The 144,179-nt window shown below is 29.1% G+C and overlaps 3 protein-coding genes and 1 long non-coding RNA gene across 13 annotated transcripts in view; 3 read left to right on the forward strand and 1 right to left on the reverse strand.

Moving 5' to 3' along the window:
* The first annotated feature begins 204 nt into the window (after positions 1-204).
* Positions 205-88,195, forward strand: LOC107443270 (monocarboxylate transporter 9). Of its 3 annotated transcripts, none has more exons than XM_016057094.4 (6): positions 205-648; positions 71,825-72,139; positions 75,154-75,297; positions 76,462-78,057; positions 83,878-84,003; positions 86,392-88,195. In XM_016057094.4, the coding sequence occupies exons 1-6, from the start codon at positions 603-605 to the stop codon at positions 86,583-86,585; spliced, it is 2,421 nt and encodes an 806-aa protein (XP_015912580.1). In that variant the 5' UTR covers positions 205-602; the 3' UTR covers positions 86,586-88,195. The 3 variants fall into 3 exon arrangements, with proteins under 3 accessions (XP_015912580.1, XP_015912587.2, XP_015912574.1); XM_016057101.4 differs by lacking the exon at positions 205-648 and adding an exon at positions 45,106-45,263; XM_016057088.4 differs by lacking the exon at positions 205-648 and adding an exon at positions 60,251-60,541.
* On the forward strand, positions 32,648-33,711 carry LOC147814917 (uncharacterized). Its single transcript, XR_015431341.1, has 2 exons — positions 32,648-33,071; positions 33,141-33,711. It is a non-coding gene; the product is annotated as an uncharacterized LOC147814917 (long non-coding RNA).
* A 6,757-nt stretch (positions 88,196-94,952) lies between the features above and the next one.
* Positions 94,953-106,001, reverse strand: LOC107443301 (succinate dehydrogenase cytochrome b560 subunit, mitochondrial). The gene is made up of 6 exons (XM_016057122.4): positions 105,821-106,001; positions 103,831-103,887; positions 103,356-103,460; positions 100,871-100,932; positions 97,665-97,828; positions 94,953-95,146 (listed from the first exon to the last, which is right to left on the reverse strand). The coding sequence occupies exons 1-6, from the start codon at positions 105,844-105,846 to the stop codon at positions 95,042-95,044; spliced, it is 519 nt and encodes a 172-aa protein (XP_015912608.3). The 5' UTR covers positions 105,847-106,001; the 3' UTR covers positions 94,953-95,041.
* Positions 106,002-106,020: 19 nt separating this feature from the next.
* The window catches only part of LOC107443290 (tudor domain-containing protein 5), a 40,585-nt gene continuing 2,426 nt past the window's right edge, over positions 106,021-144,179 (forward strand). Inside the window, exons 1-20 of one of the 8 annotated variants that reach the window (XM_087157154.1) lie at positions 106,217-106,310; positions 107,331-107,380; positions 109,148-109,807; positions 110,834-110,928; positions 113,427-113,483; positions 115,696-115,861; positions 121,757-121,821; positions 124,093-124,277; positions 125,069-125,210; positions 126,000-126,061; positions 128,145-128,214; positions 129,579-129,662; positions 132,674-132,808; positions 132,924-133,006; positions 136,576-136,632; positions 138,069-138,192; positions 139,711-139,790; positions 141,197-141,256; positions 142,231-142,333; positions 142,408-142,520. In XM_087157154.1, coding sequence (XP_087013280.1) covers positions 109,153-109,807; positions 110,834-110,928; positions 113,427-113,483; positions 115,696-115,861; positions 121,757-121,821; positions 124,093-124,277; positions 125,069-125,210; positions 126,000-126,061; positions 128,145-128,214; positions 129,579-129,662; positions 132,674-132,808; positions 132,924-133,006; positions 136,576-136,632; positions 138,069-138,192; positions 139,711-139,790; positions 141,197-141,256; positions 142,231-142,333; positions 142,408-142,520 — 2,336 coding nt within the window. In that variant the 5' untranslated portion in view covers positions 106,217-106,310; positions 107,331-107,380; positions 109,148-109,152. Of the gene's footprint in view, positions 106,435-107,330; positions 107,381-109,147; positions 109,808-110,833; positions 110,929-113,426; positions 113,484-115,695; positions 115,862-121,756; positions 121,822-124,092; positions 124,278-125,068; positions 125,211-125,999; positions 126,062-128,144; positions 128,215-129,578; positions 129,663-132,673; positions 132,809-132,923; positions 133,007-136,575; positions 136,633-138,068; positions 138,193-139,710; positions 139,791-141,196; positions 141,257-142,230; positions 142,334-142,407; positions 142,521-144,179 lie in introns of all 8 variants that reach the window. The other 7 variants (XM_087157151.1, XM_087157152.1, XM_087157149.1 and 4 more) reach the window with 7 other exon arrangements.

Raw genomic sequence — 144,179 nt, forward strand, 5'->3', positions numbered from 1 at the left:
TTTTAATACTTCAGAATTTTAATAAATTAAACTGAGAAAACTGAAAGAAAAGAAATAGATTATCTTTTCCCGTTGAAATATTAAAACAATAAATAAATGAATTCTTCATAATGATATAAAAATATATTTTAAAGGAAGGCTGAAAGTGTTGGTAACATTGGAAAACCGATTGCGGGTGAAACCTTAGCAACCCATTCTAATGACAGAGAGCGTGCAGTTCTGGTTCCAGCCAGTCCACAACTCGATGCTGATTGGCTGGCGAGAAACTGGAGGAAAAAGCATTCTGAAAACGGCGCAGAACAGCTGATCTCTCTTGCCGGCATTTCGGGAAAGAGAAGGAAGAGAAAGAGAGAGAGAAGGAAGATTATGAGAGCTTGCACAGGGAGACAAATCTATTCTAATTCTTCTTGACCTTTGGTCAATTATTGGTCATCTTTGAAATGACACTATCACGGTCGTGCCAACATCATCTATTGCCCATGTCTCCGACATAAAAGACATAAGTGTTTGTGTGTGCGTGTTTTTCATCATTGACATTTTTTTCCAAAGAAAGAGAAAAAAGTTTGGGATTATTGTTGTTGTTTGTATCATATGAAGTAAATATGCCTCCGCTGAGAAATGGATCATCCTTGTATCTTAATGCATCAGGTATGATTTCTTAATCACAGTAATTAGTATCATAAAGTTATTAAACATGATGTGTCTTGTATTCCAACAACTGGTTCCTTTGAATGATAATATTGCTAAGAAACATATAGATATATTATCCAGAGTATAATAAAACGATTATACAATAAAGTACAATTAATTATACTGAATTGATTTTGTGTACTAACCGATATGCAGACTGATTTCTGTCGATATATATTCTCTCTATATATATATCCTTGTTTCTTGCTTATAATGACTGGTTCAAAATATTTACATTAATTGTTAAATGTTTGTTTTGACTTACATCTTAGTTTGAAATGATACAACAACAAAAAAATCTCAAATATAAATTTTTTGTGTTTTAACAGTCTGATATTCGATTATTAAATCTTTAGTTGCTGAATTAAAAAAAAAATGATCTCCTAAATTTGCCTTTTGGATTTGCTGAATGATCACCTAATGTTAAAAATGAAACTTTTCGATCTAATTCTCGATCGATTTCCCTAATCGATCATAGCTACTTAAAATTCAAGAGTTTTGCTTTTTGGCACTTAAAAATGCATACGTAAAATATTCTAAATTTTTAATCATCTAAGATCCCAGATATGAATTTTACTTCAGTTGTTGAACTTTTGAAAAATTATTATCTAAATATGTTGTTCAGATTTGCTGAATGATTCAAACTGATTTGCTGGAAATATTCAATCGATCACTTCTTTCAAGTTTAAGTGTTTTGGTTTTTAACAGTCAAAAACGTGATTCCAAATTGTTAAATTGCAAATTTGATTCAGCAACCTTAAGTTTATTTGCTGAATTTTAGAGAACTGTCCATCCAAATCTGAAATTATGCAATCGATTACGTTTATTTCTAATTCATTTGTTTTATGCTTAAAAATTTTAAATTGCACATTTAAAATATTGAAAATCGTATGGCTGAAATTCGATTCTTCTATCTTACTTTAGTTGCTGAATTTTTAAAAAATGAGCAACTAAATCAGAAAACACGCTATCGAATACAATTATTTTAAATTCAAGTTTGTTTTTGTGTTAAAACTTCTAGGAAGACAGACGAAATGTTTCATAAAGGCTCAACTAGTGTTCTAAGAAAAATGATTAATCTCAAATTTGGAATTTAATCAAGTTTTTAAACTGAGTTAATTATTTCAGATGAAAAACAAACTTATACTATTTCTAATGCATGAGCTCACTAAACAAAATAAAAATTTGTGTATTGTAGTGTTTTTGCTGCAAAAATATAGTGCAAAAATATATATTTCTAAGAATATTTCAGTACCTGAGAGAACAGTATCACTTTACTGTATCTAGACTACAAAATGTACTAGGTTAGAATAATATTATTATCCAATGCTGAGTCTTAGTCTATGCAATTAAGTTACAAAATTATTTAAGATTTCTGCTTTACTATATTTAGGAATATTTCATTGCAAACTTGTCATATATATATATATATATTGTGTATGGTAGTTCCCTTAAAAGCTAATCAAAAAATGTGTTTTTATTTATTTATTTATTTTGCAGTAAAGATAAAGAGTATTTAATTGCTGAAAATTGTTTTTCGTTTTTGCCTTGATTTGTTTAAAATGTTCATATGAAACAAAATGTACGAGAATAATAATGAATGAAATTGAAACTAGTTATTGTTACACAAGTTTAAAAAATTAATTTATGAGCTATATAATCACTTTAATTAGCTTTATATTTCTAGTTGTGGCAATGAGAAAATCTTATGATGCAATAAAATAATAACCTAATGAAAACTTGTACTACCTAGCATTAATCATATACTTATATACTTTGGGCATATTTTTTAAGACAAATCGTTTGAACAATTACTTTTGCCAAAAATCGATTCCTTTACAAATTTAGATTAATGAAAAATGGTTAAAATGTGGAATAAAAATATTTCTACAGATCTCAATAACAGTTTATAGGTATTTTAAATACAGCTTGTCAATACTTGAAGGTATTAAATTTAGTTTACTTAAAGGTGTTAATTGGGACAAAAACTAATTATTTTTAATTTAATTCAGGTAACCAACCCAAACCGACCACTCTCCTGCCGTTACTCTATACTGATTGAATTCTGTTTTCCAAATTGAGCTACCCAGCATGTTTTGAGGGTCGTTGAAAAAAAGTACCCAGAGAAAGGACGTTTCGTAACTTAAAATATGGTCTGTGCTTATTAGTTAACATAATTGAGATTATACCCTCGAAACATTGAGATTGAGTCTACAATTATCATAACATTATTAAAAATATTATGATAACATTATTAAAAATGATATAATTGTAGACTTCTAATTGTAATTTTAAATGAAGAAATTTAAAATTTGAGCGAAATCGGTCGAATAATTTCTGAGTTTCAGAATTTAAAGAACAGACATACTATTAAGATTATGCTTCTCATGAACTATTTGACCAATTTTGCTTAAAATTTGTATTTTGTATCGGATTGTCCCCTTTCCTCAGCTTTTTAGCTATGAAAATGCTGAAGGTGAGCAGAAAATAATAATAAATAAATATTATGAAGAAAAAAAATATATTTTGAGTCTATTTCGAAGTCTAATATTTTGATAATTTCTCCTCGACTGATGGTATTTTGAATTGTGCGCCTAGTGGAAAATCCTTGCAAAAAAAGTGAGTCGTTTTCAAAACCAGCGGGAAAAAATAAATAGTTATCAATTATCAAGAAATATTAATAATTATACCTGAATGTTGACCGTGAAACTGGTTAAATAGTTTTCTTATTTATTTGTGAAGTAAAGCAGTCTCTGAGAATGTTTCTAAAAATAAATTAAAAATCATTCCTATTGAAAATACCTAGGTATAAATTATATAACTGTCAACTGAGTCACAAATCTATCGTTCTGAGTGTACTTCGTTCGTAAATCGATCACGTGTAGTGATCAGACACTGTTCATTAGATTTCCATTTTGTTTTTATCACATAATAGATCAATTCCTTATAAAGTGGTATAGGAATTTCGGTTCTCCTTATCTTTTAATTTTTTTTCGTACGTATCAAAAATTAAATTTTTACTCGTGACTAGGGAAATCTAATTAATATTCAAAAACAGAGCTATTGAAATTAAACACGAAATTGTGAATAGTTTGATTATTAATAATCTCGTGGAAACCGAATGAAAATCGGATGAATAGTGCCCGAGATCTGACGAGATGGAATTATGTATTTGCAAGCAGAACGTGATTGAAATTTGAAAATTCGTATGCACTGCACATGACATTCAAATTTATTGATCGAGTGATATCCTATAAAAGTTTAAATTCAGGAATATTTTAACATCTTTTTTTTTTCTTGCTATTTACTACAAGATTTCAGAAAAAAAAAATTAAGTCTATTTCTCATTTTCGTCTTCTTGAATATGGGTAAATATAAAAAACTGATATATGACCATAGCTAGTAATTTTATTGTATTTATTAATTTTTAAGCTTCATACATTTTATTTTATGACCGCCGTTAAACAGGTGACCTAATTTTGAGTTCACGACTATCAATGTTCAACTCCGTAGCCTTGTAATTTTGAACCCAATCCAGAAGATAAGAGACCTTTTAGAGCTAGCATTGGGACAAACTAGGCTTCGGTTTTTGATGGAACTCATCCACATTTGGTTTACATGGAGAGAAAAACCACGAAAATCTTTCACCGTTATCCTAAAGCCATGGGGATTCTAAACTATGATTCGTCTACTACCACTGAAAATATTTTGCGTACTCCAGTCGGGGCGAGCCGATAGCGGAATTCGTATCGATTAGGAATCGCTGGGATTCGAGCCTGGGCCATATTGGGCAAAATTATAAATTCTAACTGGCCAGTGGCCGGTTGTAGAATTTTTAATAGTCCATATTTTAAAATGTGTGGCCATTTGTTCAACAAAAAAAATTACTAAAAATCGTTGATATTATTAACGTAAGACATTTATTTTAAAACGTAAACGCATACTTCTTAAAATATGGTAAGCACTATGAATTTCATTTCTATAATGAAAAAAATGTAAGAAACAAGTGTGAAACGGTGTAATTTTCAGGACATTGCAAAATTGCATATTTTTATAAAAAGATAAAGAAGGGGTAAATTTTTGACAAAATTTCTTCCATTGGGTAGTGACAGGTATACAATTCTTTACTCTCCATTTGTTATATTTTGTTGCCCTGTGGCCGATGGTGACCGTTTATTTTGCCCTATACTGGGTCACCTCATTGTGGAGCGAGCGCTCAATCCCCTGAGCCGCCATTGAGCTACTGCCCCAAGCTTCATGCATTGCATAAAAAAGGCATTAGATAAAAAGGCTTAGACATTTCATAAGAATATCCCGTTAAAAACCATAATTTTTTATCCAGATGAATAGATCGAACCACGTTCCACATTGATGAATTGACGTACACATTGATGAATAGATGAATATCCAGATGGATAGACGTTCCACATTGTGTTTCGGGGGGTAATTTTAGACGAAAACAAAAGGTTTTTATATATTAAAACATTCCTCTTTTTAGATATCGTTTAATCATTTCTTCCAAAGAAAAGGTATAATAAACAAAAATACTATATATTTTTTTTTAAATTAATTATTAAATCAAGTTTTCGTGTATTCATTAAGCAAACTTATTTGAATTTATTCATTTACTTTTAAAAAATAGGAGTCGAAGAAATTAAAAAAATTCAGAAATATGAATGTATTCAGAATGAATTTAGAAATATAAATGTATTGAGAGAAAATTTAACTAAAAAAAATTTTTAAAAACAATTTTTAGAGTAGTAACACTATAGAAATTTTTTTTGTCTGTTTTTTGTTGCATGGGATTTTTTAACGGGTTTTGGATATTTTCACGTCGATGAATTCAAATCTGCAATTGATTTTTCTCTTTCCAATCCGCAGTTTTTCTAAATAACATTTTTTGTCTATATTGGTTGAAATGTACAAGTTAAACGCTATAAAAACGAAGAGTCTCATAAACGTTATAACAAATTTCTATGGGTTATACCCTTAGAAATTTGGACACATCATCAGGATAAAAATGGCATAGGAACTCATGCCAGAAAATGTCGTCATGCACAGCTAGTTTCACTTCCTGAGCCACTATAGGAACCATTTCTTCACATGCTTCTGCACAGGTCATAATAGGGGAAGCGCCCCTAGCTGCGTATAGCAACGTTTCCGCTCTAGGATTAACATGCAGTTTTACTCCTGATCATGTGGCCTAACTCCTAAAATAATTTGTCGTAACAATTATACGAACCCTGTTGTTTACAAACAAATATATATCTAAAACAAGATAGACCAAAAATGAATTTTTTTTAAAAAATGCATTTTTAGGAGCAAAACTAATTTAAAATTTAAAATTCTCATACCTATATTGGGTAAGAATGCAACAAAATATTTGTACCATTCGAACCACGAAATAAATATAGCTTTAAGTAGTAGTATAAATAGATGCTCGAATAATAAATAATTATCATAATCTATTTTCATTAAAATGTTCTGTTATTATTTATTCCAAGAAAAATCATTGCGTTTCCATAATAAATATTGATATATTCCCAGTAATATTCTTTTTCTCACAATATTGTAAACACATTTTTACGAAACACTTCCTTCTTTTTCTCACTTTATTGAATGGAATTTGTTATAAAAGTCGTTTGAACTTCGATAAATATTTTGTACAAGAAAATATTAAGGATCCCCGCCAGGAATGACATGAAGAAAACAAGTGGAAAGAGACGGAAGCGGAAATTAAATTATTTACTAAAGTTTAAGTTAGTATTTCGATACAGTTTTTAGAAAAGTGGAATACTAGTGCGGTGTTTGTTTTGAAAAGAATGTGCGACTTATTGTGGAACATATTTATATTCATTTCACAAATACTTTTTGTCATCAAAAGCAGAAAAACAAGATCAACAAACTAGTATTTAAAACAGTGATCACACTAAACCAGTGACGAAATGTAATCGACTGTATTATTTTCTTTTAAAGTTCTAATTAAGTTCAACCTTTGATTATTATCGCAACATATATTTAAAAGAGTTGTTAGTTAAGTTATTGATATTATTTTTGTGTAAGTGTATAGTATTTTTTTGTTCTAAAATTGACAAGAAAGTGTTTTGATAGCATGTGAGTAATGTTTTTAATTTTATATGACTGCTTAGTTTTACTCATATTTTTCTAACTCAATGCTGTAGGATGCTTGAGGTCTTATATTCGTAGGCGGCTCTTTTTTTTAATCTTCTCTCTCTCTCTCTATATATATATATATAAAAAAGAATTATGTTTACTCATTCATATTTTAACTATATACATATTCATAAAAACGTATCTTAGTACTAACTGAGCAATACAATTAAACTGAAGCTCCTTATCAATATACAAAATAGCTGATGGCTTTTGCTGCATTCCTGGTCAATGCATTCCTGGCTGTTTTCCTGGCAAACTCGCTATAAAATTTACATGAAGGCTACAGAATGGATATACCCATCATCAAGAATGCGATGAATCATCTATTTTAGCACAATTGCTGAAATCTTGGCCATACATTTAATTTCTAAATTTCTGCAAAGCCGAAATTCCTTCCACCCCTTTCATATCAGCTCATCTTGATGCTCTGGAATCCTGTTTCATTCAGATAAATGCTGATCCTCTAGTTAGAGACGTGTGTTTCTCTTCAACCCTCCGTAGAGCTTGGAAAAGCAACCTGCTCTGATTTACCTCTTTCAACCACCACAGTTTTTCTAGTTTTGTTTTTACGTTTAATATATTCTTTTTTTTTCGTTGGCAACTTTGCTTTTTTTTCCAGTTTTTTTTTCTTTCTTCATTCTTGTCCGGTAAGTCTGAGGAATGGGTGCCTATTTTTGAGTACTCGAAATAGGGTGACTTTTTCCGCCTTTAAAATTTTTGAATAATCAACTATATTCATTCATATTTTCAACGAATACATAATTGAGGATTTAAATTGATAGGACAATTGTGTGTCGGATAGATTGCTATCATTTATATATTCACACCTTATCCAGAGTGTTACCTATTTTTGCTAAATATTGAAATGCCCAACTTTGTTTCATGCTACGTAAGAGAAAATTTTAAACTATCTTCACTAACACTATGCGATTTGATTTTTATTATTTGTCTTCTTTTTAGGCTAAAATTTTGATTGAAAATTAGGTGTTTTTTAAAGGACTATTTATTTGCTAAAAGCGGTTAATTATTGATAACGATTAACTATCTATAAATAGATAAAAATTAAATATCACTCACTAGTAAATTAATGAAATATTAGTCAATACAAATATTTTATCTACGTTGTTTTCATTTATATCTTTATAATCTCAAAAATTAATTATCTTACTTAAGTATTTATTTTGAGAAACGTAATTAGTTTTAGTAACCAGACCTAGCGAATGATTTTATTTACTATGTCAATCGAATTTATATCCAAGCATTAATAAACAGTGTACTATAATCAATAACATAGTGTAGAATATCTAACTTACGCGAATTTATGTCTGGAAGAAACTGAACTTATGCGTGCACAACTTCTTAGAAACGAATTAAGCATAAAAGATATTTTTATAAAATAATTGTTATGGCATGGAATCATAAAATGTGTAACAATGCCCCATACAGTTTTTATGACTCGATGAGAGTTACAAAAATAGTAACCAAGCTACGAAGAAGAGGCAGAAAATTTTTACTTTAATAACCGTAAGAGAGTGGGAGGGGGGGAATGTGCCAAGGTCAGGACCTTGTTTGTTTTACCTATTTGACGCGATCATTGTAAGGAAGTTCTTATTGCCATCATATTTCTGCTTACAAAACTATTCACACAAATACTTCCGCTTCTCTACTGATTTCTAACTTCGGCAATATTCTCAAAAGAAAATGGCATTTAGATTAATTTTTTTAAAATTTATTTGTACAAAAAGGGAGACCGTGTTTGATGTTAACGCCGTTGTTAAACTGTTCCATTTTTTTCTATTCCATCATATTCTTTCGTATAGTTCTTTTTATCAAATTTTGTATTTCACCGCTTAAATTCTCGTACTTTAAAATTGTGTAAAAATTTGAAAACATTATTATTCAAACTCTTCTTTGATTATTATTAAATAAAATAATAAATTACTGTTAAAATTATTATTTGCTCGGAATTATCTTTGGATAAACGAATTTTATAATTGCGCGCTAAAATTTTTCGATTCACTTAAAATGTTCCCTCCTCCCCCCCCCCCTTTAATAACGGCAGGCACTGAACTTTCGTTCTTCGCCTTAGAAGATGCCGGAAGTGTTGCTCATTTATCGTTACCCAGTGGGCACCTGTGAACCAAAGTCACGGAGGCGAGCAACATTACCCACGCCACACTGCCACAAATACCCGTTCATAGGGTGGGCCACATTCAAGGATTCACACATCAGAAGACAACAGAGAGAGAGAGAGAAACATCCATGCCCAGAGCGGGATTCGAACCCGCAGCCATTGGCTTCGCAGTCAGGCACGCTAACCTCTCGGCCACCTGGCAGGCACTTAAAATGTCCACGAGATATGACGCAATAGGCAAAAAGTAAAATTAATATTAAGGGGACAAACTTTCGGCCGTTCTCTTAACCAAACTAAGGAGACCCAATCCTAGGTTGCGGCAATCCCCTATATTTTGAGGGACAGAAATCCAAATCCGTCGCAATGTATGCCATTCAGGGAAGATACGTTTTTGTGTCTGCCTTCGCAACTTCGTCTGCAAATTAATTACCATATTTAAGGACAGTAACTCAAACCTTTAAGATTGCGACTTAGTTCGTTAAAATCCGATCATTTAATCAAAAGTAAGTCAGGGTGTGCCATTTTTTTTTATTCGCTCTAGATATTCAAAAATATTACTTTGAAGAATTTTTCTTTAGAAAAATTCCTATCAGTTAAATTTCGATCGAATCAGAATCACATATATGCATACCATTTTTAAAAAATTTAAAAATTGTTTTGCTATTGTTTTACTTTACACTGTAAAAATTTCTGTTAAATACATAATTATGTAATTCTACAGAAGACTGCTGTTTTCTAAAACTACAGAAATTTACAGTTTAGTTAAACTACATCGTAACTATCAAAAGAGTCTTCTGTTAACAAATAAAATCTGTAACCATTGATACAGATTTTACCTGTTGGGTACACATTTTTTCAATTTTGAATATGAAAAACTTTGGTACCAAAGAATTTTTGGTATTTTTTGTAATGTTTTGTTTCAAGAAATTTCTGTCAAGGTGTTTTTTTCATAGCATACGGATAATCTCTGACAACTTTGCTGTCTTAAATTTTCCGTAATTTAGCAGAATTTTTTTATAGTGTATATTTCTATGCTAAGAATGCGATGGCGAATCTTATCCAATACATTAAATAAAAATTACTAGTGTATTTAATTGTCAAATCAAATTTAAGTTTCAAGGTACTAATGCTTTATAAAAGTTAAAATATGTAAGCATGTGAACAGTTTTCTTAAAGTTAAGTTACGGACAGTATAATTATAATAACCAGATAATCGAACTTTTTGCAGGAATAAAGTTACTAAATAAAAAAACCAAAATAAATAGCTTTTTAATTATGGTAAGGTAAAAAAGTGTTTTCTAAATGTGAAAATAAAAGCTCTTATGTGTCTTATTTTATCTACACTTTAAAACTCTAATTTAGAAACTTAGTGTTGGTTCGTTGGTATACTAATTTATGTTGATATGCAAGATAACTGATTTAACTCATTGATATAGAATCTTTATTAAACACATTTTTCATCCTTTTTTCATTATTTTATATTAATTTAAGTTGAAATAAAAGAAAAATATATAGCATTTTGATAGTTTATGGTTATGAAATACAGCATGCAACACCAGTGTCTTTTTCTACGTTAAAGGTAAAATCTTTCAAACACGGCTCCCTTAAAAGCTTTAGTTTTTCAAATTTGCAGTTATTTAGATCTAAGAGAAACAATTATTCATCGTTGAAATTTCTTTAATTTACAAAATCAATTTTTGATAAATATTTGAATGTGGATGCGAAAATGTTTTTGGAACTACTTTTTTCGGATTTTATATTTTAGTGCAAATATAATTCCAATAATGTAGCTGATTATTTTTAGTAACTATAAGACTGTCTTTTTGTAATTAAAAAATACCAAACTGTATTTTTATTTGTAATCAGAGAGTCAGAAAAAGAATATTCATAAAAGGGACACCAGTGTTCCATCTACGACAGTGGGTTAATCTTAGAAAGTTATTTTTCTCAAACTCTAAAGAATTCTAATAAAGAAAAGGTCAGGCATCAAATTAATTCTTTTTTATTTTTAATGAAAGTAGAAAAAAAAAGTTTTGTTTTCCACGAGAACTGAAATAGAGTTATATTAATTCTATACGTTCCATAATTTTGAGTGATATTAGAAGCAGGGGGGTCGTAAACCATTTAATATAGTTCCTCTCACTTTTCTTTCTTTTTATGTCCTCTGGTACATTTGAGGCAAAATTTATGACGTGGCCATTAAGAGAATATTTCACTTGTTATGAATGTTAACCTTAACTACTTTCTCTTTCGATATTTTTATCTCTCATAAAGTTATAAATGCTTCTATTTTTTTCGTATAAATTTTAAGGCACATTGTATCGCAGCAGAGTTGTAAGTTTGTTATTTTTACGAAAATAGCATCAAAGTAATAAAGTTATCACCAACTGAATTCAATTCATAAAAGATCAAACTACGTTCTGTTTAAACGGTGGGCGATAAAAAGAGCACCGGATAAGAACAAAAAAAAGCACCAAAAAAAAACACTGGAATAAAAAGCACCTCACTAGTTATGATATAGTCTAGTCTACATAAACTCTAGACTGGACTGCATAATAACTAGTGAGTTCTAGTTTCTAGTCTATATAAACTTAACAACCGATTTAATTCGAGCCGTTGAGTCAGAATTAAATGTAATTAGACATTTTTTTTTGAATGAAATTAAATATTTTTTAAAAAAATATAGCTAAAATGCAAGGATTATTTTAAAGTTTACTCAAAGTAACTTTTTCCATTTAACAAAGTGATCAGAACTTTTTAGCAGCTCTAAAATTTTTCCAAATTTCAATAATCACACTTATTTTATTGTTATAAAATATGCAAATAATACTTTTTCAACTAAATATTTAAAATTTTTTTTTACTAAAATAAAATAATATATTATTTTAGTTTACATTCTTAAATTATAAAAAGATTAAGCCCTGAGAAACTATTAACTGATTAAATTGATGCATTAATTGTAATAATAGTATTATATATTATCTAATTTCATAAAAAATATATAAAGTATTAAAAATTGCTTTCAGAGAGCTTCAAATTGAATTTTGAGTGTTAATTTGTGGCGCCAGGCATGGTGCGTAGGCGCCAAAAGAATCAACGGGATTACAAACACACGATCGGCAACCTTGGAACTGCCTCAGTATTTAAGAAGCTTCGAACTTTACTCAGTCTCTATCCCACACAGTCTTACTTAATTTTTATGTTTCTGTTTTTAGCTTGTTATGTTCGGTTGTTAAATAAATGTTTAAGTTTATTGTTGTCATAGTTGTCTTCAACTTAATATGAGAGGGTTCCTCCCCCTCAATTGGTGACCCTTGTGTTTATTATGTTTTTGGATACGCTATTATCCGTTGTTTTACAATTTGGAATAACTGCTTGAATTTGGTAATGTACAATTTCCTCTCTTATTTGGTCAACTGCTTTGCTTTGCGCTACTTAAAATTTAAACTTTATGTATAGTAATATCTTTTTATTGTATAATGTTAGACTGAAATTTTTAAACATTATTGTAAGAGACTTTAATTAGTAGTTATTGAATTTGAATATACGAACTTTAAATGCTGTTGTATATATTTCTTAGTATAATATTTGTAGTTTTGAATCATTCTTAGTCATGTAAATACTTATTTTTATTGTGAATATTTCCATATATTCTCTAGTTATTGAATTGTTCTAATGTATATATATACAACTAGTTTAGTTTGAAAATTTTCATTAGTGAATCTTTAACTAGTTGCTTAGTTTTGTGTTATAATGGCTGATAAAGATAAAACGGGAACTGAAGCTGAAATTCATAAAATTGGCCTTCGCTTACCTGGATTTTGGATTGATAATCCAAGTCTATATTTTACGCAGATTGAGGCTAATTTTAAATTATCAGGGATTACTTCTGAATCTACTATGTATTGCTGTTTAATCTCTGTTCTTGATCAGAATATTATGCAAGTAATTGCGGACTTGGTCAGAAACCCAAATTTGGAAAAGCCTTACACTGCCGTTAAGGATAGACTTATTGCAGAATTTTCCTTGTCCGAGAGTAAAAGAATTCAAACTTTACTTCAGGACCTTGCATTGGGGGATTCTAAGCCGTCTGCCTTGTTGCGACATATGCGAGAATTAGCAGGATCTAATTTTTCAAATGAGGTTATTAAATCTATTTGGCTATCTCATTTACCCTCATCTATTCAGTCTATTTTAAGTGTTAGTACGGAAGGTTTAGAAACTTTGTCAACTTTGGCAGATAAGGTTTCTGAAGTAACTAGTTTTTCTGCAACTTCAAGTTGTAATGAAGTTGTAAATAGAGATTCACTTATGGAAAAAATAGCTCAAATGTCTACGGATTTGGCAGAGTTGAAGAATGAAATTAAATCTATGCGTAGATACCGAAGTCTATCCCGTAGTCGTTTGCGCTCCAAATCAAATGTTTCGAAAAGTTTTTCTCACCCTTCTAAAGGTGAAGCAGAGAGTCAAACTGCCGAAACTAAAATGTGTTGGTATCATAGGAAGTATGCTAAAAAAGCACACAAATGTATTGAGCCTTGCAATTTTAATTTAAACTGATGAGCTCTACTATTAGTCCGGTGGTTAATAGTAGTGAGAATTTAAAATTTAGCCACCGACTTTTTGTTTCTGATCGCAAAACTAAGTTAATGTTCTTGGTCGATAGCGGATCTGATGTAAGTTTATTGCCTATAACATTTAAAGGTTGCAGGCCAACATCAAATTATGTGTTGCATGCTGCTAACGGCACTGCTATTAAAACATTTGGTGTTAAACTTATGTCGCTAGATTTTGGTTTACATCGAAAATTTGATTTTACATTTATAATTGCGAATGTTTCAAAACCAATTTTAGGCGCGGATTTCTTACGACATTTTGAGTTGTTAATCGATCTTAAAAATAAGAAATTAATTGATACGAAAACGTCTTTGGCTTATCAAGGTAAAATCTTTCCTTCCTCAATCCAAAGTGTTAAAACAATATTTGGCAATACTAAATATCACGATTTAATTCAGGAATTTTCTGAAATTACTAGAGTTAGACCTAATTATCTTAAAATTAAGCACGATACAGTGCATTATATTAACACGATTGGTCCTCCGGTCGCTTCAAAAGTTCGCAGATTGAATTCTGTTAAACTTCAAGCTGCCAAATCTGAATTTGATTTCATGCTGCAACATGGTATTTGTAGGCCATCCAAAAGTCCTTGGGCCAGCGCCCTACACATGGTCCCAAAAAGTAACTCTGATTGGCGACCTACCGGCGATTACAGAGCTTTAAACGCCTGTACTCGGCCTGATAAATATCCTTTACCAAATTTGCAGGATTTTTCTCAAAATCTGTTTGGCAAGAAAATATTTAGTATTATAGATTTTGTTAAAGCATATAATCAAATTCCCGTAGCAGAACAAGACATTGAGAAAACTGCAGTTATAACACCTTTTGGGTTATTTGAATTTTTGTATCTGCCTTACGGTTTGTGTAATGCACCTCAAACCTTCCAACGTTTTATTAACGAAGTTTTATATGGTTTAGATTTTGTATTTGCTTATATTGATGATATTCTCGTGGCAAGTGCTAACGAGACTGAACATTTGTATCACTTACGTTTAATATTTGAACGTTTAAAACAGTATGGTTTAACAATTAATGCTTCTAAGTGTATTTTTGGATCTTTTGAAGTACCCTTCCTTGGACATTTAGTAAATGAGCATGGTGTTAAACCCTTACCACATAAAGTAGATGCAATTGTTAACTATTCTAAACCCAAAACTCTAAAAGATTTACGCAGGTTTCTTGGGTGTTTAAATTTCTATAGGAGATTTATTCCCAAAGCGGCAGAATTGCATGCCCCGTTAAACGCTTTACTTGGGGGTAGTAAAAAAGGCGATAGTAAAACTATTAACTGGACTGCAGAGTTAGAAAATTCTTTCGAAAAATGCAAAGAAAGTATTGTAAACATTACTCAGCTATCTCACCCGGCACCTGATTGCCAGTTAGTGCTGTTTACGGACGCTAGTGACATTGCAGTAGCAGGTGCCTTACATGAAAAAACTGGATCTGGTTATATACCTTTATCCTTTTTCTCCAAAAAGTTAAATAATGCCCAAGTTAAATATTCTGTTTATGACAAAGAACTTTTGGCGATTTATTTGTCAATAATTCATTTTCGTTATATGTTGGAAGGAAGGGTATTTCATGTTATAACTGATCACAAACCTTTGACACACGCCTTTGCCCAAAGTTTTGAAAAGTGCTCTCCTAGACGTTTACGACAATTAGAATTTATATCACAGTTTACTTGTGACTTACGATATTTAGCAGGCGCAGAAAACTTAGTGGCAGACGCTTTGTCAAGGGTAGAAGAAATTGCTTTTCCTGACAAAATTGATTATGTGCAAATTGCAGCTGAGCAGTTGACTGATGAGGAATTGCAGGTATATTTAAAAAATCCAGATGTTACTAATCTTAAATTTAAATTAATTGTTTTGCCTAATTCTGATGTAAATTTGTATTTTGATGTCTCCCAACCTAGTGCTCGTTTGTATGTACCCATGAAATTTCGAAAAATGATTTTCGATTCTGTACATAATCTTGCACACATCAGTGCCCGATCTACTTTAAGACAGTTATGTAGTACATATGTTTGGCCTTCAATTCGAAAAGACATTGTTCAGTGGTGTCGCACTTGTTTAAGTTGCCAAAAGGCTAAAATACATCGACACGTTATATCACCATTGGGTAAAATTCCTGTGCCTAATGCTAGGTTCCAGCACGTGCATTTGGACCTGATTGGCCCATTACCGGTGTGTCGAGGATATAAGTACTGCTTAACTTTAATTGATCGGTTTACACGATGGGTTGAGGTGGTACCTCTACAAGATATCACGGCAAATACAGTAGCACGAGCAGTGATTTTTGATTGGGTTTCACGGTTTGGTGCTCCTGTTAGAATTTCAAATGATCAGGGAAGACAACTGGATTCCTTCACTTTCAAGAAATTAGCACAAATTCTGGGTGTTGAAATTATTCGTACGACTGCATACAATCCTAAAGCCAATGGGATGATTGAACGTGTTCATAGAACATTAAAAGCAGCCCTTATGTGCTATACTACAGATTCTTGGCTTGATAATTTGCCACTAGTTCTCCTGGGTTTGAGGACTGCTGTTCGGAAGGATTGGAACTTCTCTTCTGCTGAGTTAGTCTATGGGCAAACATTGAGAGTTCCCGGAGAGTTCTTTACTAACTCGGGAAATGACATCTCGCAGTCTGAATTGATTTCCCAGTTGCGTAAGGCATTTAGTGAGGTCAAGCCTGTAGCTTCTGTTTGGCATGACAAACGAGTCGTTTATGTACCAAAAGATCTTCAGACTTGTACGCATGTGTTCGTGCGACATGACGCCGTACGGAGACCATTACAACCTCCGTATGATGGTCCATATTCAGTTCTTAAGAAAAAATCTAAAATCTATCTTTTGCAGATCTCTACGAAGAAAAAGTGGATTTCTATTGACAGGTTGAAACCAGCGTATTTGCCAGTGGACGAGCCCCATACTTTATTCCACGATGATTCTCCTTGCCAGTCTGACCTTTCTTCAACTACAACTACCGAGTCTCCTTTGCCAGAAAAGGTACCGGACCCAAAGAAGTACGTTACTCGGTATGGTAGAAGAGTTCGTTTCAGAATCTGACGACTATGAAACTCCGGTGGGGAGTGATGTGGCGCCAGGCATGGTGCGTAGGCGCCAAAAGAATCAACGGGATTACAAACACACGATCGGCAACCTTGGAACTGCCTCAGTATTTAAGAAGCTTCGAACTTTACTCAGTCTCTATCCCACACAGTCTTACTTAATTTTTATGTTTCTGTTTTTAGCTTGTTATGTTCGGTTGTTAAATAAATGTTTAAGTTTATTGTTGTCATAGTTGTCTTCAACTTAATATGAGAGGGTTCCTCCCCCTCAAATTATTTTTAAAAACTATTTAATTACTTTCGAATAATTATTTAATAACATTAAATTCTGGTTCAACGGTCGAATGGAGTTGGACGTTAAATGTATGTAATAGTTAATAAAGTGCTTTTATATTCTTATTTTTCCTGGGCTTTTTCTTAATGAGCTTGTTTTTCCGTGACTCGTTTAAACAGAAATTTTTATTCAATAGAGCCACTTTATTCCATAAATTAGGTGCCTAGACTCGGTGGAGAGGGATTTTTATATTGTAAATAAGGGAAACTGGAAGAGCCTTGCTGCGGATAGGACAAGATAGCACGGACTTCTCGGGATGGCGGCTTTGACCTGTCACAGGCTGTAGTGTCTTGGAAGAAGAAGAGGAGGCAGTTTATTATATGCTCAAGGAGCTATTATCTTCAAATATATTTAAAATTTTGATGAAAGAGAATGATGAAGCATACATCTAAATCCTTACTTTTTGTCTATTAAATAATAAAACTTAACTTTTATATTTGATTCACAGTCCTTAAAGAGAAAATGCTTATGTTAAAATTAAAATTTTAAACTTTAGTGGGGAAAACATTTTTGAATGATGCTACAAAAATTTAGCCACCCATGAAATTTAGCCCAAAAGAAAAGTCACCCAAATTGATTGCAATTTCATGAGGCTTTGAGTGCAGACATCAGAACTATTTTATGAAGAGTTTGTCGAGTGCTTCGTATTAATAGTCATAAAAATAAGTTAATAGTCCAAATAAGCTATATTTCTAGGATCAAACCCTTAATAAAAATGTATTGTCTTTTTTTTTGTAAATTTACCAAAATATTAGACATCATGGCGACCGGGACGCGTGGACACCTGATTATTGCTTCGCAATTTCAGATTCGATATCTAGAGGAATATTACGCGATTCCTAATCTAATTATTTTGCACTCATTTTAAATAGAATAGACATCTCAAGAAATAGGTTTCTCCACTCCACTCTCCCCTTCTCCATTACTATAATAATATAATTAAATCTTTCTTTTTCCCCCACGCCAGTACATATATATTCACTTCTTAGTGAAATATACTACCGTGGAAATAAGTGAGATTTTCTGTAACCATGATAACAAAGTGGGGAAAACTGTGGAGGGTGGGGAAATCGCTTAATCTTAAGCCTAATCAATAACATAGAATAAACAATGAATAATGTAAAATTTTAATGTGTTAATGTATGCTTTCTTTTTTTGACATTCTTTTATATTTAGAAAAGTTAATATCTTTAAAAAAAGTTGTAAATTCTTCGTTTAATTTTGAATTTAAAAAAAAAGAAGAAAAAAAAAACAATGATAGTTCAATGTGTTACGTTTTTCTTGTTTTATATCGAAGAAAAGTGAATCGATATTTATTTTTTTAATTTTATTTACTTGTTTATTGCTGTAAAAAATTTATAAATACAAAATCTAGGTTTTGTAATGAACGAGTTCAAACTTAGAGACTTCAAAAAAGAAGCATGTACCATTTCAATTTAAAATAATGGAGATAAAATTGGTTAATTAAAGGTTTCTAGGGTTAAAGCTGACGTAGGAGAACAGCAAATTTTAAAGTAACGTCATTTGTACATACAAACTTTATTGAAAAAAGTGACCGTATACAGAAAGAATGCTATTTTTGTTTTCATAACAGAATATCGCAAACTATCTCTTTACTTTGTTGGAGATACAATCGAAAAGATCTGTGCCCTGTTTGCGTCCAAATTCTAATGAAAACTGTATGATGGTTCGTGCATCTCACACATATTCCAATATCATCTTGAAGAAATGGTTGGTAGGGCACTGGGCCCATGTCCATGAGTTCGCTGATTCGATCCCCGCCAGCCGGAGACTCCCCGTGTAATAAATGGTGACTGATGCACGATAAATCTGCCGAGTCGCAAAGTTCTCCATGTTCCCGTAACAAATCAATACCTCTGGGGGTACTGATCCAGGATCCATTGTCTTCTGGATTATTTCAGAATTACAAGGCTACGGAGTTGAACATCAGTAGTCATAAACCCAAATTTGGGTCGGCTGTTCAATGACGAATATATATATATTAAAAATAAATGTCACATGCTGACTCGAAGTCGATCTGGTGTTATCTTCAAGAAAAATTAGTTTGTGACATTTTGTTATAAAGACACAAGTGGCATACTGCATGCATTCAGTTTCATCAACAAAAAAAGTGTTAGTGCAATACTTAAAAATTTCTTGTTATTCTGTGTCATCCTGTATTTTGATTAAAACAACAAAAAAAAGAGCTTATCAAGAATAAGAACAGATTTCAGGTAATATTTGTGTTATAATCTGAGAAGACTGTGCCATCCATTTCACACTGTAGTGTAGATGTATCAAATAAATTGTCCAGGGGGCTTCATCTTCTGACAAAGGGGCGTTGACCTTGAAATTGACAGGCGATGCCCTTGAAAATAACCTGAATGATGAGTCATCCACAGGTGAGAGCGTAAAGGGGTGTTCGAAAGCCGCACGTGAAAAAGTTGCATGGTCAGAAAACGGCCTTAGGGGGCTCTTCGTGTAATTTTATGCTAATAAACTCTATAAGAAGAAGAAGAAAATGAAGTGGCTGATGGCTTTAATTGCATAAAGATGATCGAGCTCATTCATTTCGAAGAACAAGTAAATGAATTTTCATCACTTTGGAATCTTCCATTTTATGAGAGAGGGCAATTTAGTCGTTTTGAAGAGTTCATTCAGTTTTCAGTCTCCTCAAAATGAATAAGATAGCATGTACACTGATTATGGATATAGGGAGGAGATAGAACACCTGCAATTTTGACTAATAGAACCCCGTTATAACGAGTTGTCTGTGGACCCAGCCATTATAAACTGTAATTCCCTGTATTCAAATTCTTTAAAAATCACTTTTTAACATAATACAAAGGTATTGCTGGAAATAGTGATTACGATAGTTCATAATTTATCTATAAATTATTAACTCATTAAATGGATAATAAATCAATTATTTAAGAAGAAATACAATGCATTTTTACATTCTAAGAAAGAAATCGATAACTTTCGATTGACTGTAATTCGAGTTTAGTTATAGTTCATTAATTTTTGTATCAACAATTGGTAAAGAATTTACTTTTTCTACGAGTTGAAAAAAGAAAAATCAGAATATTTAATGTCGATTTTACATTCGAAAAAAAAGTTCTCCTTCTTCAATATATGGGGAGCTGCTCAATAACTTTTGCCCTGATTTAAAAATTAAGAGAATACTAGAGTACGATTTGATACAATGTAAAGAAATGCTTGCATTTGTAATTGCAACTTCTGCTAATTAAAAGTTGGAGTAGTAATAAAATAAGTAAAGAAAATAAATAAAACCAAAAAAAAAAAGAGGGTATAAAATTAAATTCCACCATAAACTACCTACTAATCTTTTAGCTGTCCACTATAAGTGTGTAAAATAACGGTTGTTTGGGAGATCAGAAGGGACCATTAGGAAAGTTCGTTACAACCGAGTGTTCACTATAATTCAGCTTCATTATAGCGGGGATCGACTGCATTCTTTTTCATTCTTTACTCTTTACTTGAGTTCAAAGGATTGCATTAATTGCTGTTATAGACTTCTTGGAATTCATGTGATAATCTATTGAATATTGCGGACTTTTATTACAAACAAATACTTTTATTTTTATTACAAGCTTTCAAACTCATCCAATATTGCTAAAATAATTACTTTCAATAAATTTAAAGGCCCAACATCATCCCTTTTTTAACCAGATGTTAAATTAAATCTAAGACTTGCCTCCTTTTTAGAATAAAATTTAATTATTCGGTTCCAACCATTAATTAAAATCAAGTTAATGGTTGGAAATACTGTTTTCTTTTCCGAAATTGAAAATTTAAATTTAGAAACGAAAATCTTAAAAAGTGTAAGGCACTGAAAGGCAATGATAATATCTCACACTCAACGATTTCAACTTCACCGCAAAAATTTAATTCAAGAAATGCTTTATCATTTTTAGTAGGTTTTTGTTATAAAAAGTGAGATGTAAAAAAATGTATATTAATTATGTGAAACTAAAGCACTCGTGATTTAAAATATCATTTGTTTAGAGCTTCAAATCAAAAATTTTCAGTCAACAAAAGTTGATATTTGACTCATAAACATTCAAAAGTTCTGATAAAATCATTATCCTGCATGATTATGAAAAATTTTTGCGTACAAATAAGTGACGAAGTAAGTCTGTTATGTTATTGTCATGTCTATAGAGATGTAAATAAACATTGGAATGACATAACAGATTAATGTCCAAAACAACTATTTCAAGTCTTATTTTTCAATTTCCGTTTATATTTAAATCAACTCCTCGATTTTTTAATAAACAAAGAGAAAGGAAACGAAAAAACAAGAAGAAAAAAAACTGTTACTCGAATTCGTAAGAGAAAAAAAACCTTCATTGATGATCGGCAATTGTACGATAATTCCTACAATAGTTCGGCAATTGGATGCCTGCAAGCGACGTCATCGTAAGTAAACCGTGGCATTTGTCGAATCAGATGCTAATCAGGTTTTACACATTTGCGTGACGTCGCTTACCGGTATCCAATTAAATCTGATTTAAATCACATCGTTAGGCATAATCACTTCACTTCTTTTCGAATTGGAATTATCCAAATTATTTTAATTTCTTAACAATTAACAAACTGTTACATTAAAATAAAATAAAAATTATATTTTAAAGATCTTAAACATTTTATTGTATTCTACAGATTTAGCTTTTATTAGTATAAAAGTTTGACTATAGTAGAATATGGTAATTAATAGAATTGAGTGAAATTTTGTTCAATTTTTCGAAAACCCTCGTTATGTCCATGATATTTGAAAACAAAATTACAATTTTGTTTCATTAAATAACATTGGTATTAAACGTTCAAATGCGCTGTAGTTGTTTTAAGAAATATGTAACAAAACATAACAAAAATCAATTACTTTTTTACGCCGATCTTGGTGTGAAAAATAATCGCCGAACATAAGAGGGTTGCCCAATCGTAAATTTATCCACAAACTTTTCTTTTTAAATTTTTAAAATAAATTTTTAATCACTATTAAAACTTGCTTTTAAATATTTTTTACTATGTTTATTTAGCTATAGGACGTAAGGGCAAATCTTTATATTGTTTTATAATTAGTAATTTTGTATTCATTTTTTTTTAGTCTCGTAAGTCATCTTGGTATACTTTTATAACGAATTTTATATAAAACTAAGCTCACCTTATTAAAAAGTAAATATAAACTAGTTACCTTATACTGATAATTAAACCGTTTGACAATGGTAAAAAGGCAATTATAATTAATAGTTGTAAAAATTTTATCTCAAATAGTTGCGCAATGAAGTAATAGCGCAGAATTACTTTAAAACATAACAAAAATACACCACTTTTATTGTTAATATTTTGAATAACAACCATAAGAAGAAGCATAATAACACCCAGTAAGAATGAATGATAATTAAATATAATTGACAAGTAACATTAATAAAGGATCAATAAACAATTTACGGGAAAATACCATTACAATCCTTTATTAATTTTCAGCTGATGAATGTGGAGCATTTCCGGATCTTCTTTTTTGGTCTCATTCTATGATTTTTCTGTTCAATAAGAATGCCCATCACAATAATGAAAAACTTGAATTATTATTAATATTATTTTCTAAAGCACGTATTCGCCGAATCCGACCAATCAACGAACTTAAAACTCATTTTTTTCATAAGGATTTATTTTGAGTTTCCGCGTAAGATATTTGCAGTTCTGTTGCAGCTAGAGACTTAAAATTGTCTATGTACTAAAGTTATGAGGAAAAAAAATCAAATTATTTTTATTTTTAAAGATTTTTTTTTTAAAAGTTTAAAAAGTAAAATTAATTTCCAAATATATTTCTGAGTTTAGTTCACTTACAAAAGTATGTAGTTGCAAGTAGTACATTTTAACTCATTTTTGTGCTCTTAATTTTTTGCGTAATGGTGTTCACTATTTAAAAAAAAAAGATATTTTTAAAAGTTTTGAACCTCTACGAAATATTTAATTTTGCAAGAATTAAAATTTTTTTTAATATGTTTTGGTATCTTATATACATTTATACATATATATGAAAGAAAGGTTCTGATACTATTTAACGCACTGTGTCCTGTCGAATAAAAGGTCAAATATTTCGTTTGTATTTAAGATTGAGGCCTTTTAACCGTTGCATTTTTATATTTTATAGAGAAACGTGAAGTTGATCATGCAGATCGAACTTGATAAATTTCAGCCCTTTGAATAAATTGTTCACTAGACTTCTTATAATATTAGATTTATTCAAAACTAACATGTTCAAGGCTCGAGACATTCATTTAAATTTATTTGAAATAATGACGTAATTTATTGTTTTAAAATGCTAGGAGAACGAACAATATATTTAATTTGATTTAAATAGTGAAAAGGCGCATTTTATTGTGCGAATAATATTAATGCAAACATAACCAAATTATACTGCATCATAATCATTTAATAATTCCCTTATAGATCAATAAACCTTTTCTTAATACTGTTAATAAAATATTCTTCTTGTCTTCCTGTTCTCAGCAACTTTATAAAGAATGACTTTGAACTTTTAGGAGGTTAATTTATGTGTTGAAACACCGCAAAACCACAACAAAAGGAAAGTATAACGTTGATCTGCGACCCTGAATTTTTAAGAACTACTTTTCAGGGAATTCCAAACCACCGCCAGCGAGATTGGCCTCCAGGTATTCGCCAAATATACAGCATATTGTGACACCGCTTTGGAAAAGACACACTCTTGAATAACCATCGAAAAGTTGTTCAAATAAAGAAATAGATAGGATTAAATAACCGGCTGTAACAACCCTGTAGGAACTTTTTCCCTGCGGCTCCACTCATTTGGCAGAGAAACCATTATTACGAGGGAGAATATCACTTTCAAAGTATATACTATATTGGTGTATATTTTAGTTTCTTCGGAAGAAAAACATAAATACGCATAGTGCTTGGATAATTTGGGAATGAGCTGTTTTTAGACGCTAGTCAAACCGAGAATTTTTATTTAAAAATGATCGTTTTACTGACTATGACTCATCATATTTTAATTGAGTTTGGGTACACGGTTCGTACATTGACTATTTAATAATTGTTATAATTTTTATTTAACGATTTTTACTGAATGTTGAGCACCTGCTTTCTTTTTTTTCGTGTGAAAAGATATTTTGGATACTTCCGGAGCATTAAAGGTTAATATATTAATTAATTAATACTAATTATTGAAGATTAATTATTATTTAATGAAATCATTCATAAAAGCATTCTTTTTCTAAATGAACTTGCAAATTTTTTTTAAATAGATTTGTGTTTTGAACCGTCAAAAAAGTAGCCACAATCTAGAAATATAGCTCCAAATTTTTTCGCCAATGGATAGTTTTATCCCTTTTAATATTCATTTTACTTTTTTTCTTTCTGTAAAACGAATAGCACTGTAGAAAAAAAAAATCGCACAATTATAAAACGTATTATTTCGAAAATATCAGATAAATGTTGACTCTTATTTTTTTTTTAATTAAATTTTTAAAAAAATGAAATTGTCAAATAAAACAATTTTTACACCCTATTAAACTACTTGACTTCATAATACATAGTTTTCAAATCCACTAAAAATGTTATTAGAGAGACAGTCCTTGCATTATAACAATGAAAACCATTTTTCTAATCTTGTTTCTAGATGCTATAATTGACAAAAATGGTGACGCCACTGTCCTTGGCGAAATGTTTTCAAAAATATTGTTTATCCAGGTTAACTTACGAGCTAGAGAGCTTATTTTCTGAAGAGCTAATCTAGGTTCGAATCCAGGGCATAAATGATTAATTCGTATACTTTTTTCTGACTAACAACAGTCTCAGTGCTGATATGAAGTATACCCTGTGATCCCAGAGCCACTATGAAATATTGATCATCTTATAATGACTTTTTACAATTGCAATATTTTGTATAAACATATTTTTTTGAATTTATTATTTTAATTTATGAAAATTTTAAGCAAGTATGAGTTGGAGTTCAATTACCAACTCAAGGTCTGATAATTTACCACTAAGTTGTTAGTGAAACTCGTCAGTATCTGGGAAAGCTCAGTGAATGCCCTTTTACCAGCAGTTTAAATTTTTATTGCCTTTCATGTGCAGATGTTATCTAACTAACGTTAAAAAAAGGAAGGAGAAAAAAGAAACAGAATATTTAAGCCTATTATTAGCCCCATTAGTACGGAATTATAATCTTAAAAAGGTTCTTATTTCTAAACTTTGTAGTAGAGACAGAAAATGAAGACATGCTATAAAAGAGAGATTTATCAGTCGATATTTGTCGGTTACTAAGGCGCGCTCTTGACCTTGAGCAATCCCAGGACGAAAGACATTCCATGCAAGAAGGGGGGAGTTGTTTCCTGATATTCTTCCTTCCTTCCTCCCTCTCTCTTTCCTCACAGGTAGTTGAGGGATGTTGGAATCATCTGTACTCGCGCTTTCAAAGATATTTTTCCGTTGTTTTATTCATTCCCATTTCAGAGGAATCCTTCGAATCAATCGATTCATCGTTACTCACATATTATTGTTTTCATAAAAATAAATTCTTTACACTTGACATTTCTTAGTTTGTTTTCAATGTCTAAAAAATCTCGTAAAGAACGGTCAATATAAAGAAACGAAAAATTCAGTCCATCATAATTCCATCATATCTATTGATCGCTGCAGTTGTAGTGGAATAAATCTATTTTGTACAGTTAATTAATACTAGAGTCGTGGTGGATCAGGAGATAAAGCTCTCCCTTCCCAATGAAGCTATCCGGGTTCAAATTGCGGCGATAACTGGTCTATACGGATTCCCCACCCGGCTCGCACTGACCACAGTCCTGCCGTTAAATATCCTCAGTGGTAGATGAATCGTGGAATAGAGTCCCCTTGCCGCCAAGCTAACAGTGGGAGGTTTTCGCGGTTTTCCTCTCTATGTTACACAAATGTGGGTTAGTTCCACCAAAAAGTGTTCCTCGAAGGCAAATTTCTCTCAATAGTTAATCCATGAGTTCCCTTGTCTTCTGGATTGGGCTCAAAATCACAAGGCTACAGAGTTGAGCATTGGTAGTCGTGAACTTAAAATTGGATCGGCTGTTCAAAGACGGTTAAAAAAATAAATCAAATCAGCTAATGCTTGTATCATTATCGAGGTCGATCACAGTGAAGCCGCAATTTAGTTTAACCCCATGCCAACCATAATGACATATACGTGATTGCGCGATTATCCCTTCACGGCCCACAGTATCACATAAGAAATGAGTCCTTCTGATTCTAGCGGATCAAAATCTCACGGATATGATCTCAATACGGTACTTTTGTATAATATCTCGTATTAGTACTCATACGTACTCTTTAGTACTTATAAATTCGGCCATGGGAAACACTCTTTACCCTGGTTCTGAAACGGTTAAAATAATAAAGGACAATTTCTGTGTCGACGATTCCTGAACCAAAGGCATTCCTTTCAGTTAAATCTGAAGAATGAATTGTTTTATCAATACCATTTTAAATGTAGTTACACCACCACTATGATTTTTTTATTTTATATCCGTCGATGAACAGCCAACCCAATTTTTGGGTTTACGACTACTAATGTTCAACGCCGTTGCCTTGTAATTTTTAATCCAATCCAGAAGACAAGGAAACTCCTGGATCAGTACCCCCAGAGGTATTGATTTGTTATGGGAACATGAAGGACTTTGCAACTCGACAGCTTTAACGTACATCAGTCACCATTTACTACACGGGGAGTCTTCGGCCAGCGGGGATTGAACCCATGAACCATGGGCCCAGCGCGCTACCGACCAGGCTATCCCGGCCCCTCCACTATGATTGACTTCATTAATAAGTCAATTTGATTTTTATGAAGACCATGCGGCCGGATGATATATTTTTCCTCACTTATGTATTAATTTACGCCCCATGGTGTGCAGCTTCTCACAGCTGTATCTTTGAATACGATTTTAGAAATGCAGCAAAACCCATATGCGAAGTTCCTGTTTTAAAAAAAAAAATTACACTGAAAGCAGTTTATGTTTTTGTTACGATTTTGTCCCTTATGTTTACAATACTAAATTAACACATTTAACAAATTATGCTTTTATATTTTTCTTGGTTATAAAACTTTCTTATTCTGCATGAAAAATCATCAGAAAAAAAATATGCACAAGTGTTAAGAAACACAAACCTTTTGGATATATATATATATATATATATATATATATATATATATATATATATATATATATATATATATATATATATATATATATATATCGCATACGGCGTTTACCGGACAAACCTCTTCTCATTGCTTTATACTTTGTTCTATAGCGCTTTGCTCTATAGTTACAAGCTATTTTGTTCTCAGGAGTCCTAGTTAAACTTAAACATAGAAGGACGTAAACATAGTAGACCATTATAGAAATTTTACAAAATGCACAGTTAATCTCGCCTAAAATTTAATGCCACACTGACTTCAGTTCGTGTTCTCGATCTTTTTGGAAAAGGGAGGCAGGGAAAGGAAACAAGGAAAAAAGACGTCTGAAATTGCTCAATATCTTGGAAGTGTTTCAATTTAAAAAGTTGTCGTTCTAGGAAAAGGTTTGGGGTGGGAAGGGGATTACGCAAAATCAGAGAGGACGCTGTTCTTTATTTTCTCGAGAAATAATTTCCCATCTTGTATTTTCACATTGTTTAGACGGTGTTGCCAAGTGCTAGACTAGATTTCCTGAGAAAGATTTTTGATTCATTTCGCATTCATTCAGTAGAAAGGCAATTTAATGAAGCTTTTCCGAGTTCATTTTTTTCCCTTGATCATTAACATTAATGTTAAACTTGCTATTTATAATTAAAGGATTACTTTTTCCTACGATATCCTATTTCCTTTTACTGAAACAGAGAGATTAAAAATTTATTTTAGCCACAATTACACGATTCAATGTTTATTATATGATCTAATTACAAAAGCTTGTTATAAAACATTCTAAATTTTAAATCAAGTGATTGATTCCTCAGTTTGATCTTAATAACTATCCTAGTTTGATCCTAATAACTATTACGAAGTATTTAAGGAAACTAAACCGATGAAAAAAAGCTCTCCTCTATGATTACTGAGGTTGGGGCGAACCATAAGCAGAGTTGGGGTTCGAACCTGAGTCGCCTCGTTAAGAAGTGCTGTTATTGTTACGCTCAAATGTTCGTTGGAATGTTTAGCGTAACTTCACGTGCACGAATATTCTTTTGAGCTAAAACAACACAACAGCAACAACGACTGTACATTTCTGTGTTTAGAATACACTATCTTCGAAATTCCCGTTGATAGTATGCATTTTATCTTTATGTTGCTTGAAGAATAATGGTTGCTAAGAAAGACTAAATGTTTGCAGCAATTAGTTTTGTATTTCTAGTGGTACGTATTTCAATGTATTTAGAATGAGTGGTTCCAAGCGGCGTCATAATGGATAAAGGATTCCAACATTCCAATATTGGCTACAAACAACGATTAATGCCTTTGTAGGGTGAACTTAAAGGTTTATTACAAGTTACAAAAAGTGCTACGGCAAACGATATCCTTATAATCGTGAAATATATCGCACAAAATTGTGTTTAAAAGACACTCAAACATCTTCAATAATCCTATCGAACTTTTGCATTCAACATTCAATGTGTAAAATAAAATAAGTCTTTATACTGTTTTATGTGAGATTTTAAAAATGTTCCAACCGCTTTTCTGTATGGAGACGAAATCCATAATCTATAAAATAATGAATATTTAATGATTCAACGTGTAGATTTTTGTAGGTTTAGAAATGTCGAAGGTACGACACCTGAATGCTCTCTTCTTAAATTGTTTATGCATTCTTCATCTTAATCAAAGCTTTCATCAATATTAGCGGAATCGATGGAAGAGTGGGCTGGACACAATCAGAACACCTAAAGAAAAACCATTGCCATGTCACGAAATGTCATTCCTAAGCCATAGAATTGAATCCAAGATGCCAAACATTGTTCCACGAACTTAAAGTCAAGGCTATACTTCTGTCAAATACGAAAAACTATCTATCTTTTTTTAAAAAAAAATATCTATAGATATAAGTGCATTAAAGAGATATATTTTATTAATGCTTGAAAAATAATAATGATAAATAAAATAAATAAACTTTTAGAACTTTTGATATAATGATCGAATTTACACATACTACGATACAGTTTAAGTGTAACTAGATATAAATTTTAAATATTAGAGCAGACGATAATTTGAGTTACAAAAACAGAAACAAGAACATGTATCATCTGAGTAAAATATACTCGATTCCGATCTCACAACCCTTATTGTAGCCAGTTAGAATTTCCGCTATTCTGAAAATAATAAAAAGTAATCATGGATTAAAGATAATCACAGTAAACCATATTAAATTGAATATTGAATATAAATGATTTATTATGGATTAGTAATGTAATAATTACAAGTAAGCCCTTAAACTGAAATAATGCGCATCACGATGTGTGAAATCAATGCTTTTTCAGAGATTTCCGTAAAAAAGGGGTCGAAGAACTCTTATTAAGAAAGAAAGAAATAAAAAATTTTTTTTGAGGTTAGAATTTCGATATAGGGAAGGACAGTTGGCGACGTCCCAAACGTTTCGCCAACTGTTTAGAGGGGAAGATAAAAGGTAACAACAGGCAACGTCGCAGAAAATGAAATTAATCATTTTTAAAAACAAATGCAGTGTCTCCTTTCGATGAAGTGAAGAGGTGCATTTGAGTGGAATATGTCGTGATGTTGACCATTTGCTTGCATCTAGTCATTTGAATTAACTGACTTATTTCCAAATATGGATTTTCGTATTCTAAAGATAATAGAAATATCTGACCGAAAAGAGTTGTATCTTTTTTTCTTTCTTTTTTTACCAATTGGAACGTGTTCTCAAAGTCTATTGAACTCTAATTGAAGGAAAGAAAGAATCGATTTTTTAGGTTTAATGTGAAACGATTGAAATGATCGGGATCGATAAATGTTTTCAAATACATACTAAGCCTACTAGGCACGTTTTAACAACGTTCCACATCAAAAATTTTCTAAATAACTCTTTGCTAAATAACTTATTTTTATTAATATATATGGATGAAATAAAACCTTTCAAGGCTTTATTGATGAAGAAGGTTAAATCAGCCTATTTCTAAAAGATGGTTTTCAATAATTTGTCTGAGCGGTAGGTTTAGTCTTCGCCTGGCAAAACTTGGGCAGGGGCTTCATTTTCTGGTCTAAAGGCTGAGCTTTTTATGGGATTGCACTTTTCGTTCATGTCTTAGAGATTAAAATTTCTGATGCCTGAAATTATATTTATAGCTCATGAGTAATCCGTTATTTATTTACTTGTTTTGGTTATTTGTATGAAATTATTCAAGAAAATGATGGAAAGGAAAAGCAGCTATGTATTTAATAAATAATGAAATGAGATATACATTTATTAATAAAATTGTATTAGAATTACCGCTCGGACTATCCAAATCAAAGTAAAAGAAATCTAAATCCAATCTTAACGAAATATGCTTCTCTGATAACCATTCTCAACTTTTATAATAGCTCCTTTTCGTTTGAACACAAACAACCATAATTCACCTTATTTTATTCATTTTCAGCGAAGGCAAACACCTAAAATTAATTAAGAACGTGATTAGATGCCGCTTCAGGCCTGTGTGGTAAACTGTCCGACTTCTTAATTCTTCGTATTAGAATATTTTCAAAATAATGAGTAGTCTTTCTTTGGTTAATGTGTTCGTAATTTCTAATAAACTTCATTTACTAAGTTGCGATTGCGTCAAACAAAATTCGTTTTTTTTTAAGGACGAAAAAAAATTCGGAACCACTGCGGCAAACGATTCAAATGTTTAAATGTGAAACTATAGTACTTGCAATCAGTTTTCCGCCGAAGGCAATTTTTTGCGTTAAAAGCTTATTCACTGTGTGGGCTGCTTATAAATAGCTCAGCAAGTGTCGAAATGACAAACGACAACTGTTTTTTTAAGACCATTTCAACACAGTCTTTTGTAATGGATGTCTGATATTTTCGAATGAAGAATGAAAAAGAAGTCATTTTAATGTTTTCACGTGTCCGGCTTATCTGCTAATGAACAATATATCCTCTTTTAATTACCACACATTCATTTGATGAAGAGTTTATTTTCATAGAATGAATGCTTCTGATTTCGGGGCATTTGAAACCGCTATTCGCACGTGCATAATCTCTAATCTGACGTTCTTTTACTGTTTGTTGATAAGATCGCTGTTTTTTCCCTTCTCTTCTTCTAATGAATGTCACAATAATTTCAAAGCATCTTCTTTTCCAAATGTAACTTTTCTCGGATATTTACTCGCAGCTGCGAGTAAGTATTTTTAATTCAAGAGTTCGACGTTCGCTGCTAAAAACGAATGAATCAGCATGACGTGCCTATATTTCCGCCTAATTTCCTTTTAATTCCGTATATTAAAAGAAACACTCGTTCATGTGATGCAACGCATGAGCATGCTGCTTGCATGTGTCTTGGAAAAGGTTTTTGATCTCCGGATAATGCAGAAGCACAATGTTCTAAAACATTTACTTCTCTGAATTTTGGCGAATCTGCTATCAGAAAAAAAAATTATTAAAAATTATGTTTATTTTCCTCGATTTGTGATCACAAATTTCGAATATTTTCCGCAAAGTATTTGTCTTAAAAAAAATATGGTTTAAGTTAATTATCAGCTAATTTAATGAATATCAATAACAAAGTGCGAATATTTAACTAATGTGAGTCACGGTGGATCAGGGAGTAATAAATTAACCCACATTCGAATCCCAGTGTTGACTGTTAGAAACGAATTAAATGCGCATCGAATTTCACATTGCTGATATAAAATATCCTCAGTTGTATACGGATCATAGATTAGAATCATCTTGCTGTTCGGCTGACCGTGGAAGGGTTTTGTGGTTTACCTCTCAATGTTACGCAATTACGGGTTAGTTCCATCAAAAAGACCTCAACGGAAGCTAGTAGGTGTCCCAATGCTTTGTTCGGGAGTTCCCTTGTCTTCTAGATTGGGTTCAAAATTATAAAGATACAGAGTTGAACATCGATAGTCGTACACTCAGAATTGGGTTGGCTATTCAATGCCGGTTATAAAAATATTTAACTAAGGGTTTTCGTTTGGGGACTAAAATAATTTTTTGCCCTCATACCAGACAAAAAATGTATATCTGGTACCACAGAACGTTAGTCCATTGCATGTGTTAACTCTCCGATTTCCTTTTTTTTCCCCTCGGCTGAAAAAAAAATTTAAAATATTAAGAAGAGGTCGCTTTTCATCCAATAATAATATATTTTTTTATTTCACAGTTAAAAATCATACTCTAACAATTTTAAGAAAATTTTTACTTTAGCTCCTTTAAAAGAATTTTATGCGTTTTAAAATACTACAAAGCTCAGTACATTGCATCTGTACTTCTAAGTGGTCATTTTTATTCTCATAAGTGGTTTTTTTTTTCTATAAATTTTATTACAAAAAAATTAATCCCCAAAACTATTGATCCAATGAATTGAACTTTTCTATAGATAATTTTGATTAATTTATTGAGTACGATTTTTTTCAAATATCTGGCAAATATTTTTTTAAAAGTGTTATCACAATTTTTCTAAAATCTCTCATTATTCCTGAAAAAAATACGCTTTTTTAAATAATTTAAGAAAAACGTTTAAGAAATGAACATGATTTGTGCCTTTTACATTGTTTTTGCTCCATGTTTGGACCAATCGAAGGAGTATTAAACTTCTTCTGAATTAAAATTCATATTTGTAGAAAAATATGTCAATTTTGTTTACATGGTTCATTTTTCTAAAGGGTTTATTTTAAAAAGGGGCACTTTTCATTAACATCACATGTTTAAGGATCTAGCTCAATGAAGTGATCTTTTCATTGTAATCACGCAGTGTAATCATTGCTGACAATTTGTATATATTTACTATTGGATGTTACATATTTATTTGTATTTATTCACTTATCTTATGTTGTAAAATATGGGTAATACAAAAGATGTGAGACACAACTTCTATTTGAGCTCGAACTGTATATTGTGGATTTTAGAAATGTTGCATACCTTTACTTTTCTCACACCTGAAATTGAATGAAAGCCAATAGAGTCATTCTAATTCTGAATACCTGCTTCGTACTGATACACAAAGCAACCTTTTATAAAAGAGAATTATTTTACGAAATCGTTCTCTGTTCTTTAGCCTGAATTACTAACCCCAATCGACAGCGACGTTCTACGAATTGTCACTGTTGCCAACGGGCTGATCTTATTTCTTTTCTCTCGTTATTTTATTTATTTTTTATTCTCGGCTGCATATGTATAAATAAGTATGCTAATTCGCAGAAGTAATTAGTCTTCCCGAAACGTGAAATGAATATCGTCTTTTTTTTTTTTTTTTTTACTTTTTAGTTACAACTTTCTTTTTACTTTCGATTATGATTTGACTGGAATTGTGGGAAATGTGTGCCCCGAAAGAAATGTCTCTGAGCGATATCGTTTGAAGAAAAAAAACGATATTTAATTAACTTTTTAATGAACGTTATGAATAAATGGTTTTATGCAGTGCGCAAAAAAAAAAGATAAACGGACCACCCTGAATAATTTTTGATCTAATGATTGGATTTTCATGTTCTAGGACTCTATCTTAACAGTTCAAAAGGGTGACTTTAAAGATTCTAATTTATTAGCGCAAACGATATTTTAAGTTACAAAACCGGACACAAAAACGTACTTTCTCCGAATAAACATGCAGTTTTTTGACGGATTTAGATTTCTAATCCCTAAAACGCAGGGAATATAGCCATATCTCGAGAATTTTTAAGTGATTTGAAAATTTTTTGCACGCAGTTATAAAGTTTATTCTTCCAAAGATAATTTCATGCAAAAAATAATTTTTAGTAAATATTTATTAATTTTTATTGTTTTATTTAATAATAATAATAATAAAATTGAATTGTAAGATACACAATTTTTATCTTATTTTAAAGAACGTAATTTTGCAAGGAAATTTTAAAAATATGAGCGAAATCGGTCAAATTGTTCCTGAGAAACGAAATTTTAAAAATATGACTTTCCTAAAATTCAATTTTTCTAAAACAAAATGACCGATTTTGCTCTCATTTAGTGTTTTGCCATATAAAATTACATTCTCCAAAATTAAGAAAAAAAATGTGTACTTTGCGATTTAAAATTTTTTCGATTATTGTTAAATAAGATAATAAATAATTACTTGAACTTATTTTTTACATGGAATTATCTTTGAATAAGCGAACTTCGTTTAAAAAGTTCTCGAGATATGATAAGTTGCGCAAAAACAAAACTAACAATAAGGATTCTAAAATTTAGACTGCTAAACTGAACAAATTATTGGGACCATATTTAGGGATTGAAGTTACCCCTTATATTATGGGGGTCAAAAATTTAAATCCACCGAAAAAAAGGTACGTAGCATATTTGAAGTTACCCTTTTGAGCCATTAAGGAAGAGTCCTAGAGCGGGAAGATCTGATAAGATAATTGGATCAAAAATTATTCAGGGTTATCCATTTTTGAAGCAATTCTTAAATATGCTAATTAATTTGTGCGGCTAATATTTTAAGTTATGAAGTCAGTCAAAATAACGAAGTTATAAAAACAACTTTCTTTAAACGGTTTAATATTTTTGAGTTTAAGAAAGTGTGAAAGAACTCAGGTCTAGATAAACATAGATCCAATTATAAAAGAAATCGAATTTTTAAGCCCATTAATGGCAATTATAATTTTTATGTCTTTTGTTATATATCTGAAAGTATTTACAAATCAAAGTTTTGTTTACACTGAATTAAAATCTTTTAATCATTTTCTTTAATTTGTATAGCTTAGAATCCAATTTTTTTTAATTATTTAAATAAATGGAAAAAAATTATAAAAAATTATTTTTTGAAGTTATTATCTCTGAACAATTCACCTGCATGACGATTAACATATCATATTGATAAATAACACAATCAATTACATAATTAGTATCGATTTACTGAATTAATTAATGATGTTTCAGAAATATGTAAAAAAATAAAACTAAAGTAATTTCAGGTAAAGTTATGAATGATATTATTTTCAAAGTCAAGAAGTTGAACAAATTTATAGTTATGAAATTAGTTTAAAAAATTGAAAACAGCTGCCCGAAATTGAAAGCACTGGAAATTATAAGTTTTAAATTAGCGAATTTTCTCGATTCGAGTTTAAGTTAATCAATCTGCATCTTAATACAATTTCACATTTAAAATTCTAAAAGAAAAAATTACAGAACAATCGAAAATAAAATGTTTTTTTTTGTTTTTTGGAGATAATTACAACGGATTTGTTTGTAAGTCATTTTTTAGTATTTTTGCACTGTCAATCATGCAATAACAAATCCAATTTTTGTCATGAATGGACATGTTTATCAGGTAACCACAATTTTAACTTACTTATATATTTTAGTTTTAAAGTATTTCCAAAAAGAGTGCAATATTTTATTTTTAGAATCTGTGTAAACACCAACAACTCATATTTATTGATAAACATAAATTGTAAAGAACTCATTTAGTAATTCATCAATATATAAGAGTTTATTACATTTCTCTATTTAAAAAAAAAATCATGAAATAAATCAAAGTAAAAGCAAACAATTTTTTTGAAGTTTGTCTAATAGTTTACATCATTTGAATAATGTATTTTAATGTATAATTAAGGCTGAACAAATAATTATTAGAATCAGTAATTATTAGAGAGGTAATAACGTATTGACATTTAAATTACCTTAGCTATGAGGTAATAAAAGCAATTATCATTAAGAACAGCTTTTGACGTCACGATTTTTGAGCATTTAATGTTTTCGAAAGTTCAGTGGCATTAAAGTCGGTGAACGTAATGTGTCCGATCATATTATTATTAGGAATTTGATCGGAGTTTATTTTGATCTCTTTTAATTTATTTTTAATTCTGACATCTAATGAAACTAGAAATGGGGAAATCTTTAAATGGTTATAAAAATATTTCAAATTATGCAATAAGTGAAATTAACTTCCGGATAACCGCCATTTCTTTAGCGTCAAAAATCTTCATCCAAAAAGTATGCTTTATCAGAGAAAGTACGTTTTTGTGCTTGATTTCTTAAAGTATTCATATCCTGCACTAATTGACGCACTTGAAGTCTTTTTAAATTTTTAAGGTCTGATGAGAGCATATAAGCCAATTTCCGCGTCATGTGAAGAAAATTTTTTTTTAAATATTTCAACAGGTCTAATTAAAATATTTGAAATCTGTCCCCTTCCTTTGAGGCAATTTTAATTGTTAACAATATATAACAATAACCTTATATTATTTTATTATTGTATTATTATATTATTACAAATTGAACATTACTTCCCCCTCTTTTTTCTATATTTTTGAAAATGACGTTATTAATGTTAAGATTTAAATCTGGCAACATCTAACTCATGCTTTATTATTTTTATTTATTTTATTTGTTCATTTTTCGTAGTTATTTCTGACATCAAGTCATGCGCGAACTTATAAAAGGAAGGTCTTGAAGAAAAACAACATTTTCCACAACCATGGATAAAAAAATGTAAAGCTAAAGAAAGTAGGCAGAAAATTTCTTAAAAATCAGTTACAGTTGCAATAATTTTCGGAAAATTTTAAATTTAGAGAGAAAAAAAAACTTTCTTCTAACACATAAATGATAATAACCTTTTTATCCCATCACATTTCAACTCTATCTTTATTTGCGTAAGCTGCAGAGTGCCCTGCGTGTTATTTTTTACTACAAGTTTAACGTTTAATAATTTTCAAATTTACTAACGGATGTAACCTGTATATTTTTCTACATATCTTCGTAGCTTCAATTTTCGAAGTTTTATAGTTTTAGTGCAGCAAAAAAAAATTTAAAGTTAAGTTGAACACCAAAAATCAGAGGCGGCGGCACTTAATATATAACGATAGATATTATGTATGTTAATCGATTTGTCATGGCGGATGAATTTTTTTTTTTTTTTTGGAGCCACTAAGAAACATATTCTTCAGCTACTATGTATGTTTCAATAGGAAAATTAAAAAAAGCGTGAGGCGAGATAGGAGGGTAACTATGCATACTGTATACTGATGAAACGCGGATGAAACCAGTATTGTAGTGTAAATTCGTCTTCCTCGCAACAATTCTATTGTTGCAAGGAAACCATTTTACAGGGTTGTCAGTATGTAGTACAAACAGAAGTTAACATAAAGCGGGAATCGTAAGAAGCAAATGCTGTTTAGTTATTTATTTATAGATTTTAAGATTTGATATGAGATTTATATATGTGTTGATTTCTGCATAGTTACTTAATGCAATATCGAATAATGTATTAGAATGTCTGTGCTCTAGATCAATGATATAAATAATTGATCATAGTATATTATCGGATGCCTAGCTGTTTATTAATTTGTTTTTTTTAATTAAGTTATTTTTTTGAAAATTCTTAACACTTATAGAGTTTTTTCTCATTGATTCTACAAATAAAAAATAATAATTTTATAAAAAAAATATTTTTATTCCTATCTATTTCAATTTTAACAGCAAAATGGTTGTTCTACATACTTTGTTTTATTTCTTTAAACTTGCATAACATGCAAGTTCATCGTCTTCGACCGGAATGAAGCGTAAGCTTGTTGAATTTATTTATTAGTTTATTTTTTTTTAAAAAAAAGTAGTAAAATGGAATTATTAATGATTCTTTTAGAAAGTTTATTTTAATAGGATGAATAAAGTTTGTAGATATTTTTTTTTCTTCTTTTGCTTACATAGGAAAGGCAATTTTAGACATCGAGCAATTAATTTTTGGCAAGCGAAAAAAAATACCATAAAGCATATTTATCTTAAATAAAATTTCAAAATAACAAAAAATAAATAAATATTATGCCTTTGTCTCTTTTATTCTTATAGAGAATTTCTTCCTTCTTCATTAAAAGTCATTAAACCCATATAGTGGTGCTCGATCATCAAAACTTTATGGGAAATAAAAATGATTATTCCAAATTATATCCACCTCTTTAATCGCAGAAAACGTTTCTCTTTTAGGCAAAGAACAAATTTTAGGCAATTAGCTCCTATTTTTCAAACGCTTACTTCTAAAGTGCTGTACTGGGATATTTTTGACCCATTTATTCACAAATTACTAAATAGGATCGTTCTATTTTTTTTATTTAGCACTTTTGTTTAAGTTGCGGAGAGTTGAAACATATTTCACTGGAGGGCACGTCTTTTATTGATTGTGCTTCCGGTCAAAGGGTCATTTATACCCATAAAAATATTTTTATTTTACTTAACAGCTTGTCAAGATAACGTTAGTACGAAAAATACATTAAAAATATTTTAAAGATAAAATTTATTTTTGAGTCAAAAATTAAGACCTCAAATTTAAAAAATAAAGTAGCTTAAATTGCATAAACTTTAGAATAAAACTAAAAAACATGACAAATTATCTGTCTTCTGATTTCTGAAAAATAATTGCCCGGAATTTAAACATTATTAATGTTTAAAGATTTTAAAAATACTTTTTTTTATTGCCAATTTAACTTCATTAAAGATTTCTAAAATGAATGAATAATTCTTGATTTTCTGCGTAATTTTGCGAACGCAAACTATACAAAACAGAAGGAGGAACGATCCTGTCGAATAGCAGCTTTTTAAATATTAAAACTATTAATTATTTTCAACAAACTATGATTTTTCTTCATATTAAAATTTTTGCTATAAATTAGACAAAGGGCATTTCTGTTAATTTTTATTTTGTTTAATTTATTTATTTATTTTCGTAAAATAATATTAGTGCTGTTTAGTAGCTTACAACTCCATTTAATTAAGAACAGAATTCATTGCACGTTTTTCAATAATTATTTATTTTTGATACATTATGTCAGGGAAACCGAATCAAAATGAATGCAGGGCGACGTTATCGAGTGAATAATTCGAAATCTGCCAGAAACCAAATGTTAATTTTAAAGTCAAGCTTTTGAAAAGTGTTTCTTTAAAAAAGTAATTTAAAACTAAACATAATTCGTATTAAAAAAAAAGGTACAAAAAGCAAAACTGGTAAAAGTTATTTATTCGTTCAGAGACACTGTAAATAAACCGCTATACCGGCCACTGACGCAAAGAATGCTTAAATTATTTTGGTAATTCTTACTACTAATATTGTGGTAATAGATGCAGTAACAGCGGATTCCAAACATACTAGATATTTGACATAGGTATTAAAGTACCAAGGTACCTAATAAAAGTATTAGATTTTTACGGCCTACGAAATGATTAAATACCAGTGAATATTACAAGATTGTGTTAAGTAAGACCTATCATGAGTTGGCCTCAAACAATAGCATCATGCTAAATGATACTGAATGAAGTTCATCTTTATTTAGAGAAAATAAACTCATAAATATGTTTTTTTTAAATTTTATTTTATGTAGAATCGTGATAGTTCAGGGGATAGAGAGTTCACCTTCCAATGATGCGTTTCGGGTTCGAATCCCTTTGATGGCTGATCGATACGAATTCCGCATCCGGCTTGCATCGACCCCAGTGCTGACGTATAGTATCATCAGGGGTAGACAGAATATGGGTTGGAGTCCCCCTGCCGTCAGACTAACCGTGGGAGGTTTTTGTGGTTTTCCTCTCCTTGTAACTCAAATGCTGGTTAGTTCCCTCAAAAAGTCCTCCACGAAAGCAAATTGCTCCAAATACTTGATCCAGGAGTTTCCTTGTCTTCTACATTGCGTTTAAAATTACAAGGCTACGGAACTAAAAACATCAGTAGTCGTAAACCAGAAAAATATGGTCGGCTGTTCAACGACGGTGGTTGTAAAATAAAATTAAATCTAATAACATAAAGTCGCTGGAAAGGGAGACAAATAATAATAAATAAAAAAGGAATTATTTTATAAATTGTGTCAGTATATGTCTTACAATTTTGTACATGATTACGCAGTCTTGATTTCTATCGATTTATTGATTACACCGAGGAACGATTTTTTTCTTTGTAGTTTTTTTTTTCTGTTTCATGAGGTTTTTTTAACAGATCTTATATACTTTCATGCCGCTGATTTCAAATCTACAAATCAAATCTTTGCAAGCTACAGTTTTTTTAAAAGTCATTTTTAGTCATATTTTTTGTCGGAATATACAAATTAAAAAACATTTTATATAACAGGGGATTACATAAATGTTGCAACAAACTTCTAGGGGAAATTCACCAGGACTAAAATTATAGGGGTGCTTCCCTATTATGAACTGTTTCTTCGTATGCTCCTGGTAGGAAGGCGCTCTTAGGCATAACCATGTGAAAGGGAATAACCTCTCTTCTAGATTTTTATGTCCTAGACCCGTACGACGACATTTCTGGGCATGGGTTTCTATACAGTTTTAATGCTGCTGATGCCCCTTATTTCCCCTAGGAGTTGGTCGCAACATTTGCGCTACTTCCTCTTATATATAGCGTTTTTAAACTTATATAGGGTTTTTAAACTTGTACATTCCTACCAAAAATAGACTAAAAATGCCATTTTATTAAAAAAAAAAAAAATAATAATAATTCTGCAGGTTTTCGAGAGAAAAAAATTTTGGATTTGAAATCTCCACACCCGAATTAGGCAAGATTTGCATATATTTATGCAAATTTGTTTTGTTGCACATTTGTATATTTGCAACAAAAAATTTATTTCCCAGTGATATTTACGTTTTCCTCTTACAAAGAACTGGAGTTCAGCTAGTTTTCACTAAAATTCAATTTTTTTAATACATTTCCTTTAACTAGCTGTGTTTTTATAAATCTTTCAAATAATGATTAGAAGATTAATTGAAACTACCTACGTAAAATAATGAAGTCGAAGCTGTTGCCAGTAAAAATTTGCTTTTGTGTAAACAAAAACAATCCGTCTCTGTCATAATAAAGCGAAGAGAAAAAGCTTTCTAACTGATTACATCTGCATAAACCACGTTTTTCTTACTCTCTCTCGAATTTTCCGTGACTATCCTAACATATAAGCGATTACCACCAGATATTTGTTTTCCAATTTCACCATGTCACTGCAACCATCTTTTAGCTGCTTAAACCAAAACAATTACTTTTTGTTTTTAATTAAATTTAATAAAAATCGAAATATTTTTGAGTTTTAATGTAAATAACATTTTTACATGATTTTAAATTATACCGTTTTAAATCCCTGAAATCCTTTATTTAAAGGAATTGTGTTGAATAGTCTTAGAATAATTTTTTTTTAAAAAAGGGTATATTTTATTGCATTTCTCAGGATTTAATTCAACCAAGCACAAAATTAAAATTTTAAATTTTGTCATTTAAATTTAAAATGCTTCACAATGCTTCGATGTTTTCAAAAATCGAAAATAATATGTTTCGATCTTAACTAAATTAAATTATAAATAGTTATAAAAATTTATTTTTGTTATTTAAATTATTTTTGCTTAAATAATTTTATATAATATTTAGTTATTTTTAGTATCATTATTAAGTAATTGCAGAGATTTTCAAAATGCGTAAAAAGAAATAATAAAATTAAAACTTTCAAACTCGTCACTAAATTAGCTATCAAACAGGACTTGAAAAAAAAATTGAAATTGTTTCTATGTGACATTCTTGTATTGACGTTAAATGCTGCGACAGAGGTTAGAAAAAGAAATCGAACCTTCGTTGCTTGTGAAAATATAATCATAATTTATGAGATTGACAGTTATGCAGTCATTTAAAAGAAAACCTCAATGGCACACGCACAACAAATAAACTCTTAATCTCAGGGCTGCTACTAAATTAATTTTAATGCTTCATCTCTTTTCATTCAATGTCATTCTTAACAAGCCTTACTTAATCAATAATTTTCAGTTTAAAGAGTCAATTTATTCAATATTATTCACCTTTATTTAAAAGTTTTTTTGAAAAGTTTCCATTAAAAGCAAACAAAACACTGCATGCTAAAAAAAAATGTTTATTTTTTTTTTTTGCTGGCAAAACAGAGTGTTTTGTCCGCTAGTACCCTTGAAAACTCTCACTTCACCAAACAAGCTATCTCGTGTCATAACCATGGCAACAGGCTGTCAATCCCCACCAAGCATAGGTAGAATTTTTTTTTCTTTTTTGTGTCTTGACCGTTGTGAATTTACACCACCTCCATTTTTTTTTCATAAATACATTGATAGAGACATAATATTCATTTTACGGTTGCATAACCTTTCGTATAATGGGATTTCTATTGTTCTTTCATGACTTTATACATCCTGCTGTTGGGGAAAGAACTTCCGCGTTGTTTTCTCTCCGTCCAGACACACATCCTTTTTCCTTTGGTGATGTAAAATTTAGTAAACAAGGTTCCTGACGTCACTTTCGGGTGCTGATCGCCATATTTTTCCATGTTTTCAGTCCTCTGAAATCATCGTGATAAACTAAAGAGTAAATTTCAAGTTCGATGCAAACGATCATTTTCGAACGATGTTTGACTTAACATCATCTTTTATTGCCCCACAGTACATGCATTTAATGCAATGTTATCAAATATTTTTAGCACATAATCTCGCGGTAAATGTCTGTCCAGCTACAGTTTGTAAATTAGGCTCCTTTTTCAGAAAGAGATTTTAAGCCATTGAAAAAAAAGGAATTATAAAAGATGAAGATATTTTTATGCTTGATTATTATAATTATTATTTTGCGTGTATGCGTGTGTTTACTCTTAAATTTTGTAGGGAAAAAAACTACATTTTTTTACACATCTATTAGTTGTTAAAAGGAAAAAAATATATAGTCTTGGAATTAATTAATAATAATCGATGCATTTTTTATAAACATTTAGAAAACTAATTTTCTTTTCATAAGTTACTTTTCAAGAGCAAATATGATCCACCTTTCTAAATAAATATATAAATTTTTTTGTGAAAACTGTGGCCCATATTAACCTTTTAAGACATAATCTTTAAATAATGGCTGAAAATGCGATTTTTACTCAATATGTAGCTTAGAATAAAGTAAATTCATGCAATAAAATATTTGATTTAGAAGAAAATTAATTCATTAAATTTAATTAGCTTTGTTTACTTATTTTTAATTACTGAAAAAAATTAAAGCTCTTAATTTTTAGAATTTTTTGTATATTGTAGGACATTTTTATGATGTATTTCTTCACATTTAGGTCATGAAACAAAATTTACTTGACTCAAATAATAGGATATTTTCATGCCATCAAACATTCTTAAAGATCAGAATTTCTTATGTAATTAAATTATTTCTTATGTAGTTAATTTTCTTATGTTTCTAATGTAATTAAAAACTCTGGTCAACTAAGACAAATTCAATTATATTTGTATGTTGATAATTGCTTTGTAAACACATACAAACGAAATCTTAAACAATTTTTTTCAAGTAATAAAATAGTACCAAATTATTGTCCAATATTTTCGGCGCTGGGTTTTGCGATGTAAAAATTACCTACAAGAGATCAGTTTTGGAAATCCTACGACAAAGGTGACCATTTAGTGGTGAGAAAGATAGTGGCAAAGGTTTAGTGCTATATACGTCAGTTTGAGAACATAAAAATTTATAAGTTAAAATTTGTCTAAAATTTTTCAACTATTTTTGTTAAAATTTTGAGATTATAATACGAGGGATATTTCGTAATAAACGATAGAAGATGGCATGAAAGAAATATTTTTTCTATTTCTGAATGAAATGAACTCAGATTGCCACAGTAATTAAAAAGTTTGAATAAACACCAATCATGAATTTACATTAAGCTTAATAGTTATAAATCAATAGCTTACAATCATGGAATGCAGGCGACCAAAATAACTGTCGATCAAATGGCGTTTTTTTTTCCTCAAATTTTTGGATTGCAATTTTCATGGTTTAAGGGGAACTCTTAGATGAAGGAATTAATTTATGATAACCATCGAACACGTTAAAAGATTGTAAACATTTCTTTAAACAGTAAAAAAGTTAATTATGTATGCATAAATCAAAAAAAAATTTAAGTAATATATTTTCCTATGAATAACAATTGAAAATAGTGTAAAGATAAATGGGGAATAAAAAAATGTAAAACATGAAGATGTAATAAACACACACTACAGTCTACTATATTAAATACGTGTATAAGTCAGTTGAGAGCAATTTTGGAACCTAATGCATATATACTGGTGACGAAACGCTATAAAAGTTTGTACCAGCCTACCATCGTACATGCCATAGGATAGGTATGATATTAGGCTAAAAGTATGATACTACCATATACCTCCCTACCATAGAATAAAACATGCATTAGAATAATAGATAATCAAAAGTTTATTAAAATTAAGTAATATTTTATTACGCGTGTATTTTTTGTAGAGATTATTCTTTTTGTATAATATTTCACGATTATAGTCCTTCATCACCCAAAAATCGAATCACTTGATAATTATATCAATTATTTTAATATTTTGTTAAGAATTGATAAATTTCATTTTTTACACTTTTATTCGTTTTAAATGCATTTTCCCTGATATGTCTTGATTTGATCCAATTCATTTTTTTGCTCATTGATCCAATTCGTTTCTTCTTCTATAAGTTGGACAATATGACATTTCAAAGATACTGCCATACCTGTTGGATGTATTGTTCAACTAGTTAAGTTTCCAGCTGTGGGTATGATTGTAAGCATACCTTCAAAGACCACACATTTGGTATTGTGTTGTTAACCTTTCAAGACAACTGATAATATGAACAAAAAATGTTGATAGATTGATTATTAGGGAGTATACATCCTGTTGTTCATTTATCAATTCTTCAAAAGATAAATTGATTTCAATTGACTTGTTGCAACTCCTGGTCCATTCAAATTGCCAAAATCATCTCAAATAACTTGTTGTTGAAGGTTTGCCGTCGTCCTTAATGACGTCACATGGGGGTAAAGGGGTAGTATTCCATATATTTAACCGTATCTCTATTTTGTAACATAAAGCAAGCTTCCTTTTGCTTTGGGGTCGAAATAGTTAAAAAAAGGGCCAGCTAAGTAGTACTGAGTAAAAGATCGCGTGTTTAGTTAGAGCTAAAGATGGTTAAGAGTGAATGTAAAGAAATGTCCCCGTTGAATATAGGTAAGATTTTATTTTATGTTCTGCTTGTTAACTTTAACTATTTAATGTTTTGTTAGTTTAATGTCTTTTAGTCTGTCGATGCTTGGGCACAGTGAATTAATTATTAATGTTAGAGGATCTTCCCAAACTCGACGTTTAAACATAGTCGTTTAGTAGGTTATAAAGGCAATTTCAGATAATGTAACAATATTAGGCTTTTTGACAGTTAATGGTAAGAGGCAATTGGGTTTTGCTGTTCATTTATATTTCTGATATCAGATTACAATTGAAAATTCAAAATAATTGGTTAATCTCAATCCTTTGAATTGGTTAATCTCAATCCTTTGAAATTTATAAAAGCATGATTAAATAAACTGTTGATGTGTTTAAAAAGGAAATTATAAGAATTATTTTTATTAGGTTAATAAAAAGGTAAATTTTCATCAATAGTAATGTAACAGTTTGGAAATATTCTTTGATCCAAGCATTTGCTATTTTGATTTTTTTTCTTCTTCGTGAGTTGACTATTTTAACAATCAAAAAATAAAAACGACTATATTAAAATGCTACTAGACATAACTACAAAAAAATTAACCAACTATAGTAAAATAAAAATCATTATAGTTAATAACTAAACTGAAGGTTTATATAAATTTATAAATATATATATATTCATTATATTTGATTTTTTTGGTGTATTTTTAAATTAAAAAAAGAAAGAAAGAAAACTTGTGAAACTTTAAAAATTAAAGAAAATGAAACTGATAATTATGTAACTGCAAGAGCATGAATAAAAAAAAACTTCTTCTAAAATAACAATAAGAAAATGTTTTTTTATTAAATTGGCCCATTGTCAGGTTTTTATTAATCTAATAGGTAAATTGGTAGATACTTTCCAATCTTTCATTTTTTAAAAGCTATTCTAACGATTTCGATTTTTCTATCATGGACTGAATAAAATTACGAAGAAATAAAATTCCACGCTTTATAATTAAAAGTTTTTCTGTTTGTTATTAAATTAAATAAGAAAGAATTAAATATAATTGATAAATTTATTGCTTTGGGATAAACGAGTTTCCTCGATAGTTGTCATAAATTTTCGATTTGCTTGTAAATTTTTGAGGCATGACAAAAATAATTTTAAACTGGTAAAACTAATTTTTTTAAAAAAAAAATAATAATAACCACAGGGCTAATTTTTTTTTTGACAATTTTCCTTTTGGTATCATACATTCAAAATTGCTCCTCTCAAGATATTTTTTTGTAACTGTTTTATAAACATCATTAATTTATAAATCATTGCTGCGCATTTCATTACGTGAAAATTATTGACGGTATTATCATTTTTTTCCGCTTTGAATTTTCCATCATTTTGACATTTTTTTTAAAATATTGCCCTCAAGAAAAGCATTTACTCTTAAAAGTGAGCACAGAAAATTCTGGAAGGAGTAGAGGTTGAAGAGAATAAAATATTGGAATGACTGCTAGGTAGAATAGCAATATAATAAAAATAAAATAAGGGAAAAAAGCGACAATTTTCAATGATTTTCCGCTCTTTAGTCATAAGTAATGTTTCTTTCTTTCTTTTTTTGGGAACTATAATTCTGTTAGCTTCCCTGTTCTGAGCATAGTGTAAAGGTGATGTTCAATTTGAAGTTTTGAAACTTAATATTAAAAATCTAAATGGTATAATAGTCATGAACAGTTTTGCTGTAAATTAGCTTGCTGTTCCTGAACATAAACGTACCTATGAAATACAAAATTTTGCTACATAAACTTGAGACAGTTAACCGGAATGCTTAATTTTTTTTGTATTCATTAAAAAAAAGTTATATGTGTTAATTTTTTTTTAAATTTTATTCATCTTATAAATCATTATCAATACTAATAATAGCAATAGTTAGTTTTCGGTGTCGGTCAACTTTTTTGAGGTTGTAAAATTCAATATAATCCCTTGACACTTGTTGCTGTTCATAATTTAATATCGATATGGCGGTAAATGTATTTACTACGTTAAGTGTTCATTGCAGATGTATTTTTTTTATTTTGTGATAGTAAAAATTGCAATTATAAATTGGCAACTAATGCAGACGTTTTCAATTTTTTTTCAATGCAGGTGATGTGTAGGTGTTTTTTTTTCTTCTTCTTCAAAATTTATTAATATATTTTGTGTTAGTAAAGATGCAGGGTGCAAAGAAAGAGACAAAATTTAATTAAGCTATGTATTGTATTACTGAATCGAATGTATTTTTCACATAAAAAGCTTTTTTTTAACGTATCATTAAGCACGAGCAAGTTTATACATTTGTATGTGTAGTGTACCCGTCGACAAATTCTGAGTACCGACGTTTTATGCTTCATCAATTTTAACAACGTCAAAAAAAATTAAAGTTAAAAATTTTAAATGCAAAAATGATCTACAGTCAATAGGGTTTTTAGAGAATCTGTTGAATATTTTAATTTACCCAATATTTAAGGCATTTTAAAAAAACATTGAAAATCAAGCTCGAAATTGAAACATTGACAGGATTTCTTTTTTATAACGGCCTTTAATTATTTAAAGAAAGTAATTGGTTCGCTGTTTGACACCGCAGGAAGAGGGACAACTTCCTTTGAATCGACTTCCTTAAATCCACCCCTCCCCCCATTTATTGATCGCAGCTCCTTGATTCATTATTTAATTCAGAGCTCCATTAAATTAAAATTAACTTCAGGAGAATGTGCACCATTGTAATACAGTTAAAGTAGATACAAAAAGAGATTTATTCTCTTCAAATGATGAGATGCCTTCGAATGTTTTCGCAGGAAGTATTTAAAATTTAATAGCTGCAACAGTTTATTTTGTGTAAAAAGCGAAGCTAAGATGTCTGATGGTCTAAAAGTTAAAAGAAAATGTCTTAAGATTGTAAAAATAAAACCTCTAAAAACCGTCAAAAATAACATGACCACAAAATAAAAGTCAGTACCTTTAAAAAATTTCAAAAACGTGTTTTCGTATATTTAAAAAAAAAAAAAATATAGATCATAACTTATAAATTTAATTAGTAGGTAAATAATTAAAATTATTACATAATTTTTGGATAAAATGAAGCAAAAAAAAAATCTTGATAAAATAAATTCTAGTTTAATAATTTTTTACTAACAGTTTACAAAAATATCGAATTGGATCGTACTATTATATGTTTTTGATATTCTTAAAATCGAGCATACGCTTAGTGTCCAAAAGCAGATTCTTTCCTTTCATTTATGTGAAAAAACACCACTTAACATGTGCATTTTTCAATAGATAAAACCTGATTTCCAAGCAAAATGCTTTTGAAATGAAAATTATCTCTTAAAATTCATAAAAAATTATTAAAGAAGGAAAAATTTATCTAAAAATAACATCAACAAAAAACATGAATGAAAATAACCAAACTCTGCTTTTATCATCAACATTCTGGCCTTGGTGAGTTAGGACTGATTAAAATATTTTGAAATGCATTTAAGACATTGAGAATGGAAACCATTCTTAATTCTAATTTTACGGAGAAGAAACAATATTTTATCATAAATTTTTATGCTAACAGCCACTTTGATCTTACGAATCCATATGATCAAACGAATCTGTATGATCAAACATGAATTGTCGGGTTTTTTGTTCCACTAGCTTTAATCTGATAATTATTGGATTTAATGGTTCTCGGATTTAGCCTTAAATATACTAAATAATGTGTGCTCATGACATTTTTTAGAACCACACACAGAAACATTCTTTCTGTGTAAGTACGTAGTTTTGTGTTCTAAACGTACTTTCTATGCATTTCGCCAAATCAACAAAAGTAGTAATAATGATAAAAAGAATTAAATTGAAAGGTATCTGAACTTTTAATTCTTTTTTGTGAATGATGGGAAAAAAATTCAGCAAAATGGTTGGATAGTTTCTGAGTAATAAGTTTAAAAAAGTCGTATTTTAGTTATTGTTTGAACGTATAGAACCATTAAATTGCATCTTAGGACTTAATCATCCGATATTTAATTCAAAAGTTATTCAGTTTTTTTATTTGTACATTGCATGTGCACGCATATAATAAAATATCAGACCTCATTGAAAAATTAACAAATGCATGTTATTTTTTATGGAAATCGGAGAAAAATCAAAAGTTCATTTGTTTCTTTCCCGTAAAACTAACGAATGGATAGAATTAAAAAGAAATACCGAGAAAGTAAACCTAGCATGCAACAAAAAAAAAATATTATAATTAAATATGAATTAACTATCTAAAAATGTCTGGATCTAATTGTGATTGTTGTACACTACTGGGAAAATTATCTTAATCCGAATAAAAATAAATTATTAACATAATTCTATATGGATAGAATTAAGTAACAAATTAACTAACAATAGAATTAACTAACGAAACTAACAAATGTATAGAATTTTTAGTAATTATGGATTAACTGTTAAAAATGACTGGATATAATTATAATTTTTGTACGCTACGCTACTGTGAAAATAATTAAAACTCCAATGAAAATGAATCATTAAATCATTATCATAATTCCATATCGATTAAGATGACTTGATAAAGATCATTTGCAATAAATAAATGTCAAATTACATATATAAGGGTTCCATAAAATATCTTTGCTAATCGCTAAAATCCGATACACTTTGAATAAATGCAAAATCGATGTTTTTGATACAATGGGCACTGATAAGGTCCATCGGTCTTTTGAAACGCTGTTTACATTCACGTGGCCTTTAAATCTTTATTGGATGGAACAATGGAACAAAAATGAAGAGAATTCTTTAAAGAGCCTTGTTTACCTCTGTCAAACAGACTAATGCAGTTGTTTTCTTTTCTTCGAAAGGAGAGTAGTATTATATCTTTTGCATCAATTTATGCGTAAAAAAAAAGAAAGGCGTTCTGTAGGATTAATCATCAAAATAATAACTTTAATAAGGAATTAGGCTTAATGGATAGTGATATGTCGTATCATAAATAAGTTCTCTTTAATGCGCAGATTGATTGAGCGACTTATATCAGGGATTTTGACAAAGTTGCTAACGGAATATGTATTATGTAATATTTGAAAAACATGTTTTGCGCGAAAGAGGATTAGGAAGTGCTATTTCATATTGACAGAGAGAAAAACCTTTTGCCCAGTCATTAAATATATTAACTTCTTTCTCGGGCGAAAACAAACTACTATTTCAATCGAAGAATGTGTTATTGTGTTTCTTTTGATTGCGTTTCTCAAAACGTTAATTACTTTAATGAATTTTAAGATTATTTATTGTGCATGTATGCCATGAGAAAGGTTTAAGGTTTTCATAGCAACTATAATTTCACCTGGAGGACTAGCGTACTTCACATTATATCTATCAAACATAAATAATGTTAAATAGTAAAAAAAAAAATTTATAATCTGTAAAATTGAACAAACTAGACGCGTTTTAAAACTTAAATTTAGAAGGAACACGATGGATATGTCCGCTATCAAGAGTATGAAAAATCACCAGTTGCTGCACGCTATTGGAATCTCGGGTATAAATTCAATTTCGACCATACCAAAATTATTTCCACCCAAGTCACATCAGCTCATCTTGATGCACTGAAATCTTGTTTTAGTCATGTGAATCTGATTCCCTTTATAACGACACTAGCTCTCTACAGCGCTTAGAAATACAGGGTTATTCATAATTCCCTCTGTTTACTACAACCTTATGTTTACTACAACTGGCTTCAGTGGTACATGTTACTGCCATCTACCGGTAACTGCTTAAATTAAAACTTGAATACTTTCGGAATAATTTAATATGTTCTTTTTTGCCATATTCGTCTTCGTTTTTTTACAATAACGCTTCGAAACAACGGAGGGAATTATAAATAACCCCGTAAATTTTACCCTGACTTGCCCCTCTGGGTAATTTTGGTTTTCTTGTTTTATTTTTCATCCTTTTTTCTCTCTCGGCTATTTGTTTCTCCTCTTTTTTTTATTTTTCGTTAGAAACTTTACGATTTATATTTCAAATCACTTTTGCTTCTTCTTATTCACGTCTGGTAAGTCTTGAAAATGGGTACCTATTTTTGAATGCTTGAAACATGTCAACTGTTATTTCTGACTCCAGGCGAACTTAGAGTAATCCACAAAATTTAATATAAAGAGAAATTATTTTTTTAAAAATTGAAATGCAAACGAATTATGGCAAGATTACTTCTCCTCTACGCAATCCAGAGTTATCCAGGTATAATTTATTTACAATTTAATATTTTAAGGAAAAAAAATCAGCCTTTGGAATTTTATGGTTCACCCTAGGTTTATCTGAAGCGTTTTCATAAGGAATGTACTTAGAAGCCCCTTAAATTTTTTGCGCGTTTTTATTTCATTTTCTAAGGAAAGCATTGGAATTTTGAGTTAAATAACCCTTAAATAAAAATCATGTTACTTTTACTTTCTTTTTTAACAGTGTGACTCCGTGTATAAATATACGTACGAAGCTAAAAAAGAAACAAGATTTTGAATTCGAAGTTATAATTTGAAGTTAGGAGGTGCTTCAGGAGTGTTTCACTGATTGCTTAAAGACGCTCATTCCACTTACTTTTAAACTGCGCCATGTAGATATATATGCAAGCAAAATAATTCTTAAAATATTTTCAATGCTCATTTCGAAAAAAAAAAAATGAATATTTGACGTGTAGTGACTTGCGTAGAAGATCCATATTTAAGTTCAAATTGAAAAAAAAAATACTTCTGTTCCTGGAAGGTTAAAACAAATATTGTAAGCCAAATGAAACTAGAATTGCCTCTATATTTTTAGCGTAAATATTAAGTGCTTTGTCTAGTGCAAAAATAACTTCTCTAAAGCCCGTATTTTAGGCGATTTTAGAGAAAGATATTTATTATCCCATTACATTATTACGTCGATATATAAAGATATTTATTAAGTCATCTTTTATTTTAATTAAAAATGTGCATGGTCATTGAGTAAAATTGTGAGTTGAGTCACAGCATAATTGTTTTTTTGATAATGACCATCAAATTTTTATACTTGAAATTAAATCATTGACTATATTATTTTTTTTTTCTTTTCCAAAAATGAACAAATTATCATTTTGATTTTTTTTCTGCAAATTTCGTACCATATTTTTAGCTGTTTATTTTATGCACACAATATTAATTAATTTGAAAGATAAGGATTTTCGCATCGAAAGATTTTCCCTTCAATAACACTAAGGAACAAATTTTCTTTTTTTAAACTTTTTGTTGTTGAGATTTTTTTTAACAAATCTTTAATATTTTTGTGTCGCTGATTTCAAATTTGCAATCGGGTTCGAGTTAGTAGTAACATTTGAGCGATCTATTGTAATTCATATATACCCTGGTTTACATAATTTTCCTTGTTTATCATCCATTTTTAAAAAAAAAAATTAAAGTTCTTAATTAATTGTATCTATTCTGTGATTATTTTTTCTGAAAAAAGGGGGGAATTTTTGTAAAAGATTCTTCATCATTTAGTGATCTACAGAAATCGTTGCTAAAAATCGTTTATTTTCTATAATATGTAAATTTTTGGTAGTTTTTATATACACCATTAAAGAACATTAGAATAATGTACATCCATGCATATTGCAAAATTTCATGTTTCCATACACTCGTAGTTCAAAGAATACAGTAAAACCTCAATATAACGAGTGCGGCATATTATGAGAGAAGTCCGTTATAACAAAAAAGTTCCAATTCATCTTCAAAATGCTAATAATAAAGATGGGAAAATTATAAGTTTATAATGAGTTAAAAATTACAAGCTTTCACTTTTATGATTTTTTTTAAGGAAGTTATATTTTACTGCTGTTAAATGAGAATTTTTATATAAATATTGCTTAAATGGGAGAAATTTTTTTTTGGTATCAACACGGAAGACCGAAAAACTTCGTCCTTTCAACAATTTTAACCCTTATTTTTAATAAGCAATGTGTAGGCGACCCCCGCCAAGTTGGTCAAACCATTCCTGTCTGAGCTTTCGTTCAGAAAGTTCGGAATTGTGCTGATAAATTCGGCATTCTTCAATCCATAGGCAAAAACAGTCTATTCTCGATATGTACATTAAATCAAAGCGGTTGTTCGAAAGAAAAACAGACTAATAATTTTTTTTTTTTTTGCTTTTCGCTGCTATTGTAACACTTTTCTTAGAAGAACAATAGCATCTGATGTTATTAATAGTCATTTTTACGGATTTTTACTGCAATTTAGCGAGAGAAAAAAGAACTTGTCTATAACATTTTGTTCATTTCTAATGTTCAATTCAATAATTAAATTCATGTTCCATTATGTTATCATTCACTATATTTTTCAAAAATCTGTTAAAATAAGCTAAATGTTTCATTTTATTCCAAGTAATATTAAAAGATCAAGTCAAACCATGAACTTGAGAGAAATCAAATTAAAAATTTAATGCATTTTTATGTAGATTTTTCGCGTTAGAGCTTCTAAAGTCCAATAGTTTCATTAAAAAAAATATCTTTTTACTGTACATTTGAGTTATTTATTTGAATCATGAAAGCTCCTATCACGTGCCAAGGTTTTGATCTTATAAAATTCGACCCTTGACCTTTCTTCCACTTTCGAACATCTGGAGTTTTTAAACGACCAAATGCTTTCTTCCCCCTTTTCGAATTCACCTCCACGTAAAAAAAGTAAACTTGCTTCACGAAAAAGTATTTTTATGACTAGTTGAAAAGAATACACCTTTCTTCTGACGTCATGGAGCAGAAATAATTTTTTTTTTTCTTGACCTGACAGAAAATTTATTTATATAGCGGTATTGGGAGAAGGGGAGTTTATGTCATGATTGAAATTAGAGGTACTAAAAGTAAAAGGAAGAAAAAAATTGAAGAGACATAAAAGTTGGTTCCTTCTTAGCATCTGACAATGCCATCGATTTTAAGAAATGAAGAGAGAGTGGGTGACGTCATATCCGAGGGGATATTCCCGAGAGGAGGAAGCACTGCAGTGAAGTTTCCTATACTTGTTTCCACCTGGTAACAACGGGAGAAAAGTTTTGTTTTCTCTAAAAGCAGTTCGTGCCAGGTCAATGAAATAGGTGTACAGAAAGAGCTACGTTTAGAAACTAAATAGGGATGGGAATTTTGTAATTGAGGTGCAGTTTGAATAAATGATTACGAAGTAATCGTTACATGACCACCAGTCTTTGGATAGATATCGATGTTTCCATCCATAGGCGGAGAATTGCTTTTATATTTTGAATGATTATTTTCAAGGGCCCTTTAAATATTACTTAAGTGTCTAAGGGGAGGAAAATGGTTTATGTTTTGCTTATTTTTCTTAATAAAGAAGTTGGAAAAATACAAACAATGATTACTGCAACCTCTCTAATTTTAGTTTTTCTTAAAATGCAAATATATACATATTAAGTTTCGTTTTCTGAAAATTTACTTGAATTTAAGCCAGAAATTTTTAAAGTGAGATGACTACAGTATAAGTCAAAGTAAAGATAAAAATAATAATGCAGTGTTGAAACTTTTTTACGTAAGACGGGAAGAGGTTTGTAATTTGCTTATTTTTGCTCATAAGGGAGGAGGGGAGTTCAAAAATAGCAAAAACAAATATTTAGTAGGCCCCTTTAAAAAATGCGAATTTTTCCATAAAAATCTGAAAATATTACACACTTTTTAGTCACTATATGATTTCTTTAATAAAGGTTGGCAACTGGAGCCATATTGGCTCAGGGGAAAGAGAATTCACCTCCCAATGAGGTAACCCTGGTTCGAATCTCAGTGATGTCTGGTAGATAGAAATTCCGCACCTGAATCGCATCCACCACAGTGCTAACGTAAAATATCCTCAGTGGTATACAAATGATGGACTAGAGTCCCCTCACCGTTAAACTAACTGTGAGAAATTTTCGAAGATTTCCACCCCATGTAAAGCAAATGTTGGTTGCTTTTCGTTAAAAGCTTGCCTTCTGGATTGGGTTCAAAATTACAAGGCTACGGAGTTGAATATTGATAGTCATAAACTCATAATTGGATTGACTGTTTATAACGACAGTTATGAGATTAAAGGTTGGCAACTACGAAGCAATATGAAAAAAAATTACGATTTTTTAACCATTAGAAGGATTTAGTTAAAATTTGGTGGTTGAATGAATGTAAGGCATGCTGGGATTAGCTTAATGATATAATGTAAATTTATGAAGGATTTCGGAATTTCTGAATGAATAAATGATATAATATAAATAAATGTAGCATATTATCACAATTTTTTTTCTTTGTTTTTTTCCTTTCAGCTTTTACTTTCGCTTATTTTAAAATTTAGTCATTTGAAATTTGTAATTCTTTCACACTTCACCTTCATATTCAAGCATTTATTGGCTGCCTAGTTTTTTTTTTTTTTCGTTTCGCTTTAAATAATCAATACAGATTTTTATTTTTCTTAATTCTTTCGTATCTCATACCAAATTTAAAAAAAATCTAAATTTGCCTTTGAAAGTCTTGTAATACTTCTTGCAGTAAATTTATTACCAAATAATTAAACTTTTCACCAAAGTCATAAACTTACCATTTTTATTCTACAAATTGTTTATGTTATTTCCTGAATACATCATTCTGTATTAAGAGGCCCTTCCTCATCCGATCGAACTAAACTTTCAGAGGGGTGGAGACGGAGAGTAATAATTCTAAATATGCTGTAAATCCTCTATATTTGAATTTCACTAGTAAACTGATGATGGATATTACTCGATTGGGAAGTATCTTTTGATACGTGTAATCTACAACGCCGTCACCATATTACGATTTGAGGTATAATTCGTGGGGTATTTTAGATTATTTATGAAAATTTTTTCTGATACAATTATGCCATTACAATTATATCAATAGTTTTTGTCAGGTAGTTAAATTATATACAGTTCTCTGTTTTTCAATTTTTTATAAATATCTTTATTTGTTTTTTTTATTTGCAATTAGCATTAATATAATATTTTAGCATCATCTAAATTGGTTTTCATCAGTTTAAACTGTAATAAAGTTGGATTTTAAAAATATAAAAAACTGAGAAAGATGCAGATTTAAATTTTTTGCTCAAAACTACAAGTCGCAACATTTTGTTATTGAGAAAAAATTAGTAGAGGTTCTAAAAATTACCAAGCCTCATTTTTCCTAATTTAATAAAGTGACCCCTTTAATTTTCGTTTTTGAAGGGCATTGGGCTGTCTAATAATACTATATCATCGAAAGTTTGTAAAGTACATAAATATCAAGAAAATGCAAATCATAAATTTAAGATAAAATGGCGAGAGTAGAGGCCTCTTAATACTCAATAATAGCCTCGGATATTTTTGGACATAAACCAGGTGTCTAGGTACCGTACTGTTTTTTCCCCTGGTCGTAAAAAACAAATCACGTGGGAATGAGTGTAAAAAAGTTTGAATAGTTACAATGTGCAAATAGATTCCACGAGCTTGGTGTGCATCGGAACTCGTGACATATAAGAAAATTGTTGTGTTGGGGTGTTGAATCACGGTGTGAACCATAAAGATGAATTGGGTCAAGAACGATCGCGTAACGCTTCGAAAACAACCCTGCTCTGCTGTAATCTGAATAAATAATTCATCATTCCGCAACAATGCAAATTCTTGGATGAAAATATGCTAATAATCGTCACTGTAATCTTTAGAATCTTTTTAATTAGGGAATATGTTAATATTCAATATTAGAGTCGAAGACTGTTTTTTCGGGACACCTCGATTATATACAAGTGAGGCCTTTATATACATAAATATAAAGTTAAAAATACAAAGAAAGCATGGAAAAATATCTGTATTTATTTTCAAAGAGAAGATGAAAAATTAATAATAAATAAAATGCTTTTAAAAATTATTTGAAAATTTAAAAAAAGAAATTAAAAAATCCGGAAAAAAACTAAATAAACGAAATAATCTCGTCATCAACTCACACGATTATATCACCAAAAGAGAGTGCTTTCTAATATTGTATTAATATAGCCGAAGCAAAATATATACAATACAATAATGTTTGGAGCACCCAAAATTTTTGAAACGAAAATAAAACAAATTAAGAAAAAAATACAAAATAAAATGTATCAAACAAAAAATAAAAAAATGTAAATTATACAAAAAAATTAAAAATAAAAACAGATCAAAATATTTAAATCTAGTAGCGAATTCAAATGTGTATCCACATATATATTTTGCAAATTAATGTAAAAAAATTTAAAATTTACATTATATGCAAAATAACGTAAATTATTTGTTTTATTTTTATATTTAACCAGATTGCTAAATATAAAAATAAAAGCATGAATAGACGGATGTATTTTATAGCAGGTTCATACTGTAGTACAAAACAGTATTTGATTTGTCAGTTACCCTGTATTGAAATTCCCCGAAACTGGATGAGAGCTAGGTAATTATATTATACAGCATAATTCAAAGTTTATAATTAATAAAAGGTCAAATTTTACTTATAAAATTTTAATTTTGATGCTTTTCAGGAAAATTATTAATATTCATTGAACAAAAATTCTTTATTAAATATTAAAATATTTTTTGCGGCGGATTTGCCCGAATTGAGTTTCGAAAAACAAAATGTCACTTGAGTGAAAAGGTTATTACATCTGAACGTTTTTGAATCTTTGATTGATTTAATCTATCAAAAAGAGATCCCAAAAAACTATTGAAAAATCTATGATAATAATAATAACAGAATGATTAAAAAAGTTACATTTGGATTCGTAACTTTGAAAAATCAAATTTATTAACTAAGTTGAAAAGTTAATTTAAAAAAACGTGCAAATGAATTTAGTGTATTGATAATAGTTTCCTAGTTCACGAAGATTCGCATAAAAATCTTCTTATACGTGCAAGCGAAAGAGTGATATTTTGATGTGCAGAGTTTTTTTTTCTTATAATGACTTTGCTCAACTTACATTTCGGGTATCCAGCTCTTTTCTTATAATGGTTTCGCAAACTTTAATAGTTTATGCATCCAGTTCTTTCCTTATAAGGGTTTTACACGACTTCAACTATTTGAATAATGGTATTGGTTAAAATATATTTCTTTAACTGTTGCGTTATAATACAGTATGTAATTTCAAATAAAATGCTTTTAAATCGAATTATAGTGAAACCTCTCGGGAGCTACCACTCTCTGTTCCACAATAAAATGTTCATTAATGGTTCCCAATCATAATAAAACGCTTATTTTCAATCTTTTTCTGAAAGGAATGTCTAATAGCACTTCATCATCAAAAGTTTCTTAAGAAAAAGAAAGGAAAAGCAACACTACTAAAACACAAAATCAGAAATTTTACCTAAAATCCAAGATGGCGAGAGGAAAGATCACTTAAATTGCTAATTTTTGAACGTTAATTTCGTCGAAAAATGAAAATCATCGTTGCACAGAAACTTAAGTGCATTTTGTTGGTAAATATTTATGGTTGCTTTCATTTTGAACGCGCATATCATAAGACATCCAAATGAACTTTCAGCTAGTGCATGGCTTTTATTATAAGCATTGCAACATTTCAATTTCTTTTCAATATTTTATAACAGGTAAATGCAATAGCTTTTTATTGCTGTGGTGGGAATTCCCGTAAAAAATGAATTATGTCTGTGGTGTGGATGGAGAGGAGGGAACTGATGGTTATTGTTCTCCGCAGACAGCTTCAAATTGAATGTCATCATTACCTTCATTAACTAGGGTTGTAAAAGCTGGCAAAAACTTTTTTTTCTTACATTTGAAAGCTGTTTATGTTAACGTTGATATAATTTTTATTCTTACAATTCTTGGAAATTTTCGAAGGAATACTTGATTTTGAGGAAGTCGGAGTGTAACATGCATTTGCTTGCTTTGTTCACAGTAAATGAATGAAATCTCTATCTCGTATCCAGAAATTAAATTTTTTTTGAGACATTAGATGAAAACTTTTCAGTTATTTAGTTTTCTGATTAGAATCCCAATTTTTTTAGTTTTTACCTAAAAAAATAAATTAAGATAATTTTTTTTAAGAAATAAATTATTGTAGAAAAGAAACCGACCGTATAAGCATAACGGTAATGTTCTTTTGTAAAATCTTTACATTTGAAATCCTTCTCTGGCATTCTATAGTAAAAACTGATTGTGGTCTTTTAAAATCGTAATCATTAAAATCCAGCGTTACAACTTAATTATGAAAACAATTTGCAATTGTAATCAAAATGGCTCTAGGTTATTACGATTGAATATTTTGTAAAATCTTTACACTTGAAATCCTGCTTTGGCATTCTATAATAAAAACTATATGTGGTCTTTTCAAATCGTAATCATTAAAGTCAAGCGCTACAGCTTAATTATCAAAACAAATTGTAATCATAATCAAAGTGGCTCTAGGCTATTGCGATTGAATCTTTCGTAAAATCTTTGCATTCGAAATCCTGCTCTAGCATTCTATAATAAAAACTGATTGTGGTCTTTCCAAATCGTAGTCTTTAAAATCTAGCTCTACAACTTAATTATCAAAACTATTTACGGTCTCGCTGTTTTCTCTATCGCTTATTTCTATTAAATGCTTTCCATATATTCATTTTTGAAATCTAGCGGTAGCACTTAATTATCATAGATAACTATATGATAGATATTTATTTGCGATCACGCTTTTTTCTCCCTTACTTATTTCTATTAAATGCTTTCCATATATTCATGTTTAAAATCTAGCGCTAGCACTAATTATCATAGATATCTATTTCTATATGATAGATATTTATTTGCGATCGAAATCAATAACGGCTCTAACTCATTTCCAGAAAATACTTCTGAATTTTTATTTTTTATTAGATAGTGAAATCGTTAGCTATATCTCTTTTACCCGATTCTGAAACGAAATCCGCCGAAATAAATATATCCGCCATAGACCAGAGAGAGAGAAAGAGAAGCAGTAGGCGTTCTTTCGTAATCTCTCTCACACAATCAAATTTCATTTCTCTATTTCTGAACAAACGTCTCTTTGCTTTTCGAAGCGCTTTTTAATGTATTCCTCGCTTGTTGTTCGATATGGATTTTTGGGACTAGAGCAGTTTAACTACACACTGCAGTAGCAGTCGGTTTTAATCGCTGTTGCCAACGGGGCTGTGATGGCCAACCGAAAAGTCAGCTTCAGTCGGAACTGGTCATTCGATGAAAATAATAAGGCAGATAAAAGTTTTTATAGGAGGTATAGCACGCCTAATGAAGTTGCTTATACTTTGTGTAAATCTCCGGATTCCAGAAATGTCGAACCTTTTTATTCGCCCTATGGTACGTATCTAATTTATGATCAACCTTTGAGTTATTTGAAATTAAAAATCGATGCAATGTCCACAAATTTTTTTTAACCCTTTGACGCAGATGGAAGACCGGTGTCCCTTTTATATATATTTTTTCTAAAGCTCTCATTGCAAGCAAAAATATATTTTTGTATTTTTTATTTGGTATAGTTGGTAAAAACTCTAACAGATACTAAAAACAATCTGTTGAATTATTCAAATTATATTTGTACTGAAATATAAAAGAAGAAAAAAGTAGTTTGAAATTTTTTTTTATATTATGTTCTAAGATTTATGAATAATTGATTTCGTAACTTAAAGACATGTCAAGGATGAATAATTGTTTCTCTCAGTTCTAAATATCAGCAAATAAATGCACATTTGAAAAAATAATTGTTTGGAAGTGAGCCATGTTTGGAAGATTTAACCTTTAACTCAGAAAAAGACACAGGGGTTTCATGCTGTATTTCATAACCATAAATTAACAAAATGAGAAATATAATTTTTTTCTTGTTTTGAACTAAATTAATACAAAATTATGAAAAAAGTATGAAAAATATGTTTAAAAATTCTGCGTCAAAGGGTCAAGAATTGTAGGAAGTTTTTAAACATTAAAAGTAGGAAATGTGAAACTTTGCATTTCAAGAGCCAAATTTTTAATGTTAAAGAAATTTTAAAACTTAATAATTTTTAAGTTAATTGAAATATGTATTTATAGGCAAAAAAGCACCAAATATTTAACTGAAAAAATTGCAAATTAAGTAATTAAAATAATAAAATGCAATTTAAATAATTAAATTTTCCTTTTATTCACATTTTCCCCCTCTCTTTTTTTTCGCTGGATAAAGAAGAATACCTTATAAAACTATTTCCATTCAAATTGATAATTTGAAAAAAAAAATAATAAACTAACTTAAGATATTGATTTTCAAATAAATGAAATTTTGTAATTTTATTTTCAAATGTAGTTATATGATCGCTTTATTACAAATAGGGTTCATTCATGAGAATACGTTAACTATTCCTTTCAATAATTATAATTCTTTTAAGCTTTTATTTTCAGTTTTTAAGCCTCTTTTTGATGGTATAAGAAAACAAAATGTTTTTTTTTTCTTCGGGATAATCATTACTCTTTATTAATAATTTAATGTGTATGAAAAGCCAACACAGTGCTCAATTCTCAAACGAACAAAAAAAAATAATAATAAAACTACACACTCTGCATAATTTTTGATCTTCACTTTTTTTTTATTACGGAATTTCACTCTCTAGGATTCAATATTAATGCTTTGGAGGGTTGATTTCAAATATGCTAATTAATTAGTGCAGACGATATTTTAATTCATGAAACCAGACACAAAAATGTACTTTCTCTGAATAAACATACCTTTTTTTCGACTGTTTCAAATTATTGATCCCTAAAATATTGAGAGTAGCAGCAATCTGAAAAATATGAATCCCATAGATTGCTAAGGAAAGCCATCCAAAGTTTGGACCCTAATAACGTTAATCTTTCTTTTTACGTAATTTATCATGTCTCTAGAACTTTCAAAGCGAATTGAAAAATTTGTGCACACAATTTTAAAATTCATTTATCCAAAAATAATTCCATGCAAAAAATTATTTTCAATAATTATTCATTATTTTTTATTATTTAATGTAGTAGTAGTCGGAAAAATTGAATTAAGATATGCACAAATCTTTGCAACATTTTGAAGAAAATTTGTCAAATAGTTTTTGAGTTATGAAATTTTAGAAAGGGCGTATTTTTAAAATTTAATTTAATCTGAGCTATTATTTATATTTGTTGAAAATTTGATTTCGAATGCATTTGGTGTCTGATTTTGTAACTTTATATATCGTCTGCGCTTATTAATTATCATATTTAATGTTAGGCCTTAGAAACATTAAAATCACGTGCTTGAAAATCCAATCATTAGATTAAAAGTTATTCAGGGTATTCCGTTTTTTTTTTTTTTCCCCTCGCAATGTACGTCTTAATATCGCGATAAAACTTTTAGGAAGCATAAATAATCAACGATGTCATTTAAAATTACTTTTTGTTAAATCTCTTCATATCATTTTTCTTGAAAAGAAAAATTCTCAGACGATAAGCTTTAAAAAAGAAAAAAATTGCCGACCCTTTTACTTTTGTTGAGAAATAGTCATTATCCATTTCTTTTACAACCTTCCGTTAACCAACAAAATTATTTAAACGAGACTTTCAGTTTCTCCTTGAAAACGTATTCTTTTTAAGTAATTTCTTTTTTGACCTGTTTTGTTGTGCAAAACTTTTATTAAAACGTGCGCGCTTCCAAGCGTATTAAAAGAGAGCGAGGAATGTTAATTGATATCATTTTCTCCCAGAGTTACGCAAAACTCACACGTTATGAAGGATAATTTTCAGTGATGAAATATTTAAACTTTTAAATGTGTCATTGTTTATTTTTGTATAACGCTTACTACTTTTCATTGTCTTTGAACTTTCCCGAAATTCTAACCGAGAAAAGTGAATGATATTCCATCTATCTCTTATGTGCAAAACTAATTCTGAATGTGAAATTAGTTTACTGAGTTGTACATTTTGTGATTCAGTTTAACCCTTCATCGAGTTCCTTTTGAAGTTTAAATCTTAAAAAGTATGAACACATTTCAAATAGATAAGAAACTAGTTTTATACGCTTTTTTTTTTCAGAAACGAAAAGTATGCTTAATTTATAATAATTATTGAAATCAGATTTTAGAGTAATGGGTTAAAAAACCATCCATCCAATAATAATAATAAAAAAAAAGATTTCCTGGAACCGTTACCTGTTTCCTGTATGTCGTTTCTGGACACGCTAGTCTAGTGTGTCTCGTGTGATGATGAGGATAATAATTTTATAACAGATTTTTAAATAATTTAATTTGTGGCTCAAGACCTGGAAAGTAAAATGCTTAGTTATTGAGTTGAGGTGGTTCAGGGGGTTGAGAGTGTTCGTCTATCAGTGAGGTGATCCAGGTTCGTGTCCTAGTGGTCACTGGTTGATACGAATTCTGATCCCTACTAACACCAACCACAGTGATGACATAAAATATTCGTATTGGTTGGGAGATCATGAGGTAGAATCCCCTGGCAGTAGGGTTAACCGTGGGAGGTTGTCGTGGCTTCACTCTTCCTAAAACGTGTAGTTGATTAGTTTAATCAAAAAGTCCTTCCATAAAGACTAGTTTCTCCGGAATGTTCTTGATCCAGGAGTTCCCTTGTCTTCTAGATTGAGTCCAAAATTACTAGGCTACGGAATTAAATATTGATAGTCTTTAGCTTAAAATTGGATCGGCTGTTCAACACCGATTATAAAATATAAAATAAAATATAGTTATTATTTGCAACTTAATTCAAGTCCTTTTAAGAATTTTTCTTCAAAAATTTTTATAATATTAGAAAATAAATGAGTAAATAATATTTACTTTTTGAAATCTTAAAAGCTTTATTTGGAAAAAGAAATTAAACTCATTATGCCTCTTTTACGCCCAAAATAAAACAGAGAAGAAAAGAAGCTAAACAAGTATTGAAAAGCAATGAAAGCAATTCACACGCAAGAGTTAATCCAGAATTTTTCGCCAGGCTTCCTGTGTTCGAATTTTGTGAGAGGAAAAAAATAATACTTAGTTCAATTAAAAATATTTTTGTCAAATACTAGAGTACCAGAAAATATAAATTTTTAAAAATTATATATATTTAAAAAATATATATAAACTATTTTTTTTGTATATAGTTTATCTTGACTTTAATATATATTGCTTATTAATGTTATTCATCTTGTAAATAATTAATTAATTAATTGTGCTAGTGCTTGTATATAGTTTTATCTCTTAAATGGAGTCTCTCCAAACCCTTCCTCAATCATATCATTGTACCTTATTCAATTTATGACTACCTAATCTATGCCTATTAAATTTAGATGAATCAGTTAGCGGCGCTTCGCGCCGAATACTGAGTTACTATTCATTTCCAACGTTCCAAATAAACTATTTTCTAAAAAAATGAAAAATTATATTCAATTGCTCAAATTACTTTATGAAAACTTAACGAACAAGTTTTTGAATTAGAAAAATGAATAATAAAGCAGTCGTATAAACGCATGTTGGTAAATTTAAGTCTTTTAAATTATTTTGATCTATAATTCACCTAATGATGCATATTTTTAAATGTAGAAGAATTAGCAAATTAATAAATGAAAGATAACAAATAAATAAATAAAAGATAGTAAATAAGTAAATAAAAGGTAGCAAATAAATAAATAAATAAAATAATATAAATATAATAATAAAATAATTTAAAATAATAACATAAATAATTATTATTACATAATTTTTTTAAACAAAAATGTATTTTGTGAAAGAATAATTTTAGGATTTAAAAATTTAGAGGGAGGGATTTTTATTGTGATGAGTCCCTAAACGAATATAATTTCGTTCTAAGGTCAAATTGTTATCTGTCTCGTCAACCTCTTTTTAATGATAACTAATTATTTAAAGAATGACTTAATTGAAGTAACTGTGGGCATCGGAAAAAAAGTGATTAAAAAAAATTTGAAATTAGGCATCTTTTTATTTTCTAGAAAAAAAAATAATGATTATACTTAACATCCAAATGACATTTTAATTGTAGCATTTTATTTCTTTAACACTTGAGTTAGAACTTATTTTAATAAAACTGATATTTTTCCTACTTTCAAAAAATAAAAATGATTGAATAAAACGAAATTTTCTTAATATGCATAAAAGTCACCATTATAACAAAATTACACGACCAATATCAACTTAAAAATGTATATAAATTTACTGTATTAAGATGATAAATTGACTTCACTTAAAAATACTCTTAGCGAGAAAATAGAATATAATACTCAAATATTGGATAGATCAACTTATTGAGTAGCTAGTGTATTGCATGGATTGTTTTTAAAAATTATTTACTATTAGTAAATATTTATTGCTCATTCGTGTTAAATACATTAATAAACTTGACAAGTTATATGTGTTTAAAAAAATTTTACTTTTTTTGTTCGTAAATGAATCGGATCGAGTGTGACATTCGAGTGTCAAATTTAACGAAGTGAGAACGTTACGTTCAATTAGTTAGAAATCGGAACGTGACGAAAACAGTAAACAAGTTGTCAAACACAAAAAGAACTCCTTTTTTAAGTTTTTGTGTTTCTCCTTTAAATGCACCGTTAGAAATTGCTTATTTTATTATAACCGGTTTGCAAAAATAAGTATAAAATTACAATTTTAAAAAAGTCTTTAACTCAAAAGGGTTTTCTTTAAAGATTAAGTAGAAGAACTTGTTTTTGATTAGATAAGAGTTCGGAGAGAAAATTGAAGGCTTAAGACATTTAAAATAAATAAAGTTTGAACGTAACTTTTAGAAAGTCAAAATAATCTGTTAAAAAATAATAATGAACACGAAATGTTTCATAAATTGATAGGAAGAGAGTTTATTATATTACAATTATGTATCTTATTTAACTTTTTGACGCAGGATATTTATTAAACATATTTTTCATACTATATACATTATTTTGTATTAATTTGGGTCAAAATAAGTGAAAAATATTATATTTAGCATTTTAATAATTTATGGTTATGAAACATTGCATGACACACCAGTGTCTTTTTTGCGTTAAAGGTTTTGCGTATCTTTCAGACACGACTCAATTCCAAACAATAATTTTTCAAATTTGAATCTATTATTTTTGTTAGATCTAAAAAAAATAGTTATTCATCGATGAAATTTCTTTAGTTTACAAAATCAATTATTGATAAAATTTTTAATGTGAATTAAAAAAAAAATTCAAACTACTTTTTTTGGATTTTATATTTTAATACAAACAATAATTCCATCAGATTAGTCTGTTTCTTATAATTAATAATAATAATATAATTCAAAAATTATAGTATAATTCTTATAATTCTAAAATACATTTTTGCTTGTAATTAGAGCGTCAGGAATAGTATATACATTAAAAGTCATATACAATCTGCGTCATAAATCTTATGTGAAATTTAATCCCATTTTTTTATGAAATTGAGAGGATAGCTGACACTTAATTACGTAAGATATTTACAATTAATTATAAGCATCATTCCGTTATGTATGATTACGTGTTCTCTCAGTTTACATCCTCCCTCAGTGCATTGTAAATATAAATAAATATTTTTTTTAAAACAGCCAGTCTGAAGACTTATTTTTTTGCAGACTGCTTGTCGATGCTTTTTCTGAAATATTTCTTAGAAGACTCTCATTTGTCACCCTATAAAATTACTGATCTTGCCTGATTGAAATTATGGTTCAATTCAATTTTAATGCAGTATTTGGCCAAATTGTTATAATAATTTGATTTTTTCTATTTAATGTCAAGTTTGCAATTAATTGCCATTTGTTATGATGACATAATTCGAAGTCAGTTTGTGAAAAATAAAAATCTAATCAAAATTCTTAGCTGTGTCAGTAACCATGTTGTTACCTTAACGCATTTTCAAAGATTGTTAACGTTAAATTTATCAAAAATTTTAAAGTCTCCTCTTAGAGGACGCTATAGCACGGGAGAAACATTTCATGGCAAATTCTCTTCCATAACTAATTTAAATTATAGTAAAAAAGAAGTACATGCAAACCTCTGGAGTAAACCATGAAGTTTCAAGTACTGAAAAGAAATTTTAAAATATCAAAAGGAAAATAAATTATGAGAAGATAGCTTATGATTACACAATGGGGGAAGTTATTTTCTAATAATTTGTTTGCGTTTAGATATTTTGAATTATTTTTTTTCTATAATTGAAACTACATAGCATACTTGAGGGCTTTTTTTAGCTCACTTTTCCTTCTTCTAAATTTTAAATTAGTATTGGAGGTGGATGAGAGAATTCGTGGCGAAAAGTTTCTCCCACAGTATGGCTTCCACCCATTCCATGCTAATCTTGTTTATACGAGTAAAGCATCTGTTTTGCTAAATAAAGGTAAATAATTTACAGTAAAAATTGTAGAGGTCTTTCCGTTGCACTAATTTTTCGTATAAGTCTAACCATTTTAATATTCGGTTGGACCCCCAGTTTCTTGGGTTAAGATTCTCATTCGACGCGGCATTCATTCGATTATTTTCATTCATAGAGCCATAATTTTAAGGTTTATTTTAAATTATTTTTATTTATAGATTCTTAATTTTTTTATTTATAGATTCTTAATTTTATGGCTGTACAAATAATAACAATTGAATGAATACCGCCTCATAGAATAATTTTAATCCAAGAAACAGCGGGTCCAACTAAATAATAAAATGGTTAAATTTTTAAAAGATCGTATATTTAAAATTCGATTTCTCAGGAATTTTTTTTTTCTTTACTATTACTAAGTATAATAATAAATATTCAAAAATATTTTTTTTTGCATGGAATTATCTTTGGACGAATTTTATAATTAGTTGAAATAAATTTTCAATTCGCTTAAAAAAGTTCTCAAGACATAACGAAATATGCAAAAAGTTAAATTAACAAAATGGATTCCAAACTTTTGACCGCTCTCCTGACCTAGCTATTGGAACCCAATTTATGGCAACCCCTTAAATTTTGGGGGTCAGAAATTTGAATCCATCGAAAAAAAAGGTATGTTTGTTCAGAGAAGATACGTTATTTGTATCTGATTTCGCAAGTTAAAATATCGTCTGTACTAATTAATTTACATATTCGAGGGCACCCTCTTTAACCATTAAGATTGAGTCCTAGAACGTAAAGATTCTATCATTAGTTTAGAAGTTATTCAGGGTGGTCCGTTTATTTATTTTATTTTTTTCTATACAATTAAGATGCATGGCGATGTTTGAAGCCTAGATTAGGTAATGTGACGTAAAAGTATTTCTTTTGGATGCTGTAACTCTCTTTCCCGAGGAAGATGAAAGATGGTGGGGAAGAGAGAGGGGGATGAAGGCAAGTTGCCAGATTTGTTGTTGTTATACTTGACCTTGGTTTCTGAGAACTTCCTCAGATGTTCGATCACCCTTTCACGCCCCTTTATTCTTTAATTATAGCTTTGGGGGGAATAAAAAATCCGATCGGCTTTTAGAATGTTTTTCTCGTTGTGCGATGTTTGTCCGATTTCATGGCATTCATTGAATGGATAACCTTCCGGCAAAACTAACATCAGATTGTTTTGAATAAAATCAAACTTCGACTTACGCCGATTTTGTTGATGTTGAGAAGACAGTGGTGCTTGGAATCCCTGCTCTCAGGACACTAATGAGACCACTAGAAAATAATTAAAGCAATTCTTAGTGATCCATTCCGGGACCCAGTGAGCAATGTTGATGATTGTTCACAAACCCGCTAACAAACAGAAGAAAAAAGTATTGCTAAAAGTAGCTATAAATAACCAAAATGAAAAATTTTTGATCAAATAAATCTACAATAAATTTTCTTACTCTTTTAAAAAGTAAAATAGTTATCAATAAAATTTTTATGAGTATAACAAACCAGAAGGACTTTTTTCCCCTTGTTTCATTCCATAATTTTATTTTAAATTCTAATAATCACTGCAGTTGTTTTATAATTTTTATTTCAGCGTGCTTCCCTCCTTATATTCAGCCATTTCACTAAGCAAGTTTTATTTTAAAAAAAAGTTCATCGAAACTGTTTTTTTTTTTAATGTTAAAAATGCTAGGTTTATTAAAAATAGAAAAAACTTACATTTTTATAATTTGTGAAAATTTTCAAAAACTTTCATATTTTATCATAAGAAAATTAATACAATTTTAATTTACGCCTGAAAAGAATTAAAACTGCTGGACAAATCATCACCCTCTCAACACAATGGAAAAAAAAGTTGAAAAAAAATTTTTCCTCTGCACGCAAAATTTTTTTTTTTTTTTTTTTTGGTTAATGCTTATAAAACATTTCTTTTCCAAAGTTTCGAATATCAAACGAGTATTTCAGATGAGCATTCTAAACATTAAAAAATCTATTTTTCAAAGTTTAAGAGAAAATACATCAAAATAGATTTTTTTTTTAAAAAAATCTGACTCTAAATTTTTTGCTAGTTAGGAATTTAGGAGTTTTTATTTAGGAGTTTTGCTGGTTAGCCCAAGAATCAATATCAAGGTTCCAGATAAAGAATTAATGACAGCTTTTAAAATTCCTGGTTATAAAAAGATAAATTTCATTAAAAATTCAATAATAGTTAGCACAAGGATTTTAAAAACGAAATTACCGTTGACCTAATTTCAAAAAGAGTCATTTAGTCCATTAGCTCATACCCAGAGCTATGGAATCATTCAACTCCGACTCGCATTTAATTAAAATGTCCACCTAAGTCCAGGTGGACATTTTAATTAGATGCGAGTAAATAATTTTTTCAAGTCCAGTAAATAATTTTGTTTGCTTAGCTAAATATTTATCTAAATAATTTTCTTAAAATCAATTTTTTTTCTTTCCCCTTTAATGTACAGGACCTAACTTTTAACTCCCCGGTGTCGAGTAAATTTTTCCGTATCCTGCAAAATGTTCTTTGACTCAAACTCAGTAAAACTGCTCATAGTAACTGTACTAATTGTTTATCACTTGTAAAACATCAAATGTGTTTTTGTTCCTACTTTCGCTTGTGTGTGTTGTATGGGTCTTCCTGCCAGCTGTTCCTCTTTTTACGAATCGTGTGTCACGTTGAGATTGCTTTTTAGCCGACCTTGAAAAGCATTCGTTCACATCAACACCGCCGTCCATCTTCTCTTGGATGAATACCAAATTTCTACACTTCTTCATGTTGAACCTTCTACTATTCCATAGATCCCACCCTTCTCTGATAAATAATGCAAGTCACTGTTGACCTTTGACGATGATCCATAATACTTTTAGTTTATTAAATAACAGTAAAAAAAGCTTACTTATAGATGGGCATTTTGAAAAAAAAAAAAAAAAAAAGCAAGACAAATTTGTAGGCATTTCCCAGATTTCCACAAATCTATCCAATAGTGAAACGTAAATTACCTTTATAACATTAATTATTTTTCTTTAATGGAAGCTAATTGTAAAATGAATGTTCATTTATCCTTTGATAACTGAACAGTTTTATCGATGGGAGATAAGTTCTGTTTTTATGAACCATAAATAAAATAACTTATACGTTTTCTTTCATGCCTACTTTATGCAATGTATTTCCCAACAGCTGTTTTTAATTTATTTTGTAAGTATTTCATTTCAATTGGTTACTAATTCTGTTTTTTTTTTCTCCATAAATTTAATTGCACATCTATATACTGTGAAACTGCCGAACTCTTGTACTTCGGTAAACCATTAGATTTCTCCAAATGAACATCGTTTTATATCCAAAAGATCTCCGTCCACGCATTCGATATGTTAAGTACAGTTTAAGTAGACTATTTTTTTTTCTTTGATTGAAGTTTGGAATTTGTATCAAAAAATTAGGTAAATTTATTTTTTCATATAAATCTTACTGGGTACTACCCCTCTCCCCATTTCTTGTTGTAATCGAATTTCATATTAGGTAAAATCATAAATACATACCGATGGTACTACTTTTACCTTACTATTGAAACTATATAGATCTACTTTTATGAGTTGAAAAATTAAACTTAAAAAATTAATATTTAAAAAAAATTGTCTTCCTTATTAATATTATTATTTTTTGTGCTATACCAAACCTAACAGTGACACCTAACATATATTATTATAAGGAGATGTTTTTATGTCATTTTGTATAGTGTGCTTATTTATGCAATATAGTTTGCATTAAAAAAAGTCGGCATTTGAATCAAATTTATTTTTTAAAATTTGATACTTTTGTGAGAAAATATGCTGAAAATTATACATACTGTAATTCTTGACGTCCTAAAAGAAAAGTAAGACGAAGAAAAGAAAACATCCTGTTCAAGCTGAAAAGATTTTTAAGATATTGAGAGAACTGGAAATTCAAATTTTTCTCAAAAATTCCTTGCATGCAATGAAATTAAATAATGACGCATTTTTCGGAAATCGGGCTCTAGTCTACCTTACAAACTGGACAAACTTATCAAAAAATGCAAGTTCCAGAACCCCTTTTGACTTAGAGCGTTTTTACTTGTAATATGCAAAATCTAAGAAAATTTATTTTTGAAAGGTACGCCCTTTGAGGATTTTCTTTAGGTTAGTAAAAAAGAACTGCACATACAAGCACTGTATAAAAATATGCATAACATTTGCTGTTCCTTAGAATTCATTTGACTAACTTTGGTGTTTTGTGTTTCAGACAAGATCTCCCGGGACATGGAGGACCGGTTCTACTTCGTGTCCCCGTCCAGCTCTGTCCAGCAGAGCCTGTCCGAACAGCAGGACGACGACGACATGGAGTGGGATCCGGACGAGATCGCCAACATCCCTGAACCTCCAGACGGTGGTTACGGGTGGGTCATCGTGGCAGCATCCTTCCTCAGCAACATGATAGTGGACGGAATAGCCTATACTTTCGGCATCTTCTTCACGGAATTCGTCAGGCATTATGACGTTCCCAAGGGTAAAGTGGCCTGGGTCGGATCCCTCCTCTCAGGTTTCTACATGAGCGTAGGTGAGTATGGTGTTCTCTAAACAACGCCTTTACTGTGTACATTATTTTTTGTATGTTTAAAAGAAATTAATAAGTAAAAATCTACATATTCGAGTATAAAGATATATGAATAAACTACCCGGATTGAATTATAGTACAATATTAGTCGAGTAAAGTTAGACTTTTTCTACGGAAAAATTGATACCTGAAAATTTACCTACTGTCCACTGTACGCTTCTTCTTCTTCTTTTTTTTTTTTAGGAAAATGCAGGTAATTTGAGGGAAATAATTGAATTTCTTTTAGATAGCAAGTGCGGTATATTTTCTGAGGTATTCTTTCCCATTGATTTAAATGAGTCCAATGGCTGGACTGTCTGACTAACAGTTTCGAAGTTGTAAGCTATTTATGTACAAAATGTACACATTTGTACATATAACTATTTACGCATCTGATATTGCTAACTATACAAGTGAAACTGGTTTCTTTGTATTTGCCCTGAATCGAATGAGACGGTACACAAGTAAATAGAAAAAATAGTTCTAAAGATGCAAGAGTTTTTATGTATGTACAATTTATACAATTTTGTACTTGCACTTATTGACGCATATTACATTGCTATACAGACAAATGAGGTATTACTTTCTGTTTAATTGATTGCGGTATTTTTTTCTAATTTAATTGAATGAGATCAAACACGAATAAAAAGAGGAAATGCTTCAAAAATTGAAATGTTTTTTTTTCACTAACTAAATTGAATGAGACCAAACACGAATAAAAAGAGGAAATGCTTCAAAAATTGAAATGTTTTTTTTTTCACTAACTAAATTGAATGAGACCAAACACGAATAAAAAGAAGAAATGCTTCAAAAATTGAAATGTTTTTTTTTTCACTAACTAAATTGAATGAGACCAAACACGAATAAAAAGAGGAAATGCTTCAAAAATTGAAATGTTTTTTTTTTCACTAACTAAATTGAATGAGACCAAACACGAATAAAAAGAGGAAATGCTTCAAAAATTGAAATGTTTTTTTTTTTTTTCAGTAACTAAATTGCACTAGAACGAAACCCCTTATGACTTCTAAATTATTAATCCAATCGTCTTTGTATCTGTCGTATTCTATTAATAGTTCTAATTTCAATAAAAATCTTTAATCCATGCTATTTTTCTTGACATTTATTTATTTATTTACTTAAAATTATTCGGGCGAGGAAATAAAAAACATTAGATTTAGTACGTCTCCCCTCCCCCCTGACTCGTTTATGTTCTCTTATATAATATTGATGAATTATTATTTTAAACAGAAAGAAAAGTTAGGGGGTGGAGCACTTGCTTTTAAGCCCACCTGAATATTCGAAATACAGTTAAAGAGGGAGCTGTCTTTCCAAGATTTATTATATGCTATAAATTCCTTCAATGATGGAAAATATCAATTTTTTCTTCAGTTTAACGGAGGTAGATTTTCCTTCCTATGTATTGCAAATGTATATTTATATGTCTTGAAAAAAAAGAGACAATTCAGACTTGTTTCGTAAATTGGGCACGAAATTACAAGTATACCAATTTTTCTACACGCATATACAGTTAAAATGTTTTGAAACATTTACGATTGCAAATGAATTAACATAATATGAAATGCAGCAAGGGGAAAAATAGTATCCGATGTAAATAACAAAACTTGCTTTTTTTTTCTTCTTTTTTTTAAAGAATAATGATTTTTTAAAAAAAAAAAAAGTATATCTCGTATAAGGCGAATCTCGTGTGTGTATCTCATATAATTTTTTAAAAATAATCCAGTTTAGACTACTTTACTCAAAAGGTCCAGAATGAATTTGATTTTGAAAATCTCTTTTCGAACAGTTAAGACTTAGTAAAAGGAATATGGCGAATAAAATAAATTTCGATTGAAGAAACGTATGTTTTAGAATAAAAACTAGATTTTTAATATTTTTTTTTAACGTAGAACTCTTTTTCTAAAAAAAGAAGAAAAAATTCTTCGTAAAATCATTCACCGTGAAATGTTTAGCGAAAACTGGGATCTCACAACAACATCGGAGAAAGCTATAAATTACAAAATGTCAACTTGTAAGATTTAATGTCTTGAGGACAAAAACGTTTTTTGTTATTGTTGCTTTTGTTTCTTTAAGCGATGTGTCGTATTAAGATGTCATTGAAAAAAAATATCAGCATGTAAAGTCATTTTGCTGGAATCGTTGACCTTCGTTTTCTTAGCTTCGATTAACTGTTATGTGTTATTAGAATGATCCGATCCATGTAAGCAAATGATCGATATTCGCCACTTTTTTCTCCTTTTATTATAGTCTTACTAAGCAACAAGATAATCCACATGATAATGTAAACATTTCATTTTGCTTTATAAATTATAAATGTGGAAAAAGTCGACGCGTTTTGCACTGTCAAAAATAGGCACCTATTCTCAAGACTCACATGACGTGAATTAAGAAAACGGAACAGATTTAATTAAACAAACGTAAAGTTGCCAACGGAAAAAATAATAAATTTTAAAAATATATAAAAATTAGACTTTATTAAGAGAATTTAAAAACAAATTACAAAAAGAAAGCGAGAAAACCGTAGTAGCAGAGAGAGGCAATCAGGGTAAAATGCATTTCTAAGCAGTATGGAGAAGCGGTGAGAAACTTATGTCGTTAACCAGAGAAACGGCATCCTTATGAATGAAACAATAATCCAGAGCATCAAGAGGATATAAAAGAGCGAGGAATTACGAAGTTATAGAACTTAAATTGATTCCAAAGGTTCTAACAACATGCAATAGTAGATCACTTATCAAATTCTCAATGACGGACACTTGTAAATAAAATGTTTTCTTGTAAAAATCTCTCCGTCAATTTGAAAGTAATTCAAATTTCCAACTACTATTTTCATGCTGTTATTTCAATCGTAAGTCAGCTTGAAGTCAAAATTCTGTAAACAGTTCTAAAACTGATTATGACTTTCAGTTTTATAACATTTAGTCGAGATGTGTTGTATTAAGTTAGTTCTCCTTTTGCAGGTCCCATTGTGAGTGCATTGACGAACAGATTCGGTAGTCGGCTTGTGATGATAGCAGGCAGCCTGGTCTCCTGTACTGCTATGATACTCAGTACTATGGCACCCACCATAGACGTTCTGATGGTCACCTATGGAGTGATGGGAGGTGAGTTCTTCCTTTCCTGATTTTGTTGATTTTTGTTTAACGTCTATGTTCTTGCCAAAAATGACAAACAACAATACAAAATTTACAAACAATGCAATTTTTTACAATATAATGTCTTTAACAATGTAACGTTTATTGCGCTTAAAGAAAATCTTGAATAATTTTTCATCTAAGGAGTGAATTTTCACGCATTAGGATTCGGTCTATATGGTTTGAGTACCCAAACTTAAATATACTAATTAATTAGGGCAGACGATATTTTAGTTATGAAGTTTCAGACGCAGAAATGAACTGTCTCTGAATATAAATACCATTTTCACCAGATTTGGATTGCTTACCCTTAAAATATAGGAGTAAGCAGCAAATGTGTAATATAGAGTTCCGAAAATTTTGGTAGGTGAGTAATCAAAAGCTTGGACCTATTAATGTTAAATTCCATTTACATTTTCGTGGTTTATTTTCATAAATATTTTGATCTATTTAACTGTTACTCTATTGTCTACCCACAACTTTTAATCGCAAATTTTATTTTCAAATCTTAATAGTTAAGTGATGTCAGTGTAGCTCTGTGTCAGCAAAACGATTATGTAAGCAATCGGTGGTGTTATATGTATGGATATTTAAGAGGTGTAGAGCACCTATTGTAGAGAAATATTTTCATACAGATGTTAGAAGCTTCCTTTGATCAAAGTAAAGAAGATCAAAGAAAATCTTTAGCTCGCAACAATATCCTTCTTATATTATCACAACTCGAATTAAAGTGTATTGTTGCAACACACTCTAAAATCCTTAATAATGATTGGTCAAAATTTATAAACGCTTTTGCCTCACCTAAATGATTAGATTTTTGTCCTTTAATGTGCTTTTTTTGACCCAAAATTACTGTTTGCCAAACAACCGGAAAGTTCCAAACTTCTGACATATTTTTTTAATGATAAATAAGAATTTGTCAAAATGCAAAAAAAAAAAAAAAAAAGCATCAGATTTTTTAAAAATGACTTTCATGCATCTTGGAATCTACAGTGGCTAAATAAATCTGCTATTTTGAGCAAGTATAAAGTATGTAATAGTGAGTCTAAAAAATGTCAAATGAGAGGTTCCATGTACCATTCTAAATAATTGATACATTTAGGTATTAAGCTGATGTTTTGTTTTCTTTTTCAGGTATAGGTTTCGGTCTGGTGTTTTTGCCGGCCGTAGTCAGCGTAAGCCACTATTTTTCTACGAAACGAGCCTTAGCCACGGGCGTAGCTGTTTGTGGATCTGGTGTTGGAGCTTTCGTCTTCGCCCCATTATGTCAAGTCTTGCTTAACATGTACGAATGGCAAGGGGCCCTACTAATACTTGCCGGTTTAACACTGAATTGTGCTGTGTTTGGAGGTCTCATGAGACCCCTCGACCCGGCTCCTTACCAAAAACCCTTACTCCAGAGAATCGCCGAAGAGAAGGAAAGACACCGGATGGACTCCCTCTGCGAAAGTCAGTACATGATTATTCAGCATTCAGATGGAACATTCGAAAAGAGACCGAAGTTCATCCTCAATCTAGAACCCGGTGTTCATTCCACCCTCTATCTAGATCAGTTCGGGAAGTCTCCAGCGGACACTCCGGTATTTACGCTTTCTCCCATACAAGAAGTGCGCAAATCACCGGAACTGTCCAAAGAGGATGAAATGAACGAAAAGGAAGAAAATGAGAAGGAAGAAGAGGAGAAGACTGAAAAAGAGGATGAGAAAGCTCCATTAGCTGGCCCGTCTTTGCCGAAAGTAGCAACAACGGTCTCACTTCCCAATGCGGGCTTGGCCCACCACCAAATCAATAGCAACCCTAATGGGGCTGACTTTCAAGATGGGTCCTCCTCTCCACAGATTGCCAATGGTACTTTACCCCCAACATTTATCCGCGAACTGGCCAAGCGGAAAGGACTTTTGCCCCAGTTTAGAGGTGCTATGAAATTAAGCCTTAGCAACATGACAGTAAATAACGAGACGAAGAAAAACAACGCCCCACTAAAGATCTCTTCCAGTGGTTTTCTTTGTCCGGGACAGCAGCAAAATAACAACTTCAACGCGGATGAAGTCTGGAAGCAGAACGTTCGAGAACAAATATCCCAAACTCCTGTTCCGCTGGACGGCAGTAGGAGGTCATCCCTGCGCAGGGAAAGAAGAGATTACAGCAGGCCTATGTACAGGAAAGATGTCTTTTACAGCGGCAGCATCCGCAATCTGCCAGAATACAAGCAGTCTCAGGGGGATGTTAGGTCGTACGTGGCCAGCGTCATATCTATTCCAAGAGACATCCCCATCTCTCAATCGGTTTTAGACAACAGATCGAATGTTCTGCAAGCCAAACCAAGACCAAAATTTTGCCCTAGTTTTATTAAATTGCCCAAATCCATGACGGACACTCTGTATGAAATGCTTGACATTTCACTTCTGCAGAACAAAGTGTTTCTAATGATCTGCATGTCCAATGTGATTGGAATGATAGGTTTTTATGTGCCATATGTTTACATTACAGACAGTTGCATAACGAAAGGAATCCCAGCCGAAAAGGCCGCATTCGTTCTCTCCATGATTGGAATAACGAATACCATAGGGAGGTTGCTGTTCGGTTGGATAGCCGACAGGCCAGGGGTGTCCTCCCTGCTAGTGAATAATGTTACTATTGTACTGACTGGTATATGTGTGTTCTGCATACCTTTCTGCAACGACTACACAACCATTGTGATTGATTGCGTCCTCTTTGGATTATTTGTCTGTGAGTATTTTTCTTTAAATTAATGTTATTTCATACCTGATTATTTTTTAAATTGTTGCATCCTGCTTAAAGATTGACTTTTCTAGGGATATTCAACTGTTGAAAAGAATAGCGATTATGAATTTTTTTGACTATCTAACAGAGTTGGAATGATTTAAATCACTCTATTTTCTTTCTAAAAAGTCATTGATCTAAATCACCTGATTTTTCATACAAAAAAAAGAAACACTGATTAATATATTTTTATTTATGGAAATTCATATATTTTGTATATCCCTAATGCTATGATTTTTTTAAAGCCTGGTTTCATTGACATTGGAGGTTTTATCCAGAGAAATAATGCGAGGATAATGCATGTAAAGTATCATTTGATGTTCAAAATAGACTAATAAATAAATGTTAATAGATTGAAGTGACGTGAAACTTTCCATTAGCTGTATGAATAATAATTTGCTATTTAATACGCACATTTAAATTATACCCATTTAGTTTTATGTTCATTTAAACACAAATACTTTTAAGATTTATTAAACAAGTAAACTGTGGTGCATATAAGTAATGAAGAAGGATTTGATCTGCCTTAAGGTCTGGTTTCTTAGGACACGCGCCTTATCTGGGCGTCAGCGGGACGTCAACGTCACGCCGACGCCAACAAAATACTGGTTTGTTAGCTCAAGGCTTGGTTTCTTAGAACTAGCGCCTTATCTGGTCGTCAGCAAAAAGTTGACGTAGAGCTAACGCCAAAAAAATACTTTTTTGTTAGCTCAGCGTGAGCAGTCGGTCCAACGCAGACATTATCTCTCATTACGCATGCGTTAATAGCGTAAACAAATATTTATTTTGAATTTGTATTGATTTTGTGATTGTCGATCAGTGTTTTGGAGAACAAATAATGACTTTGTCCAAGAAAAAACACGTTATAGCTGAGCTAAATGAAGAGTGCTATGTTTAGTGACGAAGTTATGTTTAATGTCAAAATCAAAATCTTGGCTGATTTTAATGTGCTGTTGGATGTTGTCCGTCATTGCTTCTGTGGTTAACGTCACGTTGTAATCCAACTGCAGTTGAGTTGGACGGCAATTGTAGTTCAAGATGAGCGTTCGATGACGTATACTGTCAAACTCATAAATGGACCAATCAGAGGTTAGCGCTGATTTCCAGCTGACGGCGTCCTGTCCTAAGAAACCAGGCCTTTAGAATAATTCATTTTGTATTATGTTTCCTGATCCAAATTATAATTTATTCTTCATTTGATATCTGACTGACAAATCAGGTCTTTGTCTTTAAAAACTCATGAGGATACTGAGCTTTAATAAAAACTACTATTTCATTTTTTTCTCCAGTTATTAGTTTGAAACCACTGTATCACTTGTATAAAATAATTTTAACTATTTTATTTAGAAATATCAAGTACCTTAATATTGTGAATGAAATAGGATTTCATGCGCTTCGCAGGTTCTTCCCGAAATTGATTAAATAACATTATTGAGTTTATTTATGAAAACTAAATAAGTATGAAAATTATTCCTTCATCCATAGTTTCACAAAATGCATTTTTTAAAAATTTGGGATGTCTTTTTCGTACCTATTTGAGAATTCAAATTCATCTGATGCACATAGCAAAAAAAATATTTTACAAAATGTAAATAATAGAAGCAAAAAGCTGACCAATAAAGTGAAAGTTAACATTTTTGTCTCTGGCTCATAAACAACGATATTATAAGTCTAAGTAAGTTAACATCATTCAAAAAAAAAAAAATTTTTTTTTAATAGATGCTAAAATATTGCGACTTAAATTAAGTGGGCGATATCATATGAAAGAAAACCATACAATATGACCTCAAAATTTTACATATTATGTATGGGCCAAAGTTAGGAAATTTTGCTGCTGGTCAGTGGCCAGTAGTAGCATTTATAATGGTAGCCACTTTTTTCAAAAATTAAACTACTGATGTTATTAACATAAAGCAGTTCTTTTGAAGCATTTCTAAAATAAGGTAAACATTACAGGGTTCGTTTCTAAAACGAAGAATTTTCCTGACCCTGCCATGAATGTTTATGAATTTTAAGTATATTGCATTTAACGTTTTAAACTAATAAAACGTAGAGTTTGAGATTTTGAACCAATTACGCAACATGAAACTTATTATAAAATTTACATAAGTTAAATTTATTTATTACAAAATATGTCTGAAATAACTGCAATTATAACGATGAAATTGTATTACATATTTACATTATTCTTTTAAATATTATGGATAATAAATTAAAATAAACAGTACTAGGAAAATAACTTGAACTTGAAGAAATCTTTTGATATCCAAAGTCAGCCCTCTCCTTTTGATAACTCGGGAATAAGTTTCACTATTTTAACTTTATTTTACAGCTTCTGTAATTAATTTTGCCTTATTATACATGTACAAACAATTTCTTTGAAATTAAATTTTTTTGGTCGTTAAAATTATTAATTGAATTAAAAATGTATCTAAAGAGATTTTAAAATAAAACTATTGAAATGTAAATTGGATAAGTCATGATGTGAAGAACTAAAACAAAACTATACATACTTTCCATAACAGACAACTTTAATTTCTCAGTATTCACCAAAAAGACATATTATTTGATAATCACATGATTTCGATTAATAACATGAAATAATCGGTATTTTTCGGTTAGCCAGGCGCAGGAGAAAAGTCGCCAAAAGATGTAGATCTCTACCAACTTTTTTTAAAAATATTTTTCCTTTTATTCATTTTTTAAACACGTAAAAATGAAATAAAATGAGAAAAATAAATGAAATAAAAAAATAGGTGAATTTGCTTGTGCTTGACTAATCGGAAAGTATCAAATAATCTATTTGGCATACTATTAGAAAGTCCTTTTATGATTTCTAAATCTATTTCGTGTATTGTATTGACGGCTGCTTACATATGTTTTTACTAAATTCTTCTATGGATTTAATTCCAGGGAAGATGATAGGAAATCTTTAACTTCAATTTTATTTTGTATCAATTTATTTTATTTCATTAATTATTTTTTATATCAGCTTCGCTTTTTTACATTATATATTGTACGTAATAACAATAATTTTTAACTTCGATTTTTAGTTATTAATAGTTGTAATTTAAAATAAATTTAGCAGACATTCATCTGTTTATATTTTACTTGAATTTAAAAGTTTAGAAATCAGGTTTATGCAAAAATAGTTAAAGTTCACTTGAAAAAAAAGGGTTTTAACTAACTATTTTGACTAACTATTACAATTAATTAATTAAATAACTAACTAATTAACTAACTATTAAACTAACGTTGTTTTGATTCGAATATTTTGTATTTTTGACTTATCTTGTCATTTGCATTAAACTTTCACACGCCTTTTCGACGTGATTTCATTATGTATGCACATTTAAGGTCGTCTATAAAACTGGCTCATAACAGCAAAGTGCAGAATATTATTCCTCAAATGTGATAAATTGTTGCCAGAAGGAAAGAGTGCCTTCATTTTGTAAATATTTTCGTCCATTCAATTAACATTCAAGGTTAATATAGAAAATTAGGCAAAAGCGTGATCAGAATACTTAATATAGCGTCGGGCGACCTGAATATCTTCCCAAATTGAAATCCAAAGTATGTTTTGATTGAAGCAGATGCAATATTATGCAATGTTGTCAAGTTACATAAGCTGCGAAGTTGTCAAGTTACATACGCTTAGGAAGTAGTCACCATCTTGTTTTCATATTATTATTATTTCTGCGGTAAAAATTAAATGAGTAGCATAATTATTATTTTGGAAAATTGTAGCTGATTTAATTTTTTTTTAAATTTATTAATTGACAAAGACCTCTAAATAAAAAAAAATTAAACGGCATTTAAAAACTGCCAAAATTGTTTATTTCATAGAGAAAACTTGACTATATACGCTCACTTATGGCGATTCAGCAATCCTTGAGCTGTATTTCGTTGATTTTAAGAATCATTTCGTCTCAAAATCACGTGATTTTTGACGAAAGGCGAACTCTCAAATGCCTGACGAAAACGTTTCCTCAACTCTGAACCTCATCACCTTGCATTGTGGGTAATTGAATGACGAAGCTAGAATGAAGACTAGACGATCGAAACTAGAAGGACGAAATGTTTCTTCTTTTTTTTTACAAAATTCGTTTCCTTGGAGAAATGACGAGTGCTATTTTGTCACTTTGACGAAATGTTCGCTTGGAGCATGTACTAGGAAACAGTTTCGTCAAAAATGAAGAAAGTTTCGTGAAATTTGAATATCTATTTTTCACAGTGTATACGCTTTTTTCGTAAAATAATGACAACATTTTAAATAAAATCGAAATTGAATAAAAAAAAGTTTATGTATAAAATCCCCAATAATAAAATTTATTAAAAAATCTAAGCACGTTTCGATGTCCCATTGGTACAATGTCCTCAGCAGGACAATTGGCATAGATGGAAAAACAAAAATGATGAAAATCGACAAGTTATGTTCAGTCATTGATATAAATATACAGCAAAAGAGCATATTAAATTGATCGTAAAAATTTTAATAAAAAATGAATGATTTCTAAGTATTTGCAAACGGTGGCAAAGTAGTAAGATCATTAACAATAGAATTTTTTTAATGTGTCTTTTTTTGTGTTTGCGCATTTGGTAAAATTAAGTCTAATAACTAACTGCACCTAATAACTTTTAATCTAACTAACGGATGTAAACATTTAAAGATACATTCTTAATAGTTTGAACAAATGAGGCAATTTTATCTCGTGTAAAAAACTAAGATTCGGCTTTCCTGAGAGACTTAATGAATTCAATTTTCAAAAAATTTTCTTTTGTTCCTCTTATCAGGAGAAGGTAAATTTTTTTCTAAATAGAATTTTTAATCACCGATTTTTTCCTTAGAATTTAGTTCATTGTTTGATAAAATATCATCCATTTAAATAATTAATTTCCGTATTAAAAGAAAGAAAGTGTATTAAATTATTCTATGAGATTGGAAAATGAAAGCAACACAAAATTTTAAAGCCCCCGAAATGTATCTAAATCATAAAGATTTCTAAAAAGCTTTAGCTTCTTCTCATTCGCGAATAGAAAGTGGGCGCCTATTTTTGAACTCTTGAAACATGTCGACTATGATTTATACTTAAAATAAAAGTGCCGATGTAGCTATAAAGTTTAAATACAATTTTTTCTTCTACAAGTAAAGAATATGTATATTTGTGTTTTCATTTATAAGTATTTGGAAAAAAAATATTTGGACATGAAAAAGCTTCATTCAGGCATATGTATTTTGTAGGTAAACATACCTGACAAGGAAATAAAATTTTGAGATCTGTTTAATAATAAATAGTAGTAATAGCAAGAAGAGTAAGGCGTATGTTGAAATCAATTTAACACAGAACACTACTCCAATCACTAGGTTCAAGAAAGCCCTAGAGAATATATTACTATATTACTCTGATTCCTAAGGAATACATTAATGTCCTTAAAAGAAACCTAAACCAAACTGATTCACACGTTAAATATTGTATATTAAATAATCTAAAATTTTATTAATATTATGTAACAAACTGTTTACGTGTATGATAGATTTAAACTTGAGGTATTATTTTTTGTCAGTTTTAGTCATTTATGCCACTGTCAAAATGGGAAAAACCACACTATTACAACAAAAGAGCCCACTGTAAAACTTATTTTTGTATTCCTTATTCTTCTGCGTAAGGCCATACAATTCAAGAGAGCCCACTCTGTCAATATTTATTAGTAATATTTTATGATACAATTGAAGAGTTGTAAACTAATGAATACTTTTTTTTTCAGCTGCTTACATTTGCCTGACGTCTATCATATTAGTTGAACTGCTGGGATTAGACAAGCTGACGAATGCTTTTGGGCTGCTCAGTCTTTTTCGTGGTGCGTCAGTCATGCTGGGGGCACCTGTAGCAGGTATGAATTATACGGTGTTCCTTAATAACTCACATTCATTTGTATTTTTTAAAATCATAATTTATTTGAATAGGCAAAGTATTGGCGTTTTCCCGCAAAGTATGAAATATGAGAACCACGGGACAATGAATTATTTATTTTTTAATATTTATAGATTACTGAGTCGATGATCTAAGAAAAATAATTTTTGAAATAAAAATTTTTACGAATACAAATTTTATTTTAACTGGCTTATTTGGTTGTTGCTAACAATGTCAGATTGTTAAAAAAATATTATTGAACAAAATATCTAGTAATGAAAAAAGGCCTTTACCCAACATTCACTTCGTTATTTTTTTCCTGATTGACTAATTGCTGATTAATGATACCAAACTAAGCATATCAAAATAAAATTTGTGTTTCATGAAAAAGATTGCTTTACTGAATAAAGAAAATGTACGTTTTCATTGGATATCAGCTCAGTAATATTTTTTTAAAAAGATGAAAGTGAAGAAAAAAATGTTTCTTTTCTCATGATTTGCATCTGTCCAACCATAATACGCCTAAAGCGCGTTTGTCATTGTATACAATTCAATGGGGCAACATTGGACAAACTCATTGGAAAAACTTTAAATAGAGGTAGAAAACATCACAAAGATTCAGAATTCCATAGCAACCCATGGTCGTGTACATTATGGGAAAGCTACAAAAAACAAAGAGACACAAGACAGATAATTTGAAGTATTTATTGGTCAAAGATACTATTAACATGTGCTGTGGTATATGATATGTGAAAATATCACAAAAGATGTTCTAGATTCCACCATTGCTAAGCAATGCATGCGTTACACCGTCGGGCCATAGATTGGCGGACTCTCTGAAATACACTTGGATTTTGTTGGACATTCGCAACAGCACAGGCGATTATTGCAACCAGATCCATTTCGGAATCCACAGGCAATGCTTACACAACACCTTTAAGTGCACCCTAATGAAAGAAATCCATACTGCTTAAATCAGGAGAGCGAGGCGGCCAGGAAACCGGTCTACTATGCTCAACACTCTTGTGAACAGCACCACCTAGTGGCGACCGAAAGAGTTTCGGACCATGGGTTGCTATACAAGTCTAAATCCTTGTGATGTTCTCTACATTCCCTTAATATTTGCCTCAATAATTCTGTAAGGATGTTTCACCGTATAAAGCTAAGCACAGATGGCTCTAGGGGTTAAAATTCACCGTAAGACTCCCAGGCTATTACTTCCGATTTATTTTTACGCCTAAGCTTAAAGAAGCGAGCCACCCAGTATTATTATACTTGCAGTGCTTACAATATAATGCGTTCTTACAATTTAACTTTAAACCGAACAAGCAACAAACGAATTCGAAAGCATGCTATGATGTTACCCAAAAAGTAAGAAAAGGTGATAATTTACACCAATACAGCCAAATAGGAGATAACACTCAAAGCATGGCAAACCTTATCCTTTTTTATGTTGTGATATTAATTTTCTCCATAGTATTTACGGCTAACAGCCTTTTAGAATTTATAAATTGCAGAAAACTCTTATGAATGGTAAAGTAGGGAGTAAATTTAAACACCATAATAAAACTTCCTAGAATATCAAGCCTATTCACACATCGCCTCGTAAACATAACATAAGCGGAAGGGTACACCGGAAGTTAATATTTTCCGGTTTTAGGAAGCTTGTTATTGTTTTTATTCAGTCAATCATCCATAGATAAAGATAATTTTTTAGATCTTAATATTAGCTTCTTTTTCTTAAAGAAGAAAACCAGAAAACATTTCTTGAGCGATTTAGTCCCTAACAATGGTGTATTAAATAAATTTATAAAATATTTTTAACTCAACCCTATTAATTAGATTATTTCCTCCTAATGGACGAAATGTGGCAGAATTCTTTCAGAAATGTCAATATTCAGACTAATTAACTTTTAAATGAGGCTACTTCCAGACATGAGAAACACTTTTGTTAATTCACCGAAAAACTACAAGATGAAGCAGGATGTTCACTAAAGAGGTCCTGTACTGAATTTACGTGTCTTTGATTTACTCTCCGATTTCAACTGAGGCTAACGGACACTCATAGTTTGTTAAACAAGTATTCACTGAAAATCTTCATGAATGCAAGCAAGGCGTTCACTGAAGAAGTTCTGTATTGCCTTTATGTTTTACTTCAATTAATATTGTTCTATTTCAATTAATAATGCTTCTCTAATTTTTGATAGTCATGTTTAGACTACTAATAAGCTGAAATGTTGATTGCATGAAAAAATTCCAAAACACTTATAAAATTTTTTCAATTTATAGCAATTTTAAATTAAGCATACAAGGAATAAAATTCGTGGATTTGCATAATCATTAATGATTTTGCTTTTTTAATTTTCAGGCTCAATTTATGACTGGACAGGCAGCTATGATTTACCCTTCTTCATCGCCGGAATCTTGCTGATAGGTGCCGCCATCATCAGTTTTCTCATCCCTTGTGTTGCCAAAAGGGAAGAAGAAAAACAACAAAATCCGGAGGTGGTGAGGGATGAAAATCAAGACGTCTTGAGTGACGACCAGGAAAGTGTAGTTTGACTGAAGTTTTAAACGTGAAAATAATTCTGTGTACATATTTCTCCTCCCATTAGAAACACACGAGATCCACCATCTTGGACTTTAAAGTCATTCATTGAATTTGGAATAAATGGCTCGAAATTGAATCATTCATTTTGAGAAACGAGAAGTGATGGATTGATTAATCATGGCTTAATTATTGTGGCCGCAATCTCGTTTTTTTTTTTTTTTTTTTCCTTTCCAAATAATTTTTCTCAAAGCTGCGAATTCGCACATTCAAAATATTGGCTAAGGCGTACTGTACGATATAAGTGATTAAAATCTGGAGATTCAAGTGTGGTAAATTGCAATGCTAAAAAATACCACCTAGCAATTGCAACCTTATGACAAAGAAACAAATTGCAGATACTGTACACTACTCTTTTACCGCAATATTTTTTTTCTTCAGAAAAAGAGCTTTGGGTTGGACATTTTTCACAAAAATACACATTACGAGTGAAATATGAAAATGAAGCATACTCTGCAGCTAAAGCCGTCTGTGATAAGACTGCACATTCCTTCGACGGGTATGCCCTCCCCCCATCACAGAATATTTTGAAAATTGCGAAAGTTTCGAATCGTTTTCAAGACAATCTGCCAATAATTGTGACTGCAACTATGTACATTGAATAAATCATGAGCATGAATGAGTGAATGTTTTCTAAAAGGAAAGTATGAGGTACTTTTTACTCTTTAACCTCATCTTCTTAGTGCCCGTAAGTTAGGGAAGCAAAGTGCTTGAGATAATAAAGAAAAAAGTTTGCCAAATAATATTTTAGGTAATAAAACTGAATTTCAGATATGGCAAGTTTCTTTTCTGTGACACATGCAGATGAAATGCAAATTAGATTATAATTTTCTAATTGCATCAACAATTTACAAAATTTATCATTGTAGAAATCTTAGACTGAAGCACTCAATTCCTTCCATTTTCAATTCAATCTATTTTATTTCGTGTATAAACTTTAATGGCTGAATACTTGATCCCTTTACAAATAATTTACTTCCATATGAAGATGAACATTTTTTTTTTTATTTATTATGAAATCAACAAAACTTTTTTCATTCAGATTTAATTTCTGAATTGCATTCCATCATCAGAGAAAGGAATGCAGACGATGTTGAATAAATAGAACGTTCTACATCCTCATCACTCATTTGTGTCGTAGGTTTCATTCCCCCCTCCATAGATTGTTTCAGCAAAGAAGAAAAAAATAAAATAAGAAATGTTTAATCCATAACCAGTATTAAATGATTTACAATAGATAGAAGAAGAAAAAAATTTTCAAAGTGTTTTAGGAATATGTATTTATAGTTCAAAATATCTCCCATGCTTAATCCTAAAATGTTTTTGACTTATTTAAATCAAAGCACTTTGATGTTATTAGAAATATTTCTTGTGATATTATATGAGGATTAAATGGGATCAAATGTTATCCTATGTTCATCTAAGAGTTGTTTCTAATGAAATGTTGTTGAATTCAACTTCAGGTCTATTGTAGTGAATGTGATGCCTCAGTTGGTGAAACCTTTCATTAGGTTTGTTGATATGAAATTGATTTTTAAATAAAACAAAAAATTAATTTTAAGAATGTGTGTCTGTATCTTTTTTCCCACGAGAAATAACAAGACATTTTATCTCTGTCATAAAATGCATAGTCATTCTAGATCAGGGGTCGGCAACCTATTGAAATGGAACAGCCAAAAGTTACAAGATTTCTCAGTTTTTAAAGAGCCACTAAAAATTTTTGATTTAATATTATTGTATTTGCTTATACATATTTGATTTAAAATAAACGGCTTTAAATACGGAATAAATATTTATTCATATAAAAACACAAATATAGATATATCAATGGGAGCATTGGCTTTGCTTACCTTTTGAAAGTTTAATTAAAACTGGCTTACAACTTGTTGTTTTAAGTTTCAAGCACGACTCTAGATTTTTATTTACCTCTCTCAACAAAAAGAAGTAATTTTTTGTAAAACAAGCTGCTTCAAGTAAGGCTTGGTTGCCCTTTCCTTGCAGTTTTAAATTTAGCTCATTTAACTTCTTTGCGGTAAATTTTTGCAGCTATTTGTCTTCTTCAAATTCGGGATGCTCAATGCTTTTTTCATTGATAAATCTTTTTATTTTACTCAAGCACCAAGCAAAACGTTGCAATACTTTACCTCTGGAAAGCCATCTCACTTTATAGTGCAGAAGTAGGTCAGAAAACTGGCTATCAATTTCTTCAAGGAAATCTTTGAACTGGCGATGGTCGAGTGGTTCTGCACAAGATGCTGTTAATAATCTTAATTACCAACTTCGTGACCTCAACTATTACGGTCGAAAATGTTTGGGCTCAAAGCGCTTCTTGATGAATTATGCAATGAAGCGTTAGAATTTTTGTGGTTTACTTTTTTCTGAAAAATTGATATTACCCCTCCATGCATTCCTGTCATACTTCTTGCTCCCTCAATTCATATAGAAACGATTTTATTTTTATCGATTCCACTGTCTTCCAGGCATTTTTGCACAGCATTTGCTATATCTTCTCCATGAGCTTGCCATGAGAGCGGTAGCAATCCTAGTTTGGACCTTGGGACGACATATATCTGGAACTGGTATGGAATTGGAGAACCGCAACTTTACATCAAAAGAGCCGCAGGTTGCCAACCCCTGCCCTAGATTTATTTGTGCCATTTTGAAGGCTTCACTCTTTAATGTCAACACTCTGACCAAAGGTGGGGCACGTAATCGATAAAGGGACAAAAATTTAGGACATTGGAGTGGATTGATATTCGTTGACAGCACTTGTATTCTTTTTTAAATTTGTTATGAATTTAGCTACCAATACTTTCTTACATTCCTTGAATTTTTCATTTTAAGCCGTTGAACTTCTCTTTTTCTCTGAAGAAAAGAAATGGAAACAAGAGTTTACCAAAGAATAGAAAGAGAAATCAGATACAAATATAGAAAGAAAAAAAACAGAGGAAGAATGTTATTTTCTCAACAAATAAATAAATATTAACTTTGAAGCCTGTGATTAAAATAACTAAAAAAAATTTTTTGTAATGAAAGTTGGCCTCTTTTTTTTTTTCTTTATTTGATATTCGTATGTGCTCTCATAGCCGTTTTTAGTCTTCAACTTTACATTATATTTTGCTACACAAAAATTATTGTGAAGGCGTGTAGAAAAATGCACCCGGATGCATATGGAATAAAGATATTAAAAATTGGATAATTAGTAAATGAATTATTAACCGTTAATTTTGCGGTTAAAAAAAAGAAACATGAGTATAAAATTTATCTGTTGGCATCTTTATTTAATAAGCTCACACTTTAGTTTAGATCAAAAATAACAAATTCATATTACAAATGTAAATAAGTGAATGACCCCTAAAAATGTTTATTTTTATTTGTTATTATGTACTCCTTTGTTCAGTATTTTTTTAATTAAATGATTAAAAAAAATTTAATAATTTTGAAATGTAAATATACAATGGGTATTGAAGCTAAACATTTTGTCAAAATTAAATTATGACAGGGTCCTTACATTCATAATATTTAAGAAATCAGAGATAGTTTGATTCAATAATTTGATTTCAATTGTTCGTAAATAAAATAATTAAGAGATGAATTAAAGTTTTTTGGGATGACAAATCTGAATTTTTTTACATAAATAACAATAAGATTTTTTGCTACATTTAAAATATTATAAGCCTCTCACTTCATACTTTAAAATCTTGCCTCTAAATATTATTGAGTTCTTGTAAAACAACCTAAGAGTACTGAAAATTTAAAAAGTAATAAGCAAAAAAAAGTAATATAGTACAATAAAAGTTTACAAAAATGTTATGCTATTGGTGAACGGTCCCTCAGGTAAAAATGTTACTCTTAAAATTCTCAGTTGATTCTTAAATTTAACGAATAAAAGGGAGATAGACATTTTGAGATGATGAAGCTTTGGGATTTTTGACTGCTTTGGGGACCCACATGAAAATACATAATTAGTGAATAATCCCAAGTCAATTTCAAAGATTATGGTACTGATCTATAAATAGAATATAGCGAGAAGGCCATTAGCTTGTCAGTGACGAAGACGATGGCGCGTCACCAACCATGAAATTAACAAGAGAAATTAAAACTTTCTATCACTATTAGGGGGAAAAAATTGGATGATGTTTAGTTGATCCCTGTAATCAGCAAAAACGCTGGAGATTTTTCGGTTCGATTTCAGAGGGCGAAAAATGAACCCGGTAATGGAGAATCTCTTGCAAAATGCAGCAGAGCAAAAATCCTTCCCACTGGAGCCAGCTCAATACACGCGCATGCGGAGCCGCAAGTACACTGGTGGACAAAATTAAGAGATGGAAAGCATTTTCGCACATGTAAGATACCCGCACACCGCTCCATGTGTTTGACAATGGTCCCGTGAATGCCCAGAGGTACAGGCAGGAGGTCCTAGAGCCCTATGTGCGTCATTTCAGGGGCGCTGTTGGCCCTGAGTTCCTTTTTATGGACGATAATGCGCGACCACATAGGGCTCTCATGGTTGATGAGCATCTGGAAAGCGAGGATATTCAACGAATGGATTGGTCAGCCAAATCCCCTGACCTGAATCCTATTGAACATGCTTGGGATGCTCTCGGGAGAGTTATTGCGATGCGCCAACCTCCTCCCAGAACCATTCTGGAGTTAAACATTGCTCTGGTGGAAGAATGGGAGGGTCTTCCACAAGTCCTCCTTAACTCCCTTATTAACAGCATGCATACTCGTTATGCATGCTGTCTTTCTGTCAGGGGTGACCATACACCATATTAGAGGCAACACACACTGTACAAACCTCACTTTTATTGTCATCTTTTATCCTGAAGTTCAGACTACATTGGATTTATTGGCAATAGGTCTTGCCGGTGAATGGCACTTTCATTTTTGTTTTGCAATACTTTATTATCATGGAATAAGCTATATCCATACCAAATTTCATTTATTTATATTCAGTATTGTTTGAGATATTTGGGAAAATGTCTTCCATCTCTTAATTTTGTCCACCAGTATATTTTACCCAACATGTAAAACGAGTGGCGTTTTCATACGCTACGGGCCGACGGTACGCTGAAACAGATTGGTGTTTAATTAATTGTGAAAACGTTGAATAGAACAATGCGAACAATGTCTTTTAGCATAATTCGTAGCGAAAAACAACATGGTAAAGAAAAAATATCTCATTCCGGAAAAAGGAAACGGAAGCCCTTTTTAAAAACACCTACACCCAATGAAAAAAAAGCACCTATAAGGTCTTTTTAAAAACTAAAGTAAGCACTTTTCAAAAGAGCTACGCACCCTGTGCATCTTATTTAAAAATGTACTTTACTTTTGTGGAAAGTATGGCTGTCGTTTTATGGAGAGAGAAAAAAAGATAAATGTAAAATAAGGATGGGGGTCTAGTCTTTGAAAACCGAAAAGGTATAAAAAATTTTTTCAACTTTCATGATTTGAAAAGTGAATTTATGAATGAATTTTTTTAAATGATAGCGGCAGATCACTCAATCCCTCAGTTATTTGACAACTTTTTTGACACACGTAAAAAGCTTTCCAAAAAGATGTTAAATATCCAGGTTATTATAACTTTTGGTAAATAACCAAAATTCATAAATACCGTGGTATTTATGAATTTTATTGAAACTGCAATGGTAGTATTTTACTTGAGGTTTTACAAAATCACAGATATTCAAATTTAAGGCAAAATTGAGTTTTGCTTACATTTATGATAGTTAATTCACCATTTAATAAGAAGAAAAATTCCTTCAATTGACCATGTAAATAATTGAAATCATAGTTATTTTTGAGAGAAGTTGTTGTTTAATACTTCTAAAATTCATATTTCTATTCATAATTCTCAATATTCGTGGTATGAGAACTAAAATTCAAACCAAGAAACTTTTGCTAGAAATATATTTTTGAAATGCAAAAATATATTTGGGTTTTTTAGTAATTTTACATAGTTCATCATACAAAACTTTTCTTGCATAAGAACAATATGTAAATCCTTTTTTGATCCATAATTAGTTGTGATGTGAAAATATCCTTCTTAATAACAATAATGCCCAATGTGTTAACAATTAAAATTGGCTGTAATTTTTGAGTTTTTATACTTCTTCTTTCTATCTTCATTTTGTTGAGTTTTTATACTTCTTCTTTCTATCTTCATTTTGAACTTATCTAATGAGTTCTGTTACTTGCAGCTTATGCGCAATAAATGAAACTTATTGTTTTTCTTAACTTTCTTCGTGTTTTCTTGTATTTCTTTATTCTGTATATATATATATGAAACATACATTTATTTTTGACACTCTTTACCTAATTTGTAAGAGAAGTGAAATTTCAAAATTCTTTCAGGAATAAAATAGAAGCATTGATTAGCATAGAAGCATTTTTGCTAATTAAATATATATTTAATCGTTTGTTAATTGCAATTTTTTTTTCATAATTTATTAGCTATAAACTTTAGTCAGATTAATACTTAGTAGGTGAAATAAATATAACAAAAGAAGAGAAATAACAAATTTAACTCAGTACTATCTTAATAAATTTAACTCAGTCATATGTGACAATTTTTAAACAATAACTACCTCTTGTTTAATTGTCTTGAATTCTAAACGATAAGCAGTGTTTTACTCATAATTTGAAAAATAATTCATTAACATAAAAAATTAAATCACATAATTCCATACTTCTGCCAAAAATAACCTTTGCAATTTAACAAAAATATTACTCATTTTGAAAAATAAAATTATTTTTAATAAAATAAAATCAATGTTGGAAAAACGTTCAAAACAAAATATCGAGATACTTTAAACAAATCACATAAAAGAACTAATTTGGTCTAAATGAACAAACTTCTTTATTATTCAAATATGAAATTAATTTCATCACTTATATTAAATTTTTAAAATTAATATACAAAATGAATACAGTCTGTTTTGAAAATTACTGTCAATAATTTTCATAAATTTTAAACTTGTTTTCTGAGCTCATTTCTTTTCATTCAGTTCACATTATTGTCCTAGAAAAAATGGTTTTCTTGAAAAATGCCCAATCTTGAACTTAAATTACTTAATATAAAGTTGATATTACATTACAAATCACAAACTTTTTAGTTTTACTTTTTTAAAACAACATTGTAGTTCTTCTAATGAGTATTTACAGTTTTTTGAAATATTTCTTCTAGAACTGATATGTTTTAAGTTTATTTTGTAAAATTAAATATATTATTCTCATAATTATAAACAAGACAAATGATAGTTAGATGCTTTAAAAATGAATAAACATTATACATACTCTGATTTTAGGTATTTACCCAAGGTGTTTAAAGTTTACCCAAGGGTACTTAAAGTTTACCCAAGAGATAAAAACCCATTTATAAATACCCTACCTATATGGATTTATGTGACACATATTTATAGCCCAAACACATGTTTCATCATTATTACAATGGATACTACTGATCTATTGATTCATTCATATTTGTACCTTGTGCCTTTAAATAGGAATGTTCAATACAATTCAATGCTGCAATCCCCATTATAAATACCCTATCCACTGGGTATTTACCTGACCCACATCTATAGCCCTGACACATGTTTCCTCATTATTAAACTGGATGTTACTCATTTACTGATTCATTTATATTTGTACCTTGTGTCTTTAAACATCAACATTCAACACATTTCAATGCTGTAACGACACTACTCAAATGTGCTAGAAAACATCAATTATACAGATAACAAAAAATTATCAATGATTTTTATGATATTGCATCCTTTTTCAAAATAGAAAACTAAAAGATAGGTAAAAAGTTTTCAATAAACATTATTTTAGTCACTAATCATTTTAGGTAGTTTTATTTTAGATTTATTGTTTATATACCCGAAAAATCAATACAAAAAAGGTCCTAACTATCAGCAAACTAGATGGATTTGCTATAGAATTATCGCAAATCAAGCAGTCAAGAAGGATGACTTAAATTCAAATTTCTGTGTTGTAATAACATTGAGATTTGAAAAGAAAGAAGAAAAAAAAACCATGTGGAATTGGCTGAAAGACGATTAGGAAATGACGTTTCTTTTTCTCTTATTTTTTTTATATCTATATTGACTTAGAAAACATTCCCTTGCCATGAGTCTGGTTTTTAGAGGTCGTATTGTAATTCTTATACATCAAACTTTGCCCAACCTAGTTTTTAATGACAGATACATATTTAAAATAATAATTTTCTTAAAGCAAAGAAAAGTATATGCTTCTTTAAAATAATATTCACAATAATAAATATTAATGACATCAATATTAATGACAAAACACTCTTTATCAATATCACACATATCTGTTTAATATATCTAAATGTACACATCCAAATAAAACAAGATTATTTATATAAAAAAAGAAACCTAGTTTATAACATGGCGGCAATCAAAGAAGCAGCTATTGAGCTCCCGATGACGAGATAGCCAGTCATGTAGAGGGTCTTCATGTCAAAGCCATAACCTAAATCCCATGCCTAGTTAACATAAAAATAAATATAAAAAAAATTTAAAAAATCAGCTGCTTTTCAAAATAATAAAAAAATACAATCATTAATGAAGTTAACTACATAATGCATGGGAATATACTTTCTTCAGTAGATGAGATTTTCAGGTTAGTAAATAATTGGCAAATTGCAGTTCTACTTATTTGGATGTGAAATGAATACAAAAAATCAGGCTAAATGGTGATATTAATTAAAAAAATTGTCAGATTTTGATATAACTGCGCAAAAGGTACTGCTTTTGTTATTTTTAGTTGTTTATTAAAATGTTAATCTTTCATTTATCTGTCAAAATTTTGACAGATTTGGGGTAAATTTGCACAAATCACTAAGTAATGTCTTCACATTTTATTATTTAAACACCAGAAAATACAAAAGGAACACAATAGCAAATATAGTGTATGATATAATTTGTATTAACCTTTCACACTGAAGACACTTTTAATATATAAAACAAATTCCTAAAATTTTATGCATGTTTTGCAATTGAAATAGACAAGACATTGGTTACTTAGTAAGGTTAATAGGAACTAAAAGAACCATGAAAATGCTATTAATTTAGAAAGAAAAAAAACTAGTTTTCTGTATAGCAAAGAGCTTTTTCTTTTTACACATACAATTAAAAATAAAGGGCTTTATACATTGATAAGATCAAAAAAAAAATGCAAAAGTTTTCTAGCCAATCTATGAGTAATTTCAAATTGATAACTTTATTTGAAAGGATTCCATTCCATTTTGTTACTTTCATTAATTAATTAATTTATCAAATGAAATTAGATTTTTAATATTATATATTTGACATTATTTTTTCTGCTCAATAGATAAAGATTTTTTTTTCATAACAAATTTTTCTAGGCTATAATTGGAAAAGAGGCTTAGTTGGGCTTATTACATGAAATTAACCAGAGCATTTTATTTAAGCTTTGGATGTTTTTAATAATTTTATTTTTCTGTAAGTATGCATAATAATAAGAAATAGATAAGCTTATTTAACATATAGGTTCAGAACAGCAAAGAGGCCATTTATTACATTTTGTTAAATATACACACATGTATCTATGACTATCAATAAGTTAAGTAATGAACATTTACAGAATCTATCAAGAATTGGTGGAAAATTCAGATGTTATGACAATTAAACTTTTTTTTGGACTTCTGTTTCCTTTTTTATGTAGATAATTAAATTTTTTTTAAATAATTGTATACACTCTGCTGGATACATTAATTTTGTAGAAGTCAATCTAATTTTTTTTTTACTGTAATTATAGAAATAGATTTCTGAAATATAAAAATACAAAAAATTTAATTCATATTCTCTAAGTTAAATTTTTTCCTTCCAAACAATTAATATACTTAAATCTAGAATTTTGGTGTGAAAGATTTAGACATATAAAATTCCTTAGAATAGTAATAACTAACAAAATAAATAGTGCATAAAATATTTATATAAAAAAAAAAGTTCTTTTTTCAAAGTTATATTAAACTTTAAAAAAAAAAAAAAGAAAAAAAAAAAAAAGAAATTGTAAGTCGAAAAACGGGTTTCTTTGATGCTAAAATTGTAAAATTTGTTTGCCGTTTTCAAAATAAAAGTAAATTGAAAATTTTTCAATTTTGTACTACAGTGACCACCACTATAAAATCAGCTGCTTTATTAAATTAAATGTGCAAGAACAAATTATTACAATATAAAAAAATGCTAAAACCATCCTCTTATAAAATCATGATCGTCGTTTAGAAAAATCAAATTTTGTACGGCATAAGTTCAAAATAATAGAAACTCTGCTTTTGCTTTTTAATTCCAGGAAATTTGAAAGTATGTTAATAACAAATTGAATTGTTTCCCCTACGAACAAGTAAAAGTGTAGATAACACTTTTTAGTGAAATTTATGGACGAGAAGTAAAAAAGAGCAGGAAGAAGAAAGGAAACATAATGAAAACTGTTTATGAAGTAAGAAAAGCTATAGAATGCTTAATACCATTTAATGCCAATGGTTATCGCTCAATCAATGGGGCAAATTTATCCTCAATAGATACAGAAAAGCTCTAGATATTTTAAAGTGCAAAAAAAAAAAAAAAAAAAAAAAAAAAAGAATAATTAAATTCAACAAAATTTCCAGACTACATTGAACCTTATTTTAAATTTTGCTACTCAAGTAAATATATGTCAATATTTTTAAACCCTGAAAATAAAATAAAAATTAAAAAACATGCAGATCATGCTTAAATAAAATGTCAAATGTAGCTTTAATAAAAAATAAAATATAAATGTAATAATCAGTTTAGTTTTTACTCTATTTGTAAAGTTTAGCTTTGCATTTTTTTCCCTAGATGGTGCAGACATTCTGATTTATAAAATCAGCTGCTTTCTTAAATCAAATGTTCTTGGAACAAACATGATTTTTATATTCAGCGGGTACTCTGCTTGAATTTAAATCTGTTAAAAATACAAGGGAAAAATTAATCTAAATCAATTGATAATAAAAAGCATACCAAGTGTCTGACTCCATTAAATGAGTGGTAAAAGAGGGACCATGCCAGGGCAAATTTCATGGTGAATATAATTGGAGTTCCTATATGCATGGACTGAAGAGCTTCGAAGTAGTGGGGGAAGTTAGCCGGAAGTAGAAGCATTCCAATGGATATACTGTACATACCTGCAAATCATGACAAAAATTAAGTAATAATTAAAATAAATATAAATATGAAATATATGAATAAAATGAAATCTAAACAAATAACTGCTAAACACAAATCAGAATTTAATAATTTATAGTTACAATCTGCAAGAACATCATAATTGCATTGTATTATCAAATGCTTTTTGACATTCTTAAAATTGAAAGAATAGAAGCCTGGTAGTGGGCCCTCCCTCAAAAAACAAATAAATAAATAAAAAGTAAAATTTGGGAAATAAAAAAAAAAATTAGGACATTTTTGGAACAGTATATGTAAGCCAGACTACTTTTAGAGAAGGATAAAATAAAGAAACATTATGATTTGTTCTACTTATGTATGATAACGGCAAATTTTATAACAAAAAAAGAATGGAATAGCAGTTTTAATTTAAAATTACTTAGTTTAGAACAGAATGTTTTAGCAATTTTAGTGGAGCACTGACCAACTCATAATACTTTGTGATCATTAGACAGAAAATTTTTATAGCACTGCTGCATTAAAAAAGTAACTTGTTTCAAACAGTATCTATTCATACCAATATTTAGTTAAAATTTGTCCTCGAGATTAAGAATTTCTTAATCAAATAATTTTAAAGTTATTTTTCAATAATCTTGAAGCTCATACAAAGTAAATATATGCTGGTTAATAAAAGTGATTTGGTGGATGATTCTCAATTCACAATTTTAAAATTCTATGATATGATTACAGTATTGTTAATTGGAATAAAAATTTTTTCAATGAGACAAAAGAGACCAATCAATATTTCTGAAACTACAATACTCCACCTTATAAGATTTATTATTACATTTGATAAAAACAATATAGATGCATATGACCTATGAATTCATTATCATAAAAATCTGATAATGCAAAAATTGTCAATTGAGCTTTGTTATCATAAAATAGATTAATTCCAAAAAGGTTTGAAGCATTGAATCCTGCAGATAAGGTTTAATGCCTGAATTGCATGTCTGTAATTAGCAAACCGTAGGTAAGTTAGGACTATCTAGTTTTGCATTTAATTCAAATAAAATGATATTGGATCTGAAGTTCAAAAAAAAAAAAAAATGTCAGAAAAATAACTTATATTTGCTAAGAAATCCGCACAAATAAATTTTATCAAAAAGTGATGATTTAAATAAGCATAATAACATCTTACTTAAAATAACGGGATTGTCAAAATCACAAGGAAAAGCATCGCCATAGCAAAAAAAAAAAAAAAAAAAAAAAGCTTACATGTACGATGGGCAAATAAAGCACATCAATATGTAATTATTTAATTGCATTATGTAATAAAATTCGGAACTCTTAAAACCACCTGGGAATGCATCACAAGAATTGCCAAAAATATTATTGAACAATAATTTACAATGAAATTCCAAAATATTCTATACAAAAATGTGCTGTCGTGCCACAGGTCCCTGGTTCGACCCTCGGGCAAAGTTGACTCAGCCTTTCATCCCTTCAGTGGGTCAATAAATGAGTACCAAGCATGCTTGGGGACTACACACTGGGGGTTTCGCGTTCGGCCGACCACCTGACCGGAACATCTGCTCCTGCACCCCGGAGCCCAAGGTCAAGAAAACTGAGATGGGCACAGTAGGCCTTGGCCCTCTATGGGCTGCCGCGCCACTGAGTTCTATACAAAAATAATTTACAAAATATTGAACAATAATTTACAATGAAAATGAATTTACATAACTCATCAAAAAATGAATTTGAAACTAAGTGTTGTAATAATAGAGTAAAAATAAGAAACTTTCAAAAGTGTAGAAAAAAGTGGCGATAACTGCTTTCAGAAAAAGAAATCAAAATGAAAAAGTTATTTAAATTTACAATGAAAGCGGTTTAGTTAAAGTGGGTCAAAAATGATCAATTAAAGTTAAATAATTGCACGATTGATAACTCAAGAGTTGTAATATCTGAATAAATATATTGGGATTTTACAAGTCACATAAAAATTGGAAGTTATAAATGGAAAAAGAAAAACAAAAAAAACAATTGAAGCGTCACTTGGATTTACGATAAAATTGGTAAAAATAAAATCAGTAAAAGAAATTTGTGGAATTTGATATTTGCGTATCGAAATATTGCATTAAAAACATTGTCTTTTTTAAAACCATGCGGAATTATGCAGCAAAAAATTTTTGAAAAAGCGATCCAGAAATAACATATATTTACATTAGAATCTGCGAGATGAGTGCATTACAAAGTGAAAACTGAAACATAAAATTCAAAATTTTTGAAATTTTTTTCCCATTGCGTTTTACGCGGGAAACACATCATTAGTCATCAAACCGCAGGTTGCGCACTCCTACTGTAAAGAAGCTGTTCAAGCTCAATCAGAACCAACAAACCGTAAGGAAGGTTTAAAATTAACAAAAAAGGCTTTAGAAAGAAACATTCTAATACAACTAGCCAAAGAGTTCTCGTTCGAGAACTTCCCGATGGAGAAGATGAGATGGGTGGGGAGAGGCATGTGACACCTAAGAAGGAAAATAACAATATGATGAAAAAAGCTAATCATGCGGCTGAGTGCCAATCTCCCCATGAAGTACTTCGCTCAGCTCATTTTCTTGCCTCCTAAGAGAATTAAATTTTTCCTCCCTCCTAGTAGAGAAGCAATGTCTTGTGCATATTTCATTTAGAAAACAAGGAAGCAGGGTTTTCTGAAGTCTGGTGATTTTATGAGTGTTTTTCCGTATAGGAACACCAGCAAAACTTTAGGAGATTTTCAGGAATTTTAGAGGCTTGCACATATTTTTATGAATTTTAGGGAAAATGTGAGAATTTATTAAATTTAATTATTCAAACTTTTTAAGGACATTATCTTTTATTTTAAGGCTACTTTTTGTTGTCCATCACGGTTTTACTTAATTATTATTATTTTTTACCTTTTTTAATAGCATTTTTATTTTATCAACATTCTAATAATAAAGAAAGATCATGTGATCTTGAAAACTTTGAAAAATACAATCATTTTTTAATACAGAGTGAAAAAAAACATTTATAAAATTTACCAGCAGTTAGAGCAATTCCTGTTGCCCTGTGTGTTATGGAGAGCATAGCAGGTAGAGGAAATCTGTCAAAATAATTAAGTTAATTATTCATGAAAATGTTAAAAATTTTCATTTTACAGAAGATTGTTAAATAAGCTCATTAACAAGACTGTTATAGGTAATATCAAACAGGTGTAAAGTTCTAAATCTAGAAAAATCAAAGTTTTTGGAATTCATATTCAATTATTTCTTAAGAAAGTAAGTATACTTTTAACTGCTTAAAATATAGAAGAATCTTAATCCAATTTAATTTATGCTCACCTCCTCCGTGACATTGGTTATTAAACAATACATGCAAGGTACAGAAAAATATGAGCTGAATAACTTTTAATCTGATATTCACGTGCTATTTTAATAATTCAAATGACTCTCTAGCACTATCCAGGCAAAGAAATTTTTTTTTAAATATATTGTGTGCATAATATATATATATATATATATATATATATATATATATATATATATATATATATATATATAGAGAGAGAGAGAGAGAGAGGGAGAGAGAGAGAAAATTTGGATTTTTAAGTTTTTAACATTAAAAAAAAAAAAAAAAAAAAAAAAAAAAAAAAAAAAAGAACTAAACACAACCATTTTAGAATGGTCTTAATAACTTTGACAGGAAAGTATTCAAAAGTTGTTGCTTTTTATGTTAGTTTTTTGTTTATGTCTTTTTATGTTTTTATCAGGCATTTACGAATGAGAGCAAATTTAAAAAAAAAATCTGCTCACTGCTCAGAATTCTTAAATCTTAATTTCAAGAATTTCTTATAAAATTTTTAAAGAAAGTAGCTTAAAAATCTGGTTTCTGAATAATAATAACATCATAAAATAAACCATCCACTACTCATTTGCCTTCCTTAAAAATTTTATAGCAAACTCTAGCAACATATTTTAAGATGAAATGTATATGAAATGAACACAATATCTGGGAAATTAACTGAGACTACATCAACGCAACACTCAGTAGTTTATTTCTTAGTTTGTCGAGCAAAACCATAAAAAAGTAGATTTAAATTTTTTTTTTTTTTTACTATTTCATTGACTAGTGTAGCGATTATATGTGTTATTCCATTTATCATTAAAAACTGCTTACAGTCAAATTAAATTAATTTCTTTATGGATTATCATACAGTGAAACTTCCAGGAAAGACCCACCTTTTTAAAACAACCTCCTCCATTTAAGATCACTTTTTAGAGGTACAGAATTTTTTCCATAGATTTTTTGTCAAAGAAAAATTTTAGGAGAGACCATTAAAACCTCCCACAGAGACTGGACAAACCTCTGCACCAAATGCGGAGATGGTCAAACAAGGAATCACGAAAAATAACAAAAGAAAAAATATTAACAAAACAAATAAGTAGATTTAAATGTATTCAAAATATTTGTGAGTGGCTCTTATTTAGAGAGCTCTTTTTGATGATGTCGGAAAGAGATCAAAAATATTGTGTTGCAGTCACAAATCACGATGATTCGGTTTTCATGATTGTTATCAATGTTAGTTGAAAGTTAAATTAGAAGAAAAAAAATTTATTTTTTTAGAAAAAACTAAGAATCTCATTTTTTAAAGCATATAAATTTTTATGATATAAAATTAAATGCAAACTTAAAAACATTATTTTTCAATTTATTTAAAATACAGTACAGAAACTGTTATCCGGAAATCAGAAAACCGGAAAACCCAAAACGAAATTAAGTAAATTTTCCATTTTCCTGCCATTTTTTTAAAAAAAAAAAAAAATATTTTTTCCTTATAAGATTTTGGGATTTTTCTTTCTTTTTTGAAAGATGTTTACCTTACCATCATTTTGGAAATAATCATTAGTGTATTACTTCATCGTTTTTTCTTCTTTTTAAGATTATTTCCAGAAATTGTTTTCTTTTAGTTGGGTTTAACAATAAAAAAAAACGGCTTTTTGTAGCGATTCAGAAAACCGGAAAAATCAGTTATCCGGAATAGTGATGGTCTCGATCGTTCTGGATAATCGGTTCCCTACTGTAGTTCTATGATTCATAATTGGCAAAATTGCTCTACACATACCAGTAAAGGTCATTTTTATTGACTCCAAATTTTATTCATTGATCCAGTTTTTATGACACCAACACAAGTATCATTTCTGCACCAAGAGAATGACACTGAGTAAAATTAAAATTGCTAGCAAAAATTCATGTACCTTTGATAATATTTTGAAGTCTATGAACGTAAACCCTAGGAACAACCCAGCCTGAATTAACAACCATTTTACTGTGTGACAGAGAGAGGTCACTCCCAAGAGATTTCACTGTATAAACTCAAAGAAACTGGTAATATGTAATAATTAAAAAAAAATTTTTTTTTTAAATTAAAAGTTTTGAGAATTTTAATGGCATTGTGATAGTGAACATGCAATAAAACATTAATTTTAGAAGAAACAGCAGTTGTATTTGAATTAATTCCGGTTTTACCTATAAATAGTCAGATGAGGAGATAATGGTCTCTGCAGTCGCTCATTCTTTTCTGCAAAACTCTCAACTGCTTGCTTTGTAGCAGATGTTGTCACAGGAAATGATCTACAAAATAATTTTTTTATTTATATTTAAATGCTTTTTGAACAAATAGAAATTTTAAAAAAAAGTTGGAAGATTTTTTATTTTTTTCAAAAAAGAACTTTATAAGATTTTAAAATTGCCCACATTTTAAATATAAAGCAAATATAAACACAAACATAAAAAAATAATTACAGATACGTATATACATAAATTATAAATTGCATATATAGTTACTAAAAGTTTTTTTCTAAGTAATATTAATTATTTTTGCTATAATTATATGAACTTAAATAAAACAATAATTATTCACGTTGAACTTATCAACACATTATGTAAAAAATTGAAAGCAAACAAACAACCAAAAATGAACTTTTTCAAAGCAAATTTTTACCTTTGAAAACCATTGCATGATACAAGGTATTTCTGGAATCCTACTCTGCCACTTCGCCTAAACAAAATAAATTGAAAGTTAGGAATTATTGAACACAATTTAAATTATACAACTTAAAACTGTAAAATAGATTCATCAATAACATTATACCTGAAAATAGGACTTATGATTCAAAGTACATTACATAGTTTAAATGTTATTTACAGGGACAGAATAATTTAATTAATCTGTCATAAAAGAAGTTTTTGTGTGTCCCCCTCTTGTCATTCTAGAACATCTTCTGCTAGGATACTAAAATTTAGACAGTGGATGCAAAGGGGTAATTTTATCCAACAATTCTAAATTGAAAATTTTTTTATTTGTCCATTCAGGAAGGATGCATGAAAAAGCGATTTTTTGTCATCGAATTGTCATGGCACATTGCAGCAATATAAACTGCTATTAAACATTTTCTATTCAATCAATTATTCTCATTACTTCAACTTTTCAATTAATTTTTATTAATGCCTGCTAGCTTTCAGCTCTTTTTAATAAAAAGCTAGTTGCATTTGAATTTAAAACTGTGATATTTAATGATTATTTATGTCATGTAATCAAAATTAAGAAAATGTTGCAAACAAAATAAGTGATTTGAAAGCTATCTACATATTTATTTGTTGTACATTGTTTGGTGTTTAATTGTAAAACCATACTTTTGTTTCAAATATGTTTTTAAAGACCTAAATAACAAAAAGTCAATGATAATTGAAATAATAAGAAATTAACTATGTAAAAATGTATGAAAAATTATCAATTGTAATTAACTTCATAATTACAATTGATATAATAATGGCAGTTAAAAATTTTTCAAATTTTAGATATATTTTATGCTGTTCATAAAATGAATTGTCAAATAATTGAAGTGGAAAACTTTTAAATTAAATTTCAGTAAAATTAGCTTTTATTTGTGCTTTTTTGTTCTAAATTTCTACATTTATAAAATATTTGTGAACAGAAAGAACTAGAGAACAATATACTCATAATTTGCAAACTTATATTTAACGATACTTTATTCCACACCATGTATATATTAGCAACTAGCTATTTGCAATAATTTATGTGAATAAGGTAATATCTACATTTTTATACTGAATTTAACCTAACCAGATATATATTTTTCTAACGTATTCTCTAAATTCCGAGACTGCAAGTAAATGTAGAGAATTTAAAACAGCCTTTTTAAGATATTTAAGGCTTTAGTTTCTCATTCTAGATTTGTCTGTAAATACTAATAGAGAGCCTAGCTCAGAATTTCTTTGAAACTCTCTTTTCCATAATACCTATATTATTTATGAAAACTTCTAGTCATAGTATTTTTTTTTTACAGGTAATGAAGAAATATTCTTGAAAATTACAATATTGCTGTACAGTTTATGTGCATGTTTTGGGGATATTTCCGTATCTTGATCTGTCTCTCCAACAACAATCACCAAGATGTCAAATAGATTTTAAACTTGCAAATTTCTTTTAAAAATAAATAAATAGATGTTTACCAGGATGTTTACTTAGTCCCTTTCTGAGATTTTTTTTTTCCTTCCAAAATCTCCCCCATACTTAGATTAAATAAAGTAAACTAATTTTAACATAAAAAAAAGAGATAAAATTTAAATAGACTAGCTGTGATCTATTTAAAATTACACCTCAAAAAATTCAGATAGAAAGTCATTCCTTTACATAAGGAGAAGTATATAGCAATTAATAAAATAGCCACTTAAATATAACAATAATGCTATTTTTAAAAACATTAAGATCATAATATCAAAGGATACTATTATAAAAGATGAGTATGAAACTTTTTTTCGGGGAACGTTCCTCTAATTAAAGTTATTTACATACTAATTAAAATATTTGCAAACATAAATATATATATTTGACCTCTTGGTAAATTTATTTTAAATTAACCAACGAAGCAAAATTTAAATAGATCAATTAAGTTCAACGAAATTAATACCTCAGCAAATTCAGGCACAATGCCATTCTTTTTTGCAAAATAGAAGTAAAGAACAAGTTATAAATTAGAAAATATATATGATTTATTGTTCTGCAAATTCTAATTCTTACAGCAACAAATTAACAAAATGAACGAACAAATTTTCCTATTTCTTTTAAATGGTTTCGTCAAAAGGACGTCCTTACCTACTGGTGCGAACCCATTTAATAAATCACATTATACAAAATATTCTCAGATCACTTCCTATTAACAAATAAATAATTAATTTAATTTGAAAAATAAAGAATTAATTCCTCTTTAGCTCTTCCTTTAATTCCTCTTTTAAATAAAAAAAAGTATTACAAAAAGGCTAGTTTCCCGCTATTTTTAATTTAACTGTAAGCCGATTTAAAAAATGTAAACAAACAAAGCAACATTAAACGTCACTGAACCAGTAGTATTCATGTTAATTTTCACTATTAAATGTGACTCGATATAAAGGTAATTTTAGGTATAACTTACATTTTTATCTGATAACCTTTTATAAAACAGTATTTTATTTCAGTCTTTCTTTAAAGTTAGTTTATTAGTGCTATTTATAACTTTTTCATCTTTACTCGTTCAGGCTGTAACATGTAGGTTATTAATACTTATTTATTTCTGAGTTATTCATAAAAAAATATTTAATGACTTGTACATATAATGGGAAGAGGAAATTCTAATAAAATTTTCCATTGGTTTAGTTTTTATAATTATTTTTTAATTCAACACTCATATTTTCTGCTATTTATAAATACTTTTATTTAGTTATTGTTTTGATATATTGTACTTAGAGGGAGTTATTATAAGGTCTCATGTTTCACTAAAGACTTCTAGTTTAATTGGAACATACATTTTTAGTTATGTATATTGTATTTTAAATTAATTTTTAGTTATTGAAATTTTTCAATATGTGAGTTATTCCAATATCTTTCTTATGTTTTGGACATTTGACAGCCAAAAAGTTGTATTTCACTATTACCAAATAGTTGTATTCACTATGCCAAAAAAATACAAATGAAAGCTACAGCTCACAATACTGAAATGAATTTCCTTAAAAACAGCATTTAAAATCCCAGATGGTAAATTTTTATTAAACCATTTACATGTGTTGATGTAACATTGATATCATTTCATCAGTAAGATCAATGGAAAATATGGTAAAACAGACATGATGTAACTCGACAGATCACATTTTTGACAGATGATATAATTCAACATCACATCACACTTCAACATCACATTATGTTTTGACCCACTATAAGACCTGTTTAGAAAAAACTAATCACTCATTGTTTTTTGTTCACTATAGTTAAATTTTTGTGTGAAATGCAAACTGTGTGTTCATAGTTATTTATTCACACAAACACAAAACCTTTTTATTCACACCAAGAAGAAACAAAGATATCCATTTATTCATGCCATTTAAGAAAGCATTGATTATAAAATTCCAAAATGGGTTTGTAGTCTTGATTTACAAAAATTTTCCTAGGTAATCGCCAGAGGTTGGAAATCCTGTTTTCATAGAGGAAAGGTAATAAGGTTTGTGATATTAATTGTAGTCTGCATATTTTTTTATTTTTTCTTGAAATGTAGCAGTTCCTCTGCATTTTCTAATAAGAACATACAATTTTTTTTTCTTAAAGGGATTTTGCAGAATAGTGTGATGATTAAAGGGTTGCTAAGGGAAAATCTTATATCTTTTAAAATAAAATTGAACATATTTAATAAAATGGAAATGTTATTGTTATAAAAAAAATTAAATTAAAATTAAATAATTAAAATAAAGAAATTTCATTTTAACATTTCACCTTTACTCTTTTTATAATTATTACCATTGGCTTGTCAAAAACCATTAGCTAAAAAGATTATTTTATAAAGAATTAACACAAAGAACGAAAGATTTAATTTCAAAATATTTATTTACCACCATTTCTAATTGAAATCTGAAAGGGCTTTAAATAATGAATCTGAAATCTCCTGAATCCAAATGGGGATAATTGATTATAAATACAAAAGAATACAAAGTGAGATGTTTGATTTTAAAATCACCATGAAAGTGATTTACTGAAATTTTAAAGACGCAAGCATACAAATTGCAATATTGAGTTTTAAAGGCATGTGAATATGAGGCATGCCATTTGATTTTTAAATTGCAGGAATCTGAATTTTGATATGTAATTTTTAAATGTTGAAGAATAAAATTTTTAAATGGTGTAGAATAGTGTGAACATGAATCCCCATGTTTAAATTTTAATTCGTGTAAATCAATGCTCAATATTAAAATTGTGTGAATGTTAATCGTGATTTTAAATTTAAAGAGTGCTAGAATGCGAATCGTAATATTGAATTTTTAGATTGCGTGAATATGACTCGCAATGTTTGGTTTTAAAATCACTTGAATACAAATTGTGTTGTTGAATTTTAGAAGCGTGTGAATACGAATAACGACGTTTGATTTTTAAATCACTCTATTTGATCTCTATTTGCACATTATCACTAAATATAAGTCACAAGGGGTAATTTTCAAATTCTGATATTTGATACTTTAAATTGTCTTGATACATCATTACCATAAAAAAGTATCTGCAAAATTTAAAAATTCCTGCACTTGTAGTTGTGCACATGTGCCTCTATATTATCTTACTCTGAATAGGGGCTTATTAAGTTTTGATAGTTGGTCAATGATCATATAAAACTATGGGTGGGGACTTGTTCACTATTTTACGTATATCTCTACTTTTTTTTCATACGTATATCTCTAAAAAAAAATTTTTTTTCCCGTTTAATTGTCTCTTGTCAGAAAAAAATACATTGTGCAACAATTCTGAGTAGAATTTCAACAAACTGATCAATTTCAAAGATCAAAATTTGAAGTTTTGTAAAGCTAAAATTTACTTAGTAAGAAATAGATAGTCTGACCTTTTTTTATTACCGCCACATTCTTTATCATAATAATTTATGTGTTTTGATTTAATAAATAAATATACAAACCTGTCAACTTTTCCAACTTTTAGTCAATTATTTTTCCCAAATATTCAAAGTGATAGCAGAATTTCTGCTTTAATATTTGATTTTAAAAGATTTTGCCCACTGTAATGTATGTAAATAGTTGAAAAGTGTATATAGAATGTTGGAAAATAAAACAATTTGTTCTTAAGTGATGGGGAAATTTTTAAGAATCTATGCATGCTTTTTTATTAATTGCCACTTTAAATAAAATCAAAAGCTAGAATTTCCAGTTTGGCAGTTCTCGATATAGATTACAATATGTTTTTTTAAAATTTTTTATCTTACCTTATTACTTAGGTACAATGCACGAAGAAAGGCTAGCAATTGTTAAGAAAGAAATTCGAAGTGTGATTATAACTTATCCAAAAGGAGTCTCTTTAAATGGATTTCTGAAAGCATACCACCAGCTGGTTGGAATCCGACTACCATCGAGAGAATTTGGCTTCACGTCAGATGTCGATTTCTTATATTCTCTTACGGATATAGTTAAAATACAAACAGATAGAAATGGTGACATTCTCTTGAACTGCATTGTTGATGAAAGCACTGAACACATACAAAAACTAGTTGGAAAGCAAAGAGTTGTCAAAACTAAGACAAAAAATGGTTCTGGTCGAGATAGCCTTCCGAAGGCATTCAATCATTCCTCCAAAATCAAACCATTTGTCTCTGCTTCTTTGAGGAAAAATTTATTTGAAGTTTTGAAGGACTTCCCAGATGGTATAAACTACAACTCGCTTCAGTTAGCCTATCAAAGGAAGTTTAAAAGACCTTTAAACCTCGAATTTCTTTCTGAGAGTCGTTATGATAGGTTGAGAAAACTTGAAATGGCTGTTTCAGAACTACATGTGAAAGTGGTAGATGAGACTGAAAGGTTATTCTACTACCCTCTTACAAGAAACACTAAGAGACATGAAGGCAATAATAAAATATCATCTGACACCTTATCTACGCAAGGTAAATATGTGATAATATAAATGTATTTATTTTAAATGTTTTTACTTTCTTTTTTAGTCATAAAATTTTTCCTTTCTGTCATTAAAGAATTAATTTTTACTCTCACAGATGTGTTTTCATTTCATATCTTTTTATGATTTGTAACCTGTCACACTTATGTTTAATTCATTTTGTGATAATCCATTATTTTAAAATAATATTCAATGATTATGAAATGTATAATTCATTAAGTTAGTGAGAATATGCTGCCAAATAACAGAAAAATGAGTGTTAGCGAGAAAATTCAAATTTAAGATTTTTATACATAAGACCTTTTTGTATAATTAGCTACTCCTTGCAAAAAGAAACTTTTTTGAAAATAAATGTTTTAAATCTGTTTTCTAAAATTTTATTTTAGATTTGATAGCATTAGCAAGATAAAGAAAATAGTTGTTAAACATATAATATATATAAACTAAGGCAAACAATGTTAAAGAGCACAAAAATATTTATAAAATACAGACAGCTGTTTCGGATGCTCAAAGGGCAGCCTTCATCAGTGCAACAGAAAACAGTCTTTTCTGTTGCACTGATGAAGGTTGCCCTTTGAGCATCCGAAACAGCTGTCTGTATTTTATAAATATTTTTGTGCTCTTTAACGTTGTTTGCCTTAGCGCAAAGGTCGCCCACTTGTGTATGTATATATACAAAAAAAGTATAGCGTTTGTTGCAGTTTAACAGCAACAGTGTGTATACCTGTTTTTAGTTAATGCAGATATATTTGAAAAATTTAAAAATTAAATAACCAGCAAAATGTTTTAATGCATTTTAAATAAAATTACTGATTCAAATTTACTTATACTACTACATTTGCTACATTATACCACTACACTTAAAATTTCCTAAATTTTTTTAATTTTTTATTATGAGTATTTTGGTGATAGAAAGATACTAAGCCTACAAATTTTATTTAGATCTCACCCTTTATTGTATGTTTTGTTCACTTAAATTTTATTTATCTAATGTATTTTTTATGTTAAATTTTAGATTCTCAATCTCAAAAAATTCAACTAAATGTTGAGAATTTTGAAACTGCTGATATACCCATCATTCCACGGGTGATAAAAGAGGACTTTGAAAAAGTAATTTTTTTTTCACAATTTTATTATAAACTTTGATATTAGCAATTTTGTTTAAATGACGCAAATTTGCCTTAAATTTCATCCAGTTATCTACAGTCGAACCCCGCTATAGTGAACCGTCTGCGGACTCAGTAATGTGTCCACTATAACCGATGGTTCACTATATCCAAATTTTTTGAAGAATATTTTTTGCATAAGACAGTTGAATGATTGAAAATTGGCTTTGCAATTTTGCATAAGTTATTTAAAAAATTATTAACTAATTAACAGATAATAAAGCAAAAATTGATGGAAAAAGTTATTAAGTCGCTAAATATTAGTTTTATTTTCACTTTTTATGAAAAAAATTTATGATTTTTGATTGAACACAATTTGATTTTAAATTGAGTTCATCAATTTTCTTATCTACAATGTGCAAAGAATGCAAGATTTTTACATTTTGAACAAGATTTCGAACCATCTTAACAAAGCATCTCCTACGTTTTCTCTTTGAGCTCCACGCAGTTTTTTTCGATGTGACCATGTTTTTGTCGTATGCCGCAAGAATTGCACTTCGATTTTTCCAAATGTTTGAAACTGTAGATTTTGACAAGCAAAATTCCTTACACAGTGTCGATTGATTGGTTCCATCATCAATACGCTTTACAATTTTAACTTTGTCCTCTATCGAAAACGCTGTTCTCTTTAGCGAATTTGCCATTTTCACTGCTTTTGAAATAAAAATCTTGTCTCAAATAGATAATGTAAGAATATGAAGAGAGCATCTGTAGAATGAGTTAAATTGTTCCCCTTCTTGATTGTCAAGGGGTGATTTGTAAAGAATATGGTTTGAACAGATAAGAAAATTCCAAAAATTCAGCAGGTGGCCAAGTTAACTAGTTGTAGAGCAAGCTTGGGGAAAAGAGATATAGCGAGGCTTGTCAGGGAGGGGGGAGTATAAGATAAATGATCTGTTTGACATTTATTACAGTATAGTTAGAAGTGATAAGCATAAAGGAGAGTAATATGACACATTTTATCATCTTATAGGAATGCATTCATTTTCAGTCCCAACACCTACAAGTTTAAAGATGGAGGACTGAAAAAGATATTTAAAGAAATGAAATTTGAGTCCACTATAACCGAGTTTCCAAGTTCTAAGCTGTTCACTATAAGCGTTAAAAATAACATTATTTAAATAGGAAAAAGGACGGGACCGCTAAAAAAGTTCACTACATCCGAGTGTTCACTATATCCCAGGTTCACTATAGCGGGGTTCGACTGTATTACCTTTTTAACTATTAAATTTAAATTTTGAATAACTTTTAAAAGCTTTATAACCCTGTTCAAAAAATTATATAATCATATGTTTATAGTAGAATCCCGACTATCTAACGTTTAAATCTATAACGCTTTGGCCATTTGACTATAAAAACATCTTGAGATGCATTTTGTCATTATTCAGCTGATATTATCCCATTACTACTGTTTTATAGGCCCTGTTCTATTGAACTTTAAATTTAATTTAATCCCATTGCTCTTAGGATGAAGACTATAAATTCTGGCTGCTAACAAAAAACAAAAGAATTGAAATCATAAATGTGTGATTTTCTTTCTTAATATTATATCATTATTTAACTTTGAAAAATAAGTCACAAGAGTTTTTTTTAAACTTTATTGTAGTCACTAACATAGGGTGACATTAAACCCAAAGGGCAACTGCAATATAACAAATGGTGATTAGAAAATTGTTTACGTCACCAGATCACTATTTCTTTTGTACAAACTGCACTCCACATGCATTGTATTATTTTTTTTTAAATATTGAAAAAATATGAATATTTTATAATATTATGAAACTTACTTATTTCATACTTGTTTTGTAAAAATTTTCTTCATTTTAGAAATGAACCATGTAATATTTACCATATTTTAAGAAATGCTTCAAAACAAGTTGTGGTTCAACACCATGTTGTGCCCCTTAGCTAGATCTCGGGGAGTTTAAAATAAGGGAAAAAAGCTTAGTGCCAAATATTTTATTAGTACACATGTAGCACATGGACAAACAAACATAAATTTAATTAATTAAGAAAAGGAGAAATAAGTGTAAGGTCCATTCAGTTCGAAGTCTGAGTATCTACTGCCTTGTATATGGTGGCGCTGTTGTAGCTTAGTGATGTGGTTGCTACAGTGTACAATTTTTAAATTTTGAAAACTGGTCACCTGTTTTAAAAAATGGCCACTGTTAAAACGCTTCAACTCCCAGTAAAAAAATTTCCTAATTTTGTCCTATAGTCACTAATTATTAAGAACAATTTTTCTCATAGTTTGATTCTGGTAAGTATATTTAATTGTCATAACATCTTATAATTTAATTTTTTTTAAAAACTATCTGTAGTCCCACCTGAGCATTGAAGTTCGACTGTGTTTAAATTGATTTATGAATTTTTGGAAGAAATATTCTTTTTATGTCTATTAATGTTTGATCACTGTTTATCTTGATTTATTTACTTTTTTAGGTTTTAAAACTTTATCCTGATGGGGTATTGGCTAGACATTTTCCTTTTTTATATGAGGTAAGCTATTAATTTATTAAGTTAAACCTAAACTTTATTCTCAAACATATTTTTCTCTTTATTATTTGTTCTCAGATGTACAAAAGTTGCTACATTTCATATTTTTTTTTTTTTTAATATTTTAGTTTGATTTGTTTAAATTTTCATCATTTTTAAGATTGTAACAATAGTCTTTCTAGGAAATGAATCAAATTGTCTATAAGTCAAATATTTTTTTCTCTTTGTTTTAATCAATTTTCACTAGCATTTATTCGAAAATAAATTTTTACAAAAATATTTTTAATACTTAAGCAATTTTAAATTGTTTGCTCTCAAAAAATTATTCTTTTTCTCATTTTTAACTATTAATTTTTATTAAAATATGGTGTGTTTTTGATTGACAAGTGTGTGACATCTTCAACAAATTACAATTTGTAACTTGAAAATAAATACATGTATTCAGAGAAACCCCAGAACTCTGGGGATTCAAAAAAATGAGTTCTACACTTTGCAAAAAAAATTCATGAGATGAGGAAAAAATATGAAGCTCAAGTGGAAATCTAAACTCTCTCCTGCGACAAATTATTTGGGTGGAGCGCATTGGTCAAAAAAAGAGAGACAGGGGAGAAGAAAAATATCCTTGCCAAGGTATCAGCATCACATGATTGGTGCACTGTATTTCATTCCTATCCCCCTCTGTTTAATTAGAGGCAGTAAACAAGTGTCAGCTATGTTTTTACATTATGATGTTTGTGTTTCTAAAGATGCGTGTGAGATTTTGAGCTAGCACACTCTGCGATCAAAAGCTTACATGTTCTAGATTGGCTTATTGTTTTGATTTGTGATTTTTAAATGATGTTAAGATTAAATTCTTTAATATTAATTCTGATCTCACAAAATTGGAACAAAGTATTAAAAAAAAATTTTGCTGGGATCAGATTGACTAGAATGATTGGTAAGAAGGTTCTAACAGTTTATACTGTAAAAAGGAAGATAAAACAGAGTGAGCATATTGTGAAAGCAAACTAAGCAATGATAACCATGTAAGCAAATCTAAGAATTAATTTTATTTCGCTATTTAACACTTAGATTTGCTTACAATAGTGTGATTCACATTTTATAGAGATTAAACAAAACTTTTTACATTTTAGTTTCAAAATTTCTAAACAGTTTTGAACTTGTTTAATTAATAAAATTACTCGCTGTAATTTATAATTCACACAGATTATTGAAATTGTTATAAGGGCATATTTTGAACTATAATTTATATTTTATGTACAGTAAATGCTTCACCGGCAGTAGGATTTTCCTAAGTGTCATCCTAGTAGGTTTTTAACTCAATTTGTTTTAACCAGCTTTCGAAAAACCCAACCTTGTTTATCACTTTTTACTATTCTAGTCGTTACATACAGATAGAGTTTTTAAAAAATGTAATTGCTTATGTTATTCCGATAATTAAATTTAAGATTTTGCTATAGAAACTAGAATTATTTATCGCAGCTATACTGTATGAATAAAAATAAAAAAAAGTGGGTGATGAAAAATCTTGACCCCATAATTTACTATGTGTTTTATTATCAATTATCCAGATCGCTCAAGGGCCATGTGTTTTTCCCACCTTCAGCAAAATGTTACAAAAAAATTTACGAAAATGCTTCTTTATTTTTAAAATAACTGAAAGGGGCCAAAAAATGGCTTCTTTAGTTCCTCTTTAGTTTTGAATAGAATTTTAAAAAATAAAACTTTTAAATGTGCCGAATGTAATGTACTGTTATAGACACTTGTACAATTTCCAGTCCTAAGACTTTAAAAAATGTGAAGAGAAGTTACTTAAAAAAATTCGCATAGCCGTTTTCCTATTATCCGAATATTACACTATCCGAATCGGCTTTGTTCCCTTTAACCACCACTCTACTATATTTGAAGTTTCCCCTGGATTTATAAAGTAGAACCGGAGCTGCAAGCTTCAGGCTACTGTCGGTTTTACTTTAATGACCTTGTACTTTATTAAACTGATTTTTAAATTTTTCTTTTAAATAATGTTTGATTCATTCTTTAACAAAGAGTTAAGGATTTGTTGCAGCATGCCAAATCTTAAACTTCTTTCATCTGAAGAATAATTTATGAACCTCAATTAAAAAAAAAAGTTTAAATAATTTTTTTTTTAGCAAATTGAAATTTCTAAATCTTAATGAAATTTCTTATATGTATGTACATTTTTCTATTTATTTAGAAAACTACTGGAGAAATATTTGACCTTGCTGACTTGGGTTACAATAATTTCCTGGAATTGGCTGATGCTTTGCCAGATGTATTTATTTGCATCAAACCTTATGAGAGTCCAAACGAGTGGATGATTTTTCACCCATGTTTTTCAGAAAGTGCTGAAAAATTTAAAAGTAATTTCATTTAGTTGCATTCATTACTGAGATTTACTTTTCAGATTTATTTTATGCGTATATGTTCACAACCATATTGAAAATTGATACAATATTAATACAATAAATTGTTAATATAAATGTTCATCTATTTGTACCCTAAAGTCCTCCTTTTCAGAAATCTTTTTTAATAATGTATCAAGAGCTCACAGAAATTTATTTTTAATCTAAATTTTGATTTCAATTAAGTATAATTTTTTTAAATAATTTTGTCATTGACAATTATTATTAGATGTTCGATTGATTAATGAACTTTTTATTTAACGCAATTATTCTGCAAAGTTTCTTTTATTCACAAAAAATTTAGATTTTTTTGCAAATTATTCAATTTTTACTACTTTTAAAGATTAATAAGTGTTGAGAAAAAATAATTAACTTTAAATCTTCCTTTAAAAAAATGAAAAAATGAAATGACAAATTATTGAAGACAATCAATGTATAAATATATAAATCTTGCGAATATTTTAGCTACAATATAAGTTACTAAGTTAACTAGAACTTAAAAAACTATGGTTACTTCAGAATGAAAAACTAATTTTAAAGTTGCTATAAAATAATGTTTTCAGGCTACAGAAAAATTGTGATTATATGTTGATTCATAAACTGTAAAGAGAAAATTTTTTAAAATGCTTAATAACATGAAAAGTAGTTTTTCTTTGCTGTTCACTGATGTTTTTCACTATTCTGAACAATTTCAAGTTATTTTTTAAAAAATCTTGATATTTTATTTGATTTTGACTATTTTTTTTATGTTGACTATTTTTTTTATGTTGTAAAAATTAAAATAAAAAGACTCATTTTCAAAACGCAAATACAAAACAGTGCTATAATTTGAAACTGTAAATACTAACTTGCTGTAAAAAAATGCATTAGACTTTATATTTTAAATTTGTGAAAAGAATTGATTTAACAAAAATTTAAAATATTTGAAAAACTATTTACATTTTTTTAATGAAATTGCCAATTGAAACAGATTTTTCACAATGGTGAAAATTGTTAATACCAACAAATAATTTTCAATTTATGTATATTAGGACACAAAGATTTTACAAATGCAATGCAAAGATTTTATGTCATTTTCATAATTTACATAGAGTACATTGGTTAAGGATAAAAAGATTGAAGAAAGATAGACAAAGATAGATAAAGGATAAAAATTACACTATCTGGCCAAATGTATTCATACATTTGTCTAAATCATCGTGGTATAAAGATGCTTTTATACAGGGCTAAAGAGAATAGAAGGGCTGGTTCAGTCCTTTGAAGTATCTCTCGCCGCGCAGATCCTCCGACGTCACTCTAGTGACGTCACTTTGGCGCAAAACTCGCACTTTTACTTCAAGAACGGAGCGTTTGGCCTTACTAGCTCTAACTAATATTGGATCATTTCTTTTCGCGAGATATTCTAAGACATTTGTTATTTTCTAGAATGACTTTCCTCAGTTTTTGCAGTGAATTTACAAGAATTTAAAACTATTATTGAAATGCCATTTTGCGCGATTGCAACTTGCAAAAATTCTAATACAAAAACAAAAGAAAAAAGTATAATTTTTCGAGTGTTCCCTAAAGTAAATGAACAACTATGTAAAGAATGGATTCCGAAATGACACAGTTAATATAAAACAGCAATACGTTTATTCTGTCGTAAAGAACTTTTATAAAAATTCATTATCTAAATAGAAACCGCCTCGTTACTTCATAAAGAAAGGCAGGTGAAAAGAATTAAAAATGGATAAAGTCAAAGCATAGAGTAATAAATAGGAGGAGACGGCATGCCCGTAAACTCGTGAAGCCTTAACCGCAACCGCGGCGCCATATTGGTACAACCAAAACAAATCGAACTTCCATAGATATAACCCAGCGAACTTCGTTGAACTAGAGCTGTACGTGTTTAAACATTCTTCAAACTGAGTAATAGATTTTATTTTAGCAATTAGTCTATTGCTGAAAATGATATTAAACCAAATAGAAATTTAAATAATACAGTCTGAAAAGATCAATTTTTCAAATATAGTTGCATGCTTTATATATTAATAAACAGGTTATAATAATTAATTCATATGTTTAAAAAAATTGAAAAGAAACAGTTTTTTTTTTTACTAAGTGATACATTAACAAATTTAAACAATTTTATTTTCTGACTTTAAAAAAGTAAGCTGAAACTTTTTATAAAAGAACTTTTTAAAATTATTTATCTAAAAATGAAATCATTTTCTTTATCATTATCTTTCTTCATTTATTTGAAAAAAATGGGACAAGTACCTGATACTCTTTATAATTATACGTAATTTTAATTTCACTTTCTTTTCATCTTATTATAAAAACATGGAAGACCATTAAATATTTATTTCAGTTTTTTATTAAAGTCAAAAGTCAGATGAAATTTTAGTTTTTACTGATTATAAATATGTACAGATTATAATTTTATAATATATATATATATATTTAATAAATATAGTAAATAAATGTGTGTAAAAACAAAAAGATTAATAAACTTGTTCCTTTTATATTACTGCATTTATATTTTACAATGCTTGAGTTAAAAATTGTGAAACATTATGTACTTAACACTAAAGAAGATTCATACATATATTAGTGATAATGCGCTATTTAAACTTAACATAAAATGCATATAACAAAATTAAAATAACTTTTTGGATATATTTCTATTTTAAAGCTTATACGACACTTTTTAATAAATAAAAATATTTACAGAGTAAAACTTAAGAGCACTAAATGAAAAAAACCAATTTCCCCCGGGTTTTTTTAATAAAATCCAGGCGGGTTGGGTTTTTTCAAACCCTGCTAAAAGGCAGCAAGTAATTATATATTTACTCTTTGTATTTTCAAAGTGTTGACATTTAAATCTAGTACTTTCCAGGATTTCTATGTGCCTTAAAAAGGCTTTAGTATTCATTTTATCTTTTAAAGTTCCTTAAAAGCCTTAAAATTTGTTTCATCTGAGCCTCCACCTTCCTCTACTAACGTTTCAATTGCTGTGTCAAAGCTATTATTTATTATAGAGCATTCATTATAGATAATAATGCCTGGGCATTTATTATAGAGCATTTATTTGCTCATACACTTCATGTATTTTGCGAATGAGATAGAGCATTTCATGAGTGGAGTTTAAACCTCAATTGGAAAATAAATATTCCTATATATTAAATACTCTGGGTATTTACCTTTAAAAATAAATACACAGTTAATTTACGTTGCTATTTGTAAATTACAATTTTGTACACTTCATATAATCAAGTGCTTTGCAAAAAAAAAAAAAAAAAAAAAATTAAACTTCTATGCTTAGCAATAAAAAGTATATTATGAACTAGTTTCATTACCCAAGTGTTTACTCAAATGGCTTGATTGATTATTGCTGTTCTTTTAGCACAAACCAATATTTTTCCCTTTAAATATTCTAACTTTAAAGAAAAGTGCGTTTCATATTATTTTGCTTATATTCAAAATAGTGCGGTTTTAATGTGATATTCTTTGAATAAATTTTTATTGGAAAGCTGCCCCCTTAAATAACAATAATATATTACTTTTAATGCCTAGATAAAATATAAAGGAACCTAAGTTCCCGAAAACTGCTGTAAAGTTATTTTTTTAATTCAGTTGTAAAATAGAGCTAACGTTATTTTTTAAAACGTTATTTTTTGGGAAGAAGAAAAGAAACTAATGTTGGAAAATTGAATGAAAAAAGGTGTTATGTATTAACAACAAAACTATTTCAATCTCGTTTTCGAAATTTTCCAATCATAAGAGAAAAGATAAAAAACAACCTAACTCTTCCTCTTGAAACCTTCTGGTTCTACCAACATGGCCGCCGCTACTTGACAGTTACTTCACTCGCTCCAATAGGGAAGGGGAGGAATGCCCACTCCTTCTTATTTATAACTCTATGAGTCAAAGAAAATTAAAATGTAAATAAAAAGTATAAATAAAATATATAGTATATAGTTAAAATTCTCCTAATTTCATAACATATTTTTTAATGTAGTTATTCTAAATATTTATGATTTTTTTTAAAAATTATATTCTCTTCAATTTAAATATCTATAAATTATATCATCGGAAATTTAAATGTCTATAAACAATTGTAAAATTTCTAATGTCATTATGAACCTAAATTATTATTTTGTTTCAGTAATTAGCGTTTAAGGTTGATGTTTCCTAATGATTAAGTATGAACAAATTGCTATTAACGGCATATTTTAAAATCAGGGATTCTAAATTTAACTTAACTTATCGTTATGAAAGAATATGTAGATAAAAAAAGTGTCGATATATGCCTTCATTTTTCTTAATAGTTAAAGTTAAAACTGAACTTTTTAAAATAAAGTATTTATCGTGTCATTTTCATCAACTAGCAAAACATTTTTATAAGTTTAAAATGGTACTTTTTTTAATATAATAACCAAGAAAATTTTTTTTGAACTATGTTTATGAACGGAAATAATGTGTTAATTACGTAAAGTTTGAAAGCTAATAACCAGAAAAAGTCTAACTTATTTTTACAAAGAGAAAGATGCAAAGTTATCATAATATCTTTACTTGCGATCTCCGAGATCTGTGGACACAGTGACGTCATGAGGAGGGAAATCGTAGCTTCAGCTCTAAGAGCGGAGTGAACTAGCCCTTCTATTCTCTTTAGCCCTGCTTTTATATTGGTTTGGCTTGAACCCATAGTTTTTGCAGTTATAAACATGAATTCTAAGATATATGTAGTCATTTTAAACAATTACTAAAAATTTTCACAATTATTGATAAAATTTCACAACAATTAGCATAATTAACATTTAAAGTGTTATTTTCTGACATAAAGTTTTATCATCAGAATTTTTTTTTTTTTTTTTTTTTTTTACGAAATTATGAAAGTTTTTTTTTTTTTCAGAATTGGTTGTTTATTTTTTTATTTATATTAAGGAATTTTTCCCAACCAAAATTTTAATATTTTTTTCTTGCTGTTTTTTTAATTCATTTTTAACTTTTACTTCATTACAAATTAATAAGTTCAACTAACTAATCTTCTGAACCTTAATTATATAATAATTTTTTCTTTTTAAATCGTGATACTCATTCAACAATTCAGGTTACTCAAAATTCCTGATACTCATTTACTTTGTTATTATTTTATATGGTTATTATTTATTTAAACAGTTCTATTGTTCCATTAGTATAATTAAGTAATTGAATATTATTATGATATGATTGATTGAATTTTTTAATCGAATTTGTGACAAATCAAGGAATTATACGCAATACCCTTTTGTTCTTTACAGAGAGATAAGTTGTTTTCTTCAAATAACATTATTTTGGAATAAAATATGAAATTTTATTTGTTATGGTCCAAGTAATTGTAAATATCCCATTATGAAAATATCATGAATCAACATTATGAAAATAGTTTTTATAAACTTTAAATTTATCCTAATTGATTTTTTTTTTTAAATTTTGATTTAGATATTTATATAAAAAAATTTATTTACTCAAAAATTTTATCATCTATTTGAGTGAAATATTTTTCTACAGCATCAACTTTTTATGGTTTTGCCCAGTTGCAATAAAAATTCAATTCAGTCCCCCTTTTTTTTAATTTTAAAAGTTGCCACTTAAAAAAATAACTGAAATTAGTAATTTTTAATCAATATTTCTTTTACTAATTTAGCTTTTATAATCTACAGATTAAAGAGTAAAGTATATATATATTTTGCTAAAATCAAACTTCAATATTTTATAGTTTGTTTGATCCATATTTTAACATTTAGTAGTTCCATCCTTTGATTGTACTGAATTATGCCAAACATTTGAAAATAAAGTGAGCATCTAACAAACAAAATGCTTATTTTTTAGAACTAAATGAGACTCTTCAACTATCCGATGAAAGATTTGGAAATTCAAATGAAGGACATAATCAAGTAAGTATTAGCTTGAAGAAACTAGGAAAGTTGTCAATATTCAGTGATAATTTATTATTATTGATAATTTATTTTTATCAGGCTTCATGATTACTTAATGAATTTTTAATCTTTCTTTTTTCTTTAAGAATTTTTCTTTTTCAGTGACTAAATATATTATTAAAATTATATTATCAGCGATATTATAATATATATATTATAATATCACTAAATATATTATCAGTGATATTGCTGAAATAACTTTTTTTCATGACTGTTATGCATATACTGTAAATATTTGCATTAGCTCACTATACAGGGTTGCCACAGGCGACTAAAATGCAACTATTTTTGGCATGAGGCGATTATGGCAACTTTTTTTGCCTGAAAAGGCTAAAAAAAGCAACTATTTTCAGGAAAAGGAGACTATTGGGAGACTTTTCTGTACTCCTAGAGATGTTTTTTTTTTCAAGCATAAGTTGGTGAAATATCTGCCGCCCCGCTAGATAGTTCCTGAACACACTGAACTTTTTTTTCTTAAAAAATAAAAAATTTTAAAAATTTTGAATTGCAAATTTGAGTCTTCACTTTTTAATTCGTTCAATCTGCACAAATTCCATCGTAAGTCTATTTCATTTCTCGATCACCTTTTCAATGATTATTGCTAAAAAATTCTGCATGATTTTTTTATTTAAAAAAATTTTTTTAACGGTATTACAATCCATGAATTTCAAATTTTAGTAATCACTTTTCATTTATATATATATATATATATATATATATATATATATATATATATATATATATATATATATATATATATATATATATATATGTAAACATTTATATATATGTAAACATTTATATGAAAATTATCATATTTGCCACCAACTTGACTGAATGAATGATGGTAAAGTCATTAACAAAATTTTAGTCATATTTTTGGTGAATTTTTTGTTCTTATTAGGCAACTATTTTCCTAGTTTTTGGCTGCTATTTTCATGCTTTAAGCTATTAAAAGCAACTATTTTGTTAATTTTTTTCTGTGGCAACCCTGCTATACGTTTTGTCTTAAAACCTGAAAAATCAAGAGGACTGCGAAAGAATGTGAGGTTCCATCTTCTAGAGACTGGTTTAATTTTACTTAATGGAAACTTCGGACACTTATTATGAATACAGTATTATGAACAACATTTCTTTAGTGATGAGTACCCTATAGTGGATAACGAACATGAGAGCATCAAAAGGTGTCTCCAAAATTTAGGATGAGGATGAATGCCAGAAAATCTCAATTAGAAACAGTGATGCAAACAAAACAGCAATTACCACTTTTTCTAGTAGCCTAAGTGGTAGCTAAGTGAAAGTACGATTGACTACAATTTAAACTCACACAATTTATATAATGCCAATGCTAACTCAGTTGAACAAAAAAGTTAATTAGTATGATTCCTTTTAATTAAAAATATATGCAAATTCTAATCTATGACGTAAAAGGAGACAGTATAATATTGCATTAATAACTTTACTCCCTGGTGACAGACCACACGTTCACCTATACAGGTGTAAACAAAAGCCCCAAATGTAAACAATATGTAAGACTTTTGGCTTGTAAAGTTCATTGATTAGTGCAATTTGTGGCGTCAATCAATGGACTTTAACAAGTTTTGATACATGAGTCATAGTGGCTCAATCGGATAGAGTGCTTGGTTCCCAATGAGCTGACCCGGTGTGTATTGCAGCGATTGCTAGTCGATACAAATTCCACCCCTGACTCGCACTGACCATATTGATGAATTAAAATATCTTCAGTGGTAGATGGATAATGAGTTAAAAGTCCCTTTACCACCAGGCTAACCGTAGAGGGTATTTGTGGTTTTTTCTCTATTTAATGGAAATGTGGGTTAATTCCTTCAAAAAGTCCTGCACAAAGGCAATTTTTCCCCAATACTTGATCCAGGAGTTCCCTTGTCTTCTGAATCGGATTCAAAACTACAAGGCTATGTAGTTTATATATTGGTAGTTGTAAACTCCAAATCGGGGCTGTACAACGATGGTTTTAAAACAAAATAAAAGTTTCATGCATACAGTGTAACCTTGATTATTTAACACTTGCGAGAGATGATATAATAATCAAGGTAATCAGTATAAATATAATTAATTTGTTTTTCATACTGTATAACATTGATTTTTATACACTTGCAGGACAAAGTATAATAATCAGGGTAATCTGTGTAATTTTTATTTAATTGGCTTTTCTTTTAAATTAAATAAGTGATTCTTATTTAATTTCAGGCAATACCATCTGACATTGTCCTGCCTACACAACCTTATCATCCTGCTGAATTTCCAAGTGATATCAACTTATCTTTGTACATTCCTGTATTCATATCAGTTGCTATTAATCCTGGGTGCTTTTGGTTTAAACTTCATATTGAAGAAGTTATCTGCAGATTTAGGGAATTAGAAGAAGAAATGCAGTATTCTATTTTTGTTGCTCATTCAACCTCATTTTATTCATTTAATATAAAACAAAATCAACTGAAATAGATTCAGATAAATTTTTTATTCTTTTGTTTTGTTTCAGCTCTTTAGTCTGATTACTTTTTGTTTAGATTGTTAATTACCCTTTTCCATATTTTATACATCGTTAAAGTACTTTGAATGACTAACAATTAAAGGGAGGTAATTTGGAGTCTTAATCTTTGTTATTAAATCTGATTTATTGGCTCATTCAAGGGAAATAGGTAATATGTCAATTTCATTCTGTGCCACTTGTATTTGTGATTGCAAAACTTGAATATAGAGAAGACCATGACTAGAGCCTCTCTCCTCTTAGGCTTACATGTTAGGGAATGTATTATGATTTTTTTTTTCTTCTATCATATTTTTGCATTAAGATTATCTAAAATATTTTTTTTAATTTCCATGATGCCTTCATTAAGAACTATGTTTAATGCAGTTGTGATTTTCATATAATTTCCAAGTTTAAAAAGATTGAAAATCAAGACAGAAACTAAAGTACTTCTTATTCCTATGACTATCTATACACTAATGGTGAAAGTCTGTCTAGTGTTGCCCTGGGTAATGAGTTCTGTTATGCTCCACCTATAGCCCATATTGATTGCCAATATCATATATATCACATAAACATGGTCTTAAAAATAAAACTAGTGATGTGCTTATCAAGGGAAATAAAACACCCTAAAGGTTAAAACAAGTGTTATATTTTTTGTTTTATATTTCTACTATGAAATTTTTTTGCTTTCAGATCTTTTTACCACAATGAGAAATCAGATATTTATCAGATGTCTATGAAAGACATCAAAATTGGTTCAACGTGTGTTGCGATGCATGAAAACCACTGGTATCGCACTACGATTACATCATCACCTAATGCTGATTCTGTCAATGTAAGAAAAAGTAGTTTAATTTCATAAGTGATCTAATTTATATTTCGTGTGTGATCAATGTTTATATTTCGCTGAAATTGTGTGTTAATAACACTATACAGTAAAAGTAATAAATGGAATCCTATTGAATTAATTCAATGAAGGATTAGCTAAACATATATGTTTTATTTTTAATAGATTCTGTACATGGTTGAAATGATTTAAATCATTTGATTCAAACCTTGATTTTATTAGCCATTTAAAACAGTTAATTTTTAAAAACAGTAATTTAAGTGAAAAGGCAAAGCACTGTATAACTTCTGAATTTATTCTTAAGATTGTGATTTTTAAAAAGATTTTTAAGTCTCATTTTATTTATAAAAAAAAACTTTATCTTTAGAAAAAACAAGGGAATGTTTGTAAATTATTATTTGATTTTTAAAGTAGAATTATAAATTAATTAAATGTGTATAAAAGTGGCATGAAACTTTTAAACTATAATTTTTTTGTGAAATAATTTGCTTTCAATTAACATGTTTCAATTATACACATTTAGTTTGAAATATATTTAATTACAAGTACTTTTAAAACTAATTAAATGTGTAGTTAATGTTCGTAAATAATGAAGATAAATAAATTCATGAGGATGTTGAGCTTAAACAAAAATTATTATGATTTCATAATTTATGGTAATTAAATAATATTTTTAGCCATTTCAGTTGGAAAATAAAATATTTGGGATGTAATATTTTGAAATATATTAAGTATTATTTCATTGAAAGTAAAATTTCATGTGAATTCTTTTTTTAGGTTTATGTTGTTGATTATGGAGGCTGGGAAAAAGTGCCCTGTTCCAGACTTCGTTATTTAAAGTAAACAATGTGTATATATATATATATACAGACTTAACAAGTTGACTTATAATAATTTTGACTGTTTCTTATTTTTTCTATATTTTCGAAAAAATGGCTAAATTTTTAAGAACTAGAATAATATGTTTTTTATATTAATTACTTAATTTTATACCATGTTTTCTTTTTTTGATGTTAGACATGTTGAGATAACATTCCATAAAAAAATATTCAAAGCTGAATATTTATTTTACTTCTTTATTCTTTTTTTCACTAACAAATACATTTATTATAAAAATGTTTTTTGTTATTCATATAAATAAAAGTAATAATTATAAATAAACCTCTCTGACTAATAATAATTCAAAGTAATTGTGTTTTTACAGCATATATATATTTAGTACTTATTGTAAAATATTTTTTCTTGAACTTATGGTGTTTGAAAGTTCTAAAAAAGGTATCAATACAAGTTCTGTGATGGAAATATGTAGCTTTTGTGATGCTATCATTTAGGAAACAGAAAAACTTTCCTTAATCTGTAATTTCTAATGCCTTTGTAGTTTATTTAATCATTTATGTTATTAAATAATAGTACACTTTTCCACAGAATTTGACTTGGTAGCAGAGGAAATGAGTTGGGTTATAAAGTGAACCAGATAAAGTTTCGTAATAATCTTTGGGGTTTCTCGTTGAGTAAAAAATCTTACATAATTTGTTAAATTGTTGCTAGAACTGTCATTACATATATATAATATAAATACGTAGATAAAAGTTCTAACAATATTCTGTTCTATTGATTCTATACATTCTAAGTGTTTGTGAAAGTAATTTATGCTTATAATTATAAACCTGAGTGTTATTTTACTACCTCTACAACAAATCTTAATTAGAAAGCTTAAAGAATTGCAGACGTGGTATATTTTTTAGAAATTTATTTAACTTTTAAATTATAAGCATATTTTATTATCATTATTCTTTCACGTATAGTGCGCCAAAAAAGAGACCACCCAGAATAACTTTTGATTTAATCTATCCAGATCTTCATATTCCAGGACTCATTCTTTATGTCCAGAGTGGGTGACGTCAAATATGATATTTAATGAGTGCAGACGTTATTTTAAGTTACGAAATCAGATGTAATAACATACTTTTTCTGAATAAGCATACATTTGTTTTGACGGATATGAATTTCTGACCCCCAAACCCCAAAATATAGCGTGTAGCCGCAATCTAGAAAATGTGGTCCCAATAGTTTTTTGCATATTTTGCTATATCTAGAGAAAATTTTAAGCTAATTGAAAAAATTTTGCGCACAATTATAAAATCCGTTTATCCAAAAATAATTCCATGCAAAAAATAACTTTTTATAAATATTTATTCCTTTAAAATTTTTTAATTATTTAATAATGGCCAAAAAAGTTGTGAATTGAAAGGTATACAGTTTTTCTGCATCATTTTAAAGAATGTAGTTTTACATGTCAATACACAAAATTTGAGCAAAATTGGTTAAATAGTTCTTGCGTAATAGAATTACAAAAAAGTCAAATATTTAAAATTTATTTTTTAGGAACTATTCTGCTGGTTTCCTTGAAATTTTGTATTTTGCCAAGTAAAATTATATTCTTTAAAATGATTCAAAAATATGTATACCTTACAATTCAATATTTTTTGCATGGAATTATTTTTGAATTAACGAATTTTATAATTGTGTGTAAATGATTTTAAATTTGCTTGAAAAGTTCTCCAGATTTGACAAAATATGCAAAAAGTAAAATTAACTTAAAAGGGTTTTTTGGAGTACTCTCCGGATCAAACTATTGGGACCACATTTCCCAGATTGCGGCTTTTGGAGGTTAAAAATCAGAATCCGACAACAACAAAAAAAGATGTTTTTTTTTTTTTCAGAGAAAGAACTTTTTTGTGTCTGATTTCGTAACTTAAAATATCGTCTGCACTTATTAATTAGCATATTTGAGGTCACCCTCTCATGCCATTAAGATTGAGTCCTATAACATGAAGATTAACTTATTATTTCAAAAGTTATTCAAGATCATCCAGTTTTTTTATCCTCACTCTACATACATATATATTTTTTTTGTTTTAGAAATTCGTTCATCTCTTTGCCAGGGCAAGCTTTTAAAACTCAACTTGCTTCAATAAAGCCCTTAAATAATGTAAGTCCACTATTTAAATAACATAAGGAACCTAATATATTAACTTCATGATTTGTTCTTTATTCATTACATGTGATGCTTAATTTATTTAATTACCATCAAAAGTCTTACAAAATTAAAATTTTTCTTCAGAAAAATTGATATCCTGGTTTATTTATGTAATAATGCTAAATTTAATAAGGATTAATAATTTTTTTCCCAAAATTATTAGATTAAACTTTTTTCAGAGAATATATAAATTGAAATCAGTTTAAATGTACATATTTGTTCTAAAAATTCTTTAATTGGGACACAATATAAAGGTTATTTAATTCATTTTAAAAGGAATTAAATAACATTCTAAATATTTTTTTTTTAAACTTTAGAAACTGTCACTTAAGTTGAAGTGAAAAATTGTTAACTTGAAGATAATTTTGTGTGGAAGTAGGACATCATATTTTTTGGATACTTTGTTTGAACATGAACATAATTTGGAGAAGTTTGTAATATTTACTGGTTCTAATCATTTGTACAGAAAAAAATTATGGGTTGCATATTTGTCTGATAAGAAAATGTTAAAATGTAATATTATTGCTTTAATTTAATTGTTTTTGGGAAATATTTCATTGGTATGTTCCTAATTCTAGAGTGGAAATATACTGAAACTGATAGGTATTTATAATTTATTTTTAGATGAAAAATTCCAATCTAACAAAATAATGTTAGCTAATGTTAAAATTTGTTATATCGGTGTAAATAATTTTTATTATTGCTTAGCAATTGCTTTTCTCTTGAAATTCACTAAAATGGGATTTAACTGTATTGAAAAATAAAATATAAAAAATCGCGATATTATTGCATCTAGTCATCCCATAAACTGAAAGTGAATTTTTTGAGCTTGCCAAGAAGTCTGCTGTTCTTGATAACACTTTTATGCAACTTATTTTCTGTTTTCAAAGTAATTACTATTTATGTTCTAGTATTAATAAAGTAATTACTATTTATGTACTAGTATGTTCATTTTCTATTATTAAGTATTTGAAAAATGATAGACATATTTTAAAAATATAAAACATTTTACTTTGTTACTCCTTCTTTGCACAATTTTTTTTCTTCTGGCGTCAAAAATATTAGCCTTAATTCAAATCAATGCTAAAAGAAAAAATTCCCAGTTTCAAAAATACTGAAGTACAACCTAGCCATATCTGGCTATTCTTCCAAGAATTAGCTAACACTAATGTTTATCAAAACTATTTTATTAGACCTTGTCATTTTTATAGACATGTTTTCTAAAATAGAACTTTTGATCTACTCAAATTTATCTTTAGTCAATTACGTGTTTTCTCAGTTTTTGTTCTCATCCTTTTTTTTGTGTGTTTTTCCAGGCCAAAGTATGGAGTAAAAGAGCTACTAATAGATTTTTACAACTCTGTATTAAGTCTTGCATTATGGCTAAAGTTGAATTAGAGGTATACAAATTAGCTAAAATATTTTTTTTATATATGTAGCTTTTAACTCTATAATATTCACTTTAGAAACATATAATACACATCATTCAATACACTTCAAGAACATTTTCTTCTCTTAACACAGTTTTCCTAGTGATACATGATAAAAACAAGAAACTAACAAAATTTGATTTTTATGATCAAACCGCCGAATAATAAAGAACAAAATAATAAGGTTATATTTTTCCTCCGACCACAATTTTAGAATTTTGCATCAAGATGAAAACTTAAAATTTTTCAAGTTAATTTAACTTTTTTTTTTTTTTTGTCATTTAGACTACTTAATTTAATCATGAATACATTGCCAGGACCTCAAATATAAAACAGGAATGACTTCATGATTTTTTTTTTTATTTTTAAAATTTGTAATATCATTCTAAATATAATAACTAAGGATAAACTAAGGAGATCTTTATAGCTCAGAATGGGACGTGAATTAGAACTCTAGACATTAACTATCATTGAAGAATATTAATTTACATGGGTGTATTTATTTCAAAATATAGAAAGTGGCTAATTTTGCATAATTGATTTTATATGCTAAAGATATATGCTTTTTAAAATTTAAAAATAAAATTAATTTTTTTTCTAAACTTTTCGTGACCTTTGTTTATTGTTAATAAATTTTCTTGCTTTTTTATGTGCAACCACTTTTTTCATGTTTAAACTGTGAAATTTTTGAAGTGATTTGTTCTTATCATGCCATTTCTCTTTTATTCCATCTAACCAAACGTTTTGATCATCAATTCACTTAAATCTGAATATAATTCCAATTAAATGTCTTGTACCAAATTAGTTCTTAGATTCAATCAAGTTTTGTAATTTGCAATAATATTAAGTTTATTATAGATTAATTTTAAATCTTAATTGCTAGTAAGATACCTGGTTGCTAGTGATTCGTCACGTGACTTTATTATTGAGCTGTGTTACATAGCAAGTAATTTCATAGTTTTAATTAGTGTTTTAAAGAAAAGCTTAACTCAGTGAAATTTTCCAGTTCCTGTACGAAATATCCATGGTTCGTAGCATTTTCAAAAAGTGCTTAAAAGTGCTTACTGTCGATTTTCGTTTTTAAAAGCTCTTACAGGTGCTGTTTTTATTGGGTGTTTTTAAAAAAGTACATAATTTTCTCAATTCTGTAATGAGATATTTTTTCTTTATCACGTTGATTTTCTCCAAGAATTATACAAAGAAAAGCGAAGTTTTTGCATTGTTTCACTCAACATTATCACAACTTACTCAACCACAATAAATTTTGGCGTATCGTCGTTCTGTAGCACATAAAATTTACAATCATTCTATGCATTTGATGAAATACTTGCAGAATCGCTTGTGCTATACTTAGCTGGAAAGGATTCTTTTGTTCTCATGTGCAACTCTGTTGCATTTTGCAAGAGATTCTCAATTTCAGGCTTCCTATTTTTCCTTTTTCGTTTTCTAAAATAGAACCAAAAAATCTTTAGAATTTTCACTAATTTGCATTAGAATTATGAATTTATAAGTTTTCTTAGTTTGCTTAATTCTTTACATTTCCTTATAAATTCAGCATGATCTATAATAGTAATCTTCTTAATGTTTTGTTGAATATGCTTTTTTAAATAATTTTTAATTCAAATCTAAAAAATAACTATAACTTTTTTTAAGTAATAGTTAAACTAATTATTATCTTTAATTATAATTTATTATTTTACATAATTAAAATAGTTATTAATTTAAAAAATAAAATGATCCACTCAATATTGAATATATTTAAAATTGTGCATAAATTGTTTTTATGGTGGCTAATGTAATCATGAAATGATTTTTTGGCAGAAACGTGTTATTTTATTATGATAAGGTAATGTGATGTCTTTGGTAACTACTTTACATTTTGTTAATATATATATATATATGAAAAACTTTCAACAGTAGGATGAAAAAATTCTTATTAGTGTGCTTATCCTAATCATGATTTTTTTTTTAAATAAAGGGATTAAAAAGATTGTTGAGTACTTAAAAGTTGCTTATATTTTGTTGAAAATTTAGCTAAGCACCCTGATATCTCTATTTACCACTAAATATGCAGGTTGAACTTGCATATTGTGGTTCAAGGTTTAAAAATATAAGTGGCAACATGAATAAAAAAAAATTTAATACTCGTCCAATTAAAATTGCATTTCTTCAGTATTATCTACTTTTAATTAATTACTTTTACTTTTCTGTCCATGCATAAAGTAAAGTCCATGCATGCTACTCAGTAATTACTTTTTGTCAAATGTGGGGATGCCATTAGCGAAGTTCGTCATGATGGCTATGGAGCCCCCTAGTGATCGAAACAAATGACGATCTAAGGTACAGCAGGCTTTATGTAATCATTAATAATGTACTTTTAAGTTGCACAACCTTCATTTTAATCCACAACTCCTGACTGCCATTTGAAAACATTATAAAGTTGTTGAAATAGTATTATACACTTCAGTCATATACTGTAACTACCCCATCTATGAAGAACTTTTTTCTACTCTTTATGCATGGACAACAGCAACATCCCGCTACTTTTAAAGAGTGTTTGAGACCACCTGATTTTTTTTCCAGACAACCTTCCTCTACTTTGTGTACAATTCCTTTTCATTCATTATTTATTAAATAAGTAATTTCATTCAAAAGACAGACAATTTTTATGCATCAAATTATTAATTTAAAAAAAAAAAAATTTATCTGATTAAATTTTGTAATTTATTCCCAAAATATGGTCTGTAATTTGTTGAAATATTTCCTGAAAAAAGAAAATCTCGTAAGATTGAAAGGCAATCCTGTTGCCAATAAATGTTAGTATATCTTGGATGCATCCCTCAAGCTGTTAAGACTACATCAAAATGTGTAAAAATCTGACTATTAAAAAGTTATTGAGAGTATTGCATCTTTTTTTGTTCTTATAATTTTAAGTGTGCATTTAAATTTATATTATAGGGTAATTTAAAATATTGTTTCAGTTTGATGACTCACTGTCAGTTTTACTCTGTGATACTTCTGGTGATGATGACATTGATATCAATGCAATACTGTTGGATGAAAACTTAGCTGAAAGTTATTCAGCTGATAACTCTAATCTAATTGATAAATCACCTGTAAGTATGTGTTTAATGTAAAAATATCATTTAATTATCAACCATTTTAAAATAATATTAATTATAAATTTAAATGAAGTTACCTACATGTATTATTATGATTGAAACATTTAAGGTTGAAGTTTTTGAAACATACAATGGAGAAAATAACTCAGCAGAGAACAGTGCCTCTGTTAATTATTGTGCTGATTCACAAAGGTATGGTTATTATTATTTTTTATTTTATGTTAATCTTTATCGAGAATTTTTGTGTTTTTATATTGAATATTGATAGATTATATACTAATGCATTGTTTTGTAAAGTACTCATAGTTTTGTCGTAGCAGATTTCTTTAATCTGATTTAGATTTAGTTTTGAACACTCATTTTGACTACTTGCTACACCAACTTTCCCAATAACAATGAACTTTTTTATGTGATCTAGTTGTGTATGTTTAAATTAATTTTTAAATAATGATTTGTTTCTTTTATATGTGAGTTATTTAAATTATAACAGATTTCATTGTTCTGTTTTTTCATGTTTGTAAAACAGATTGCAGTTAACTGTAAGTTTTTTTTTTTGCATACTCTAAATTGAAATAGACTTAATTATTTTATAGAAAAGAATAAACACATAAAAATAACTTTAATTGAGTTCTCACTGATGAAATATTAATCAACAAATGTGATATTATATATAGGGAGCAATTTATAAGGATAACTGTATCTTAAAGAAACTGATAAGATGACTTTAGGCATTCTGTGAATTATCCTAAAAGGTTTCAAAAACAATTTACATTTTATAAAATTAAATGAAAATATGGCTTTTAACTGCAGTCATAATCAGAAGCAGTCCTCTAGTGCAGTGCTCCCCAACCTTTTTCTCACCGCCGACCTGTCAACGTTTGATAATTTTACCTTGGCCCGGGGGGAGGGGGGGCGTTGATTGCTTATATTTTAAATTATTTAAATTTATTAATTTAAATTTAATTGTATTTAAACATGCCTTCAAAATAAAATACAGTTACACCAAAAAATAAATATAAAGTGATTTGACATTTTAACTTCTAGAATGTTACGATCGAGTAACGATCGAGAGAGATGACAAAGTCCTTCAATAGTTCCAATGTAAATTTCGCACTGCGTTTTCGGGTTTTATTTATGATATTTACAGTTATGATGATTGATTTTTTTTAATTAAAACTAATTGAAAGAGAAAGTAGTTGCAGTGGTTATTTTTTTTATACTTTTTGAAACATTAAAGAATTAATGCCACTACCAGCCCCCTTTTTTTAAATCAATAAAATTTTAATTGAACACATATGTTTTTTTATTTGGGGTATATACCTAGGAATTTAAATTAACTTTCAATGAAATTTGTGGCCCGGTATCATTTGACCCACGGACCGGTACCGGGCCAGCGGTTAGGGAACGCTGCTCTAGTGAATGACCATAAAGACATAACTCTGACTACTAGAAATGTATACTCAATGATTACTAGGAGCAATTCGAAATAATTTGTTGGCAGATTTTTTTTATAAGCAATCATGTTATTCATTGAGTTTCTCTATAAATACAATTATAATTTCAGCATTTAAAGATACATCAATTAATTGTTAGTCCTTTATTTTAGCATAAATTCATAAAATGTATGAAAACCAAACAAAAATATAAAAGGCGTCTCTCTTCAGCCTTGATTATGTAGAATGATTACAAAAAATATGATTCAGTTTATGAGTTTATTTCAGTGGCTATTGCAAAATAGTGGCTTTGGTAAAATATAATCCTTTTGAGAACAGTGGTACTTTACCGGAACTAACCCAAGCACGAGTTTGGTTCATTAGTGGTAATGTTATTGAACCAATTTCTAGGGTTAGTATGTTAGCATTTATGTTATTCTACTGATCAGAACTGTTTGGTTAACCTTAAAAACAACATAAAAGTATGATATACCAGACAGTGGCACTTAACCTTAAAACAAGAATATTATGTAATGTAACTCAATTCAGAGATAACTCTTTCTAATTCCTCATATGATGAAAAATGCGATCCCACAGCGATTTTGGCCACCATGACTATCAAAACTAAAAAAATAAATAGGAAAAAGCTACCCTGTGATTGGTTAAAATTTGCTTTGGCATAATAACGAAATGAATTTTATTTGACCAACTGATCACTGCAATAGATAAACCCTTAGTTTCTTAGCTGAACTGTTCGCTTTTAATCTTTCATTTCTGCCCAATTTATGGCTCAATTTGTTTAAGCTTTTTGTTACACAAGCAAGAAAAAAATTTTCATTCAGAACTTTGTAAACATATTTACAAAGCATGCAAATTTATCACTGCTCGTCCACTTCTTGATATTTCAGGTTTTAATTCTTTGTTGCCATTGCAAAAAAATAAATAAATAATAATTATTTTCTTTTTAACAAAATACATACATATGCATTAGTGTTTTATACAATATTGATAAATAATTCATGCTTATAAAGAAATATTCTTTCATATAGTTATCTTTAAGTAAGATAATTTGAATCATATGTAATTTTTTTTAAATAGTTCTATACCTTAAATGTGGTAAATTGGGAAAAAAATACAATTAACATTAGGGCTACAATATACAACTGCTTTCTTAACTTAGCTAATTATCCCAAATTTTCCAGAATATTGCTATTCTTCACATCAGGTGAGAAAATCTGCATGTCTATTATTTACCTCTTGTTTTTCTTTTTTTTTTCTTCCAAATGTCGAAATTGCCCTTTTTTTCTTCTTTTTTTTTCAAAAATTCACATTCAAGAATAAGGAACCAAATTTCCCCCATTTCTCCACATTGGAAAATTAATGTGTTGAAGGGAATGATGCCCCAACACTGAAACTGTGTCTTAATTGTCTAAATCTTTCTCTTTTTTTTTTTTTTTTTTTTTTTACCTTTCTCTCAGTTGGGTTTAACATTTGTTTCATTTTATGATTTCTTTCTCTATTTTATAATAAATAAATTTTTCACTCATAGTTACTTATCTGTTCATTAATGTATATTGCTACTTTTTAAATTTTCACTTTCTTTCTGCCGTTTTTACCTCTGCAATATTTTGATATTCAAAATTCTGAATCTCAGAAAATGTGTGTCCTGCAATGATGGACTTGTTGTTGAGACACAGTTCCCAGCAGATCACCGAAGTCAAGCATCACTGGCTGCTGTCAGTATGCATGTGGGTGACCACTCGGATCAATCTGAGTAGGGACTGAGGGTGTACGGTATTGGTCCTCCTTAAACTGTTCTACGGTGAAGTGCTCGACTTCATGTGCAGTTCGTCGTGCTATCAAAGCGGGGATGCCATCCCCTCTGCACAGGATAAAAATTGTAATGGCATGTCTTCAGATCTTCAGGGATGTTTCCCAGACCGTCGCCAATAGAACATTGTGCTGCTCTAGTGCAACGTAAATGAACTACAACAACTAAAAATGTGTTAATTCAGACAGTGTATCTATGCATTTACATTTATAAAAAGAATTTGGTAATCAATTGCATGTCAGATAGTAAAAGGTCACTTTCTATAAACCTTTTTACATATGTTGTAGGGAATTATATGATATTGAAAAAATGGGTAAATAAATACTCTCCTTAAGTAATTATTCTCTTTATGAAATTTCTCTCCTTATATAATTACTCTTCTTATATATTTAGTTTTTATAGTTGGAAAAAATTATGAACATAGAAAACTTCTGCTTAAGTAGAAGCATATTGAATTTTTATTATAGCTTTTAAATAACTGGTGTTTCCTGTTTTAGATTTAGAATGAATGGTGAAAGTCAGGATAAGAAGAATAGCTCATCTCTTGTAGAAAGGTGAATACGCCTCTCTTTTTTCTTCTAAGAGAATCGTAATTTTTAAATTATTGGTTTTGCTTTAATTTTCTTTCTTTTTTTTATTATTTTAATTTATTAAAGTGTGTCAACGATAACTCTTACTTAGACAATAAGTATTTAGAATTAACTTCTTACTCTAATATGAAAAGAGTCTCTGATTTTAGCAAAAATTAAGTATATTAGTAATAAGTTATAATTATAGTGTTAATAATATAATAAATTATCCAATTAATTATAATATAAATTATTTGTACTCATGACTGTAATCAAAGTGAGGAAAGGATTTTTGCCATCACATAAGCAACTCTGAACCAACCAAATAAAAGTGATAAAACCTTTGCTATAAATAGTTTTCAATGTTTTTTCTAATTTTATTGATGGATTTCTGCTATTTGCAATTTATGAATCTTCAGTTTGTGAAAATAAACAAGCTAGTGGAAACCTGAATTGTTTATTTTGTAAAATAATGTTTCATGTACTTTGTGAAAAACTTCTTAAATGTTCTCTGCTCATAAAAAATCATATTTCAACCTACAGTCTTTCACCCATTGAAAACCAGCTTTTCTCACATGTTAAATACATAAGAAATTCAAACGCAATTAAAATTCTCATTGTTTTGTTTAAATATATTAAACTTAATTTGTTTAATATATTAAACTGAAAACTATTTACTCTTGAAATAATTAAAGAATTCACGGGAAAAATAAATATTTTGTTATGTACTCATTTGGAATCTTTTTTTTTTTTTTTTTTACTGTACATGAATTACATACTAAGATAATAAACTTGTTCTAAATTTTTGAAACAAACCACCCAACTTAAGATTTTTTTTAATATAAAGAATAAGATGTATGGATAAAGAAAAATTTTAGAAATAAAATATCACTACTTGTAAGTATTTTATGTTCAAAATATCATTTTAAGTACCTTTTAAAATTTATTAGTTCTTTAGATATATAATTCAAAAATCCGAAATATTTGTTAGGATAGAAAAGCAGATTGTATCAAATCGTTTTATAAATCAAAATTTGTAATGAAGTATGTTATACCATAATAGCTATTACAAATATTGATTCATTTATTTTATTATTGTTACAAGACAAGCATAATAAAATTTTTCATGTAAATAAACTTAGCTGCATTTTCTTACTTTTTTTTTCTTAGGGCTTATCTGGGTGATGATTATTGGACTTATATAATTATAATTTCTGACGTGGCTTTCATGGCCTTTTTATACTTTTTTTTCCTAGGGCTTATCTGGGTGATGATTATTGGACTCATATAATTATAATTTCTGACGTGGCTTTTATGGCCTTTTTATGCTTTTTTTTCTTAGGGCTTATCTGGGTGATGATTATTGGACTCATGTAATTATAATTTCTGACATGGCATTTTTTATACTTTTTTTTTCTTAGGGCTTATCTGGGAGATGATTATTGGACTCATATAATTATGATTTCTGACATGGCTTATATGACTGCTACTGATCTTTGTAATTTATTTTGGCATGATAAATCTGCTGAAGTTTTAAAATCAAGAGTAAGTAAGTCCAAGTTTGTCACAATTTCGTTTGAAATGTTTACCTTTTATTACTACATTTACTATGCATGAATTGTATTTTGTGAAACTACTTGGTTCATAAATATTTGCATTTTTTAATGTGTTGTAAAACTTGGACAACTTGTAAGTTAAGACAACTGTAGGTTGTACAAAAGTTGGAGAACTTGTAAAACTGAATCGAAAATTGAGTTTGGGAAAATTTGACTTATTAACAGAAACTTTTGTTATCATTATTTTTTAACAAGAGTAGACAAAATGGCATTAAATATAATAAACAGTAGACATTTTCAAGAATTATTAAAAATGATATACATGTTGTCCAAAAAGTAACAGATATCTTGTGAAATATGAATTGCAAAAAATCTAGAACTGCATGCATGTAATATTTTTTGCAAACACATTCCATTCACACAACGCCTGTTCCATCCCCTGAGAGTGAATCGATTTTCAAGGTTGGGGGGTATTCTTTGGTGTCATTATATAGGTTTAAAAATCTGTCAAGCAATGTAATTTTTATGTTTTGGATCTGACATGTATTTCTCAAGATATTTTCATTTTCAGCAATAGATATCCCATTTTCAGTTTGTGATTACAGCACCACCTGTGACGCAAAGTTTAAAAACCTATATGTCAAATGGGGATAATTTTTTTCTGCTGTACATAGTAATTTTAGCATAAAAAATGGTGGTTTTTATATGAAATTTAAAAGTTGTTCATGTACTACTTCTGATCTAATGCATACTTCTTATGTTATTTGATAGTTTCCATACTTTTCAGACACCCTGTTAAAAAGAACCCTGCTAACTTTACTGTCACTTAAGAAAGAGGAATTTATTTTTATTGGGGAGATTAAAGGTCTTATAATTAACAAATATGTTTGATATCTTAAGATACTAATTATTCATAGTATTTAATACTGTTAACAGAGATTTCTTAATAAAGAGAATAATAAACATTGAAAATTCTAAATGATTGCTGTAGCAAGAGTAGAAAATTTTAATTTCAACACTTTTTTTTCTATTCAATCCCAGATTTTGTTTTTAATCAGTGTGTGCACAGATTATGATTATTTAAAGAATTACACTTTTGGTAATTGTCTTTGTTTGTAATATTAATAAGCAGTTAAATATGCATTTAACATTTCTACTATTAATTTGTATTTTTATAACTTTTTATTTCATCAATTTGTATACTTTACTTGTTAGTTTTATTTTTTAAAATTTCATTAACTTAGTTGAAAATTAAGATGTGCAAATGAATTAAGAGATAACAGCACAATCAACTCTTTTTCTGTTTATTTATTTTTAGCAGTAATCTTTTCACTTTTTTTTTCAAACTGATAAAAATTATCCTTTGTACATATTTAATTGTAACAAATTTATTGATTTTTTTGATTCTTTGTCATGATTGTTAAAAAAGTATACATATTTATTATGTAATTATTTATTGCATTTTATATCCCGTGTATGCATGTTATACAATTTATTTTATTTACAGTTACAGTGTAAGGATGTAGAAATTCCTACTACTACAGTTTTAAGAGATGAACAAAATGAATTATTTCTGAAATGTGAAAAGTAATTCTATTTACGAATTTTTTTAATATTTTTTTCTTCCTGAGTTTTTTTACCTTTTTTACAGTTTGTATGACAATTAATTTTATGTTTTAAAGCACTTGAGTTTGTGTATATTTGTGTTTCAGCCTAGCAAAATTAAAGAGTCCTCAGTTCCCTGATATAAAATATTTTTTAAACTTAAATTTTTTATATGAGGGAAAAACTTAAAGTTCAACAAGATTTTTCTGCATAGAAGTAGTATTTGCAGTAAAACTTAGGGACATTTTAAAAACAGCCAATATGACAGGTTTAAAAGCATATTATAGCTTGTAGTTATTAATTGTAGATTATTAATCCAGTCTGGCAAATCACTGAATTAGAACATTTATGATGAAAATGTCTATAATGTTAAAAAAAAAATGTTGTTACTTGTTACTATTAATGGCATATTAATTTTGCCTGGGAAATCGTTAAATAAAATGATTTAAGATGGTAATGTCCATACTGTTTGAAAACATATTATGGCTTATTACCATTAATTGTAACATGGAAAATCATTAAATGTAATAATTTATGGACAATACTCAAAAATAGAAGAAACAAACAGGGTGCGTAGCATTTGTAAAAAGTACTTAAAGGTGCTTTTTTGGGGATTTCGTTATTAAAAGCTTTTAAAGGTGCTTTTTTCAGCAGGCGTTTTTAAAAAGTGCTTTTTTTCCGAATAATTTTTTTTCCCTTCAGTGATATCTGGTGGATCCCATGCATTTCACAAAAAATGGGGAGTTTGACCGAAACCCGAGTGCTCCAATTCGGAGAGAGAATATCAGATCCTTATGAAATGTTTTTCTTTTTAATTTATTTTAATTTTGTTCTTGTTTATTTCATTTTACTTCTAACACTTTTTTTGATGTAGGGGGTAAGGGTACTTTTGTTCTGAGTTCAGGGTCAAGTTGAGAATTTTTTGAGTGCTTGAAAATCTTTGTAAAGTGCTTGAAAAGTTTTTAAAAAGTGCTTATTTTTGATTCAAAGATTTGGCTACGCACCCTGAACAAAACTTTTGTTTCTGTTTATTCTAAAACTGATTTTCTTCAAGTTTCCTTTTTAATGTTCTTTGATTATTATGTCTTAATTGATACTTAGGCTTAATTTCTGCTTGTTCATGTACTTTTGGGAACTCTTAAGTCTTCTGATATCTCTGAAACTTCTGATTTTGGAAAGGAAAAAAAAAACTAATGTCATAAAAACTATATTTTAAGTCCCTTGCTCTTATACTTTTTACATTGAAACTAATGCATTTGGTACTTTGGTTTAACACAAATTGTTTAAATAACATTTGTTTTTGATAAAAAAAAAATGAATGTGAAGATGAATTTATGTTGACTTTAATTTACGTTGAATTTAATTTATGCTTCTTTCTTTTTCATTAGAAATGGAGTTCACGGGTTTTCTCCACTTCAACAATCTGTTGAATTGTATCCCTTATTTGTGTAAGTCAATATCATTTCTAAAATTCTAGTTTTTATATTATGAGTTTTGCATTTAATATTTTTACTAAATGTATATCTCTGTTTGATGCGTCGCATTGTAAGAAATTGAGGATAACGATAATCGCCACAGTAATTAGTATACTTACGATTGGAGGAAAATGCTCTTCGCGTGAGCTTGTGGTCTTCGATTTCTGATTGAGAGAATTGCTCTTGACACACGCACACTTGATACCATCAATGCACTATCAATGCTTTTCGGCATGTGCGTAGACATCCATGTCTATGATGCATCATGCATACATCACAATTTCTAATGCTTTGAAAAAAATGCTAATCCAAGCATGGAATCGTCAATTATTGATTTACATTTCCTAATAGATTGTCTTGTCCTACTGGAGGCAATTTGGTACCCATCGATCTATAGCTGGATGGCCTTCAAGTCACCACTGAGCCCGCTTGCAATTTTGTCTGTTAAATTTTAAATTTTTGATTACAAATATTTCTAGATGAAAGACACTAAAAAACTAGTAAATTTTTCATCCTAGCTTATTAAAAGTGTTCACTAAAATCTGTAGATATAAGGCTGTAATTTTTAATAAGTTAGGTTATATTTTTACACAGAAGAAAGGCATAAAGTTTGGAGAAAAGTATGGAGACCAGCATAAATATTCTATTTTGTTTAAATTTCAGTTCATATGTGAATACATCCTGAAAATTCTAATCCTGATTAGGGTTGTAAAGAATGTACTGAACATTTACAGTCTTTTTTTCTTTTTTTTTTAAATTTAAAAAAAAAAGAAAGAAAGAGAGCTCTGAATATTTCTGTAAATAATTCAGACATATTTCTTTAAATATTAACATGTTCAGCTATTTGGAAAACAATTAAAATTACACTTAATCATTTAAGCTCAATTTTAAATATTAAAATTTTTTATACTTCATTGATTTAATTTGCTTGTTTGTCCAATTAACAGTGTCATGAAAGTTCTAAATTCATTGGGTCATCCCTCTGTTGAAGTTCGAGAAACAATTCAAACTGCACTTCAAAATCCTAATAATATGAAGAATCTCTTAAGGGTTGGTATTTAGGATGCAAAATTTCGTACTCGTTTATTAATTTATCAAGTTTTATGTTTGATAATTTTTTTCAGGAATCGGCTAACTCTTGTCATGTACCTGTTGATGGAGCAAGTTCGGAAGGGGAAATATATAAGTGCTGTCTCTATGACCTAAAAGCTATGCAAGAAGCTATTAAGTTCAAAAGGTTGGAATTATTATTTTTTAAACTGCTTTATTAATTTTTATTTTGATGTTTCAGAAGGAAGAAAGAATGAGCCATTATAAAAAACAATAAAAACCTCTTTCAAAAAGAAAAGATAATTAGTCATGGTAAATATACATTTAGAAACCTATTTCAGAATGATGAGAGACTGAGTCATTGAGAAAATACAATAAGAAACCTGTTCCAGAAGGAAGGGAAGATGAGCTATGTTAAAAATACAATAAATACCTATTCTTTTATGAAGAGGGAATGAATCATAAGAAATACACTTCGAAAACTTGAGGATTGTAGAATTTTTTTGATTCAATTTTTTAACAAGCAAAGTTTATAACATTTAAATGAATTTTCCAGATTGCCAAGGGAAAGCAAAAACAAAAATTTATACTTGACCTGCCTTAAATTAAAAAAGTAGAAGGAATTTGAGTAAATTAGTTTTATTGCGTACTTTTTTTTTATTAATGTTTATGACTTTAATATCAAAAATAAGTTTCAATAAGTATAACTTAATGTGTGGGGATATTATTACATAAACAAGAATTTCAGCATATCAATCATTTAAGATACATTTAGGTTGTTTTTTTTACGATAAGTTGAACCTACATTTTTGTCTTCCTTTTAAATGAAAAAAAAATTAAGCAGGTTTTATTGTATCTTTGAATTGTTTGCTTTGTTCGTATTAGGTGTAAGATTTTTCCTGATCAAAACAGCATTTCACTGGTTCTTAGTGATGACAATTGAGTTTGAGAACCATTGTCTATTCATTTTTTTTCTCCAAAAATAGTAATTTTTTGTTTTTTTGAAGATTGCATTCAATTTAAATAATAATAAAAGTAAAGTATATTATAGTTAATTGTTATTCTTTTAAACAAAGTTGCCCTTATATATTACTGCTATTACCAGTATTCCTTCTAGTGTACCAGAATTGTTCCTTAATGGTTACTAATGTTGTGAGGTTGAAGAGTCATTATGAATAAGGATGTAGAGATATCTGTTTGTGAGGGAAAACTATTGTTATAAAATGCTTAGAACCTCAAAAGTAAAACTAAAACATTTATTTTAAATTCTTAAACTAAGCAAAATTTCATAAGTTTTTTAAAGTACTTATTTGACAGTAAACACTTTGAATGGTACATGCTATACTAGAGATCCCATTTGAGACATCCAACAGAAAATTTACAACAAAAAAAGAACTAGCTTTGATTTAAGAATAAACCACATATTGCCGATTTGCTAATCAACATAGTAAATATCTAATTTCAACAAATAACCAAGTTGATTGAGATCTCCAACATGCTTATTCAAAGTCATATACGTATTAACTCAACCAAAGAATAGAACTAGTTATTCTAGTTAGGATGCAGGGTTTTACCTTTAAATTGTAATTTCTTAGCTGGTGTCAAACAAAATCCTTAAAATTTTGGCATAGGCTGGCAGAAACACTTAAAATAAAAATAAATTTTCATTCTTCGTAATGAGTTTTAAAAGCAGTGCAGAAAACAGATTATATATTTATGCAACTTCAAATCTATCCACAAATTAATGCTCCTGCATTCTGATTCCATAAGAGTGGACCTTTGACATTCTAAATTTAAATTGACATTCTTGTGGAAGCAATGCAGTTCTGTTGCATTATTGTTTTTA

Source organism: Parasteatoda tepidariorum, chromosome 2, assembly GCF_982258835.1.
Source record: "Parasteatoda tepidariorum strain Cologne lab strain chromosome 2, Ptep-v5.0, whole genome shotgun sequence".
Taxonomy (NCBI): Eukaryota; Metazoa; Arthropoda; class Arachnida; order Araneae; family Theridiidae; genus Parasteatoda; species Parasteatoda tepidariorum.

What these genes read in the sequence shown, in the direction of transcription:
- LOC107443270 (XM_016057088.4), top strand. Translation starts at nt 60,379, where the DNA reads ATGGCCAACCGAAAAGTCAGCTTCAGTCGGAACTGGTCATTCGATGAA. An exon ending in ACCTTTTTATTCGCCCTATG is followed by an intron (nt 60,542 to 71,824) that starts GTACGTATCTAA and finishes TTTGTGTTTCAG; the next exon opens with ACAAGATCTCCCGGGACATG. An exon ending in CACCTATGGAGTGATGGGAG is followed by an intron (nt 75,298 to 76,461) that starts GTGAGTTCTTCC and finishes TTTCTTTTTCAG; the next exon opens with GTATAGGTTTCGGTCTGGTG.
- LOC107443301 (XM_016057122.4), bottom strand. Translation starts at nt 105,846, where the DNA reads ATGGCATTGTGCCTGAATTTGCTGAG. An exon ending in TCATGCAATGGTTTTCAAAG is followed by an intron (nt 103,461 to 103,830) that starts GTAAAAATTTGC and finishes ATTATTTTGTAG; the next exon opens with ATCATTTCCTGTGACAACAT. An exon ending in CCTCATCTGACTATTTATAG is followed by an intron (nt 100,933 to 103,355) that starts GTAAAACCGGAA and finishes TTATTTTGACAG; the next exon opens with ATTTCCTCTACCTGCTATGC.